Below are 144,179 nucleotides of genomic sequence, written 5' to 3' on the forward strand. Positions count from 1 at the left end.
TCAGTGCATGATTAAGGGGTTCAGCAATTAATTCCAGCGGAGGAAAGGAAATCGGACTATAGATGTCCAAGTTTGGTTGTTAAAAGTAACAAAACTTGGTATTTGCGAGCATGGTTGAATTTTTATTCTGATGTTTTGTCGCCGTCCTTGTTTGAACGCACTATGGTCCGCCGGTGTTACGGTCTTCTTGGATTTTTCCTTCGGGGCAGGGTGTTATGAAATGATGCATGAGGGGCAGTTGCCAGAGATAGTGTTGTGCACTGGTTCAGAATCGAATGGGTATTTCTAATGTTGATGGCTTGATTATGCACAAATAGATTCCAAAGCATTCTCGAGGATTTCTACCACGGTTTGAGATGGAAATTTTCCTACCGACCTGAGGAGCATGTTTAGTATTTTGATTTTCTATCGGATGGGATCAAACGGAAGGCTTCTGGCTGATCGGATATGTATTCTACTGGTGACTCATAATGATTATGAGGTTCTCGTATCTTTCAAATGATGGCATGATAGATACGGTGTGTTGTGTGGGATTAAGCTTTGCATGTGCAAGGTCACGGCTTAGCTTTGAAAAGGAGGTCATAAATTCTTAGAGGGGATGAACTGGTTTCGATGTTTAGATGAATTCTATCACTATTTGGTATTGCGTGAGTAGAGTATACATTTCAGAAGGCGCACTATGCTTTGAATTATGGATATTTCATAGGTATCGCAGCATTTTCCTGGTTGATCGACTGCTGATTTAAGACGTTGCTATGTGGAACGAAAGAATGGGAGAAATATTCATCGTGGGATGATCGTGTATGAGAGATGTGTTAGACATTCGGGCGGTGGAGATGGAATCAAAAATGGTGATTCCTGTATTTTATGGATTTGGAGCAGATTGTTTTATGGTTGCGGACTGTGAAGTCGTGGCCGAAGCTAGCCAGATAATGGTATGTATTATGACTTTGTCATTGTGAATTTTTGGAGGGTTATTTATCTACTGTGGGTGACCAGAGTTGATTTAGGGGTCCATTGGTAGGCCCAATTAGGAGGTGCATTATACACCGAGTCGGATTGGTTGGCTCCATACTACTATTGTCGAAGAATGTGTCATTCGGTTGATGTTGAGCTTATTCATATTCTGAAATGATCTGTGAGTTACTCCTTTATGCTATGAGGAGTTGTGATTCATTGATTATGTGCACACATTGTGCGGTTCTATTGGGGGCCTTATGGCAGAATTCGAGCGAGATGAGTATTTGGGTATTGCACGATTGATTGCATATTGGCTATGTTCTTTCAGGTTTTGTGTGGTACTGTGTCATTTGCCTCTCCGTGGTTATTGATTTTTAGCAGGGTGGCTCGAGGTATATCATATGGACCAGCGTTTGTATATCATTCAGAATGTGATTTGGAGGCCCGTGGTAGAATTAGGCTTGAATTGGCGATAGCTAGATTTTTGGCGATTTTCGCCGACAGTGGAAATTTTGATATCGGAATCGGATTGGATTTTCGAAAGTTGGAGTAGGTTCATGGTGTCATTTCTAACTTGTGTGTAAAATTTGAGGTCATTCGGACGCGGTTTGATAGGTTTCGACGTCATTTGCAAAATTTGGAAGTTTAAAAGTTCTTAGACTTGAATCTGGGGGTAATTTGGTATTTTGATGTTGTTTGAGTGATTCGAAGGTTCAACTATGTTCGTATGGGGTTATATGACTTGTTGGTATGTTTGATTAAGGTCCCGAGGGTCTCGCGTGAGTTTCGGGTGGTTAACGGATCATTTTTGGCCTTGGTGAGATAGCTGATCTGTTGTTGTATTTTGGTGTTGGTTTTCTCTTACGCATTCGCGAGAAGGGCCTCGCGTTCACGAAGAGTGTTTCTGAGATGGTGAATTTTTGTTCTACGCATTCGCAAAGGTGAGGACGCGAACGCGAAGGTTAGGGCAGTGTGTGCATCGCGAACGCGTGAGTGGTGTCGCGTTCACGAAGAGGAGTAAGGTTGTTGGGGACCCCCAGGTCCTTGGTCTACGCGTTCGCGAGGTGAGGGTCACGTTTGCGAAGGTTTGAGCTAGTAAGGCATCGCGTTCGCAAGGCAGTTATCACGTTCACGAAGAGTAAAGTGGAGAGGCAGTCTGAGTTGGTCTACGCGAACGCGAGAGGGCGTCCGCAAAGAAGAAATCTGGGCAGACAGTGTTAAATTCAAAAATCGAGGGTTTGAGCTCATTTTTCTTATTTTGAGCTAGAGGTCATAGATTTGGGTGATTCTTGAAGGGTTTTTCGCGGAGTTTATTGGGGTAAGTTTTTATCATTTTGTTTTGGTTAAATTCCATGATTATATCTTGATTTTTATCATCTAAATTGTGATTTGAGGTGAAAAATTAGGGAAAAGTGGAAGAGTTCTTGAGATGGAATTTTGAGGTCTTGAAGGGGATTTTGTTGTTGGATTTTGGTAAATTTGGTATGGTTAGACTCGTGAGTGAATGGGCTTTTGGGTTTTGTGACTTTTGTCGGATTCCGAGACGTGGGCCCAGGTCCGGGTTTGAGCCAATTTCGGGTTTTGAGTCTAATTTAGTAGTTTTCTTGTGGAATTGATTTCTTTAGCATATATTAATGGTATTGTACTGCTTGTGGCTAGATTCGTAATGCTCAGAGGCCGATTCGAGAGGCAAGGGCATTGCGGAGTAGAGATTTGCTTGGATTGAGGTAAGTAACAGTTATAAATCTAGTCCTGAGGGTATGAAACCCCGTATTTTGTGTCATATAACTATTTGGAGGTGACGAACATGCTAGGTGACGGGCGTGTGGGCGTGCACCATTGGAGATTTGTGACTTGGTCCGTTCCGTAGCAACTGTAAAGTTGAACAACCTGTTGTAGCTATATGCTCCTTATGTGTTTTAGAAAGATTTGCTGTAAATAATGCTAGATACTATGTCTAGGCCTTATGCCAGTATTGTTTGGACCCTTGGAGGTCTTTTCTTGCTGTCCTCTCACTGTTTTTGGTTGATAATTTGTACTCAGTCATGTTCGTGCATTTTTACATCATAGCTTAGTCTCTATTACTTTATTTGATGCATCATATCAATGTTTTTTGGGCTGATTACTTGATTTCTGAGAGCCCGAGAGACTGGAGAGAATATGACTGAGTGAGGCCGAAGGCCTGATTGTGAGGACATTTATGGGATCGGGCTACATGCCGCAGTATATTTCATTGATTCTTCCATAATGGGCATTGATATAGCGCTTGGGATGAAGGAGCCCCTCCGGAGTCTGTACACACCCCCAGTGAGCGCATGTACCTACTGAGTGCTAGTGCTGAGTGATTGGGAGGCATGAGTGATTATGAGGTTGGAGTGACTGGGAGGACTGAGTGATATTTTTGCCCGAGGGGCGGTATATGATTTCATCCTTTGTGCTCATAGCTGCTGTGAGTCCTTGTTTGAGAACTGTTGAAAGATATTTTTTTTGGTTTTACCTGAACTGGATTTAAACAAGCTGATTTGACTTAAAACACTAGTTTTTAAAGCATGATGTACTTTACGAAATTTTTTGTGATATGAACTATACTTGCATCTTGCTCGTCACTACTTCTCAGCCTTCATTTACTGTTGTTACTTACTGAGTTAGTGTACTCATGTTACTCCCTGCACCTTGTGTGTAGATCCAGGCATTTCTGGTCACGATAGCGGTTGTTAATATATTCAGTAGCGGATCATCGGAGATAGCAAGGTAGTTGCCTGGCGATCGCAGCCCTGTTTTTCTTCTTTCTTATCTTCCCATTAGTTGTATTGGTCTTTCCCGGACTATGCTAGTCTTGATGTTATCACACCTATTGTAGTAGTTGCTCATGACTTAGTGACACCCCGATGCTATGCTAGTCTTTTCCGTATTCTATTTTTTTTATTTTCGTTTGAACTCTTTAGTGAAGATTCTAGTAAAGTAAAGCTTTGACTTATCTTTTAAATGAAATATCGACGTGTTTTGGAAATATGTCGGCTTGCCTAGTACCACAATAGGCGCCATCATGACGGGTTAGGTTTTGGGTCGTGGCACAATCAAAATATGACTCAAAAGTATTTATCAATATCCATTTATGGCTCACAAGTTGCCTACAAGCCTCCAGCTCAAATCGTCTAATAGATTCACTTACTAGCACATTCAACTCCACTCTTATTATTTAATACCCATTTGAACTCATCAATGATACTACATTAATTCTCCAACACCGCCAAATTACTATTCATCGTCTTCCTTAACCAACATTTCCAAAACATTCAATTTGGTGATTACTTAGTTTAACACTTCCAACTAAGCTAGAAAATGATTCCATAAGTTCATCGCATCCTTTAATTTCATTTCTAAGAACACTATTTATCTTTCCCTCATTTTCTCAAGAACACTATTCATGCCATGAACTAGGGTTTATGAAATCAATTATCCAACCATAACAACTTGAAACAAATATAAGAATTACTCTCACCGACTCATAAAAAATGAGCTTGAAGCATTAGTATTACCTTCTTGAAGCTTTTCCTTAAAATTCCAATGTTTGGAAAATTTGGTGTTCCTGAACAACTTGAAAGATTTTTAGGGATTTCAAAGATTGAAGGATGTTAATACTAGTGTTAATAGGATGTTATTAACTTAAAATATCCAAAAAAAACTCACCTTGTATTCTTAAGTAGTCCCCAAGGTCGAATCCACCATGAAAGAACCAATCCCTAGCTCAAGAAATCCCCAAAAATGGCTTCTGCCCGTGACTGCCTTATATAGGCACAGGTGCTTCAGCAAGTTGTACCTTGTACTGTGCAGGTTGTACCTCGTATTACAAGTTTTCCCCTGCTGGACACCTTTTACTAAAACGTCCATAACTCCTTGTAGAAATATCCAAATGACAAACGGTTTAAAGCGTTAGAAACTAGATTTGAAGATTCATTCATTTATATATATATATATATATATATATATATATATATATATATATATATATATATATATATATATATATTCATGCTCGTCCAAAGTTAGGTTTTGTGTGTACTCATTTGAAACTTTAGTCTATCATGTAATTTTCAACTTGACTTAGACTTAGTGCTCTCCTTAGACCCCACATCACGTATAATATGACTCGTATGCTTATTAACATACGAACCTGCTGGAACCTTCAAATCCCGATTCCGAGGTTGTTTATTCAAAAATCCAACCTTAGTCAATTCTTCCTACTTAAAGCTTTCAAAATGAGAATTTTCTTTCCAAATCAATTCCGAACTTTCCGAAATTAAATTTCGATCACGCGTACAAGTCATAATACCTGAAGTAAAGCTGCTCAGGGCCTCAAACTGTCGAACGACGCGCTAGGGCTCAAAACGACCGCTCGAGTCGTTACATTCTCTCCAACTTAAACATACGTTCGTCCTCGAACGTGCTAAGAACTGCTTAGGAGTTGTTTGAAATCTTTGTTTAACACATCGTGCACCTACTCGTGCTCCCATAACTTAGTTGAGCTCACTAGCTCGAGCCAGTCTGAAGTTTCTCCTTTTTTTGTCAAATAAGCCTTAGAGCCCAATTCCAACATCTGAAATTCTCCGACAGGCCTGTTTCCATCATCCGAACACCATATCAATCACTACACGATGCACCAATACATGGTTGCATACCTTTTCTAAATCCACACTATGCACCGCATAATTCACATGACCATAATAACAACCTCTGATAACAATAGCCGAAATTCCACAAATCTGATTCCCACAACACACCGCATGACACATATAAGTCATGCTCCAACTCTTGAAATGCTGCCACGACGGAAGAGATGTATCAAAATTCATAACCAACTGCCGAATTAACAAATCATGGAGTCTCTTCTCCCGACAAGGACCATCACCTCATTCCGAACTGAATAGCGATATTTGTTCTTTAATATACCTTATATAAATCTGATTGCACTGATTTCAGGTCCAGTAGTCGTGACTCACCCAGTATAAGCTACACAGGCAATAAGCCACCTCAAACACTGACCAAGATCTCGTATGACGCCAGCAATGCGAAAGCAGGCTACATACTCAAATGTGATACATAAGGAAAAATGAACTCTGGAAAGAACTACTCAACCCACGTAACTAATTTAACAAATGAAAATATGTCATGAATCTTTCTCAGAAAATGCGGACAAAACACACAGGAATAGATATAGGTGTCACACCTTTTTTTTCCCGCAACCCTTATTACGAGGTTGAGTTAGAAGAGTTTTTCCAATTAAAGTGACGATTTGAAAAGGGATTATTTATTATTTAGAGTTGCCACTTGGAATTGAATTTTGGTGTTCCAAATCACCTTTTATTTGAATCCCTCATCAAATGGAAGGTTTGACTCATAATTTATGGTCTACGAAAACAGAAGACTGAGTAAGGAATTCTATTGACCGAGGGGAAGGTGTGAGGCACCTCTCGAGTCCCGTGGTTCTAGCAGGGTCGCTTTTGTTGACTTATGTCCGGCCTAAATCAATTCTTGACTATTATTATATTTTTATTGATTATGGTTTTCCTATTACCACTTAACTAATTTTTTTATTAATTATTTTGACCTAGATACGGTATGCACATAAGGTATTTATTTGAAATTGAATGTTAAACCAAGGTATGGAATATACACATGGTTAAATATAATTATTATAAATTTAAAGGTATCAAGACGCGGGAATACGTACATGATCCTTTTATTATTTAAGCATATCAATCCAAGGTTTGGGTATGAACACATGGGCTAATATTGTATTTAGAATATTTAAATTATTTTGTCTCTTTTAGATTCGAGATATTTAATTGTATATTTTTATTATATTTTTTTCTTTTACTTATTGGAACGAGTCTTGAATTAGTTCGTGGATCATTTCGCTCCTTCACAATAATTTTGTTCTTACCACTCTAATTATTTTAGTTCTTGCAGCAGGATTACCAAACAAGCTATAATATTTGAACAATTAAATATCCTCAACCATTAATCTGTCATAAAGAAAAATAGTGGATAACCAACATGAAGCAGTTAAATATGATATGAAATCATTCTTTTACAAAGGCACACGTCAATATAAGCAACTACCAAATTTACATATCAATATTATGGAAAATATAGAACTTAAAACTTACATTCTTCTAAAAAAATATTAATTGTTATTTATCTAAAATTGAAGCCTAAATACAATCTGTGACTAAAACAAATAAACTTGCACTAAAGAATACAATCAGTTCGTCAAAAATCAAATATAAAATCTTTTGACTCAATATTTTTAATTCGTTAAATCTATTTGACAATAAGTATATTACCAATACAAACTAATTTCAAAAACCAATGCCTTAACAGAGACCAAGGTTGAATTTCATATTCAGAAGATGTAAAAATAAATGTATTAAATAACATGACCAAACTTAATAGATTTACCAACGGAATTCTTACAAAACTGCAGCCTACTAAACTTGATTGATAAAAGTAATTTGACCAATTCACTGCATTATTAAAATAATTTGACCAATCTAATAAAATTGATTAATACCACCACCCCAAATTGGATTTACTAATTCAAAACAAGACCGAGCTTTACAAACTATATAGACTTAACTAATTAAGAATAACATGCTAACTCTCACTGTATCTTGCCTCCAAATTCATGAATTAGTATAAAAGTATTTCTAATATATTAAATATTGCATACAAAGAGGAATAACAAACTGTAGCCACTTTTCTCTATCTTACCAGAGAAAAAGAAAAGATGGCAAAAAATAAAAAAAATAATTCTAACAAAAAACTTACAAACGAATTAAAGGAAATTTTTAGACTTTAAAAAGACATAGATCTCATATATCATGTTTAAACTATATATAGGAGATTGAGTGTTACCTTTTTTGTAATATTTCACAATAAAAAAACTATTTACAATCTGCTAAATTGAACCCGCAAACTTAAAACCACGAAGGATACTTCGATTTTTGACTCCGAACCTAATAAGTCCACCAAACAGTTTAACTCCAAGTAATTTTCACTCTAAAAGAACAATGCTAGTTTTTCTTAGTTGCTGATTTTTTTCGCTCTCCGATCCCCTCATACTCCTCCCTTTTATGTCTTTATATAAATTAATGGGATTATGCATTCAAAGAAATGAGTGTTGGTGAGATTGTGTGTGTATGTGATGTTGTCTGTGTGTGAGTGGCATGAAAGTTAGGGAGTGTGGGATGAGAGACGTGAGGCTTGTGGGATTTTTGGGAGGTTAAAGATTTGAGATTAGTGATTAAATTAGGGTCTTTTCTCCATTTTTTCCTTCTGGAATATATATATATATATATATATATATATATATATATATATATATATATATATATATATATATATATATATATATATATATATATATATATATATATATATATATATATATATATATATATATATATATATATATATATATATATATATATATATATATATATATAATGACACTAAAAATAGATTAGAAGTTACTAGTTTATTTATTAAGATCCTAATTTAAAAAAAACATATTTTTTTGTAAATTTTCTTCTATTTAAAAATAGGAACAAAACATATACTCTAAGAACATGTAATATTTTTTGTAATTTTTAATTTTTCTCAAATAAAACCTATAAAAGTAAGCTAAAAGTTTAAAATATCAAGATTAGATCTAAAATAAATATTTACACTAAAATAGTATAGAATTCAGGTGTGGTAAAAAATTAGTTGTTCACAGCATGGCCCTCTTTGCTTGGAAACATGAAGAGTTTTCAGGCAAAGAAAATGAACAAGGTGACTGATTTTTGACCTCACTATTATTTAAGAAGGAAAAAAAGATAAAAGAAAAAGATGCGATCGAGCCTTGGTTTTAGGCATCCTACATATCCCAGGTTATAAGGGAATCTGGTCACGTGTGGTTCAAGTGAAAAATGACTGAAAGAGTATGCTTAGATGGAGAGTCGAGCGAAGTTCCGTCTAGGTTCCGATCCGCGATTCCTACTATTACATCAAAATAAAAAAAAAATTACATACTCTTGAAATCTAAGAGTTATAAAATTTCTATCTAAATGCCATCTGGAGTCTTGTCTTAATTCTTGACTTGCTTCCCCCATTGACTTTAGACTGAAACTTGATGCTCTCGATGTAACAAACTATGAAATATTCTCCCGGGCTTGATTCTTGATCAGATGATGAGAAGATGGATCTTGAAACCCTATGTCTCCGCATGCATTACGTCAGAGCTGGTCGCGGATAGTATTGGGATCAAACGTTCCACTTTGTCTAGCAAGAGCTGGAATCTTATTTTTGCACATCCAGTCCATGCTTTGCAGAAAAACCTGCAAGCCATCAGAAACAAATAAAACGAACAAATATTTTCTGCCCTAGTTTGCACTAGAAAATTTTTGTGAGTTATTGAAAATAAAATAAACTATTTTTCTATTGAAAAATAAAGAATTGAAAAAGAAATGAGATTTTATTTTATTTTATATTTTATAATAGGGATTGTCGTACCCTATATTAACAAGAAGGAAGGCAACCAGGGGATGTAGTACCCTGTGTTGACAATAAGATGAGGCACGTGGTAGTGTAGGATGCTAGTAAGGAATGTCATACCCTATGTTTCCAACAAGAAATGCAATCAGGGGATGTAGTACTCTGTGTTGGCAATAAGATGAGGCTCGAGGCACTCTGGGGTGCTACTAGGGAGTGTCGTACCCTATGTTTGCAACAAGAAATGCAACCAGGGGATGTAGTACCCTGTGTTGGCAATAAGGTGAGGCTCTTGGCACTCTAGGATGATACTAGGGAATGTCGTACCCTATGTTTGGCAGAAAGGAATGCAGCCAGGGAATGTAGTACCCTGTGTTGGCAATAAGATGAGGCGTGTGGTACTCTAGAATGCTACTAGGGAATGTTGTAGCCTATTTTGGCAGAAAGTAATGCAACCAGGGGATGTAGTACCCTGTGTTGAAGATAGGGTATTGGTTTCCTAAAATGAAACTAAAAATAAAATGATTACATGTATATTGGAAGAAAATAAAGGATTTGAGAACTTCACTTGGTGGTGTTCGTCCTTTCACGAACTATTTCCTACAACTGTTTTGTTCCTGTTCTGAACAAAGAAAGAATCGTTAGTTTTAAAATGCAGGTCAGTTTGTGGACTTGATTATTTCGATCTCTTGATCTCGGCTCATCTTCTTATCAACTGCAACTGATTATTTCCTGAATACCAACTCCATTTCTGACCCCGGAGAACCTTTGGCATTTTCAAACTTTGCCATAACGGTTGGTCGTGTGGGACTTAACCTTTTTCAATTTTATTTTGCCTTTGGGGGCATTTTGCTTTTGGCTTCTTTCAAAGTTTTCCATTTCAAAGCATCGGCCAATCATGGCCAGTCGGGATCGATTTGATGCCCTTGCCGAGGCTGGGCGCCTTTTGAATATATCAGCTCGCTTCAAACGAGAACCCTGTAAATCGATCTTGCTGACTTTTCTTTGCCTTATTTTTTAAACAAAGTTAGACCTAAAGGTATTAAAATAAATATAAAACAATGGAATAGAAAATGAGTTTAAAACAAAAGGTGTCCCTTTCGGAGAACAAAAAGACGGACTTATCTGGGAGTTCTTGCCGACTTCAATGAACATGACATGCCTTTTGGACTGGATGTCTGATCTGTGTAAATTGTCCGACTCTTAGAAACTAATCACAACTTTTGACTTGAAACCGAAAAATCTTGCTCAGGACTGTGTTGATGCCATGGCTGCGTGGTTCCTCTTTTCGATCAACAATGCCTTTGCGGGTTTTCACTAGCTGATCTCTCTTATGTCTCTTCTCGCCATCTCCTTATAGTGCCCTTTGCGGATTTTCACTAGCAAGACTCTCTCATTTTATTTTCTCTACTTACCATCGCCCTACAGTGTCCATGAGGGTTTTCACCAATAGGACTCTCTCATTTTATTTCTCTATTTTGGTTGCATCCGATCTTAGTAATCGTATCCTCCAACTCTTGAACATTCTGGCCAATTGATCGGAAGGACTTGAAAGGATTTGGGTAAAAAGAATTTGGATTGAATTACAACTTTGGAATATTTCGGGCGAAATCATCGCCGAACCATTGTGACATCTGCCCCAGTTTTCACTTTTGGGGGAATGTGGTTTTTTTTTCGGTGTGACCGAACCCTAGATTGAGGCTGCCTACGTATCCTTTCGGAATCAGGTCGAACGTAGTTCAATTAACTAGAACTTATTTTGATATTTTTTTTGTTTTTCTTCTGCTTTGTTTTCTTTTGCTTCTTTTCTTATTTTTTCCTTTTTTTTCTTCTTTCTCTCTCTTTTTTTTTCTTTTCTTTTTCTTTCTCATTACATACAAGGTTTCAAAGAGGGTGGCCAAGGAAAAAGTATCTGGCTCAAAGGGTTAGCAAAGGGTTAATAGTATTTGGGTAGTGAGAATGAAAGCCTTCGTCATCCCAATCAAAGAGCATTAAAGTTGCGTAAAGGGTCAAACATAGTACCTTTTGACCGCGTCTGCATTGACAGTTGTATCGGGAACATTTCTTTCGATGTCTCCCAAATACAGTACTTCCTTTTGTTAGCAATCTTGTTACAATGTATGGACCTTCTAATTCGGGGCAAATTTTCCTTTAGCTTCCTCGTGATGCGTAAGAGTACGCCTCAGAACGAGTTGCCCTACTTCAAATTTCTTGGGCCGCACTTTCTTGTTGTAGGCACTGGCCATTCTTTGTTGGTACAACTGCCTGTGACAAACTACAGTCAATCGCTTTTCATCAACCAAAGTCATTTTCTTTAATCGGGTCTTAACTCAATCTTCATCCTCGAACTCGGTTTCAACAATGATCCGAAGAGAAGGAATTTCAAATTCTACCGATATCATGGCTACAGTGCCATAAACTAATCAGGTAATGGCGGTTTTCATTTGGACTTGGTCTAGGCTTGTTATCCCTTCTTTATTTATTTTTTTACAAGCCTTATCTTTGGCACATTCTACTTCTTGATTCATTATTTCAAGGTCTGACATCGTTTTAGGATCTGGGCATGAAGTCCGCAAGCATGTCATGTTATTAAAATCTGCATTAACAAAACTTGAAAAGATAATAAGAAAGGTGACATGATTAATAAAAGAGACATTCATGGATGATGAAATATTGATTTCATTTATTTGAATTTTATATGTAAACAAAATAGAAGGGTTTACATCAGAAAGTAAGATAGTAAAGTAAAGGAATTCGGATTACACCCTGAAATAACCCGAAATACAGAAAAGATAGCAAGACCGGCTACCGAGATTCCCGTCTGATAGGGAAAGTTTCAGGTTTGGCGTCCATTTTTAGGTTTCTTTTCTATTGCGGAAATGGCTACAATGGCTTTCAGATCCGGTTCAAAGTCTTCAATTTTCCTTTTGAGAGTCCAACAGTCCTTTGTATCATGTCCTACTGCTACAGAGTGGTATTCACATCTAGCATCAGCTTGGTGCGAGGGAGACTCGGGATTTGGCCGGTTCAGGGCCACTGGCTGCAGTAGACCTAGCCCGATTAGCTTTTGAAACAAACTTGAATATGATTCACCTATAAGAGTGAACTGATTCCTTCTAAGGAGCTCTCTTGGGCGAGGATTGTATTGGGGAACATTTGGTTGGGGATTATATGGAGCTTGGTAGGGACGGGCATTTCTGGGAGGTGGAGCTCGGTTTTGTGTATAATGTCGTGGCCGCATGTAAGGTTGCGCGTTTATCACCGCATAGAGAGGCAGTGCCACGACATAAACAGCATCTTTATGGGGATAATATTGTTGTGGGACCTTAGGAAGCATGTATGATTGGTTGAATGACCTGCGGGGCCCTTCGAGCTCAAAGCCATCATGGCTCCCTCTTCCCTCCTGTTTCTGTTCATCAAACTCCCCGAACCATTCTCAACGGTCTGTGATGTAGCCTTAAAGGCAGCATGACTCAAGATTTGGCCCTTTTTAAACCACTTTCGACCATCTCTCCAATTTTGATAGCCTCGGTGAACGGATTACCCATAACGGACATCATGTTCTGGAAGTAGTCTGCCTCTTGGACCTGTAGGAAGACCGTAACCATTTTTGTTTCATCTATTGGAGGCTTTACCTTGGTAGCTTGCTTGCGCCATTTGACAGCATTCACGGAAAGTTTTCGCAGTTTTCTTTTTCAAATTGGACAAAGAGTTCTTTTTTTGTATTTTTTCACTCTTGCTTTCTTTTCTTTTTTTTGTTGTTTTTCGCTCTTTGTTTTTCTTTGTTATTTTTGTCACTCCTTTCTCTTTTTTTCACTCAGTTTATTTGATGGCAATAATCAAATCCGATGGGAATTGCCTACATATCATGACGCCGCATGAATCAGATCTTGCATAGTTCGGAAATATCGGGAACAAAGTACATAAGCTAGCTCTAACTTTTTTCTTTGGGATTTTTTGGAAAGAAGACTTCTTAAAGGAGAAGAAAATATTTATTTTTTTTGGATTTTGATTGATCTTTCTTTGAATTTTTGGAATAAAGACTTCTAAAGAAGGAAAAAATATATTTTTGGATTTTGATTTGCAAATTTGTTTTTTTTTTTCAAATGAAAGACTTCGGAAATAAAAGGAAAATATAATTGGATTTAATGATTTTTTTTTGAATTTTATAAGGAAAGAATTAAGGAAAGGGAAAATATTTTTGGATTTTTTGAAAATGGGGGCCAGAACCGATGAGGTTTGCCTACGTATCTCACATCCGGTGAGAATCAGACCTGCGTAGTTCGGTCTAAATAAATGATAAAAAAACCATTTTGAAAATTGTGATTTTATACATTAGAACCCTTCAAAATTTTATTAAAAAAATGGGTACTTTATGAAATTTTGAGGAAATTTTCTCTTTCTCTCTCCTCTGTTCAATCAATTTATCCTAAAGCCAGTCAATATTTGAGTAAAGCCTATCAAAAAATATTACATGTTGGTCTGAAAAATTGATACCTGTCCTAGACGGGCCCGGCCCCTATGCCGAGTCCCGCTAAGTCCAATACACATGATGCACATAAAGCGTAACCTACTAGGGATATTCATTGCTTGTGGCTTGTTCTTCTAAGTTTTCAAATCATAAAGGAGATGGTATCTAGACCTGGCTTACCCGGGTGGACGACCCGAGCCGAGGAGCGTCAAGCGTCACCAGTAGTAGAACAACACTGGCTAGCTAACGGCTCTCCCGCCTAAACATGTGTGACTAAATCCTTCACCAGAAGCTGGTAGGCTAACTGGCTTTATCTCAAGATAGAAATTTTGTGATGCCGGTAGGCAAACACAACATAACTACCTATCACAAAACTCAGAGGGGTGCGAGAGAGGATACAATTTATATCACAGTTCAAATAAATGTTAAAGAGGTAAATAAACGACAAATAGCACATTAGGCTTCCAAACACAATAATATCCAAAGCATGATAAAAGCCAAACAAGAATCAATATACAAAGCTCGAATTCTTATTAGTAGTTATCCCCAGCAGAGTCGCCAGAGCTGTCACACCTCTTTTTTCCGCAACCCTTATTATGAGGTTGAGTTAGAAGAGTTTTTTCAATTAAAGTGACGATTTGAAAAGGGATTATTTATTATTTAGAGTCGCCACTTGGAATTGAGTTTTGTTGTTCCAAGTCACCTTTTATATGAATCCCTCTTCAAATGGAAGGTTTGACTCCTAATTTATGGTCTACGAAAACAGAAGACTGAGTAAGGAATTCTGTTGATCGAGGGGAAGGTGTGAGGCACCCCTCGAGTCCCGTGGGTCTAGCAGGGTCGCTTTTGTTGACTTATGTCCGGCTTAAATCAATTCTTGGCTATTCTTGTATTTTTATTGATTATGGTTTGCCTATTACCACTTAACTAATTATTTTATTAATTGTTTTGACCTAGATGCAGTATGCACACAAGGTATTTATTTGAAATTGAATGTTAAACCAAGGTATGGAATGTACACATGGTTAAACTGTGATGACCCAAAATGTCATCTTTAAATTTAATAATTAATTATGTGATCTAAGCACTATTTACCATTACTCAACTTGCGTGTGCAGTCCATAAAAAAAATTTTGGAAAGTTTTCAGGTGAAAAATGGATTAAAATGTAAATTAGATGTTTAAAACACAATTGAGTTGACTTTGGTCAACATTTTGAGCAAACGGACTCGGATCAGTGTTTTGAAAGTTCCAATAGGTCCGTATCATGAATTGGAACTTGGGCGTATGCCCGAAATCAAATTCCGAGGTCTCTAGCCCGAGATATGGAATTTCGACGAAAAATTTAAAGTTTAAGTTCAAATAGTGACCGGATGTCGAATTATGTGCAAATGACCCCCGGAATAGAATTTTAATGATTCCAATAGCTCCGTATGGTGATTTTGGACTTAGGAGCATGATCGGAATTTTATTTGGAAGTCCGTAGTGGAATTAGGCTTGAAATGCCGAAAGTTGAATTTTTAGGAAGTTTGACCGAGGGGTTGACTTTTTGATATCGGGGTCGAAATTCGATTCTGAAAATTTCCATAGCTCCGTTATGTAATTTATGATTTGCGTGCAAAATTTGAGGTCAATCGGACTTGATTTGATAGGTTCCGGTATTGTTTGTTGAAATTGAAAGTTTCAAAGTTTATTAGGCTTGAATCTATGTGTGATTCATGATTTTAGCGTTGTTTGATGTGATTTGAGATTTCAAATAAGTTCATATGATATTTTATGACTTGTTGGTGTATTGGGTTGAGGTCCCGAGGGCCTCGGGTGAGATTCAGATGGTTAACGAATCAAACATGGGACTTAAACAGCTGCTGCAAAAGTTGTTGCAAATTCTCTTCTGCTATGCAATCGAGCCCCCAGAAATCGAGCCGAGGATCGAACGCAGGCTCGAGATCCATGACCGAAGACCATTGATTGAAGGCCCAGGATCGAGGGTTATGACCAAGGCCAGTGATCGAAGGCCATAAGGATCGAAGCCGTGATCGATAGCCAGGATCGACGGTTGTGATCGAGTCCCATGGTCAAGGGCCATGATCGGACTCCCCATGATCGGATTCCCCGTGATTGGACTCCCATAATCAAGGTCCAGGATCGGACTCTCATGATCGAGGTCCAGGATCGGACTCCACGATCGAGGTCAGCCTGGACAGATCCATAAGTTATAAAAATAGGGGGTTTCGTCCCATTCGCCATTTTTAACAACTTGGAGCTTGAGAAGAGGCGATTTTTGATATATCTTCAAGGAAAAACATTGGGGTAAGTGTTCTTAACTCAATCTTGGTTAGATTACCCGAATTCATCACTATTTTTAACATTTAATTGGTGATTTAAGTTGGAAAATTTTGAAAACCCTCTTGGATAGATTTGTGGATTTGAGGGTCGAATCGTTGTTGGAATTTAGTCATTTTGGTATGGTTAGACTCGTGGTTGAATGGGCGTTCATATTTCGTAACTTTCGCCGGATTTCGAGACATGGGCCATTTTTGAGTTAATTTCGAATTTTTATTGAAAATAAATGTAGTATTTTCGTATAGAATTAATTGTATAATTTTTGTTGACTGTATCGAATTAATTATGACTAGATGCGAGTCGATCGGAGTCAAAAAATAGAGGAAAAAGCATAATACTTGATTAAATTAGAGCAAGTCGAGATAAGTGACTTGTCTAACCTTGTGGGGGGGAAATTTTCCCTAGAATTGATATTAATGTGATTATTGAAATGTGTTGAAAGTCGTGTACACAAGGTGACGAGTATGTACACGGGCTAAATGTGAAAGATTATATTTTTAAATTGTGTAGATCATTGTTGCGCAGTTATTAAATTATTTTATCTTGTTATATTCTTCATCATTGATCTTTGATATATATTTTAGATTTGTTTACCTTTTTCCTGCTAATTGTTTTACCTGTTTAATTGAAACTTGGTTTCTTTTATACTGTGCATTATTTGAAGGTTGATTTTCTTTAAATTAAATATTATTAATATGAAGTATTTGACATTTTTAAATTTGATATTGAAGCAACGTATTAAAATTTTGAAATATTATTTTTCTGAATTATTTATTCTTGAATATTTTCGTAAGATTGTTTTTTGGATTATTCTGGCATGAGTCGTGAGCTCTTTATTATTGAAAAATATTGTTGTTGATTTGTTTGTGGAAAATTGAAATATTGGGCACTTGAGGTGCAAATTGTGATATATTGTGATATTGATACGCATGCAGTGGTATAAATCTGGGTGTTGAAAAGCATGCGGTGAGATAAGGGTGGCTTGATATACGTGGCTATTAGGGGTGACTACTAGAAGTCATGTGGTGTGATAAGAGTGGCTAAAACACGGGATGCTATTTCGGAAAAAAAATATTTTCTTTAAATAAATTGTGAAGGCTCCCGCGGTGGTATAAAAAAATGAGATATTGTGAAATTATTTATAATTTGGGACTACGAGGCGGTACCTCGGTAGTGCCCTTGTTGATATTGATTTATGGCCATAGTTGCTTTTGATTAATTATTGTGATTTTCATAAAGTTGAAGAAAATTCTGTTTTGATTCCACTAGATATTATTTGTAATTATTTGGTGTCATTAAATGTGACATACTATTTGATTCATTTCCAATGTCATTTTATTTTACTATATTGATAAACATTTTACCATGTCATTATTATATTCCAGTAGGGCCTCACCTGACCTCGTCACTACTCTACCGAGGTTAGGCTTGGCACTTACTGGGTACCGTTGTGGTGTACTCATACTGCACTTCTGCACATCTTTTTGTGCAGACCCAGGTACATTTTACCAGCCAAGAAGTCAGTGAGTTACCTGCGCACGGAGACTTCGAGGTATATCTGTCAACGTCCGCAGACTCCGGAGTCCCCTTCTATCATTTTTTGTTGCTTCCTTATATTTTATTTAGACATTGACTTATAGAGACATTGGGAATAAATTCTTAGAAGCTTGTGATTTATTTCTACCGGGTTTTGGGAGTTGAAATTGTTTGAATTGTAGTTTATCTATTTCAGATATTATCATTATTCTGCATTGATAGGCTTACCTAGTCTTAGAGACTAGGTGCCATCACGACATCCTACGGAGGGAATTTGGGGTCGTGACAAGTTGGTATCAGAGCACTAGGTTCATAGGTGTTATGAGTCACAAGCAGGTTTAGTAGAGTCTTGCGGATCGGTACGGAGACGTCTGTACTTATCTTCGAGAGGCTATGGAACTGTTAGGAAATATTCACTTCTTTGATTCCTTATCGTGCGCCTTTGTTGATTTCAAAGTTCTAAACAATTGTCTTTCTATTCTCTCACAGATGGTGAGGACACGCACAACTGGATCTGATGATCAGACACCCGCGCCCCCTGTTGGAGCCGCAAGAGGCCATGGTCGGGGCAGAGGCCGAGCCCGAGGCCGAGGAAGACCACGTGGTGCAGCCAGAGCACCTGCACGAACTGCTGCACCAGAGCCACCAGTAGCTCCAGTTGGAGAGCAGGCACCTGAGACGCCTCTCTTGCACTTCAGGAGACTCTTGCCCAGTTTTTGAGCATGTTTGGCACTTTAGTTCAGGCAGGATTAATTCCACTTGCTCCTGCCACATCTCAGGCTGGGGGAGGAGCGCAGACTCCCGCCACCCGTACTCCAGAGCCACGTGCCCAAGTTGACCATGCCCCAGAGGTTATACCAGGGCAACCAGTTGTCCCAGTTCGGCCTGAGATTAGGACAACAGTTTCAGAAGGGGAGCAGCTCAGGCTCGAGAGGTATAAGAAGTACCACCCTCCCACTTTCAGCGGTTTAGCTTCAGAGGATGCTCAGGGTTTTCTGGAGGAATGTCACCGTATCCTTCGTACTATGGGTATTGTGGATTCCAGTGGGGTTTCTTTCACTGCATTCCAGTTTAGAGGAGCAGCCTACTAGTGGTGGCGGGCATATGAGTTGGATAGTCCCGCTGAGGCATCTTCACTCACTTGGACTCAATTTTTGGATATGTTCTTAAGGGAGTATGTTCCTCATAGTCTTAGGGATGCATGGCACGTAGAGTTTGAGCAGTTGCGCCAGGGTTCTATGACTGTGTCAGAGTATGCGGTCCAATTCAGTGATTTGGCTAGGCATGCACCAGCCTTAGTTGCTACTGTTCGAGAGCAGGTTCGCAGATTTATTGAGGGTCTTCACCCTAGTATCAGATACAGTATGGCCCGAAAGCTAGAGATGGACATCACATACCAACAGGTGGTGTCAATTGCTAGAAGATTGGAAGGTATGCGGACTCGGGAGAGGGAAAAGAGGGAAGCTAAGTGACCCCGAGGTTCTGGAACATATAATAATTCTCGTGCCCCAGTTGCAGCCCGTCATGGTAGAGGTTATGTGAGCCATCCTATTAATTCAGCACTTCCAGCTTCCAGTGGTATTCTGACTACTCCCAGACCACAGGTTCCATATTATGCACCACTAGTGTCTTCTATACCTCCTGTACGGGGTGCTTTCAGTGGACAGTCTAGTCGATCAGGCCCGAGCCAATCTCAATAGCCACGTCCTCCGAGGGCTTATTTTGAGTGTGGTGACACTCATCATATCATGAGGGATTGCCCCATAATTAGGAGGGGTGAACCTCCACAGATTTCTCAGGCCCCACCTATTCCACAGGGTCCTCAGACTTCTCAGGCCATGATTACTGCACCAGTTGCCACTCCACCTGCACAACCAGCTAGAGGTGGAGGTCGGGCAGGTAGAGGTCGCCCTAGAGGGGGAGGCCAGGCCAGATATTATGCCCTTCCTGCTAGGACAGATGTCGTTGCATCCGATTCTGTTATCACAGGTATTATTCTGGTATGTCATAGAGATGCATCAGTTTGATTTGATCCAGGCTCCACTTATTCTTATGTGTCATCTTATTTTGCCCCGTATTTGGGTGTATCACGTGATTACTTGAGTTCTTATGTTTATGTATCTACACTCGTGGGTGAATCCATTATTGTGGACCATGTGTATCGGTCGTGTTTAATTGTTATCAGTGGTTTTGAGACCAGAGCTGATTTATTATTGCTTAGTATGGTGGATTTCGATATTATTTTGGGCTGGACTGGTTGTCGCCCTATCACGCTATTCTTGATTGTTATGCCAAGACGGTGAAATTGGCTATGCCGGGTCTACCATAGCTAGAGTGGAGAGGTACCTCGGATCATGTTCCTAGCAGGGTTGTTTCATTTCTTAAAGCTCAACAAATGGTTGAGAAGGGGTGTGATGCGTATCTGGCCTATGTGAGAGATGTTAGTATTGATACTCCTACTGTAGAGTCAGTTCCTGCAGTAAGAGATTTTTCGGATGTATTTCCAGCAGATCTTCCGAGTATGCCACCCGACAGGGATATTGATTTTGGTATTGATATATTACCGAGTACTCAGCCCATTTCTATTCCACCATACCGTATGGCCCCATCAGAGTTGAAAGAATTAAAAGAACAGTTACAGGAATTGCTTGATAAGGGTTTCATTTGGCCTAGTGTATCATCGTGGGGTGCTCCTATCTTATTTGTAAAGAAGAAGGATGGTTCTATGCGGATGTGTATTGATTATCGCCAGTTGAACAAGGTTACAGTGAATAACAGGTATCCATTGCCACGTATTGATGTCTTATTTGATCAGTTTCAGGATGCCAAGGTATTCTCTAAAATTGACTTGCGTTCAGGCTATCATCAGTTGAAGATTCGGGAGCCAGATATTCCGAAGACTGCTTTTAGGACTCGGTACGGTCATTACGAGTTCCTTGTGATGTCTTTTGGGCTGACCAACGCCCCAGCAGCATTTATGCACTTAATAAATAGTGTATTTCAACCCTATCTTGATTCCTTCATCATTGTGTTTATCGACGACATTCTGGCGTATTCCCGGAGTCGGGAAGATCATGAACAACACCTGAGGACTGTGCTTTATATTTTGAGAGAAAGGAAGTTATATGCAAAAATTTTAAAGTGTGAATTCTGGCTTGATTCAGTGGGATTTTTGGGTCATATAGTTTCGTGCGAGGGGATCAAGGTAGATCCAAAGAAGATTGAAGCAGTGCAGAGTTGGTCCAGACCGTTCTCAATTACGGAAATCCGGAGTTTCCTTGGTTTGGTTGTCTATTATCGCCGATTTGTAAAGGGTTTCTCTTCTATTGCTGCATCAATGACCATATTTACCCAGAAGGGTGCTCCGTTTAGGTGGACCGAGGAATGTGAGGAGAGCTTCCAAAAGCTCAAGACAGCTTTGACTACAGCCCCAATCTTGGTATTACCTACAGGTACAGGATCTTATACTGTGTATTATGACGCATCGCGTATTGGTCTCGGCGCAGTGTTAATGCAAGACGGTAGGGTGATTGCCTATGCGTCCAGACAGTTAAATGTGCATGAGAAGAATTATCATGTACATGACCTGGAGTTAGCAGCCATTGTTCATGCCTTAAAAATTTGGCGGCATTATTTGTACGGTGTCCATTGTGAGATCTACACCGATCACCGGAGTCTACAACATCTGTTTAAACAGAAGGATCTTAACTTGCGGCAGCGGACGTAGTTGGAGTTGCTTAAGGATTATGATATCACCATTCTCTATCATCCTGGGAAGGCCAATGTGGTGGCCGATGCCTTGAGTCGTAAGGCGGAGAGTTTGGGCAGCTTAGCATATTTACCGGTAGCAGAGAGGCCTTTAGCCTTGGATGTTCAGGCCTTGGCCAACCAGTTTGTTAGACTGGATGTTTCTGGGCCGAGTCAAATTTTGGCTTGCATGGTTTCTCAGTCTTCTCTTTATGATTGTATCAGGGAACGCCAATATAATGAACCCCATCTGTTTGTCCTTAAGGATACAGTTCAGCACGGTGATGCCAAGGAAGTCACTATTGGAGATGACGATGTATTACGGATGCGGGGCAGGCTATGTGTGCCTAATGTGGATGGCTTGCATGAGTTGATTCTACAGGAGGCTCACAGTTCGCGGTACTCCATTCATCCGGGTACTGCAAAGATGTATCAGGACTTGAGACAACACTATTGGTGGAGGCGGATGAAGAAAGACACAGTGTATGTATCTCGGTGTCTAAATTGTCAACAGGTGAAATATGAGCATCAGCGACCGGATGGATTACTTCAGAAGTTAGAGATTCCAAAATGGAAATGGGAGCGGATCACTATGGATTTTGTTGTCGGGCTCCCACGGACTTAGCGGAAGTTTGATGCAGTTTGGGTGATTGTGGATAGGCTGACCAAATCAGCTCATTTCATTCCTGTGATTACTACTTACTCTTCAGAACAGCTGACTCAGGTATATATTCGCGAGATTGTCAGACTTCACGGTGTACCGGTATCTATCATCTCTGATCGGGGTACACAGTTTACCTCACGATTTTGGAGGGCAGTACAACGTGAGTTGGGTACTCGGGTAGAGTTGAGTACAACATTTCACCCTCAAACGGACGGACAGTCCGAACACACTATTCAGATACTGGAGGATATGCTTCGTGCGTGTGTGATAGATTTTGGGGGTGCTTGGGATCAGTTCTTACCACTTGCGGAGTTTGCTTACAACAACAGTTACCAGGTCAAGCATTCAGATGGATCCATATGAGGCCTTGTATGGTAGGCGGTGCCGGTCTCCAATGGGTTAGTTCGAACCAAGCGAGGCTAGACTATTGGGTACAAACTTGGTTCAGGATGCCCTAGAAAAGGTTAAGATGATTCAAGATCGACTTCGTACAGCCCAATCTAGACAGAAGAGTTATGCGGATCGGAAGGTTCGTGATGTTGCATTCATGGTTGGTGAGAGGGTATTGCTCTGGGTTTCGCCTATGAAGGGTATGATGAGGTTCGGGAAGAAGGTCAAGTTTAGCCCTAGGTATATTGGGCCTTTTCAGATTCTTGAGAGAGTTGGAGAGGTGACTTAGAGACTTGCACTACCACCCAGTCTTTCTACGGTTCATCTGGTATTCCATGTTTCTATGCTTCGAAAATATCACGGCGATCCGTCTCATGTGTTAGACTTCAGTTCGGTTCAATTTGACAAGGATCTATCTTATCTTGAGGAACCAGTGGCTATTTTAGATAGGCAGGTCCGAAAGCTGAGGTCAAAGAACATTGCTTCCGTGAAGGTTCAGTGGAGGGGTCATCCGGTCGAAGAGGCGACTTGGGAGGCCGAGCATGATATACGCAGCTGTTATCCACACTTACTCACCAGCTCAGGTACTTTTTCTAACTCCGTTCGAGGACGAACGTTTGTTTTAGAGATGGAGAATGTGATAACCCAAAATGTCATCTTTAAATTTAATGATTAATTATGTGATCTAAGCACTATTTACCATTACTCGACTTGCGTGTGCAGTCCGTAAAAATTTTTCCGGAAAGTTTTCAGGTGAAAAATGGATTAAAATATGAATTAGATGTTTAAAACACAACTGAGTTGACTTTGGTCAACATTTTGAGCAAACGGACTCGGATCAATATTTTGACAGTTCCGATAGGTCTGTATCGTGAATTGGGACTTGGGCATATGCCCGGAATCAAATTCCGAGGTCCCTAGCTCAAGATATGAAATTTTGACGAAAATTTTAAAGTTTAAGTTCAAATAGTGACCGGATGTCGAATTATGTGCAAATGACCCTAGAATAGAATTTTGATGATTCCAACAGCTCCGTATGGTGATTTTGGACTTAGGAGCGTGATCGGAATTTTATTTGGAAGTCCGTAGTGGAATAAGACTTGAAATGCCGAAAGTTAAATTTTTTGGAAGTTTGGCCGAGGGGTTGACTTTTTGATATCGGGATCAAAATCCGATTCTGAAAATTTTCATAGCTCCGTTATGTCATTTATGAATTGCGTGCAAAATTTGAGGTCAATCGGACTTGATTTGATAGGTTTCGGTGTTGTTTGTAGAAATTGAAAGTTTCAAAGTTCATTAGGCTTGAATCTATGTGTGATTCGTGATTTTAGCGTTGTTTGATGTGATTTGAGGTTTCAAATAAGTTCGTATGATGTTTCAGCACTTGTTGGTGTATTGGGTTGAGGTCCCGAGAGCCTCGGGTGAGTTTCGGATGGTTAACAGATCAAAAATGGGACTTAAACAGCTGCTGCAAATGCTGCTGCAAATTCTCTTCTACTGTGCAATCGAGCCCCCAGAAATCAAGCCGAGGATCGAAGGCAGGCTCGAGATCCATGATCGTAGGACCAGGATCGAGGGTTATGACCAAGGCCAGTGATCAAAGGCCATAAGGATCGATAGCCAGGATCGATAGCCAGGATCGACGGCTGTGATCGAGCCCCAGGGTCGAGGGCCATGATCGGACTCCCCATGATCGGACTCCCATGATCGAGGTCCAGGATCGGACTCTCATGATCGAGGTCCAGGATCGGACTCCACGATCGAGGTCAGCCTGGACAGATCCGTAAGTTATAAAACGGGGGTTTCATCCCATTCGCCATTTTTAACAACTTGGAGCTTGAGCAGAGGCGATTTTTGATATATCTTTAAGGAAAAACATTGGGGTAAGTGTTCTTAACTCAATCTTGGTTAGATTACCTGAATCCATCACACTGTTTTTAACATTTAATTGGTGATTTAAGTTGGAAAATTTTGAAAACCCTCTTGGATAGATTTGTGGATTTGAGGGTCGAATTGTTATTGGAATTTAGTCATTTTGGTATGGTTAGACTCATGGTTAAATGGGCGTTCATATTTCGTAACTTTCGCCGGATTTCGAGACATGGGCCCCGTGGGCCATTTTTGAGTTAATTTCGAATTTTTATTGAAAAAAAATGTAGTATTTTCGTATAGAATTAATTGTATAATTTTTGTTGACTGTATCGAATTAATTATGACTAGATACGAGTCGATCGGAGTCAAAAAATCGAAGAAAAAGCATAATACTTGATTAAATTGGAGCAAGTCGAGATAAGTGACTTGTCTAACCTTGTGGGGGGGAAATTTCCCCTAGAATTGATATTAATGTGATTATTGAAATGTGTTGAAAGTCGTGTACACGAGGTGACGAGTGTGTACACGGGCTAAATATGAAAGATTATATTTTTAAATTGTGTAGATCATTGTTGCGCAGTTATTAAATTATTTTATCTTGTTATATTCTTCATCATTGATTTGTGATATATATTTTAGATTTGTTTACCTTTTTCCTGCTAATTGTTTTACCTGTTTAATTGAAACTTGGTTTCTTTTATACTATGCATTATTTGAAGGTTGATTTTCTTTAAATTAAATATTATTAATATGAAGTATTTGATATTTTTAAATTTAATATTGAAGCAACGTATAAAAATTTGAACTATTATTTTCCTGAATTATTTATTCTTGAATATTTTTGTAAGATTGTTTTTTGGATTATTCTGGCTTGAGCTCTTTATTATTGAAAAATATTGTTGTTGATTTTTTTTGTAGAAAATTGAAATATTGGGTACTTGAGGTGCAAATTGTGATATATTGTGATATTGATACGCATGCGGTGGTATAAGGTCTGGGTGTTGAAACGTATGCGGTGAGATAAGAGTGGCTTGATACGCGTGGCTAGTAGGGGTGACTACTATAAGTCATGCGGTGTCATAAGGGTGGCTAAAACGTGGGATGCTATTTCGGGAAAAATTGCTTTCTTTAAATAAATTGTGAAGGCTCCCGCGGTGGTATAAGGAAATGAGATATTGTAAAATTATTTATAATTTGAGACTACGAGGAGGTACCTCGGTAGTACCCTTATTGATATTGATTTATGGCCATAGTTGCTTTCGATTAATTGTTGTGATTTTCATAAAGTTGAAGAAAATTCTGTTTTGATTCCACGAGATATTATTTGCAATTATTTGGTGTCATTAAATATGACATACTATTTGTGTCACGACCCCAAATTCCCTCCGTAGGAGGTCGTGATGGCACCTAGTCTCTAAGACTAGGTAAGCCTATCAATGCGAAATAATAATAAATATCTGAAATAAATAAACTACAATTCAAACAATATCAACTCCCAAAACCCGGTAGAAATAAGTCACAAGCTTCAAAGAATTTATTCTCAATGTCTCTATATGTCAAGGTCTAAATAAAATATAAGGAAGCAACATAAAATGATAGAAGGAGACTCCGGAGTCTGCGGACGCTGGCAGATATACCTCGAAGTCTCCGTGCGCAGGTAACTCACTGACGTCTAGGCTGGTAAAAATGTACCTGGATCTGCACAAAAAGATGTGCAGAAGCGTAGTATGAGTACACCACAGCGGTACCCAGTAAGTGCCAAGCCTAACCTCGGTAGAGTAGTGACGAGGTCAGGTGAGGCCCTACTGGAATATAATAATGGCATGGTAAAATGTTTATCAATGTAGTAAAATAAAATGACATTGGAAATGAATCAAATAGTACGTCACATTTAATGACACCAAATAATTGCAAATAATATCTCGTGGAATCAAAACAGAATTTCCTTCAACTTTATGAAAATCACAACAATTAATCGAAAGCAACTATGGCCATAAATCAATATCAACAAGGGAACTACCGAGGTACCGCCTCGTAGTCCCAAATTATAAATAATTTCACAATATCTCATTTCCTTATACCACCGCGTGAGCCTTCACAATTTATTTAAAAAAATATTTTTCCCGAAATAGCATCCCGCATTTTAGCCTCCCTTATCACACCGCATGACTTCTAGTAGTGACCCCTACTAGTCACGCGTATCAATCCACCCTTATCTCACCGCATGCGTTTCAATTCCCAAACCTTATACCACCGCATGCGTATCAATATCACAATATATCACAATTTGCACCTCAAGTGCCTAATATTTCAATTTTTCAAAAATAAATCAACAACAATATTTTTCAATAATAAAGAGCTCACGGCTCACGCCAAAATAATCCAAAAATAATATTTTTTTCACAATAAAGAGCTCACGGCTCCATCACAATGAGTACCAAAAATCTTGCGAAAATAATCAGGAATAAAATAATTCAGGAAAATAATATTTCATATTAATAATACTTAATTTAAAGAAAAATCAACCTTCAAATAATGCACAGTATAAAAGAAACCAAGTTTCAATCAAACAGGTAAAACAATTGGCAGGAAAATGTCAAGCAAATTTAAGGTATACAAATCAAATCATTAATGAAAAATATAATAAGATTTAATAATTTAATTAATATGTAACAGTGATCTTCATAATTTGAACACATAATCCTTCACATTTAGTCCGTGTACACACTCGTCATCTCGTGTACACGACTTTCATCACATTACAATTAATACCAATCCTAGGAAAATTTCCCCCACACAAGGTTAGATAAGTCACTTACCTCGACTTGCTCCAATTTAACCATGTATTTTGCTTTTTCCTCGATTTTTCGACTCCGATCGACTCGTATCTAGTCATAAGTAATTTGATATAGTCAACAAAAATTATAGGAATTAATTTCATAAGAAAATACTATATTTTCAATAAAATTCGAAATTAGCTCAAAATTTACCCGTGGGGCCCACATCTCGGAATCCGGCAAAACTTATAAAATCCGACAACCCATTCAATTACGAGTCCAACCATACCAGTTTCACTCCAAACGAACTCCGGATCGACACCGAAATCTCAAAAATTTATTTCTATAAGATTTCTAAAATTTTCCAAATTTCAATCTCAAAATACTAATTAAATGGTGAAAACAATGATATATTTGTGTATATAGACCAAATCCGAGTTGGAATCACTTACCCCAAATGTCTTTCCTTGAAAATCTGTCAAAAGTCGCCTCTGTTCAAGCTCAAGCTTCTCAAAAATGGCAAATGTTGAATGCCACTATTTTTATAACTTACAGATCTGTCCACTTCGATCTTAGGAGCTCGATCTGTCCAGTTCGATCTTGGGAGCTCGATCTGTCCAGTTCGATCTTGGGACCTCGATTTTGTCCAGTTCGATCAGGGACCTCGATTTTTCAGTGACCTCGATTTGTCAGGGACCTCGATTTTGTCAGGGACCTCGATTTGTCAGGGACCTCGATTTTGTCAGGAACCTCGATTTTGTCAGGGACCTCAATTTTGACAGGCAGCCCGATTTTGACAGCATTTTCAGCAGAAAAATTGCAGCAGCTTTTGCAGCAGCTAAGTCCCACTTTTGATCCGTTAACCATCCGAAACTCACCCGAGGCCCTCGGGACCTCAACCCAAAGCACCAACAAGTCCTAAAATATCATACAAACTTATTTGAAACCTCAAATCACATCAAACAACACTAAAATCACGAATCATGCTCTAATTCAAGCTTAATGAAACTTAGAATTTCCAACTTCTACATTCGATGTCGAAACCTATCAAATCAAGTCCGATTGACCTCAAATTTTGCACCCAAGTCATAAATGACATAATGGAGCTGTGAAAATTTTCAGAACTGAATTCCGACCCGGATATCAAAAAGTCAACTCCCCGGTCAAACTTTCAAACTTTAAATTCCTATTTTAGCTATTTCAAGCCTAATTTCACTACGGAGTTCCAAATAAAATTTCGATCACGCTCCTAAATCCAAAATCACCATATGGAGCTGTTGGAATCATCAAAATTCTATTTCGGGGTCATTTGTACATAATTCGATATCCGGTCACTATTTGAACTCAAACTTTAAATTTTTCATCAAACTTCCATATCTCGGGTTAGGGACCTCGGAATTTGGTTTCGGGTATATGCCCAAGTCCCAATTCACGATACGAACCTACCGGAACTGTCAAAATACTGATCCGAGTCCGTTTGCTCAAAATATTGACCAAAGTCAACTCAGTTATGTTTTAAACATCTAATTCACATTTTAATCCATTTTTCACGTGAAAACTTTCCGAAAAATTTTTTTACGGACTGCACACGCAAGTCAAGTAATGATAAATAGTGCTTAGATTACATAATTAATCATTAAATTTAAAGATGACATTTTGGGTCATCACAATTTGATTCATTTCCAATGTCATTTTATTTTACTATATTGATAAATATTTTACCATGCCATTATTATATTCCAGTAGGGCCTCACCTGACCTCGTCACTACTCTACCGAGGTTAGGTTTGGCACTTACTGGGTACCGATGTGGTGTACTCATACTACACTTCTGTACATCTTTTTGTGCAGATCCAAGTACATTTTACCAGCCTAGACGTCAGTGAGTTACCTGCGCACGGAGACTTCGAGGTATATCTGCCAGCGTCCGCAGACTCCGGAGTCCCCTTCTATCATTTTATGTTGCTTCCTTATATTTTATTTAGACCTTGACTTATAGAGACATTGGGAATAAATTCTTAGAAGCTTGTGATTTATTTTTGCCGGGTTTTGGGAGTTGAAATTGTTTGAATTGTAGTTTATCTATTTCAGATATTATTATTATTCCGCATTGATAGGCTTGCCTAGTCTTAGAGACTAGGTGCCATCACGACATCCTACGGAGGGAATTTGGGGTCGTGACATAAACATAATTATTATAAATTTAAAGGTATCAAGACGCGGGAATGCGTACATGATCCTTTTATTATTTAAGCATATCAATCCAAGGTTCGGGTATGAACACATGGGCTAATATTGTATTTAGAATATTTAAATTATTTTATCTCTTTTAGATTCGAGATATTTAATTGTATATTTTTATTATATTTTTTTCTTTTACTTATTGGAACGAGTCTTGAATTAGTTCGTGGATCATTTCGCTCCCTCACAATAATTTTGTTCTTACCACTCTAATTATTTTAGTTCTTGCAGCAGCATTACCAAACAAGCTATAATATTTGAACAATTAAATATCCCCAACCATCAATCTGTCATAAAGAAAAACATTGGATAACCAATATGAAGCAATTAAATATGATATGAAATCATTCTTTTACAAAGGCACACGTCAATATAAGCAACTGCCAAATTTACATATCAATATTATGGAAAATATAGAACTAAAAACTTACATTCTTCTAAAAAAATATTTAATTGTTATTTATCTAAAATTGAAGCCTAAATATAATCTGTGACTAAAACAAATAAACTTGCATTAAAGAATACAATCAGTTCGTCAAAAATCAAATATAAAATCTTTTGACTCAATATTTTTAATTCCTTAAATCTATTTGAAAATAAGTATATTACCAATACAAACTAATTTCAAAAACCAATACCTTAACAGAGACCAAGGTTGAATTTCATATTCAGAAGATGTAAAAATAAATGTATTAAATAACATGACCAAACTTAATAGATTTACCAGCGGAATTCTTACAAAATTGCCAGCCTACTAAACTTGATTGATAAAAGTCATTTGACCAATTCACTGCCTTATTAAAATAATTTGACCAATCTAATAAAATTGATTAATACCACCACCACAAATTAGATTTACTAATTCAAAACAAGACCGAGCTTTACAAACTATATAGACTTAACTAATTAAGAATAACATGCTAACTCTCACTGTATCTTGCCTCCAAATTCATGAATTAGTATAAAAGTATTTCTAATATATTAAATATTGCATACAAAGAGGAATAACAAACTGTAGCCGCTTTTCTCTATCTTACCAGAGAAAAAGAAAAGATGGCAAAAAAAAAAAAAAAATCTAACAAAAAACTTACAAACGAATTAAAGGAAATTTTCAGACTTTAAGAAGACATAGATCTCATATATCATGTTTAAACTATACAGAGGAGATTGAGTTTAACCTTTTTTGTAATATTTCACAATAAAAAACTATTTACAATCTGCTAAATTGAACCCGCGAACTTAAAACCAAGAAGGATACTTCGATTTTTGACTCCGAACCTAATAAGTCCACCAAACAGTTTAACTCCAAGTAATTTTCACTCTAAAAGAACAATACTAGTTTTTCTTAGTTGCTGATTTGTTTCGCTCTCCGATCCCTCATACTCCTCCCTTTTATGTCTTTATATAAATTAATGGGATTATGCATTCAAAGAAATGAGTGTTGGTGAGATTGTGTGTGTATGTGATGTCGTGTGTGTGTGAGTGGCATGAAAGTTAGGGAGTGTGGGATGAGAGACGTGAGGCTTGTGGGATTTTTGGTAGGTTAAAGATTTGAGATTAGTGATTAAATTAGGATCTTTTCTCCATTTGTTTTTGTTCAGAGAAAAAAAGAGAAAATATAAAGATAAGAATATTAATTACCTATTTTTAGACTAATACAAATATATACTTGGACTATGATTTAAATGACACTAAAAATAGATTAAAGTTACTAGTTTACTTATTAAGATCCTAATTTAAATAAAACATATTTTTTTGTAAATTTTCTTCTATTTAAAAATAGGAACAAAACATATACTCTAAGAACGTGCAATATTTTTTGTAATTTTTAATTTTTCTTAAATAAAACCTATAAAAGTAAGCTAAAAGTTTAAAATATCAAGATTAGATCTAAAAGAAATATTTATATTAAAATAGTATAGAATTCACGTATGGTAAAAAATTAGTTGTTCACAATAGGGAATTATGCTCAACATCACGCTACTTCGGCGTGCAACCCAATTCACATATGATACCGTTGCAGCGTGCAACCCGATCCACGCTTAATAATCTAAGGAAAACACACATCGAACCGTAATTCTTATACTCACTAATGTCTGAATATCAACCATAAGCACGCCAAGTGCATAATGCTAATTCTGGGGAGACGGGTAGCATCATGCGCTATAAAACTCGAGCACAACTAAGGTGCTATATATGATCTGCATCTCGAGAGCCATCCTGCTCACATAACACCACCGTTGTGCGGGACCTCAACACATTGTACAAATAATCAAGCTGTTTCACAGCCCACACGGCATTATAAAGTATCACATGAAATAGCTGGCGACGAAATTAACATCACACGCCCGAATATTCATCCATAAGGAATGCTATGCCGAATGAACACACCCAGACTGGTATAGAGTACACATCCACATTTGGACCCATCAACGGACCTCAAACCGATTATGATCATACCATGCTTGGGTAAATAATCTCTCAAGGATCCACAATGACCCTTTTTCCATGACACGTAAGAACAACCGTCGAATCCGGAACAAACTTTCACAACTCACAACCAAATGAACTGAGCGCCTTTCAGGCATAAATTCTCACATGAACAATAGTACCACAATCTCCATACTTGGTTTTAAATGTTTATTCAATCAGGTGACTACATGTCACACTTATACAATCTTCCCGTAGGATATGCTCCCACGACCTTCTGTACCAAGCAACAAGTATGCACATCCATACCACTGGCATACAAATGTTGTAAAGCAAAATCGAAAATCCGCAAATTAATACACAAATCCTCTCACACAGGACACCGATCTCAGGTGACGCTAAAAACAATACCAGCTTACTCTAAACATTTGAATCCTTTCTTGCTCGTCCGAGCTCGTGACATCCCTGTCAACACCAAACTGCAACCTTGATCCTCAATTTTCAAATTTCGTGCCGCTCACCGCACCCACCTTACCAACACGCAAAAATTCAAGAATTTCATCATAACTCCTGAATCACTAATAGGATACACAACTTCATCATATAGAAACATTTCACTTTACTCGTTTCAGGAGAGCTATTGCAACACGTAACTAAATTCTCAAACCGCAGAAAATACAAACCTCAAGTCATGATCTAAGCCGCCATAACTCTTCCAGGATCCATTTACACAATAAAGCCATTCGAATCAGATACCTCCCAAATCAACCAAGTGGTGGTGGCTCTCAAGCCCAAGTGTAGAACCACAAACTACATGTATAACTTCATGCTAAAGAAACTGATCACTGCCACAACCATGCTGATTCAACCATTACTAACCGACCCCGCTTCTTCCAATTTATTCTCTACTTGCCTTAGAAATAGTAACAATAGCTCCATTCCAACGTAACGAACTAAATCTGTACCTGTCCTGAGTGACCCCATTTCATGAGACCACATTGTCTTAAAACCCACAAACCATCTCATACCCTCCTTGTGCGCACATTCACATCTTCAACTGATACGCCCATTCTGATATTTCCTTTATGAATCCGAAGTCATTTTCTCCCATTCCTCCAATGCTACATTGCAGAGTGAAAATAACATAGAACACCCCAAACCCTTTTCATAATCTGCTACAAAAGCTCGATACTTAACCATACTATAGGCTCGAAATCCTTAGGCACTGCACTTTAACGTTTTGAATCCACTAGGACCATTATTGAGAGTCACCCATTCCGACCTGGTCCCGAATATAATCAACTCCAAGGCTCTGCTAGCAATTGAACACTCTCTCAAAGAAGCATCCGGCTGAATCACCTTCCTTGTACATCACATCAACATGAGGCATAGACTCTGAGTCTTTCCAAAGCCTGAACATGATTCGATAAGGCCAAATATGGCACACATTCCCCAAATCCTTTGCTCAAATTACCATTGATATTTTCTTTCCTTAGTTGTAATGACCCACCAATACACTGATAACCAAAAACCTCACAAATAGACAACCATGCAATCCAATTGTAGACAGTGGGGCTCTCCCACTTAACTTAAAGCTACAATTACATAACTCTGGAACCCACCAAGACTCCTTATCGCCCATTGACACAATCTCACATAATCGACCCACCAAATTCCTCGAAATCCTTATGTTAAACATTTCATGAACATTCTGAATCACTAGCCACATTCACATACTTGACCTCTTACTGTATAGTCAGTAAACTTCTTCGTAGAAGCTCCATCAACACCCCACAACCACTAATCTGCTTACGGGAGATATCCCACATGTAGAAATTCCATGCCGATATCCTCCATCAATGCTGCATCGAGTACTATTACCACGAAACCAATAAACCATCCTGAGGTCGTGCTCGTTCACCAGCTGTACAAGTCTGTTCACTCCCCGTTGACATCAAATACAAGTGCGACGATATATCCCAACCCGAAGTCATGTTGCATTCCTCTTCATATCAGGCAAACTCATTTTTGTCGCATCCAATCTTCCCCCAGTATAACAGCCAACATTCCAAATTAAGTCTGTAGACCTAGTCATTATCCACCATGAATCCCAAATCACTCCAAACTTCCTCAAGACGTGTAGTTATCCTGCCCCGTAACCCATATGCTACATTGCCACTCTCCCACTTTGGTCAAACCCTCTCCTTTAAGTAACTACTCGACTTCTATTTCTCATACTTGGCCTTCTAGTAACTTAACCACCACAAGACACCTCCCACATGTCCTTCCTCATCCTCCGCTGCCCAGTTGTTGCCTTAACTCAAAATCCGTCTTTGTAGCACATGAACCAATAGATCGCTACCAGCTTTAAACCTCTCCGAAGATCATCCTTCTTGATCCATCAACACTAGGAACACTGATTCGATCCTGAACCACTGCACGCCATGATTTCTGACAACTACTTCCCCGATTCTAATTCCTAACACCCCGCCGTGAAGGCAAGTTGAAGAAAACCATAACACCGGCGAACCTTAACGCATTTAACAAGGCGATGACACCACATCACAATTGAGAACTCTACAATGCTCGAAAATATCAAGCCTCATTACGCCATCAACCACAAACCTGAACATTCATAGTACGATTACCTTTCCTTTGCTGGGATTAAACGCCGAACCTCTACCTCATGTACTCAGAAAAATTTTCTTTCAAGTCGTTCACTGCGTCGGCACATAAACGATCACCCCGCCATTACATCAATTCCGTGAGATAATAACTCATGAACATCGTAGCAACCTGTGCATAGCCTCAAAATCATCCGAAATATAGCTACTGAGCTGAAATGACAGAACATCATTATGCAAGGCGACTACAATATCCCAATCAATTACGCAGGGAGAAAAATCTTGCACCACATCTGTAGTACCATTACAATTCCTCAATTCCTGATTTATAACAAGCGTTTCACGTCGCACAAGATTGAGTAGGAAAGAAACAAAGGCATAAGCCTCAAAGGAATTAAATCGCACGATGAAGAATCAAGAAGGGAAGGGCTCCTAACAGCCATATAGCCTCTCGAAGATAGGTACAGACGTCTCCGTACTGATTCGCAAGACTGTCACGACCCAAATTATCCCTCTGTAAGGTGTCATGATGACACCTAGTCTTTACGATTAGGTAAGCCTAATATTACAAAAAATATAAAGAAACACAATATTTTAAAGATAAACAACATATTATAAATAACCAAGAGTAGTACCACTCGGCATATACAAAATAATTTCCCAAGACCCGGAATATCACTAAGTCACAAGCTGCTATAATCTATATAGCTCTATACAAAAGTGTGAAGATAATAAGGAAGTTTCTAGACGAGGGAGTAGAAGGGGACTCCAAAGATCTACGGACGCAAGCAGAAGTACCTTGAAGTCTCCTAGAATCAGCAGCACGCACTAACCCCAAGGCTGATAGCTCGTACCAGGATCTGCACACGAAAAAATGTGCAGGAAGGGCATGAGTACACCACAATGGTACCCAGTAAGTTCCAAGCCTAACCTCGGTCGAGTAGTAACGAGATCAGGTCAAGGCCCTACCGGAGTAAATATAATAAATTAAACAATAAAAGAAATAAGTGAAATTTACGATAACACAGTGGAAAATCTCCCAGAATACGTCCGTAGTCCCAAAGTAAATATGCAGTGCTGGGGGATATCCCGGAATACGTCCGTAGTCCCAAAGTAAATATGCAGTACAGGGGGATCTCCCGGAATACGTCCGTAGTCCCAAAGTAAATATAAAGTGCTGGGGGATCTCCCGGAATACGTCCGTAGTCCCAAAGTAAATATGCAGTGCTGGGGGATCACCCGAAATACGTCTGTAGTCCCAAAGTAAATATGCAAGACAGGGGGATCTCCCGGAATATGTCTGTAGTCCCAATTTAAATATGCAACGCAAAATGAAATGGCAGGTATGACATCGAGTTATACAGTTTATACTGAACACAGATAAGGGAATAGGGATTTAACTAAGCATGGCGCACAGAATGTCAAATAGGTAGTTAAAACACGTAAGCATGCTTTTCTAGTCTAAACTAAACAATTAAGCATATTAGTACATATAATAAGAGAAGCAATTTATGATTTAAAAAGGATAAACATGATTTGTTTTTGCAATAACAGCCCGTGTACGTACTCGTCACCTCGCGTACACGGCGCCCACACACCAAATAATATCAAGACATCCTAAGGGGAAAGTCCCCAGCACAAGGTTAGGCAAGCCACTTACCTCGAACTGCTCAAATCACCTTGATAACACGTTCTTGCCACGATTATCCAACTCCAAATGGCCCGAATCTATTCAAATAAATTGCATAATGTAAATATAACTACAAATAACTAATTTAGCTAATTAATTCGAAGCTAAAGCATGAAATTAGAAAACAATGCCCAAAACGTCACCTCGGGCCCACGTCTCAAAATCGGGTAAAAGTCGCAAAATACGAATACCCATTCACTCACGAGTTTACTCGTACCAAAATTGCTCAAATCCAATACCAAAATCTCGATCAAAACCCCAAAATTTGGCCTAAGAAGTTTTCTAAATTTTTCACCCCAAATCCAAAATTTAACGATGAATTCAAGCATATATTAGTGGAATATAACCATAAAGGAGTTAAGAATCGTTACCCGATCGATATCTCTGAAAATCCCTCAATCCCTCGTCCAAAATCCGAGTTCCCAACTTAAGGTTTTGATAAAAATGGCATAACCTCCGTTTTTTGGAACTTTAATACTGCCCAAACGCGTCCTTCTTCTCGAACGCGACCACACCCTCGCGTTCGTGAAGTACAATTTACTTCGGCCCAAAATCTTCCATCACGAACGCGATGCACATGTCACGAATGCGAAGACCACTCAACTTGACCCTTCGCGAACGCGGGATCTCTATCGCGAACGCAAAGCACGAAATCTTCCTGCCTCCAGTCCTTCTTCGCGAACGCGAGGACTATGTCGCGAATGCATAGCTTCGAGGTTCCACACCTTCGCAAATGCGAGAGCGACATCGCGGACGCGAAGAGTAATTCAGCTGCCCTTCCTAGATACCTTACACGAATGCGAGGACTCCCTCGCGAACGTGATGAAGAAAATGCCTGCAACAGAACACCGGAAATCTGCTATCTTCCAAAGTCCAAAAGATGACTCGTTGAGCATCCAAAACACACCCGAGGGCCCCGGGACCTCAACCAAACATACCCACCAATCCTAAAACACCATACGAACTTAGTCAAGCTCTCAAATCACATCAAACAACGCTAAAATCACGAATCACCCTCCAATTCAAACTTAAAGAACTTGAAACTTCAAAATTCTACAACTGATGCCGAAACCTATCAAATCACGTCCGATTGACCTCAAATTTTGCGCACAAGTCATAATCAACATTACAAACCTACTCCAACTTACGGAATCAGAAAACGACCTCGATATCAAAAATTCCATTACCAGCCCAAAACTCCAAACATTCGACTTTTGCCATTTCAAGCCTAAATGAGCTACGAACCTCCAAAACACAATCCGGACATGCTCCTAAACCCAAAATCACCTAACGGAGCTAACGGAACTGACGAAATTCCATTTCGGAGTCGTCTTCACATAGTTCCGACTATGGTCCAAATCCTAAGGCTTAAGCTCTCATTTAGGGACTAAGTGTCCCCAAACACTTCGAAACTCAAAACCAATCATCCCGGCAAGTCACAAGAGCAGAAATAGATTTGGGAAAAGTAGTTAATAGGGGTTCGGGGCTCTAACTCTCAAAACGACTGGCCGGGTCGTTACATCCTCCCCCTCTTAAAACAATTATTCGTCCTCGAACGAGTATAAAGACATACCTGAAACTGTGAAAAGATGAGGGTACTGGCTGCGCATATCCTGCTCGGTCTCCCAAGTTGCCTCCTCGACTAGCTGACCCCTCCACTGGACCTTTACTGAAGCAGTATTCTTTGACCTGAGCTTTCTGACCTGCCTGTCCAAAATGGCTACTGGCTCCTCAACATAAGATAGACCATTATCCAACTGGACTGAGCTAAAATCCAATACATGAGTCGGATCACTGTGATACTTCCGGACCATAGACACGTGGAATACCGGGTGAACTCCTATTAGGCTAGGAGGTAAGGCAAGCTCATAAGCAACCTCCCCAACTCGCCGCAATATCTCAAAAGGACCAATGAACCTCGGGCTCAGCTTGCCCTTCTTCCCGAACCTCATGACACCCTTCATAGGCGATACCCGAAGCAAGACCCGCTCACCAACCATAAATGCCAAATCACGAACCTTACGGTCTGCATAACTCTTCTGCCTGGACTGGGTTGTGCGAATTCTCACCTGAATCACCTTCACCTTATCCAGGGCATCCTGGACTATGTCTGTATCCAACAATCGGGCCTCGCCCGGCTCAAACCATCCCACAGGGGACCGGCACCGCCTACCATACAAAGCCTCATACGGTGCCATCTGAATGCTGGACTGGTAACTGTTGTTGTAGACAAACTCTGCAAGTGGCAAGTATTGGTCCCATGACACTCCGAACCCCATCACACAGGCATGGAGCATATCCTCAAGAATCTGAATCGTGCGCTCGGACTGCCCGTCCGTCTGAGGGTGAAAGGCCATGCTCAACTCCACCCTAGTACCCAACTCATGCTGTACAGCTCTCCAAAACCAGGATGTGAACTGTGTACCTCTGTCTGAAATGATGGATACTGGAATACCATGAAGGCGGACAAACTCTCTGATATAAATCTCAGCCAACCTCTCAGAAGAATAAGTGGTCAACACTGGAATAAAATGAGCTGACTTGGTCAGCCGATCCACGATCACCCAAATAGCATCGAACCTTCTCAAAGTCCGTGGAAGTCCAACTACAAAGTCCATGGTGATCCGCTCCCACTTCCACTCTGGGATTTCTAACCTCTGAAGCAATCCACCTGGTCTTTGATGCTCATATTTAACCTGCTGACTGTTGAGACACTTGGCCACAAACTGAACTATTTCCTTTTTCATTCTTCTCCACTAATAGTGCTGCCTCAAGTCCTGGTACATCTTCGCGGCACCCGGATGAATGGAGTACCGCGAGCTCTGGTTCTCCTCAAGAATCAACTCCCGAAGCCCATCTACATTGGGCACACAGTCCGTCCTTGCATCCTCATCACACCGTCATCACCAATAGTCACATCTCTGGCATCACCTCACCGAACCCTGTACCGAAGAACTAGAAGATGAGGATCATCATACTAGCGCTCCCTGATACGGTCATAAAGAGAAGATTGAGCTACCACACAAGCTAATACCCGGCTAGGCTCTAAAATATCAAATCTCACCAACTGGTTGGCTAAGGCCTGAACATCCAAGGCTAGGGGTCTCTCAGCAGCCAGAAGATATGCCAAACTCCCCAAACTCTCTGCCCGGTGACTCAAGGCGTCGGCCACTACATTGGCCTTCCCCGGGTGGTATAATATAGTGATATCATAGTCTTTAAGTAGCTCAAACCACATCCATTGACGCAAATTAAGGTCCTTCTGCCTGGACAAGTACTGCAAACTCTGGTGGTCAGTGTAAATCTCATAGGGAACACCGTACAAATAATGACTCCAGATCTTCAGGGTGTGAACAATAGCTGCTAACTCGAGATCATGAACCGGATAATTCTTCTCATGCACCTTCAACTGTCTAGACGCATAGGCAATCACCCTACCATCATGCATCAATACCGCTCTAAGGCCAATCCTCGAGGCATCACAATAGACAGTGTAGGACCTCGAACCTGTAGGCAAGACTAATACTGGGGTTGTAGTCAAAGCTTTCTTGAGCTTCTGAAAGCTCTGCTCACACTCCTCGGTCCACCTGAATGGAGCACCCTTCTGGGTCAGCCTGATCATAGGTGCTGCAATGGATGAAAATCCTTCCACAAAGCGATGATAATACCCTTCCAAACCAAGGAAACTACGGATCTCCATAGCTGATGACGGTCTAGGCCAACTCTGCACTGCCTCCACCTTCTTCGGATCTACCTTGATCCCATCACAAGACACTATGTGGCCCAAGAATGCCACTGAATCAAGCCAGAATTCACACTTAGAAAATTTTGCATACAACTTCTTCTCCCTCAAAGTCTGAAGCACCGTCCTCAAGTGCTGCTCATGATCTTCCCGAGACCGAGAATATACCAGGATGTCATCAATAAACACAATGACGAAGGAATCAAGATAAGGCCGGAATACACTGTGCCAAATGCATAAAGGCTGTTGGGGCATTGGTCAGCCCAAATGACATGACAAGAAACTCATAGTGACCATATCTGGTCCTGAAAGCAGTCTTCGGGATATCCGGCTCCCGAATGTTCAACTGGTGATAACCAGAACGCAAGTCAATCTTGGAAAACACCCTGGCACCCTGTAACTGATCAAATAAATCATCAATGCGAGGCAAAGGATACCTGTTCTACACTGTAACCTTGTTCAACTGCCGATAATCAATGCACATACGCATAGAACCATCCTTCTTCTTCACAAATAAGACCGGAGCACCCTAAGGTGATACACTGGGCCTGATGAATCCCTTATCAAGCAACTCCTGCAACTTCTCCTTCAACTCCTTCAACTCAAGAGGAGCCATACGGTAGGGAGGAATAAAAATGGGCTGAGTGCCCGGCAACAAATCAATGCCGAAATCAATATCTCTATCTGGTGGCATGCCCAGAAGATCAGCTGGAAACACATCTGGAAAGTCCCTCACTACTGGAACTGACTCGATTGTAGGGGTATCAATACTGACATCTCTCACATAGGCCAAATACGCATCACACCCCTTCTCAACCATTCGCTGAGCCTTAAGAAATGAAATGACCCTGTGGGGAGTATACTCTAAGGTACCTCTCCACTCTAATCTCGGCAAACCTGGCATAGCCAGCGTCACGGTCTTAGCGTGACAATCAAGAATAGTATAATGGGGCGACAACCAGTCCATGCCCAAGATAACATCAAAATCTACCATACTGAGTAATAACAAATCAGCTCTGGTCTCAAAACCACTAAGAGCAATCAAACACGACCGATATACGCGGTCCACAATGAGAGAATCTCCCACGGGAGTAGATACATAAATAAGGGAACTCAAAGAATCCCGAGATATCCCCAAGTGTGGAGAAAAATAAGAAGTGATACATGAACAATGGAACTCAAAGAATCCCGAATAATCCCCAAGTGTGGAGCAAAATAAGAAGATACATATGAGTACGTAGAGCCTGGGTCAAATAATACTGATGCATCCCTATGACAAAAAGGGACGATACCTGTGATGACTGAATCTGAAGCAACGGCCTCTCATCAGGCTAGAAGGGCATAGTACCTGGCCTGGCCTCCCCCTCTAGGGCGACCTCGACCTCCCCGACCTCCACCTCGAGCTGACTGAGGAGGTGGGGTGGCAGCTGGTGCTGGAAGAATGGCCGGAGGACCCAGTGGAGCATGTGGAGGCTGATAAGTCTGTGGAGGTGCACCCCTCCTGGCTCTGGGGCAATCTCTAACCAGGTGACGAGTGTCACCACACTCAAAACAACCTCTTGGAGGGTGCTCTAACACCAACTTGTCACGAACCAAATTATCCCTCCGTAAGGTGTCGTGATGGCACCTAGTCTTTACGACTAGGTAAGCCTAATATTGCAAAAAATATAAAGAAACACAGCATTTTAAAGATAAACAACATATTATAAATAGCCAAGAGTAGTACCACTCGGCATATACAAAATAATTTCTCAAGACCCGGAATATCACTAAATCACAAGCTGCTATAATCTATGTAGCTCTATACAAAATTCTGAAGATAATAAGGAAAGTCTCTAGACGAGGGAGTAGAAGGGGACTCCGAAGATCTGCGGACGCAAGCAGAAGTACCTTAAAGTCTCCTAGAATCAGCAACACGCACTAACCCCAAGGCTGATAGCTCGTACCTGGATCTTCACACAAAAACATGTGAAGGAAGGGCATGAGTACGCCACAATGGTACCCAGTAAGTGCCAAGCCTAACCTCGGTCGAGTAGTGACGAGATCAGGTCAAGGCCCTACCGGAGTAAATATAATAAATAAAATAGTAAAAGATATAAGTGAAATTTACGCTAACATAGTTAAAGAAATTCTCGAAAATTTAACAGTTAAGGGAGCCCTCAGCTCAAAACAAGGTAAACACAGTGGGAAATCTCCCGAAATACGTCCGTAGTCCCAAAGTAAATATGCAGTGCTGGGGGATCTCCCGGAATACGTCCGTAGTCCCAAAGTAAATATGCAGTACAGAGGAATCTCTCAGAATATGTCTGTAGTGCCAAAGTAAATATGCAGTGCTGGGGGATCTCCTGGAATACGTCTGTAGTCCCAAAGTAAATATACAGTGCTGGGGGATCTCCCGGAATACGTCCGTAGTCCCAAAGTAAATATGCAAGACTGGGGGGATCTCCCGGAATACGTTTGTAGTCCCAATTTAAATATGCAACGCAAGATGAAATGGCAGGTATGACATCGAATTATATAGTTTATGCTGAACACAGATAAGGGAATAGGGATTTAACTAAGCATGGCACACAGAATGTTAAATAGGCAGTTAAAACACGTAAGCATGCTTTTCTAGTCTAAACAATTATGCATATTAGTGCAATTTAATAAGAGAAGCAATTTATGATTTTAAAAGGATAAACAAGATTTTTTTTTGCAATAACATCCCTAACGTACTCGTCACCTCACGTACACGGTGCCCACACACCAAATAATATCAAGACATCCGAAGGGGAAAATCCCCAACACAAGGTTAGACAAGCCACTTACCTCGAACCGCTCAAATTACCTTGATAACACGTTCTTGCCACGAGTATCTGACTCCAAATGGCCCGAATCTATTCAAATAAATTGCATAATGTAAATATAACTACAAGTAACTAATTTAGCTAATTAATTAGAAGCTAAAGCGTGAAATTAGGAAAAACGCCCAAAAAGTCACCCCGGGCCCACGTCTCGGAATGGGGTAAAAGTCTCAAAATGCGAACACCCATTCACTCATGAGTTTACTCGTACCAAAATTGCTCAAATCCGATACCAAAATCTCGATCAAAACCCCAAAACTCGGCCTAAAAATGTTTCTCAATTTTTTGACCTCAAATCCGAAATTTAACGATGAATTCAAGCATAGATTAGTGGTATATAACCATAAAAGAGTTAAGAATCGTTACTCAATCGATATATCTGAAAATCCCTCAATCCCACGTCCAAAATCCGAGTTCCCAACTTAAGGTTTTGATAAAAATGGCATAACCTCCTGTTTTTTGGAACTTTAATACTGCACAGACGCGTCCTTCTTCGCGAACGCGGCCACGCCCTCGCGTTCGCGAAGTACAATTTACTTCAGCCCAAAATCCTCCACCGCGAACGTGATGCACATGTTGCGAACGCGAAGGCCACTCAGCTTGATCCTTCGCGAATGCGGGATCTCCATCGCGAACGCGAAGCACAAAATCTCGCTGGCCTCCAGTTCTCTTCGCGAACGCGAGGACCATGTCGCGAACGCGTAGCTTCGAGGTTCCACACCTTCGCGAACGCGAGAGCGACATCACGTACGCGAAGAGTAATTAAGCTGCCCTTCCCAAATACCTTACGAGAATGCTAGGACTCCCTCACGAACGCGATGAAGAAAATGCCTGCAAGAGAACACCAGAAATTTGCTATCTTCCAAAGTCCAAAAGATGACTCGTTGAGCATCCGAAACACACCCGAGGCCCTCGGGACCTCGACCAAACATACCAACTAATCCTAAAATACCATACAAACTTAGTCGAGCTCTCAAATCACATCAAACAATGCTAAAATCACGAATCACCCTCCAATTCAAACTTAAAGAACTTGAAACTTCCAAATTCTACAACTGATGCCGAAACCTATCAAATCACGTCCGATTGACCTTAAATTGTGCGCACAAGTCATAATCAACATTACGGACCTACTCCAACTTCAGGAATCGGAAAATGAACCCGATATCAAAAATTCAACTACCGGCCCAAAACTTTAAAAATTCGACTTTCGCCATTTCAAGCCTAAATGAGCTACAAACCTCCAAAACACAATCCGAACACGCTCCTAAACCCAAAATCACCTAATGGAGATAACGGAACCAACGAAATTCCATTTCGGAGTCCTCTTCACACAGTTCCGACTACGGTTCAAATCCTAAGGCTTAAGCTCTCATTTAGGGATTAAGTGCCCCAAAACACTTCGAAACTCAAAACCAATCATCCCGGCAAGTCACAATTGCAGAAATAGATTTGGGAAAAGCAGTTAATAGGGGTTCGGGGCTCTAACTCTCAAAACGACCGGACGGGTCATTACAAAGACTCTACTAGACTTGCTCATGACTTGTGAGACCTGAGTGAACATAGTGCTATGATACCATGTTGTCACGACCCAAAATCCATTAAGGTCATGATGGCGTCGAACACCACTGTCAGGCAAGCCAACAATAAATGGTAAATTGGGTTCTCATTTTTATTACTTATGAAATCATATTTACCTTTAATATACATAGTAAAGGATGGGGATTTACAGAGTAAATAATAATACTTTTAAAAAATTCAATACAGAACAACCCATAATCCTCCCAAAACCCGGTGTCACAAGTGCATGAGCATTTACTAGGAATATAAAATAAAATACAGCAACTATCCGGAATATAAATTAGATACAAAAAATATAAATAACTCTAAAGGAGACTCTACTGGCTGTGGATCGTAATATAGAATGCAGCTCACCTAAGTCTCTGCATTAAGCACACCTTTGCGCCCACAAAACCGCTAGACATATACGTACCTGCACAAAAATATGCAGCAAGTGTAGCATGAGTACGTAAACAACATGTACCCAGTAAATATCAAGCCAAATCTCGAAGAAGTAGGGACAAGAGGTCAACTTTGACACTCACTAAGGGTCAATAATATTAAAAATAGAAATATTAAATCAACATGATTTATAGGATTAACAATAAAAAATTTTAACCAGCAAAAATAATTAAATTCCTTCAAATGCGACCATTTCAAATTTATTAATTAATTTCACAAGCTACAATAAATAGCAAAGTGTCTTGTAATTATTATTATTAGGCACGATGTCTATCGAGGTCGTTCGGCCCGATCTAGAGTGTCGTGTACACTATCGAGGGACGTGCGGCATGATCCATAGATGCATCTATACTGCCGAGGCGTTCGGTCCGCTCCACAAGAAAGGAGGACATGCCATTGAAATCGACTTATTGATTTACCATGAATGTGCTAATGTAATGAGTTGAGTTTTTCCATGATGAGCATGAACATGAAGTATTCAAATGATATGAGAAATTATGACCTTAAATGTAATGACAACTATGTCGCTTTGAGTTTATATATGGTATTATGATTGGGATTACACCACCACCCGCATACATTAGGGTGAGGTGTCAAGGCCGCTTTGTGTAGAGTTTTGGAATTGTGGAATACACCTCTACCAGCATATATTGGGGTGAGGCGACAGGGCCGCTTTGTGTAGAAATTGTGGTATTGTGATACACCTTCACCCACATATATTGAGTGAGGCGGCAGGGCCGCTTTGTGTAGAGATTGTGGTATTGTGATACACCTCCACCCGCATATATTGGGGTGAGGCGGTAGGGCCTCTTTTGTAGAGATTATGGTATCGTGATACACCTCCACCCGCATATGTTGGGGTGAGGCTTATGTACCTCCGGAATGAGAATATATCTATATTTATTAAGATTTACACATCAGGATATACAGTTTATAGCAACAGTTAAATAATTTGAGCAAAAATTCAAGTATGTGAAATTTCAGTCTCTTATTATTTCCTCTAACAATTTACAACAAAAATTCCAATATTTCAATTAACTGAAAGGTGCAATTATTATAAGTAATTCATGATTTAAGTCCTAAACTATCCGGACTTAGCAATATTAGTAGTTACGCACGGACTCTCGTCACCTCTTACGTACGTAGCTCCCACAATTAGCAACAATTATTAATTTAAATCATCTAGGGGTAAATTCTCTCTTACATGGTTAGACAAGAGACTTACCTCGCTCCGAAGTTCCATAGTCGGCTCCCAAGCCTTTCAAACAACTCGACCGATGCCCAATGCTCCAAAACTCACTTTCGCTTTATTAACATTCACAAGCTTTTAATCCTCTTCCGACATTGTAACATTGAGTAAAATGCTCGTACGCCACCAACAAATTGATATCTATAATTATAATCCTAATTACAATCAAAATATGACTCAAACATATTTATCAATATCTATTTATGGCTCACAAGTTGGCTACAAGCCTCTAGCTCAAATCGTCTAATAGGTTCACTTACTAGCACATTCAACTCCACTCTTATCATTTAATACCCATTTGAAGTCATCAATGATACTACATTAATTCTCCAACACTGCCAAATTACTATTCATCATCTTCCTTAACCAACATTTCCAAAACATTCAATTTGGTGATTACTTAGTTGAACACTTCCAACTAAGCTAGAAAATGATTCCATAGGTTCATCGCATCCTTTAATTTCATTTCTAAGAACACTATTTATCTTTCCCTCATTTTCTCAAGAACAATATTCATGTCATGAACTAGGGTTTATGAAATCAATTATCCAACCATAACAACTTAAAACAAATATTATAATTACTCTCACCGACTCAGAAGAAATGAGCTTGAAGCATTAGTATTACCTTCTTGAAGCTTTTCCTTAAATTTCAATGTTTGGGAAATTTGGTGTTCTTGAACAACTTGAAAGATTTCTAGGGATTTCAAAGATTGAAGGATGTTAATACTAGTGTTAATAGGATAATATTAACTTAAAATATCCAAAAATAACTCACCTTGTATTCTTAAGTAGTCCCCAAGGTCAAATCCACCATGAAAGAACCAATCACTTGCTCAAGAAAATCCCCAAAAATGGCTTCTGCCCGTGACTGCCTTATATAGGCACAGGTGCTTCAGCGGGTTGTACCTTGCACAGTGCAAGTTGTACCTCGTATTGCAAGTTTTCCCCTGCTGGACACCTTTTACTAAAACGTCCATAACTCCTTGTAGAAATATCCAAATTACAAACGGTTTAAAGCGTTAGAAACTAGACTCGAAGATCTTCCATTTGATAAGTTTTCCACCATATAACTCTTTATATATATATATATATATGCATGCTCGTCCAAAGTTAGGTTTTGTGTGTACTCATTTGAAACTTTAGTCTATCATGTAATTTTCAGCTTGACTTAGACTTAGGGCTCTCCTTAGACCCCACATCACTTATAATATGACTCGTACACTTATTAACATACGAACCTGCTGGAACCTTCAAATCCCGATTCCGAGGTTGTTTATTCAAAAATCCAACCTTAGCCAATTCTTCCAACTTAAAGCTTTCGAAATGAGAATTTTCTTTCCAAATCAACTCTGAACTTCCCGAAATTAAATTTCGACCACGCGTACAAGTCATAATACCTGAAATGAAGCTGCTCAGGGCCTCAAACCGTCAAACGATGCGCTAGGGCTCAAAACGACTGGTCGGGTCGCTACAGGGGTTCTTAAAGTCAAAATGACTGATTGGGTCATTACAACCTTGACTTGAGGGAATAGAACCCTTGAATTATTTGCTATGTGAATTTCATGTGCAACGATGTATAGGCAAGGTGACGAGTGCCTATACTTTGTCAATTTAATTATTTAAACATCTTAAATTATTTTAAGACACGAATTAATTGTTATAATAATTGTTCCTCTCATATTCCCTGTCAAATATTAATTCTTGAATTCCTGTAATAATTGTCACATGCTTGTTTGATTTATGTGTCTTAATTGCTACTTGACATTTAGCATTTTAAATATTATACTGCCTATTTTCTCCCTAATTTCCACAATTAATTGCTACTTGTCATTGTTTGTTTCATAAATGAATTATAATTAATGTATGCCTTGATGCTTAATAGTTTCTTATTGAACGTGGTATTTATTGGAGTATTTCTATTACATTTAGTAGTTTTTAAAATATATGGGGGGATCTGGTTGCACGCCGCAACGGAAATGAAAATAAATATATTAGGGAATCGGGTTGCACGGCGCAACAGAGTTATTTAAAGTTTATATTGGGGAATTGGGTTGCATGCCGCAACAGATTTATTTAAAGTTTATATTGTTGGAGCGGGTTGCATGCCGCAACGGAAATTTATTGAGGAACTATATTGTTGGGGTGGGTGGCATACCGCAACGGAAGTTGATTGAAATAATAATTGGTTATGACTGCCGAATTGACTTCAACTGTTAAAATGAGTTACCTGATTTATTTCTATTATTGTTGTTATTATTATTATTATTATTGCATACAGGTTAATGTAAGTGACCTACCTTAGCCTCGTCACTACTTCGTCGAGGTTAGGCTCTGCACTTACCAGTACATGGGGCCGATTGTACTGATACTACACTCTACACTTCTTGTGCAAATTTCAGAGTGGGTCCCAGCGGCGTACTGTAGATTTGCCCGGATATAGCTACCAGTGGAGACTTGAGGTATAATTGCACAATGGAGACTTGGCTAATTATATTCTAACGTTGGCTTGCCTAGTAAGTAAAATGTTAGGCGCCATCACGGTACCGAAGGTGGAAATTTTGGGTCGTGACAAAAAGCCACACAGCCGAATTTTCCAAAAAAAAAAGATCTTATTTACCATATAGTCTTGCTTGATGTATGAATCTCTCATAAGCACTTCAAATGTTGGATTATGCTCTTCCTCATTATCATCAGAAGAGGAGTTGGATGGGGATCATTTGGTAGCACTGGGAGAGGGGTCCATGGTTGGTTTCAAGGGTTTGTGTGAGAGTGAGGGATGTTTATGTATGTATATATATATATATATATATATATATATATATATATATATATATATATATATATATATATATATATACACACACACACACACACACACACACACACACTAATTATTGATAGCAACCATATAATTCCATTTACTATGGTTGTAGTCATATACTACGCTAATGTTAATTTCATTGCTGCGCTTTATAGTTTTATTGACTGTCTATATATATATTAGCCAATATATAATTTCATTCACTAAAGTAACGACCCGATAGTTCATTTTGAGCTCTAGTGCGTCATTAAATAGTTTGAGACCCTGAGTAACTTCACTTCAGGTATTATGACTTGCACGCGTGGTCAGAATTTAATTTCGGGAAGTTCGGAGTTGATTTGGAAAGAAAATTCTAATTTCGGAAGCTTCAATTTGGAGGAATTGACTGAATGGTGATTTTTGACTAAACAATCTCGGAATCAAGATTTGAAGGTTCCAATAAGTTCGTATGATGATTTTGGACTTGGACGTATGTCCGGATTGGGTTTTGGATGACCCAGGAACGTTTCGGCGCCTATTATGGAAGTTGGCATTTTTAGAAGGATTTTTTAAATTTGAGTTGAAGTGAATTTCAATGTTATCAATGTTCGTTTGGGATTCTGAGTCTGCGAATAGCTTCGTATGGTGATTCTGGTATTGGGAGCACGTCCGAAAATGGATTTGGAGGTATGTAGGTCATTTGGCGAAAGTTGGAAATTTGGATAATTTTGAGAAGTTTGACCGGGAGTGGACTTTTTTGATATTGGGGTTGGATTTCAATTTCGGAAGTTGGAGTAGGTCCGTCATGTCAATTATGACTTGTGTGCAAAATTTAAGGATAATGGAACGTGATTTGATAGGTTCCGACATCAATTGTAGAAGTTGAAGTTTCAAAGTTCATTAAAGTTTGAATTGGGTGCGATTCATGATTTTGATGTTGTTCGATGTGCTTTAAGGTCTCAAGCAAGTTTGTGTTATGTTATGGAACTGGTTTATATGATTGGACGGGGTCCCGGAGGCCTCGGGTGTGTTTCGGGGTGGTTTCAGACCAAATTGGAGCGGTTTGGACTATTGTTGCTGGTGTCTGGTTTCCTTCTTCGCGAACGCGAAGGAAGTCCCGCATTCGCGAAGAGGAATTTGGGGGGGTGCTGGATTTGGCCTTCACGAAAGCGAAGCAGTGGGCAAGAATGCAAGGCAAGAGCTGGGCAAGCCTTCGCAAACACGGCCAAGGCGACGCGAACGCAAAGAAGAAAGGAGGAGGTGGGTCCGAGGTTGTTGGCCTTCGCGAACGCGAAGTGTGGAACACGAACGCGGAGGAGTAAGGTTTTTTGGCCATCGCGAACACAACGAGGAGGTCGCAAATGCGAAGAGGAAATTTTGGGTCAGAGATATTTGGCCTTCGCGAACACGAGGCATTGGTCGCAAACGCGAAGAAAGGCAGTGTTGGGTAGTGAGTTATTTTAAACAGAAGTTTGGCCATTTTCACTTCATTTCCGCCATGGGAGCCGATCGTGGAGCGATTTTGGAGCTCCATCTTCATCATATATGTCAATGTAAGTGATTCCCACCTATTGCAAGTTAAATACTTGGATTATATATGGATTTCGACATGAAAATTTGTAGAAATTTGAGATTTTGAAGAAAGACCTAGAAATTGATATTTTTGCATTTTGACCACGAATTTGGGCATGAAATTGGGAATAAATCATATATTTGAGTTCATAGTGTTATGGGTAATGATTAACTTCAAAAAATTTCGGAATCCGGGCACATGGGCCTGAGGGTTGCTTTATCAATTTTTCGAGCGGAGTTAAAAATTGTTATAAAATGATTAATTATGAGTATTAGAGTATATTTTGATTCGGTTGCATTATATTTGACTAGTTTTAGAGCGACGGGCATTAGTTTGAGTTGTTTGAGTGACTTTGGATCCGGTTATGGAACTTCGGAGCGAAGTAAGTCTCCTTTCTAACCTTGTAAGAGGAAATTAACCCCATAGGTGAACTAAATTATCATGTGCCTCTATTTGTGGGGGCTGCGTATACACGAGGTGACGAGAGTCCGTACATAGCTACTAGTTATGCCTACGTCCTGGTAGTTTTAGGCTCACATCAGGCCTTGTTGATATTGTTATTGATTTATGTTTATTGTTTGCCTTAAGAGGGAGCAAGATTGAGTCTACTTATTAAATGCTTTGAAAGGAGTTGAAATTGAAGAACTTAAGATTTAAAAGGTTTCATTTGAACTTCGTAATTTCGAAAAGAATTGAGGAATATTATAATAGCTGAAGAGATCTATATGTAACCGCGTCGCATGTATGTTTTGCGAGCGAGGTAATTTTCTTAAAAAGCTACAAGCTAAATTTCTCTTATTTTGAAACGAATCAAGAAAGAGATATGATTTTAATGTTAAATTTATATTTGACTACGTCGCAAGCATGATCCGCGAGCGGGGTGATTCCTTAAATTTATATTTGATCGCGTAGCATGTATGATTCGCGAGCGGGGTATTTCCTACTACTCTTATGGAATCGGGTCATTCGCCTCGGCAGGATTTATGTACCACACTCTCATGGGAGCGGGTCATTCACCTCGACAGGTTAATAGATGCATCTATGGTTCGCGCCGTTCGACCCTCGGCAGTGCACAGTTTACTTTTATGTTGGATCGGGCCGTACGCCTCGGCATTTCCTATATATATATTATCCTCATGGAATCGTGCATAACATTAGGCAAGAAGCCAGTGTATCTGAGGGTTTTTCCCTGATTTGAATTATGACAACAACCTCTTTGATGAAATCCACTATATCTATATATATATGCTCCGGTTACATAGGGAACTTGCTAGTTGAAAGCTTGAGTAAATTGTAAAGAGGAAAATTATACCACGTATTTATACTTATTTGTCTCATATATTTACTCTGTTTCATATTCATTCCCTTCTTTACTATACCTGATATTATTGGACCACTAGTAAGTGTCGAAGTCGATCGCTCGTTACTACTTCGTCGAGGTTAGATTGGATACTTACTGGGTACGCGCTGATTTAAGTACTCATACTATACTTGCTGCATATTTTTGTGCAGGTACATATATGTTTAGTGGCCTTGTGGGGGCAGAGGCGCGGTTATGGCGGGGACTTATGTGAGCTACATTCTATACTATGATCCGCAGCCAGCAGAGTCTCCTTCGGAGTACTTACATTTTTACTGTCCAATTTATATTCCGAGCAACTGTTGTATTTTATTTTATTTTATATTCCTAGTTAATGCTCATGCACTTGTGACACGGGGTTTTGGGATGATTATGGGTTTTTCTGTATTGAATTTGTTAAAAGTATTATTATTTACTCTGTAAATTCCTCTTTCTTTACTATTTAAATTGAAGGAAAATATGATTTTAAAAGTAACAAAATGAGAACCCAATTAAGTATTTATTGTTGGCTTGCCTGACAGTGGTGTCTGGCACCATCACGACCTCTATGGATTTTGGGTCGCGATAATTAAGGTCATACGTATCGGCCACTAATTATTCATAGCAACCATTACTATTCCATTTACTATGGTTGTAATGTTAATTACATTTTTGCTCTTTATAATTATATTGAACGTCTATATATATAGTAGCCAATATATAATTTCATTCATTAAGATCATACGTATCGGCCACTAATTATTCATAACAACCATTATTATTCCATTTACTATGGTTGTACTGTTAATTACATTTTTTCTCTTTATAGTTATATTGAACGTCTATATATATAGTAGCCAATATATAATTTCATTCATTAAGGTCATACGTATCGGCCACTAATGATTGATAGCAACCATTACTATTACATTTACTATGGTTGTAGTCATATACTTGTACTGTTAATTACATTTTTTCTCTTTATAGTTATATTGAACGTCTATATATATAGTAGCCAATATATAATTTCATTCATTAAGGTCATACGTATCGGCCACTAATTATTCATAGCAACCATTACTATTCCATTTACTATGGTTGTAGTCATATACTACGCTAATGTTAATTATATTTTTTCTCTTTATAGTTATATTAAACGTCTATATATATAGTAGCCAATATATAATTTCATTCATTATTGATAGCAACCATATAATTCCATTTACTATGGTTGTAGTCATATACTATGCTAATGTTAATTACATTGTTGCGCTTTATAGTTTTATTGAACGCCTATATATATAGTAGCCAATATATAATTTCATTCATTAAGGTAATACGTATCGGCCACTAATTATTGATAGCAACCATATAATTTCATTTACTATGGTTCCACTAGTTAATTACATTGTTGCGCTTTATAGTTATATTGAACGTCTATATATTTAGTAGCCAATATATAATTTCATACATTAAGGTCATACGTATCGGCCACTAATTATTCATAGCAACCATTACTATTCCATTTACTATGGTCGTAATGTTAATTACATTTTTGCTCTTTATAGACCTAAAATCAATTAAGGTCGTGATGGCGCCGGACACCATTATCAAGCAAGCCAACAATAAATACTAAATTGGGTTCTCATTTTTATTACTTTTGAAATCATATTTTCCTTTAATATACATAATAAAGAATGGGGATTTACAGAGAAAATAATAATACTTTTAACAAATTCAATACAGAACAACCCATAATCCTCCCAAAACCCGGTGTCATAAGTGCATGAGTATTTACTAGAAATATAAAATAAAATACAGCAACTGTCCGGAATACAAATTACACAGAAAAATATAAATAATTCTGAAGGACAGTCTACTGGTTGCGGATCGTAATATAGAATACACCTCACCTAAGTCTCTGCATTAATCACACCTCTGCGATCACAAGGTCGCTAGACATATACGTACCTGCACAAAAATGTGCAGCAAGTGTAGCATGAGTACGTAAACAACGTGTGCCCAGTAAATATCGAGCCTAATCTCAAAGAAGTAGTGACGAGAGGTCGACTTTGACACTCACTAAGGGTCAATAATATTAAATCAGCATGATTTATAGGATTAACAATAATTTTCTTTAACCAACTGAAATAATTAAATTTCTTCAAAGGCGACCATTTCGAATTTATTAATTAATTTCACAAGCTGCAATAAATAGCAAAGTATCGTGTAAATATTATTATTAGGCACGATGTCTGCCGAGGTCGTTCGGCCCGATCCAGAGTGTCGTGTACACTGCCGAGGGATGTGCGGCGTGATCCATAAATGCATTTATACTGCCGAGGCGTTCGGCCCGCTCCACAAGAAAGGAGGACATTTTCTTATGTACCTCCGGAATGAGAATATATTTATATTTATTAAGATTTACACACCAGGATGTACAGTTTACAGCAACGGTTAAATAATTTGAGCAAAAATTTAAGTATGTGAAATTTCAGTCTCTTATTATTTCCTCTAACAATTTACAACAGAAATTCCAATATTTCAATTAACTGAAAGGTGCAATTATCACAAGTAATTCATGATTTGAGTCCTAAACTACCCGGACTTAGCAATATTAGTAGTTACGCACGGACTCTCGTCACCTCGTGCGTACGCAGCTCCCATAATTAGTAACAATTATTAATTTAAATCACCTAGGGGTATATTGCATCTTACAAGGTTAGACAAGAGACTTACCTCGCTCTGAATTTCCATAGGCGGCTCCTAAGCCTTTCAAATAACTCGACCGATGCCCAACGCTCCAAAACTCGCTTTCGCTTTATTAACATTCACAAGCTTTTAATCCTCCTCCGACATCGTAACATTGAGTAAATTGCTCATACGCCACCAATAAATTGATATCTATAATTACAATCCCAATTACAATCAAAATATGACTCAAAAATATTTATCAATATCCATTTATGGCTCACAAGTTGGCTACAAACCTCCAGCTCAAATCGTCTAATAGGTTCACTTACTAGCACATTCAACTCCACTCTTATCATTTAATACCCATTTGAAGTCATCAATAATACTACATTAATTTTCCAACACCGCCAAATTACTATTCATCGTCTTCCTTAACCAACATTTCCAAAACATTCAATTTGGTGATTACTTAGTTGAACATTCCAACTAAGCTAGAAAATGATTCCATAGGTTTATTTCATCCTTTAATTTCATTTCTAAGAATAATATTTATCTTTCCCTCATTTTCTCAAGAACACTATTCATGCCATGAACTAGGGTTTATAAAATCAATTATCCAACCATAACAACTTGAAACAAATATTAGAATTACTCTCACCGACTCATAAGAAATGAACTTGAAGCATTAGTATTACCTTCTTGAAGCTTTTCCTTAAAATTTTAATATTTGGGAAATTTGGTGTTCTTGAACAACTTGAATGATTTCTAGGGATTTCAAAGATTGAAGGATGTTAATATTAGTGTTAATAGGATAATATTAACTTAAAATATCCAAATAGGCACAGGTGCTTCAGCGGGTTGTACAGTGCGCTGCGCAGGTTGTACCTCGTATTTTAAGTTTTCCCTGCTGGACACCCTTTACTAAAACGTCCATAACTCCTTGTAGAAATATCCAAATTATGAACGGTTTAAAACGTTAGAACTTTAGCATATCATGTAATTTCCAACTTTACTTAGACTTAGGGCTCTCCTTAGACACCACATCACTTATAATATGACTCGTACACTTATTAACATACGAACCTGCTGGAACCTTCAAATCCTGATTCCGAAGTCGTTTACTCAAAAATCCAACCTTAGTCAATTCTTCCAATTTAAAGCTTTCGAAATGAGAATTTTCTTTCCAAATCAACTCCGTACTTCCCAAAATTAAATTACGACCACGCGTACAAGTCATAATACCTGAAGTGAAGTTGCTCAGGGCCTCAAACCGTCGAACGATACGCTAGGGCTCAAAACGACCGGTCAGGTCGTTACAAATATATAATTTCATTCATTAAGGTCAAATGTGTCGGCCACTAATTATTCATAGCAACCATTTCTATTCCATTTATTATGGTTGTAATGTTAATTGCATTGTTGCGCTTTATAGTTTTGTTGAACATCTATATATATAGTAGCCAATATATAATTTCATTCATTAAGGTCATACGTATCGGCCACTAATTATTGATAGCAACCATATAATTCCATTTACTATGGTTGTAGTCATATACTACGCTAATGTTAATTTCATTGCTGCGCTTTATAGTTTTATTGACTGTCTATATATATATTAGCCAATATATAATTTCATTCATTAAGGTCATACGTATCGGCCACTAGTTATTCATAGCAACAAAATTCTTGGCCAATATTTTACAATATTATTGTAGAATCTCAATATACTATATTTTATTGGTTAATCTTAATTATAATAAAAGGAAAAACATGATAAAAATAGTTGACTAAAATTTCAAATAAAATATTTGGAGGGAAACAAAGGGACTCTTAAAAATATGATTGGAGGGATATTAAAAGTTTTTGACTCTTTATATATATATATATATATATATATATATATATATATATATATATATATATATATATATATATATATATAAACATATCAAACCTATATTTCCTACTCTACAAACATCACAAATACTCTAAATATGAATGCTAACGGATGGATTGAAGAGGAATTCTATCCATGGTTTAGGATGAACGTGCTCAGATCGTACATCAAGCGCGATGATCTGGTAAATTCACTTTTTTTTCTTTTTTTAGTTAACGTGATATGATGTTTTTACCTTATCTTTCTATTACGCTTGTGCAGTACCTTCCAAAGAGTATCTGTGACTATCTTCCTCCTAGTTCGGTTAAAACATTACTTAGATGTAATGGGAATGAGTGAAATATGACTCTAACTTGTGTTGTTCGAAGAAGACTCGTTAAGGGGTGAAAACAATTTATTGTCGACAACAATCTGAAGAAAGGGAGTGTTCTTCTTTTTGAACTTGTAGAGGCTATATCAAGTGCTGTGATATTCGATGTTGAAGTGTTGGGATAGGAACATCTAATGCTTAGCTTTTTAAAAAATTTCATTAAAGTCATGTAGTGATTGTGTTCTACCCTTGTCATTAAAATATTTATGGATTAATATGATTTTCTTATAATATTGTATGTTATTTTTCCTTGTATTATTATTATACTTATTTATTTTAAGAATACTGAAATTATTGTATGTGATATTTGCTTGTTATACTTTTTTCATGTTTATGAAAATTATTTTATACATTTAGTATTAGGGAAAAAAACGACTAAAACCTAAACTACTAGGAAGAGGACCGGAAATTACATGTCCTCCTCTTCTTTCGGATATAATAGAACCCACAACAAGAATGTGAAACATTAAAAAATTTTTAAAAAAATCTTGAAAATCATAATAAAATTTGGTCATAGAGAATTGGAAAAGTCATCACGAATAACGAATAATTGTATTAATTAGTGATTCAAAGTATTGGAGACCGAAATATTAAATACAATTCAACCACCTCTAGACACTTTGGATGCTAAACAAAAGGGAAAGAACAATTTTCCAAAAAAATATTAAAGAGAATGTTGGCACTTGTTTTAACCCAGGCAGCAAAGGTTTAGAGTTCATCAATACGGCAATATTTTGAGCAAATGCTTTCTGCACTCTCTTTGTTAGAGTACAACGTAACTAATTCAAAATGATGGGGAGAGATAACAACAATAATACCATAGCTAATATTCCATTAAAATCAAATAAACACTACAAGAAAAAAAATGATATGTTTAAGTTTCGTAAATCATTAAACACCAAAGTTGATACAAAACAAGCAGAATTTCTTCAAAATCAAAAAGTCCTGGACCAAATCAAACAACAATGCAAATAGGCCTATTGAGAAGTCCAAGTTTCAGTTATATTCTTTATTGCTTATTGTGATGACCCAAAATGTCATCTTTAAATTTAATAATTAATTTTGTATTCTAAGACCTCAAAAAATACCATTTATCCTTTCTCGACTTGCGTGTACAGTCCGTAAAATTTTCTGGAAAGTTCTCATGTGAAAAATGAATTAAAATGTGAAATAGAGCTTTAAAATTCAAGTGAGTTGACTTTGGTCAATATTTTTAGCAAACGGACCCGGATCAGTATTTTGATAATTTCGGTAGCTCCGTATCGTGATTTGGGACTTGGGCGTATGTCCGAAATTTAATTTGGAGGTCCCTAGCTCAATTTATGACCATTTAACGGAACTAGCAATTTAAAGGCTAAATATTCCAACTTTGACCACGGGGTTGACTTTTTGATATAGGAGCCGAAATCTGATTCTGAAAATTTAAACAACTCCGTTATGTCATTTATGACTTGTGTGCCAAATTTGAAGTCATTCCGGATTCATTTAATATGTTTTGTCACGAGATTTGCAAATTGAAAGTTTAAAACTCAAAGTTCGAATCGGGGTGTGAATTGTAATTTCAGTGTTGTTTGACGTGATTTTAGACCCCGAGTCAGCCCGTATTAGGTTACGGAACTTGTTGATATATTCGAACGGGGTCCCGAATACCCCGACAGTGAAACGGGTCGATATCGGAATAAGAATTGGACTTAAGCAAAAAATCTGAAATTTAGGTTCTGGTATAATCGCACCTGCAGAATTTTGACCGCAGGTGCGAGCTCGCAGAAGCGAGACTTCCATCGCAGATGCGGCCTTCGCAGGTGCGGCCCTTTTCCGCAAAAGCGGACGTCGCAGGTGCGACATTTTGTCCGCAGATGCGGAACCTTGCCTGGCAACCCCTTTCGCAGATGCGAGCTCGCATGTGCGAGCCCAGGCACTGCAGATGCGAAAATGCTGGGAAGAATACATAAAATCGGGTCTTAGCCATTTTTACTCATTTTTGAGTTTTGAGTCTCGAATTTGGGCAATTTCAAGGGGAATTTTCACGACTTTGAACTGGGTAAGTGTTCTTTATCATATAGTGATTGTATTTCACAAATCCATATCTATATTCATCATTTATTTCGGATTTAGATGGAAAAAATTGGAATTTTTGTAAAACTTTCCAAAAAACAAAAAATTAAGAGTTGAAGGTCCATTTGATATCGGAATTGGACAAATTTGGTATGGTTGAACTCGTGTCGGAACGGGTGTTCGGATTTCGCGAGTCTTTCCGGGATTTGAGATGTGGGTCCCACTGCCGAATATTTTAATAAATTTCAGATTTTTATCCGGAAAAATTATAAATTCATATGGAATTAATTCCTATGATTAGTATTGAATATATTGAATTGTTTGTGAATAGATTTAAAGCTTTCGAAGGCAAATTTAAAAGAAAAAACTATGGTTGAATAATTGATTGGAATTTGCAAAGCGAGGTAAGTGTCGGGGTTAACCTTGACTTGAGAAAATAGAACCCTTAAATTATTTGTTATGTGAATTGCATGTGAACGACGTATAGGCGAGGTGACGAGTGTCTATACGTCGTCAAATTAATTGTTTGCCTGCTTACTTGAAAAATCATAAATTATTTTTAATCATAAATTAAATATTATAATAATTGTTTCTCTCTTAATCTTTGTCAAATATTAATTCTTGAATTCCTGCATTAATTGTTACATGTAATTTGAATTATGTGCCTTAATTGTTATTTGACATTTAGCATATTAAATATTAAACTGCCTATTTGCTCCCTGATTTCCATAATAAATTGTTATTTCTCATTGTTTGCTTCATAATTAAATCATAATTATTGTATGCTTGTTGTTTTATGATTTTATGTTAATTGTTGCATTTATTGGGGAATTTCTTCTATAAGAATTGATTGGTAAATGAATATATTGGAGGAGCGGGTTGCACGCCGCAACAGGATTAATTATAATGAATATATTGGAGGATCGGGTTGCACGCCGCAACAGACTTATTAAAAGTCAATATTGGAGGATCGGGTTGCACGCCGCAACAGACTTATTAAAAAGTCCATATTGGAGGATCAGGTTGCACGCCGTAACAGACTTATTAAAAGTCAATATTGGAGGATTGAGTTGCACGCCGCAACAGACTTATTAAAAGTCAATATTGGAGGATCGGGTTGCACGCCGCAACAGACTTGTTAAAAATTTAATATTTGAGGATCGGGTTACACGCCGCAACAGACTAGATTAAAATGAATATATTAGAGGAGCGGGTTGCACGCCGCAACAGAACTGAATGTGGATATATTGTGAGAGCGGGCTGCACGCTGCAACAGAAATAATGGAAATGATAATTGGTTATGACTGCTGAGTTGCCTTCAATTATTATAAATGAATTACCTGATTTATTCCTATTATTGTTGTTGTTACTAATATTGCGTACAGGTTAATGTAAGTGAATCGCCTTAGCCCCATCACTACTTCATCGAGGTTAGGCTCAGCACTTACCAGTACATGGGTCGGTTGTACTGATACTACACTCTGCACTTCTTGTGCAGATTTTGGAGTTGGTCCCAGCGGCATACCATAGACTTGCTCGGATTTTAGCTATCAGAGGAGACTTGAGGTATAACTGTATAGCGTTCGCAGTTCTGAAGTCCCCGTCTATTGTACTTTAGCTGTGTGTTTATTTCCAGACAGCTTTATATTATTCAGACCTTTATTTGTATTTATTCTAGAAGCTCGTGCACTTGTGACACCAATTCTAGGATGGTATTTAGACACCGTTGTTTGATGGATTATTTCACTATATTTCAAACTTTGCTTCCGCATTTGTTCCTTGTTATTAATAAATTTAAAATTGTTTTAAAAATGGATAATATTATTCTAACATTGGCTTGCCTAGCAAGTGAAATGTTAGGCGCCATTACGGTCTGAAGGTGAGAATTTCGGGTCATGACAGTTGGTATCAGAGCACTAGGTTACATAGGTCTCACGAGTCACGAGCAAGCTTAGTAGAGTCTGAAGGATCGGTATGGAGATGTCTGTACTTATCTCTCAGAGGCTATGAAGTTTAGGAACAATATCACTTCTTTCTTATTCTGTCGTGCGATTTTATTCTAACATCGATGATTGAACCATTCTACTCTTATTCTCTCGTAGATGGTGAGAACACGTAATACTTCTACCGATGGATAGGGACCAGAACCCCCGGTGGCAACTATGGCCAGGGGTAGAGGTCGAGGCCGAGGTCGTGCTAGAGGCCGAAGCAGAGGTCGAGGTAGAGCTCAGTCCAGAGCTCGAGCACCTGCACCTATTGAAGAACCTTAGATAGACCTTCAGGAGGAGGTCCTAGTTCAGAATGTACTAGTTGGACCAGTTCAGGTCCCGAAAGGATTCATAGCCACTCCAGTGCTTCAGGACGCTCTAGTCCGATTGGTGAGTCTTATGGAGGGTGTGGCCTAGAATGGTACATTTTCAGTGGCACCAGCCGTCTCACAGACTGGGGGAGGAGTACAAACTCCCACTACTCCCGCCCCGGATCAGATGGCTCCCCAGAATCAGGCTCCAGTAGCCCCGCCAGTTGGGGTAGTTCATCCAGTTGTTACGGCACAGACCGGTGATAGGCCCGCCATGTCTTTTGAGGCCTTATTGAGACTGGATAAATTCACTAAGATCTTTCCAGTTCACTTCAGTGGTACACCTTCTGAAGACCCACAGGATTATCTTGAACGCTTCCATGAGGTGTTGTGGAACATGGGTATAGTTGAGACCAATGGAATTGATTTTGTTGTATTCCAGATGACGGGTTCCGCCAAGAGGTGGTGGAGGAATTACACATTGACCCGACTAGTCGGATCACCTGCACTTACCTGGGAGCAGTTCTCTCAGCTATTTCTGGAGAAGTTCCTCCCTATCACATTGAGAGAGGAATTTTGTAAGCAATTTGAGCGTCTACAGCAGGCCAGTATGACTATTACTCAGTATAAGTCCCGTTTAATGGATTTGGCCCGTCATGCTCTCCTTTTACTACCTACGGAGGGAGAGAGAGTGAGGAGGTTCATTGAGGGACTCACACACCTTATCAGACTTCAGATGGACAAGGAGACCGGAGGTGAGATTTCTTTCCAGGCGGCTGCTAATGTCGCAAGGAGGATCGAGATGGTTCTTGCATAGGAAAGAGGGCAGAGGTCCGATAAGAGGCCTCGTCAATTTGGTGGTTACAGTGGTGCCTCGTCTGGAGGCCGGGGTAATCTTGGTAAGGGTCATCCTCCCAGACCGTTTCATTCAGCACTTCATGTATCTCCCGGTGCTTCAAGGAGTCACGGTCCTATTATGCCTTACTCTGGGCAGCCAGTATTCAGTGCACATTCAGCTCATATCAGTGCACCACCACTCTAGAGTTACTATAGTGGTTATCCGGCCCATCTGGGTCAGCTTCAGCTTCAGCAGCCACGGCATCAGGATATGTGTTATGAGTGTGGGAATATTGGTCACATCAGGAGGTATTGCCCTAGATTGGCGAGTAACAAATCTCGACAAGATTCTCGTGCCATCATACCAGCACCGGTTGCTTCACTGCCTGCTCAGCCAGCTAGAGGTAGGGGTCAGGCAGTTAGAGGTGGAGGTCAGGCCATTAGAGGTGGAGGTCAGGCCATTAGAGGTGGAGGTCAGACCGTTAGAGGTGGAGGCCAGCCAGTTAGAGGTCGTCCCAGAGATGCAGTTCAGAGTGGTGGGGCTAGCCCCGATTTTATGCTTTTCCAGCTAGGCCTGAGGCCGAGTCATCTGATGTTGTGATCACAGGTATTATTCCAGTTTGCCATAGAGATGCTTCAGTTCTATTTGATCCAGGATCTACTTATTCCTATGTGTCCTCCTATTTTGCTTCATATTTGGTTGTGCCTTGTGATTCTCTGAGTGCTTCTGTGTGTGTATCTACACCGGTGGGAGACTCTGTGGTAGTAGATCATGTCTACCGTTCGTGTGTGGTTACTATTGGTAATCTTGAAACTAGTGTGGATCTTCTACTTCTTGATATGGTAGATTTTGATGTCATCTTGGGTATGGATTGGCTGTCTCCTTATCATGCTATATTGGACTGTCATGCCAAGACAGTGACCCTAGCTATGCTGGGGTTACCTCGATTAGAGTGGAAAGGAACTCCTGGCCATTCTGCCAACGAGGTTGTTTCTTATTTGAAAGCTCGGCGTATGGTAGAGAAAGGGTGTCTAGCCTATTTGGCTTATATTCGCGATCCTAGTGCGGATGTCCCTTCTATGGACTCAGTACCAGTTGTTCGTGAATTTTCAGAAGTATTTCCTGTAGATCTGCCGGGGATGCCACCCGACAGAGATATTGACTTCTGTATTGATTTGGCTCCGGGCACTCAGCCCATTTCTATTCCACCATACCGTATGGCCCCACTAGAGTTGAAAGAATTGAAAGAGCAGTTACAAGCCTTGCTTGATCAGGGATTCATTAGACCCAGTGTCTCGCCCTGGGGTGCACCAATATTATTTGTAAAGAAGAAAGATGGCTCGATGCGGATGTGTATAGATTATCGGCAGTTGAACAAGGCCACTATCAAAAACAAATATCTGCTGCCAAGAATTGATGACTTATTTGATCAGCTTCAGGGTGCCAAGGTATTTTCGAAAATTGATTTGAGATCTGGTTACCATCAGTTGAAGATTAGGGCATCTAATGTCCCTAAGACAGCTTTTCGGACTCGGTATGGGCATTACGAGTTCCTAGTGATGTCATTTGGGTTGACAAATGCTCCAGCAGCATTTATGAATTTGATGAATCGGGTGTTCAAGCCTTATTTGGATTCTTTTGTGGTTGTATTCATTGATGATATCTTGATTTACTCCAGCAGTCAGGAGGAGTATGAGTAGCATCTTCGAAGTGTGCTTCACACCTTGTAGAATAATCAGTTATATGCCAAATTTTCAAAATGTGAGTTTTGGTTAGACTCAGTTGCCTTTTTGGGTCATGTTGTATCGGTAGAAGGCATAAAGGTGGATCCTAAGAAGATTGAGGCTATTCAGAATTGGCCTAGACCTACTTCGGTTACAGAGATCCGTAGTTTCCTAGGTTTGGCAGGTTATTATCGTCGGTTCATGGAAGGATTTTCATCTATAGAAAGCACCTTGACCAAACTAACCCAGAAGGGTGTTCTTCAGATGGTCAGAAGAGTGTGAGTTGAGCTTTCAAAAGCTCAAGACCACTTTGACTACGGCGCCAGTATTGGTATTACCCATAGGTTTAGGATCGTATACGGTATATTGTGACGCATCTCACATTGGGCTTGGTGAAGTATTAATGCAAGATGGCAAGGTAATTGCATATACGTCACGGCAGTTGAAAGTTCACGAGAAGAATTATCATGTTCATGACTTAGAATTGGCAGCCATTGTTCATGCGCTGAAATTTTGGAGGCATTACCTCTACGGTGTCTCGTCTGAGGTATTTACTGATCATCGTAGCCTTCAGTATCTGTTCAAACAAAAAGATCTTAATTTGAAGCATAGAAGATGGTTGGAGTTGTTAAAAGACTATGATATCACCATTTTGTATCACCCCGGAAAGGCCAATGTGGTGGCCGATGCTTTGAGTAGAAAGGCTGTGAGTATGGGCAGTCTTGGGATATTCCGGTCGGTAAGAGACTATTAGCTGCAGATGTTCAGACTTTGGCTAATCAGTTCGTGAGGTTAGATGTTTCAGAACCCAGCCGGGTTCTAGCTTGCACAGTCGCTCGGTCTTCTTTATATGAGCGCATAAGAGATAGGCAGTATGATGATCTTCATTTACTAGTCCTTAAGGACACGGTGTGGAATGGTGATGCCAAAGAGGTTGTTGTAGGGGAAGATGGTGTTCGCGAATGTAGGGCCGTATTTGTGTGCCAAATGTGGATGGGCTTCGTGAATTAATTCTTGAAGAGGCACACAGTTCTAGGTATTCTATTCATCCAGGTACCACAAAAATGTATCAAGATTTGCGGCAACATTATTGGTGGAGGAGAATGAAAAAGGATATAGTTGAACATGAAGCTCGGTGTCTGAATTGTCAGAAAGTTAAGTACGAGCATCAGAGACCTGGTGGTTTGTTTCAGAAGGTAGAAATTACTAAGTGTAAGTGGGAGCGTATCACAATGGATTTTGTTGTTGGGCTCCCACGGACTCAGAGAAACTTTGATGCAGTTTGGGTCATTGTGGATAGGTTGACCAAGTCAGCCCATTTCATTCCAGTGGCAGTTACCTATTCTTCAGAGAGGTTAGCTGAAATTTACATTCGTGAGATTGTCCGCCTTCACGGTGTGCCCGTGTCTATTATTTCATATCGAGGTACGCATTTTACCTCACATTTCTGGAGGGCTGTATAGCGTGAGTTAGGCACGCGGGTGGAGTTGAGTATAGCATTTCATCCACAGACAGACGGACAGTCAGAGCGCACTATTCAGATATTGGAAGATATGCTTCGCACTTGTGTTATAGACTTTGGAGGTTCTTGGGATCATTTCTTTCCACTTGCGGAGTTTGCTTATAATAATAGCTACCAGTCGAGCATTCACATGGCTCCATATGAGGCATTATACGGAAGGCGATACCGATCACCAGTTGGTTGGTTTGAACCGGGAGAGGCTCGGTTGTTGGGTACCGATTTGGTACAGGATGCCTTGGATAAGGTCAAGATTATTCAGGATAGACTTTGCACAGCTCAGTCTAGGCAAAAGAGTTGTGTCGACCGTAAAATTTATGATATTGCATTAATGGTTGGAGAACGAATATTGCTTCGGGTTTCACCTATGAAAGGTGTAATGAGGTTCGGAAAGAAGGGCAAGTTGAGCCCTAGGTATATCGGACCCTTTGAAATTCTTGAAAGGGTGGGTGAAGTAGCCTACAGGCTTGCATTACCACCTAGTTTATCAGCGGTTCATCCGGTGTTCCATGTGTCTATGCTCCGAAAATATCATGGTGATCCGTCCCATGTGTTAGATTTCAACTCAGTCCAATTGGACAAAGATTTGACTTATGAGGAGGAGCCGGTGGCTATTCTAGCCCGGCAGGTCCGGCAGTTGAGCTCAAAGAGTTATCCTTCAGTTCGGGTGCAGTAGAGAGGTCAGCCGGTAGAGGCATCTACCTGGGAGTCCGAGTCGGACATGCGGAGAAAATATCCACACCTTTCCTTGAAAACACCATTTATCCTTCCTCGACTTGCGTGCGCAGTCCGTAAAATTTTCTGGAAAGTTCTCGTGTGAAAAATGAATTAAAATGTGAAATAGAGCTTTAAAATTCAAGTGAGTTGATTTTGGTCAACATTTTTAGCAAACGGACCCGGATCACTACTTTGACAGTTCCGATAGCTCCGTATCATGATTTGGGACTTGGGCGTATGCCCGGAATTTAATTTGGAGGTCCCTAGATCAAGTTATGACCATTTAACGGAACTAGCAATTTAAAGGCTAAATATTCCAAGTTTGACCACGGGGTTGACTTTTTGATATCGGAGCCAAAATCTGATTCTGGAAATTTGAACAGCTCCGTTATGTCATTTATGACTTGTGTGCCAAATTTGAAGTCAATCCGGATTCATTTAATATGTTTTGGCACAAGATTTGCAAATTGAAAGTTTAAAACTCAAAGTTCGAATCGGAGTGTGAATTGTAATTTCAGTGTTGTTTGACGTGATTTTAGACCCCGAGTCAGCCCGTATTAGGTTACAGAACTTGTTGGTATATTCGAACGGGGTCCCGAATACCCCGAAAGTGAAACGGATCGATATCGGAACAAGAATTGGACTTAAGCAAAAAATCTGAAATTTGGGTTCTGGTATAATTGCACCTGCGAAATTTTGACCGCAGGTGCGAGCTCGCAGAAGCGAGACTTCAATCGTAGATGCGGCCTTCGCAGGTGCGGCCCTTTTGTGCATAAGCGGACGTCGCAGGTGCGACATTTTGTCCGCAGATGCGGAACCTCGCCTGGCAGCCCCTTTCGCAGATGCGAGATTTTTCTCGCAGATGCGAGCTCATATGTGCAATCCCATGCACCGCAGATGCGAAAATGCTGGGCAGAATACATAAAATCGGGTCTTAGCCATTTTTACTCATTTTTGAGTTTTGAGTCTCGGATTTGGGCGATTTCAAGGGGAATTTTCACGACATTGAATTGGGTAAGTGTTCTTTATCATATAGTGATTGTATTTCACAAATCCATGTCTATATTCATCATTTATTTCGGATTTAGATGGAAGAAATTAGAATTTTTGTAAAACTTTCCAAAAAATGAAAAATTAAGATTTGAAGGTCCATTTGATATCGGAATTGGACAAATTTGGAATGGTTGAACTCGTGTCGGAACGGGTGTTCGGATTTTGTGAGTTTTTCCGGGATTTGAGACGTGGGTCCATTGCCGAATATTTTAATGAATTTTGGATTTTTATCCGGAAAAATTATAAATTCATATGGAATTAATTCCTATGATTATTATTGAATATATTGAATTTTTTGTGAATCGATTTGAAGCTTTCAGAGGCAAATTTAAAAGGAAAAGTTGTGGTTGAATAATTGATTGGAATTTGCAATGCGAGATAAGTGTCGGGGTTAACCTTGACTTGAGGAAATAGAACCCTTAAATTATTGGTTATGTGAATTGCATGTGAACGATGTATAGGCGAGGTGACGAGTGTCTATACGTCATCAAATTAATTGTTTGCCTGCTTACTTAAAAAATCAAAAATTATTTTTAATCATAAATTAAATATTATAATAATTGTTTCTCTCTTATTCATTGTCAAATATTAATTCTTGAATTCCAACATTAATTGTTACATGTTATTTGTTTTATGTGCCTTAATTGTTATTTGACATTTAGCATATTAAATATTAAACTGCTTATTTGCTCCCTGATTTTCATAATAAATTGCTATTTGTCATTGTTTGCTTCATAATTAAATCATAATTATTGTATGCTTGTTGTCTTATTATTTTATGTTAATTGTTGCATTTATTGGGGAATTTCTTCTATAAGAATTGATTGGTAAATAAATATGTTGGAGGAGCGGGTTGCACGCCGCAACAGGATTGATTATAATGAATATATTGGAGGATCGGGTTGCACGCCGCAACAGACTTATTAAAAGTCAATATTGGAGGATCGGGTTGCACGCCGCAACAGACTTATTAAAAAGTCCATATTGGAGGATCGGGTTGCACGCCGTAACAGACTTATTAAAAGTCAATATTGGAGGATCGGGTTGCACGCCGCAACAGACTTGTTAAAAAAGTTAATATTGGAGGATCGGGTTGCACGCCGCAACAGACTAGATTAAAATGAATATGTTGGAGGAGCGGGTTGCACGTCACAACAGAACTGAATGTGGATATATTATGAGAGCGGGTTGCATGCTGCAACAGAATTAATGAAAATGATAATTGGTTATGACTGTTGAGTCGCCTTCAATTATTATAAATGAATTACCTGATTTATTCCTATTATTGTTGTTGTTACTAATATTGCGTACAGGTTAATGTAAGTGAACCGCCTTAGCCTCGTCACTACTTCGTCGAGGTTAGGCTCAGCACTTGCCAGTACATGGGGTCGGTTGTACTGATATTACACTCTGCACTTCTTGTGCAGATTTTGGAGTTGGTCCCAGCGGCGTACCATAGACTTGCTCGGATTGCAGCTATCAGAGGAGACTTGAGGTATAACTGCATGGTGTCCGCAGTTCTGAAGTCCCGATCTATTGTACTTTAGCTGTGTGTTTATTTCCAGATAGCTTTATATTATTCAGACCTTTATTTGTATTTATTCTAGAAGCTCGTGCACTTGTGACACCAATTCTAGTATGGTATTTAGACACCGTTGTTTGATGGATTATTTCACTATATTTCAAATTTTGTTTCCGCATTTGTTTCCTTGTTATTAATAAATTTAAAATTATTTTAAAAATGGATAATATTATTCTAACGTTGGCTTGCCTAGCAAGTGAAATGTTAGGCGCCATCACGGTCCGAAGGTGGGAATTTCGGGTCGTGACACTTACTATAGCTCCAAGTCTAGTTCGGCATTGAGATCAAACAAGCTTGATTGCGATTGTGTAGCGTCAATTTGCTGCAATTTAAATCAAACAAACATTATAAGAAAGATGATATATTTAAGTAATAAATCAAATGTAGTCACAAAATTATACCTCATTCACACCTAGGGAACCATCATGCTCAATGTTTGTACCTCTGCCTTGCCCATTACCCCTACCACTGCGTCCACCACTTCTACCGGCACCTCTACCACCACGATTGCCACTACCACTATCACCAATCCTGCCTCCTGCCACCCCCTCTAACACCAGTTCTTGCACCATTTCTAGATCCAAATACACCACGTGGATGTGAACTTGTAAAGTAGCATTCAATTCTTCCTCTATATCGATGCAAATGTGGCCTGCCACGTGAACGAGTGTACTGGGGATCTCGTAGAGTTGTGTCGTCAGTCTCATCTGAGTCATCTTGGTCGGGGTTTGGCACGATCATTTCGTCATCCCTGTTTTGAAGATCATGCACCATCTTCTTCAAATTATGCTTAACATATTGAACCTTCACGCTAGTACCCAGTTCTATATCACAAGCCATGTCAAAATACTTCAACATGCTCCTGTATGTCTTGTACTCAGGAGTCATGTTTGGGTAACCAACTTGATGGAACCGATTCAAGTGTGGCCTAATAACATCGCTTCTCCACCTTGTCAGTATATACCTTTTATCAATTTTATCAATCTTCTTGTGCGACAAGATCTTGAGTATATGGCAACAAATTATCCCTCTAGACTCGAACCATTTGCAGTTGCAACTAAAATAATCATCAATAGGTGTATATTCAACAGTGTACTCAACTGGATTTCCATCATTTTTTTTACAACGGAATAATCACTAACAATGAATTTCTCAACACCAGGGACAACTTGATGATCGTCGGGGCTGCTGACTTCACAATGATACAATTTCCTTAGCAGTGTCTTGAAAAGTTCATACATTGTACGCGTATAACACTGAATTGCCTGCTCCTCCCACTTGAACATTGACTCACACACAATTTGAAAGCCCTTTGACTTGTATTCCACTTCCAACTCTTTCACATGCTTAGCTCCTATAGCTAACTCATACTGGTGAACAAACATCCTAAGAGTGCTTTGACGGGTAATATATCCATCAAAGAATGCATGCATCCCCTCACTTCTTTGCGTAGATAGCATACCAGCCCAAAAATACACATCGAGGTACATAGGAACCCATTTTTCCTTCTCAGAGTAAAGCTTGTTGAACCAATTCCTTGTATGCAAATTATACCTTGCAATATATTCTGTCCATTTTCTCTCAAAAACTTCAACAGTAATGCTATCAAGGACCATGGATTTAAATTCTCCACGTGCAATTTTAGAAGGACGAACACCACTTAAGTAAAGAGGCAACTTTGAAAATATAGGCCAAATACAACACCTATGTATTGTATTTGGCATCACTTCAGCAATGGCTGGCTTAATGCTCTGACACTTATCAGTTATGATCGCATCTGGATGAACATTTCCCATGGCCTCAAACCAAGTTCTAAAAACCAATTTATAACTATCGATATCTTTATGAGACATGAGAGCACGTCCCAGTAAGATGGGCTGTCTATGGTGATTGATGCCAATAAATGTAGCACATGGCATATTATATCGATTCACAAGGTACGTCGTATCAAAGCATATCGCATCATGGAATTGCTCATACGTTGCCTTACAGTGTGAATGCACCCACACCACATTTCGCAGCCTACCAATATTATCAACGTCTATTGAATAGAAAAACTCCCTATCCTTTACCTGTATTTCACGAAAAAAGTTGAGCAGCGACTGTGCGTCCCCTTATTGCATTTCAAAATTCCTACTCTTTAAAATAAAATTTCTACAATCCTTTGGAGTGCAACCCAAATTTTGCGGTCCACCACGTTGAACATCAGCAAGTCTAATATTCTTGGAGGGTCTAATGTCAGATCGTTTGTGAGCTACAAGATCCCTCTTCAAAGAATCACAAACGGACCTATGTCCAGCCATCAGGAGCGATATGTAAGGGACCAAATCATGGTTGTGATCGTGAACAGCCTTAGAGACGCGCCAACAACCAGAATCATCCAAAACAGCAGCGAGCCTAGCTTTACAATTGTTACTCTTGGTGGTAAACTTTATTTTGTGAATCCTAGCCCTATCACAATAGTAAGTTATGTACCTGGCATTGTCACCACCCTTCTTGTTGCAATTGTTTTTGACAACAGAGAATCCTTTCAATCGTGCATGTTCTTTGTAGAATGCAAACAAAGAATTTTTATCTCTAAATCGCATTCCAGAGATTGGACCTACAACCACATCCTTTTCAGTGAATTCATTCTCCATTTCCTAATCAACATCACATAACTCTAACTCATTTCTTAAAACCTGATCCTCATCATCGTCATCTTCTCCGTAATATTTTCCATCAGGTTCCTCATCATTATCATCATCTAAGTGCACAGCATTGTTGAAACTACTGTGAGAATTAACATCGACCCATTCGTATTCATTCAACAAATTATCGTCTGATGTCATCCCTAAAGATCTATACAACTCATCCCTAACCCGATCAAACCTATTATCTTGGTTCATATTCGTGATTGTTGTATTTGTGTTATGTTCATTTGGATTCATATTTTCTTGCACCACCAAATTTTCTTAGTTTGAATCTATTTTTAGATACTTGTAACGACTCGGCCGGCCATTTTGAGTATTACAACCCTGGTTCCCCATTTTCTGCTCAAATTATACTTTACAGTTGTTGTGTGACTTGCTGGGGCAATTGGTTCGGGTCCGGTGAGGTTTTGGAATGAATTGGAACAATTAGTTCTAAGGTTTAAAGCTTAAGTTGAAATAGTTGACCAAATATTAACTTATGTGTAAACGACCTCAAAATTTAATTCTGATGATTCCAATAGTTCCGTATGGTGAATTTGGACTTAGAAGCGTGTCCGGAAAAATTATTTGGAGGTCCGTAGTGGAATTAGGCTTAAAATGCTGAAAGTTGAATTTTGGGAAGTTTGACCGGGGAGTTGACTTTTTGATATCGAGGTCGGAATCCGATTCTGGAAATTGGAATAGATTCGTTATGTCATTTATGACTTGTGTGCAAAATTTGAAGTCATTCCGGATTGATTTGATGTATTTCGGCACAAGATATAAATTTGAAAGTTCAAAGTTCATTAGGCTTGAATTGAGGTGTAATTCATGATTTTAGCGTTGTTTGAGATGATTTGAGGGTTCGACTAAGTCTCTATAATATTTTAGGACTTGTTGGTATATTTGGTTAAGGTCCAGAGGGGCTCGGGTAAGTTTTGGATGGTTAAAGGATCACTTTTGGCCTTTGTGAGATTGCTGATATCTGCTGCTGCATTTTTCTGATTTTCTCTTTCGCGCTCGCGAGTGGGCCCTCGCATTCACGAAGAGTGTTTTTTGAGTGTGAGGTTTTGTTTTTCGCGTCCGCGAAGGGGAGGACGCGAACGCGAAAGTATAGTCTGTGTGTGCATCGCAAACGCGTGAGAGGTGTCGCGTTCGCGAAGAGGAGTGAGGCTACTGGGGACTCCCGGGTCCTTATTCTACATGTTCGCGAGGTGGCGGTCACGTTCGCGAAGATCTGAGCTGGTAAAGCTTCGCGTTAGCGAAGGGTAAGGTTTGCAAAGCTTCGCGTTCGCGAAGCCACTATCGCATTCGCGAAGGGTTAAATTTGTGGGCAGTCGAGTTGTGCTTCGCGAACGCGAGGGACCTGTCGCGTTCGCGAAGAAGAGATGTCTTGACAGAGAGTTTAAGTTCTGAAAATGGGACTTTGAGCTCGGGAAGAGGCAATTTTCGGGAGTTTTTCAAGGAAAACAACGGGGTAAGTGTTCTTAACTCAATATTGGTTGAATTACCCGAATCCATGGTTGTTTTTATCATTTAATTGGTGAATTAAGTTGGAAAAGTTTGAAAACCCTCTTAGTTTAAATTGAGGATTTGAAGGCCGAGCTTTGGTCGGATTTGAGTAATTTTAGTATGGTTGGACTCGTGGTTGAATGGGGGTTTGGATTTTGTGAGTTTTATCGGATTCCGAGACGTGGGCCCCACGGGCGATTTTTGGGACGTAATTTCGAATTTTTGGAAAATATTAGTATTTTAATATGGAATTAATTCCTATAATTTTTGTGAGCTGAATCAAATTGATTGTGACTAGATTCGAGTCATTTGGAAGTTGATACGTGCAGAATGGAATTTCTGGAGCATTGCTTAGCTTGCTCGACATTGGATTTGGCTTGCTCGAGGTAAGAAACTTTTCTAATCTTTGAGGTGAGGGTATGAACCCTGAATGTATGTATTTCATGAATTGTTGGGAGGTGACGCACATGCTAGGTGATGGGCGTGTGGGCATGCACTATAGAAATTGTGACATAATCGTTTCTGTGCAATTTTGTAGTTAAATGATCTTGGCATTTTCCATGTGATTTTATGAGTTAAAGAAATTTAGCTAAAAAGCATATTAAAAATCATGTTGAGGCTACGTGCCAGTATTATTGGGACCCACAAAGGTCATATTGTTGTGAATTATTTATTTTAAATTGAAAATTCATATTCAGTCATATTCATTTCATTGCATATCATATCTCAGTTATTATTTATTGATACATCATATCATCATTTTGGGTTATTCTCATGACATTGTGAGCCCATGAGAGAGAGATTGGAGAGATTGATGACTGAGGGAGGCCGAGGGCCTGATTGTGAAGATATTTTTTTTGGGATCGGGTTGCACGCTGCAGCAAGCCATGTTGGCTTTATATATTTTATACTATTGCACGTGAGTTGGCCGTGCAACACGTGAGTTGGCCGTGCAGATCCATATATTATACTATTGCACGTGAGTTGGTCGTGCAGCACGTGAGATGGTCGTGCGGATCCAGATATTATTATAGCACGTGAGTTGTCCGTACAGCATGTGAATTGTCCGTGCGGATCCAGATATGATATTATAGCACGTGAGTTGTCCGTGCAGCACGTGAGTTATCTGTGTTTATAGAGCTTAGGCTGTAGGAGCCCCTCATGAGTCTGTACACACCCCTAGTGAGTGCAGTCGACTATAAACAGGGATCGAGCTGCACGCCGCAGCAGAATTTATATAGCGTTGAGTGATTGAGTGTGCTGAACATAGTGAGAGAGAATGCGAGACAGTGAGATTGAGTACTCTGAGAGTGTGAGTACATGAGTAAAATCGACATACATGCATAGAGATGTATTTTTCTCATGTTGTACGGTATCACATTATTCATAATTTCTTAAACAATGTTGACAGATAGGCATAGTGATACATTTGTTTTACATTGGTTATCTGGAAAGAAAGGAGACATTTTATTTATTATTGAAAGGATTTGGGAAAAATTATTGTTTTCAAACTTATTCATATTTTTGGTAACTTCGGTAAACGATTTGGGTTTTCATTGATGTACTTGAAAGGCAGAACTATTTTCAGAAGTCACGATTTAGCTGAGAATTTATTCTTTGAGTTACTTCTGGTATTACTTGTTTTATATTGTTATGAACTATTGTTGGTTATGGAAGTTGGACTCTGACCTTCGTACAAGCTCGTCACTACTTTCAACCTAAGGCTAGGTTTGTTACTTACTCAGTACATGGGGTCCGTTGTACTGATACTGCACTTCTACACATTACGTGCAGATATTGGATGTCATTGTTGTTGTGTTCGATGGTTGCCGGATTTGAAGATGTACCTGCATTCCGGTTGTTGCTACCTCTTGTTCATGGTAGCCTTAGATTCATGAAAACTTTGTTTATGTACTTTTCAAACAGATGATGTATTATTTCATACCAGCTTTGTATACTCTATTCTTAGAAGCTCATGATTTGTACTACCAGTTCTTGGGGATTGTATAAGATTAAGACCTTTATTTACTTAAATTGCTTTAATAATCATTATTGGAATGGGATATTTGGAAATTGCCTTACCTAACGGGTTGGGTTAGGTGTCATCACGACTAGTCGGATTTTGGGTCGTGACACAACTTGACTTGGTTTGATAAGGAGGAAGTATACTAAATCGTATACCGTATTTGTTTTTAAGAAAATACAATAATTTGTATACACATAAATACAATGAAAATACAAATATAATGCAAAGACTCCTCAGCTACCAACATTTAATTTTCTCATACCTCAATGCTTGGGAATAGGAAGAGCCTCTCCACATTTAATTGTGTTTTGGAGGGGAAAATGTAGGCTAAATAGTTAGGGGGTCTTTGATGTCTTTTCACGGGTGTGGCCAAGGTTGGGTCACTAAAGTTGGGCCGTTTAGCATCACTCGATATATATATATATATATATATATATATATATATATATATATATATTTCAGTTATTTTTTTGAGAGCAGCTATACAGTATCATTTTCACATAGATATTTGACCATAACATAAAAACTATCATTGGTTGGAAGATTTACATTACACAAGTAATAAACACATCTTTCCACTATGAGAATAACTTCATTAGTTTGTCTAATACAAGAATAATTCATAAACAAAAGCAACTGAATAAGTTCAAATGAATAATCAAGTCACAGAATTACTAGTACATGTAACTACTATAAAACAAAACACTGAATCAAGAGTTTGTATGGTTTTCTTATTAATATAAAAATGTAAGACGGTTGAAAAAAAAATTGTCAGTAACTTCAATTTGTCAAAAGGTGATTCCTCAGGTTGTATCTTCTTGTAAATGACATGTTTCCAACTGAATTCTCAGCAACTTCCTCAGGATATACAAAGTCAGGATCCTTCAATTTGTCAACATCTTCTGGTAATTCAGCTTCAATCCAAGAAGACCAATCGACATCATCGTCTGATTCATCATTCTCCATTTCCCATGTCAAGTACTTCTTTTGTTTCTGAATTCCATTAACCTTCTCCACTAGTGTTAGTAACATTTGATGATTCAACACTTCATAATCTCTGGAAGATGTTTGCACAATAAGAAGATAAACAACAACAGCATCAACAACATACGCAGTGCGGTCCCACAAGTGGGGGTCTGGAGAGGGTAGTGTGTACGCAGACGTTACCTCTACCTTGTGAAGGTAAAGGGTTGTTTCTGAGAAATTGCATAATAAGAAGATATGTAGATTTTGTTATGTTGTTTATACCTGTATGTCCAAATGGAATATAGAAGTTGGCATGACGCGAGTATCACAAATAGAGACCTAACTATGCTCACAGTCCAAGCTTGATCATCAAGTTCGTTTGCTCCATATCGAAGTATGGCTACTTCAATCAAGAATGTGAGGCATAATCCTACAACAAACGAGAAATGACAAAGCAGTAATGAGCACAAGAGGATTTAGAAGAACAGAATATATTTTGGTAAAAATAAAAAGGTGATACTTACCTATGTAAAGCCTAGATCTCACATTGTAAGTCTGCTTCGTGCTAGTGAACATGTAGAGAAGAAAGATTGACAACGAATAGAGCAAGAAAGCTTTGATCAATCTTGATTCAAGAAGCATGGCGTTGTGCAATGCAAACAGCTTGTCTATGGCAAGGAACATGCTTGCTTGTTTAGACTCAAAGGTTTCCTGTTGACACAGTTTAAGAAATTCATGAACCAGTTACAAGAAATCTAAGAGAATGGTGATGTGCTAAGTTAAAGTTACTTTCTTTAATATGAGAATTAACAAACCTGAGCAGCTAATATAGTTTTTGATTTCTCAACTAGATGATCATGTGTTTGCTGGAGTTGTTTTTGCCGTCTAAGAAGTTCCTCTTGTTGCTCATGCCCGAATTGAGCCAACTGTTGCAGAGTCCCCCTGTAAAAGTATATAGATATTGCAATACATCAGCCTACAAATTTGGCCAACAACAAGTAACCTACATATCAACCGTGATATCAAAGGGCAGCATCCAGCGTTCACAAGGAAGGATCGCACCCTAAGGGGTGACGTGTAAGCAGTCTACCCTGATGCAAGCATCAGCAGCTGATTTCATGACTTGAACCCGTGACCTATAGGTCACGCGGAGACAACTTTACGGTTTCTCCAAGGCTCGTCTTCCCAACCGTGATATAGTACCTAGAAAATATAGAGTAATAACTTGTTATAACCAGGTAAATTGCACTGACTGCGTAATTAGAGTATATATAAGAATCGCACAAGTTCTAGCGTCAGGGTAGGCTGCCTACATCGCACCCCCTTGGGGTGCGGCCCTTCCGCGCGCGGGATGCTTTGTGCACCGAGCTGCCCTTTTTTTACAAGTTATCATCGATGGTATTACCTGCTCTCTTTCATTGCTTGAGACTGAGTTTTAGTGAGAAGTTCAAGGCCATTAATAGCTTCAGATTGTCCATCCAAAAGTTGTTTCTGTTTATCCAAAGCTTGGCCAGCAATATTTCCAATATCTTCAGCTTTAGTCTGTAATTTGTCCATCCTAGAACTCATTTCATCCCCAACTTTCACAATCTTATTCTCAATTTCCTCAGTTCCATTTACTAATCTATTAATCCCATGGTCTAAACTAGTATAAGATTCATGAACAATTGCCATGTTTTCCTGCAAAGTCTCCTTCATTTTCGCCTGCCCTTCGCTCAACTCTAACTGTGAAGCTGCTATTCCTTTCGATTGCTCCAAAATTGCTTCCGACTGCCTTGACACAGAGTTTACACTATCCTCAATATTCTTGGAAGTCTCTACTACTCGTTGAGTTCGAACATCAATCGAGGCTAAAGATTCTTGTACATTTTTCAGAGTTTTCTAATAGCAATTCCCCTGCTAGTAACATGTTCTCTAGTTTTTCCTCAGCAAATTCAGCAGATATTTGCAAATTGTTCACCAAACTCTCTATTGAAAACTTCCATGCATCCATCCTGAAATTATTGAAAAAGCATAAGACCTCAATATTAACTTTCACTAAAGCAAAAAAGGAGAAGATATTCAAGGTGGAAAAAAGAAGGGGAGCCTCGGCGTAACTGGTAAAGTTGCTGCCATATGACCAAGAGGTCACGGGTTCGAGCTGTGGAAACAGCCTCTTCTTGCATAAATGCAGGGTGGTCCGGCCCTTCACCGACCCCGCACATAGCAGGAGCTTAGTGCACCTGGCTGCCCTTTATATTCAAGGTGGAAAAATAGTAAAAACTTACTGCAATTGATGGCAAATTGCACCAATTTCAAGAAGGAACTCCAAGTAAATTTTCAGAACATCACTATCTATTTTCTTGAGACAATTTGTCATTGGTGATTTTGCATCACAATAAGGCAAAGGTGATCTTCCAGTATGCTGCTGAAAACAATCACATAAATTCCAAGAAAGTCTAGACCTTAATTCTTCATCAGGAAGAGCTTTTGAACATACAGCAAATACACTTTGATAAGCTCTTTGCCAACAAGAATCAGGGACTAACATCTTTTGTTTAGCGTTTTCGATGAGTTTAAGTCCCTTTTCACTTTTATAAACTTCCATTGAGAATTCAGACACCAACTTAACCATTCTGCTTTTCGAAGAGTATTTGCCTGAATTACTGTTTTCTTGTTTATTATCATTCTTGTTATTAGCTGTAGATGAAAAAAACCAACCCTGTGATGATGAACTTTGTGATAGCAAAACCAATAACACAAGCAACCATTTTTGTATATGAAGTCGACCCATTTTTGTTCTCAATCTGGTAAAAAATCTCTGCAATTCAGAAGCCAAAAGTAAAGAGCTTGTAATTATCTTTTTTTATAAAATAAAAAAGCTTATATAAATAGTTATTATAGATAGCTTGAAACTCCACAAAACTACAAGCAGAAGTAACGTGAATTGATGATGAGGACAACTGATACGTATATAAATAGTTGGGAAAATGGCGGCAACTACTTGGAGAGAAAGTATCGTGGCTTTTTTTAAAAATAAATTTGCTTAAAAGTATAATATTTTATACTTAAACTTGGGTCGCAATTAACATTATAAGTAAAAACTCTTCGTATATGGCTGCCGAAGAGTCCAATAAAACAGTCGTTACGGCATAAAAAGGAGAATTATTAAAGAATTAAATATGCATGCATGATGTTTTACAGTGAAAAGAAAGGGACAGAAAGAATTAAATATGCGAATCTACAGATATTAGAAAACAAACTGAACGCAAGAAACTTCTATGTTTAGATTATTTTACATTTACACTTGATGCGCCTTATTTGATGTGGTAAAACTAATTAAATAACCAAGCATCAGCATTTAATTAATGCATTTCCAAGTGAACAATTGTCTAGTTAGTAAGATTAGAAAAAAGAAACAAAACTTTGCTATCATAAAGGGATAAAAAGATTGAAGAAAAGGAAATTCATTGAATTATTTTTCAATTAAAACAAATAGCAAAGCATTAACATTAACTTTTTAAGTGTCAGAATTGGTATTGAAATAAATATTAAAACATTAATATAGAGCAAAAAACAGAAACGGGAAGACAACGTGTACCTGGGCTAATCCATCAGACAATGAATCTAATAATAGGTGTCTTTGATTATAATAATCATAATAAAATGTAAGACCGTTTTGAGTTTCGCGCCCTTTCAGAATCGGGTGTGTCCATTTCTCTCTTTTCCGGGTTTTTTCTTTCTCTTTCTTTGTAAGAAGATACACAAATGCTAAATATTAAGCGGTGTTTCTTTCGGTCTTTTTTTTCTTTTTCTTTTTCTTTTTTCATTTTGCATATGACGATTGATATGCTGGGGAATGTCTAGTGGCAAAGATAAAAAATAAAAACAAATCAAAATCCTCGAAGCTCGACCTTCTTTATGCCCCGTCAACTTAAAAAAATTTAACTTAATCAGAAAAAGTGAAAATATTTGGGCGCTATTACGATTATAATTTGTACAAGCATGTAATAATACTACAGTTTGAATTTTGCACATTATATCAAAATAAGTGATATAGCATTTTAAGCATCTTAATATAACGATTGACTGCGAGGAATTAAAGAATTCAACCAAGAGTACATTTTCGAAATCTGGAGAATTTTTTTAAGGGGTTGGTCGTATTATAGCAGATGTAAATACAGAGGAAGCAAAATGAATACGGGGAGAGAATATAAGCATTCTGCTACTTCTATTTCATTTAAAATTAAACAGAAAAAGTAGAAGTACAATTGTTCTGATAAATGACAACCACAATAGATTTGTATTAACCTAAATTAATCATACAAATCTAATCTCTAACTACCTATAAGTGAGACATTTTGCAAATAAAGACACTATCGAATTTCTATAAATCCCTTTCAATTGTTCTACAACAATGTCACTATAGAATATCTCAGCCTTGTGTTCCTCTAGATCGTTATTTTTTCCATAGACATCTAATTATGGGAGAACTGAGAAAGTCAAAAGGGAGGAATAGAAACGAGAAAGCAGGGCAATGTCAAAACGAACATCTATACCCTCTACACATGGGCCCACCCAAAAATCATGTGTATCGCCTAAAATTACAGTAGAATCAACGATTTCTGCCACCTAAACCTACTTGAATCGAATATTGTGTTGCTTGCCCAAATAGAATGTAAGCTCATATGCTTAACCACGTTCGGAGGGCAAAAGTTAAATTACCACCACGGAGACATCCCTGCATCAACTGCCATCCCTGCATCAACTGCCACGCTGATATCTTCTGCTGAACCTAATGCTGCTTCTTTGCGAGATTTTACATGCCCCGCCGAAGAAATTGGTCAGCCATTTAGAAGATTAGTTGTAGATCCGAACAGGCTTCTCAAAAGTATGTCGGTTCTGCAGTACCAATATGAGCCAGTTATGCACCAACAATTAAAAGCTGGTAATATCACTTATGAATTACTAGTAAACATGATCAAATTAGCTGTCTGTTGGCTTACTAAATAAGGACACCTTCAGAATTATTTCTCTTTGTAAAAGGTAAGTCAAACAATATGTTAATGATCTCTGAACAGGTTAATCTTATGTGATATATTTCGATACAAGAATACTTTTGAGCCCACAGGTAAAAGATTAAGAGAAACCAATTTCAAGCAACCAAGAATCGTGAAGTACTTTTATAATCTTAGCTGCTTAGCATATATTCACGTATACAAAAGTATTCTCTTGTCCAATGGCATGTTGAAATCTAAAGTGTTTCCTTAAGTTGATGGATGGGGTAGTTGTTGCTCAACCAGCGTTAAAAGACATCTCACCAAAAGACCTCAAAAAAATTTAGCTGTTACATTTTTGCATTTCAATGATTAGAAGACTTGGATGGTTGGTCTTCTATGCCCACGCCCCCAGCATAACAGGAAAAGTAGCATACCTGGTTGCTAGCATATGACCTTTTAGGAGCATTGTCAGCATGCTCTAATCCAAGATACTGCTCCCAAGCACCATAAACATCTCTCCTCTGGAACCCAGTTAGGAGACCAAAATAACCCAACATTATACACATGAGAGAGAGAGAGAGAGAGAGAGAGAGAGAGAGAGAGAGCAGGTAGGGAGGGAGAGAGATATGGAAAGAAAAGGGGCAAATACCTGAAAGCGATTGGACACAACATCTGAATCCTGGAGGTAGTCAGGACGGCCCATGGACAAAAACGCAAACTTCCACTGCATGGTGAAAGTAGAACGTGTAAATAAGTATAATAAATAAAACACGTATCTTCTTTACTAAAAGTGAGCAGAGAATTTTCCAAGATTACTCAGTATAGAAACAAGAATGCAAAGCAAGAAAGATTGAGTACCTTCGAAAACTCCTCATCTGGAACCTGCAATTTTTTCTGGATGCGCGCTTTAACTTCAGTCAGTGTCTCACCCTCATGAATAACCAGGAAAAAGGGCTCCCCAAAGTTTTGTACGTGCTGCAAAGGGAATGAAATTAGAAATAGTTAATTGAGAAAAGAACTTCCAGCCGTATACACTGATTGTAACTATAGCTATATAAGCACTTTTCAATTTCTACACATGTACTTACTGCTTGATTTTGAGTCGTGTCCTTCATAAAATGGTAAACATGAATCAAGCGATCATGAGGACCCAGGTTTTTCTCCTCTTCGGGGATCTGTGATAAGAAAAGTTTGTCATCAATTAGATAACCATCTAAGACGTCCTTCAACTATTATAGATTGCAACTCTAACTGAAGGCTATAAACTTAAATAAACAGGACAACACCAGTGATCTAATCAAAGCCTAATGGACCAGCTGGACCGCAGATACTCAACCCTGCCCATACAGCAGCACCACAACATTAAGGGAAAGAAGTGCAGTCATCCACCAGTACACACACTTTATTTGCAAAATATGAAAGCAACAACTAACAACAAAAACCTCATCATTCGTGTCAGTAAAATTCAAAGTTAAGTCCATCCGCAGGACTCTTGGCTTCTCCAGCCACAAAGAGTTCTGACTACAACCCCCTAATCACCCCTGTTTCCCTCAATCATTACATTAATCTCCCCAAAGTACAGCTGCCTATTAATGATTAACAGGGGACTAGCTCTCCAGAAAGACTTTTGTGCAGTTGAATATAAGCTACTTCATTAGCACATTGTCGCACTTAATTGCAAATTTTTCTTCATGATGTTCACATAAGTTTCTGGTAATGACACATTAGAAAATCAACTGGCACATGATTCTGCAGATATCTTTGACAGCAAAAACCATTCTTTGTGCATTTTTTGAGGCAACTGAACTGCAAATTTCCACCCAGGACTTTGAATTTGATATCTACATTGGGTTTACGGAATAATAAAACCTATAACTAAATTCCCAAACCAAAATTAGATAAACTCTTCCATACCCAAAATAGCAAAAGATAAGTTTCCGATTATCAGAATGAAAATGTGTATCTCACACTAGCCACCTTTTGCATTGGGTATAGCAATTATAGCAAGCGAAACACACCTACAGCAAATCAACGACATCTAAGAATGGTTTGAACAGATTTAAAGCAAAGAGAGCGAGAGCCCATATAATTATTTTATTAAAGTATACTGGATGATCTAGTTGGCAAGAAACGAGACAATCATAAAGATTTCACTGAAACATTCAAATAGATGCACAGTCACCCCTAACTGCATATCCCAGCAAAATCAGAACTGCTCTTCTGCATAAAATAAAGGAAACCAACAACAGAATATTCGGCGTACCTCCTCTGCACGCAAGGTCCAGTATTGATCATTTATGTTCTCAATTCTCTCAGTTGGTGGAAAAATCTGCAAAATAAATATGGGGGATATGTCGGAAATGCTACCAAGAAGCAAAACTGAGAAGCACGATACTGCATGTTCTTTCATGAATTTTTATCTATTCAAAATGCATTGAACTGTTTGTGTTTGTTGTACGTGTGTTTTTATGTGTATTATGTGTGTTGAACTGTAATATAGGTCTGTATGTATAGGCGCGTACACATGCACAGAACCTTATAAGATTGGAAGATCATTTAGAAAACAAAAAAGGGTTTATCTGAGCATTGAAGCACTTTCAGAAGATACAAAACTACAGCAGAAGGAAGTTATGCAACATAAATGGTACCTTATATATTTTGTGGTAGAAAACTTCCAGCAATCTCAGTTCAGCATCTGGATGTGACAACTCAACCTATTCCATAACACGAGACAAGATCAGTAAACTTGACCTTACAGAAATAGATCTTAAAGAAATGAATTTCTAGAAGTGTACTGATCAGAGAACCATCCAATAAAATAAGTTAATTACATGACATTACATTCAGTATGCACATGAGGTAGTTCTCTCTAAATGAACAGTGGCATTGTATGTCGGGGGCAAGACACAAAAGGTTTTCCCTACATTTCTTCCTAGTTTCTACTTTCAGGTTTAAAAGTTGTGGTAAAAACTATTTAAAGAAGGCATCACATTTTTTTAATCAAGGCATCACATTTTATAGCAATTTAATTCAAAAGTACCTTTGTCTTGAGATGATTAAGGACATCATCTACAGTACTTTGTTTCGGCAATCTAATAGTATGGATTGTCACCTGAAATGAACAGCCCAAGATTATATATTAGAGCGTAGGAGACTGTATAAACCCTTATCAAAAGAGACTCTGTATAAAAAGTATAAAGTATGTGTTGCACCTACTTCATCTTTTGCAGAATTATAGAAGGCGACTTTGAGAGTTTTTAAGCACTGCAGCTCTGGTAACGGAATATCGAGGACTTCATAATACAAAATGTCTGAAGTCTATCCAAAGAGGAGGGATGGTAAGAAAACGTAATCAGTTGTAAATAACTAAGACACATAAAATTTTAGTTACACAGAAAAGTGCCAAGCAGCCCTAACCAGAGTAGACACTGTTCCTACAATTACCTGATTATAGTGAACAAGCATTTCTGTAAGACGGTCCACTCCTTGATACTTTATTGGCTGAGGTTTTGGCTGCTGTGAGTAGCAGTTATGTGACGTAAGCCTTATTTTTGATGGATCATCCAAGCCAAGATGGCGAGCCAATCTTTCAACTACTTCATCATAGTTGTTCTGCTTCGACCTGGAGTTTGTTTATCATCAATGAGTCAAAACATACAGGAAAAAGCTTCTCACTGAACTTACTGAAACAGATACATACAACTCAAGACTGAAATCATCCTCCTTGGGTTTCTCCAATGAGCGGAAGCGAACAACCTGGAGACATCACATGGAAAACTCATAACCACGACAAAGATCAACATTTTGAGATTTACAAGACAATCAAGGAAAACTATCTTAGCTATCAAGCCACAAAAAATATTCAGAGTTCTTTTGAAACTTAACACCAATGAAACAGTGTCACCTAAAATTGAATTAAAGTGAGTACAATGGAGTAAAGGTAGGAGTACTACCAAAGGGACTGCCTTCATCAAAGGGAATTTTTTTATTTCAGAGAGGTAACTACCGATCTAGCTCCAAGAGGCATATGACATATCAAGGTGCAACACATACCTGGCGATTGTGCACGTACTCTAAAAATGAAGGAACGTCAGGAAATCGATATTGTTCACTAGTTTGACTTCGAAGGGGTTTCTGAATGCAAATAATGTCCCCATCTTCAAGCTGCAAAAGCAGAGGAGTATCATAAAACCATTCCAGTAGAAGAAACGATAACCAGAATAATTGAAAGCAATTGGCCATGCCGGCGAAGGCATAACAGTATACCTATGGCAAGTGATAGCACATACCTGACTGCCGCGAAATGTTAGCTTCCAGTCAATGGGTTCACACATCACGTTGGGATCAAATTTTATTTCCTGTCAATAAAACATGATATTAAGCATAACCTGAAAAGTCATCTATATTACTATTGAGATTTAACAAACTGGGAGCAATATAAGAAGAAAAAAAATTACCTCAAAGAGTTCAATCTCTTCGTCAGGCGAAAAGCCAGCCAGCTCATTTAGCTTGGTCAATATCTCCAATGGCTTGCCACTACCTTTTACAAAGAGCCGCCCAACATACCTGATAACAAGGAAAACCAAGGAATTGACAAATCCCCATCCATTGTGTGGCCACTTATAAACAGACACCAAAATATGTGGACACTGACAACACAAGTTTCAAGATCTCAAATACATTAAAAGTTAGAATTGTCCCTGTAGTTTAATGTTCCTACGACATTGAATTAACAGATTGAGGTTCAACAATTAACTAATATTTCTCATGACTATAAGACCTCTTAACAGACTTTGTTTAATGTCTACATCAAGTACAATAAACTACAGACTGTATTGAAACTGAAGTAATCTTTTTCCCACAGTAATCTCATGTTACCTAAATTGTCACGCTTCACATCTCTACCATGTCTGCAGGCTCTAAGAGTGAGAAGAAGATGATGCACTTTCCATTTAGAAATGATATTTAGAGATCACAAATTAGACAAACATGGAAATAACTGCTCTTTTAAGACAAGGATTTCAAACTATAGAGAGACAGGAAGAAATACCTCATCTCCTCTTTCAGAGGGTCATACAGTTTGAAAAATAGAAGAATATCTTCTTTGGTCTTCTCAGGTGGAGGACAAGGTCGCAAATCCTGAAGAATACACAAACCAAAAAATTGCAAAAGATAAAACTTGACATACACAAAAGTACAGCACCTTCCCCAAACAAAATTTCCGAACGCGAAACAGGAAGATGAGTAGCAATAATCCATTACCAGGCCAAATTCAACTTCCAAATAAAGTTTTAGCTCAGCGTTATTTGCTTTATTAGAGACCTCTCTCAGTTGTCCAACCTGAAACACATTGAGAAAGATCATTAGCACCAAGTTAATCAAGAAACAATCTAGTAATACAATGCTGAACATAAGTGACTAAAATAACTGGAGTAATTGTTAGACAATCAGTGCATATGTGATTTGTGGACTGGATAAGGTGGGATGAGTCATGCACGAATTAACATATCATCCTGGGTTGACTAATTCCTCCTCTCCCCAAGATTAAATCTCTTATATTGGGTTAAAAAGGAGTATTAGGATGCTAGAGAGAAATTGCAGATGTTTTGATGGGATTTCAACTCCTAATCACTCTCTTAAAGCAACTTGTCTAATCAATCTATTTACTTGGTTCAACCAGGCCCCTGTAACTTGCTTTAAATCTTTTTTGGATTGTGTATGCTCCTTAGTTATTCAGTAAGTTTTTGTATATGAGCAGACACACTTTTGCTGTATATTTTTGCTATGCATCTTCTTGATGTCATTTAATGAAATTATCTTACTTCATCAAAAAAAGGAGTATTAGGATGCTAATCCTGGCAATTTTCCACATCCCAAGAGGATTAGTCACCTTATTTATCAACAAAAAAAGAGGATCAATCATCTTAATGCCTCCCCAATGTCCCCATCCCACATCCAAAGACGGGATGAGATGATGACTCATCTTGATGCCTCCTCATCCCCGGTCATCACGCAAAGAAATAGACCTTGAGCCTAACTTAACAACAAATGTTAGCTCATAAGACGAAATTGTCCAAGACTGTATAAGAAGACAACAGTCCATATCCTCAACCAACGTAGGCACTCTGACAACCCCGTGCTCTGCACACCCAAGGTTGGATATTTAGAGCGCGGACAACATAAAATGGAACCCAATATTGGGTAAACCAATGGGTCTGATACCATGTAAAGAAAATGGACCTTAGATCTAACTCAACTTCAAAAGCTAGCTCATAAAGTAAGGATGGCCTAATACCATATAGAAGACAACGGCCCATACCATCAACTGATGTGGGATACACTACCACAAACTATGGTAATTTTTCCACATCCAAATAGGACGGGTCATCTTATTTATCCAAAAAAAAAAAAAAAAAAGAGGATAACTCAATTTGTTGCTTCCCATCTCACATCCAAAGACAGGATGAGATACGACTCATCCTAATGTCTCATCATCACGCAAATCAAACATACTCTAAAAGGGAAGCACTTTTAAGAAGTTCCAAATGCTAAATATCCAGAAAATCATGTTTTTCGTCCCTTTTTCTTGAGAAGGGGAGGGCTGGGGAAGAGGGAAAAAATCAGCTGTGAACAAAAATAAACAGCAAAGTGTATCCAGTTACTCAGCAATAAACTCTGTCTAGATGCTCTATTTTTGGATGAGATCGTAATCTATTTGAAGATACAGATTTAAGATCAGCCATGAAAATACATCTGTTACTGACTGACTCGAGGAAGCATATTACCTTTTTGTGTTACAAATTAAGGCAGTACAAGATACGAGTACAAAATTATGAATACAAAACTCATCAATATGCAGAAGGAAGATAAAAAGGTCTCCCACATAACGAAAAATGCATTTCACAGAGAAACAAAAGAAGCAAAAACAAAAATGATTTGCATTATTCGGTATAAATGGTTATAGCATGCCCCTAAAACAGTAATCCCTAATTGTTGCTTTCCTAGACGTTCCATTTACACCTATAATGCAACAGCAACAGATAACAAATCACTGCACTAACAAATCAAATACTTCATGCTTGATCTTAGCATGACATTCTTTGCTTGTCTAATACTGGACATTCCCTCGAATGATCAGCAGATGTATTGAAAGTATTGATTCATTATTTTCTCTCTTCGTCTGTTTTTAACAACAAAAATCTATTTTGACCAAAGCTTTATTTCGACTAAATGTCAATCAAATTGTACTGACAGATAGTAAATATGAAATTTGTCCTGGAATCTTTGGATCAGTATGTCGGTGCAAGCAGAATAGTAGAAGTGATTGGAACACTTGTGTGGTTTATATTTGGCAGTTGCTCACTACTTAGAAAAGGAGGACACTTTCTAGAACCTGGATACAACCGTGGTGCACTCCCAATTCAGCTCCACAGAACACAACAGAAAGGTAGACAGTCAGACAACTTACAGATTGAGCTTCCTCTTGAGGTGTCAATGGCCGATTAGGCCGATAAGTGTGGTTTTGTCGTTTTGCCCATAGCCAATAACGCTGAAATTGCACCGGTATACCCAATTCCTTAGCAACTTCCTCCTGAAGAAAGGCTTACATTAGATAACAACAAATATAAGAGATACAAGGATTGACCAAAATAGACAAAAATAGGCTATCTAACTGTTTGACTTAGCATACAAAAAGCTGAACCATCATATCCCAGCCATGAGATTCCATTTTCTCAGAATCATTCACCTAATTTGGCAATCAGAATTATCTCATCACTCAAGGTTAGACATTAAAATCTGAATATCAAAATCTAATTCCCATTACACCATATTTGAGAAGTCATAAAAGTTGCACATGACACTCCATTATTGGGACTTGGACTCCAAGAATCTATATGTTCTTGTTAAATTATGTTACCAAATCATCTAAAAGCTTATATTGTTTGAGATGGGACACTTTTATCTATTGTTTTATGGATGCAACATGCCCCCTCACATGTGGACCTAATTGTTTTTATAGGACCCAATTTTTTCTTTTTGATGAAGAGAACCCAATTTTTTTCTTGAGCGAAGCACATGGAGATATTTTGTTCAAGGGTATATGTGCGACTTAAAATCAGAACTTGTCTGCTAAAATACCATATTGAATTATGTAACTACCCAATTAAAAAACGAAGTTGTTTAAGAGGAGACATTTCTCTTATGTTCGTAGTTCTGAAGCAAATTTTAGAGTTTTTAACCAAAATTGTCCCTTGTCTTTAAGGGTAGGTCTAACTTTGTCCTTTATCTATTACCCTAAGCACTTATTGTCCTTTAAGTTTACTAAAGTTAAGCAGGTTTAGTCTACCTAAAAAAATTCAAATGGAGAGTCCTAATATAAACGGAAGATGCATGGGTCATTGTCGTCAATGGGTAAAAAAGAGATTTTGACCGGACTGTTCATGTTCTTTGAAATCCCAATTCCATTTTCCCCCAATTTGTTTAACCTCGTCAGAGCCACCTTTTCCTTGTTTTGCGGCTATACATGCCCTTTGCCTTTAGCATCAACTTTAACTTGCCTTCTATCATTTTGTTTTTCTAAGTTTTGAGATTGAAAGAGAATAGAAGAGGGACAAAGGAAGGAACTAAAGAAAACTACATTTTTCCATCTCCAGATTAACAATGAATCGATCTCCAGTGAATTTTATCAATGAGGATATGCTGTATATATACTTTGGAATTGCTCCTGCCTATAAACTACATGTCTACACCTATTAACCCAACCTAACTTTGAAAACTCACCTCACCTGTGTTTAGAAATTGTGAAACAAAATGACACAAAAAAGAATTCTTATGGTTCACTACATCGGTTCTGCAAAATTTGAGTACTGAAAGTTTCTTTACTCAGTGAAATCACTGTTAGTTTTTAGGTCTCCCTTTCGGTCTTTTGTTAAATGGGCTAAACCTGCTCAACTTTAGCAAACTTAAAGGACAATAAGTGCTCGGGGTAATAGATAAAGGACAAAGTTAGACTTACCCCAAAAGATAAGGGACAATTTTGACTAAAAACTCCAAATTTTACACAGCATGTACATATTATGCTTCATAAGAGTAACCAAATCAGCAATGACGATGTAAATTTTCAAAATCCATACAAAATTTAATATTTTGTAAGTAAGTCTGTACAAATACAAAATGCAAAACAATGACGAATAATACCTTGAATTGTGTAAATGCCATCTGTTTCTGGATACGGAAACTACGGACTTTGTCATGATCTACGAGATCAAAATAAATATCCTTTCCAATTTGTTCACCAAGGTCTTCATCGCGAGCAACCTAAGTATATAACATGAGCGTTTTCAGTAAGGTTTCCAAATTACAAAGATGCAAGCAGTTAAGGGGCAGGGACTAGGTTTTGAAGGAAACCTTGATTATTGTATAAAGGTGAGCCTCTGCTTTTTCCTTTCTCTTTTGCTCCTTTTCATCTTGCTCTTTCTTCAGCCTTACCTGCAAAATGTAAATAGAAGATGACACAACTCAACCATAATATCAGGAATTAAATGGACAGAGGTCTATCGTACACCCACCCTGAGATGCTCTGCTATGTCCTTTTCATCCACATTGCATATAATCTTTTCTTTGTCACTTTCACGTATATAAACAAGCATATATGCATTTGAATATTTTGTAAATTTGAACGGTGAATTGTTGAACCCAGGGTTTGCATGAGGTAACTGTTGCAAGAAGCGGAGAATGAACATCAACTACAATACACGAAAAATAATGGACATGCATATAACTTAAAGGACAACAAAATTGGACAAATACCTCTTCCTCACCACCATATTGTTCTTCCAAAGCCCTCTTCGAATCTTCTTTTGTCACACGCTCATCATCAAATTTAAACCTAAAAGTAATAAGCAAGTAAGTGAATCTTAATCAAGATGAGCAGTAGAAACTAGAAAGATTATGCCAAGGACGTGAAATAGCTATAAACAATGCTCGAAGAGCGACAGCTTCCCAAAATTGATCATGCATCTTTCTATTTCGAAAAGAAAAAAGAACAGCAGGATAATTTCCGTTGCCTTAAAGATGATTGAATTTTCTTTCTGACGACCCAGAGTAACTGAGAGAATGCTAAAACAAATACATGGCACAGAAAAATCAAAGAATTGAAGGACAATGAAACAAGTCTACTGACTGCAACATACTCTACATACCATTGATCAGAGAGTGTTGGCCTGATATAAGCATAATAGTGTCCCCCGTGGACCCCACCACTATGAACCAGAACACTGAAAACAAAAAAAGAACAAAAGATCATCACCTAGTCATCCTGTCATTCAGAAATCTATGTCAGGTATACAAAGATTAAGAATCCAAAGATATCATGGTCTAGACTGCAAAAGCAAACCCATATATCATTCTTTTCACAACGCAAGAAGAATTTATCAAACTAGAACACATAATGGAGGAGGGATAGATGAAAACAACATTCCCAATCGCAAATGCAGCTAGTAGAGGACGAGGGAAAGAGAGAGAGGAAGTGGGGGAGCAAGAGAAAAAAGGAGGGTGCTAAGTTTCAATATGGACAGCATCATCCAATTATAATGGTACCTGATTAAGCAAAAAAGGTAAAGAACATTTTAAGATTAGAGTCCTCCTTACATGGATAGGAGACTAAGAACTCCAGCTGTGTAATCTCCTATTAGGAGGGAGTGGACTCACCTATGAGCAATCGTACTACTAAACTTTTAAGTGTGTAGCACAATATAGGCAAGATGACGTTCAAGATTAACCACCGCTAAAAATTTGAAAGGAGTACTAGGAAGTGCAGAAAGGCTTTGATCAAATAAGCATGTGTCAAACCATAAGGTAGAAGTGACTTCGAAGTTCTATGATAAAGTTTGTGGGCATTAAAATAAGGTAAAAAATGGAGGTAGAGTAGACAACATAAGTCCAACACCAAGTTTCTAAATCGGGCTATCCTTCGGGCAAAAGCAAGTCATGTCCACATTAGCATATCCCTAGCATCATGCTGATGCATGATTTCTGACACTAGGATGCTATAGCGGACAACAGAAGTCAGCATTGAAAAGAAAACAAATTTACACAATCAAAGTAAATTAACTTGGAAACAGAAGATGCACAATAGGTAGGGGTCACCCCTCATGAACCAACACACAAAACTTGCTTGGGACAAAAAAAACAACCTTGGTTCTCTGTATAAGGACCTCTATTTCCCAATTTACATGTTTACCAGCATTCTGCTGTAAAATGTTTGGAGTGGAACTCAAATTGATGGAATGCGAAAGTAAGAGTCTTACCTATTGCTACCAATGCAGTGTTGTTAGAGTTTCAAATAGAAAAGTTCTCAAAAGATGAAATAATTTAAGCCCAATTTGATAAAGGGAGTTACAAAAAGATTATATTTCTCGACAGATGGCTGATTTTGCACAGCTTAACGAGTGGGAAATCATGTTGTTAGAAGCATTCTTATTATGTCTCAGAAACTAAAGAACCTCCGGAACATCTAGTCTAAACAAGCCACATTGTCAAGTAAACGTTTATTGGCCAAGGTGAACAGCACAGAATTATGCATAACTGTAGGTAGAGAAGGAAGAAATAAAAAGAGTGATAAAATTGATACGGATATTGAGGCTGTTATGATTAGATGATTCAAATTTGTATGCAAAAACAGGAAGATCTGACCAGCTCAACTAATCACAAGCATAAAGTAAGTAAATTTACCAAAAAAGAAATTTGTTAACATGACAAATGTGAGATGACCAAGGAATTCTCTCAATACAACTACATGCCATGATGTAAGATCACATCCCAAATGGCAAGAAAAGGAGCATTAAGAGAATAAAAAAACATTTATGCTTCATCTGAGAAGAAAAAAAGTTGATACCTGTGAAGCGTATAGAGATTGCGAACACTTCGATCTGCATCAGGAGATAAGTATTTGCCATTCTCTCTATCAAGATCGAGTTCTAAAGGAAACTCATATCTGTCGTTTATCTATTTAAGCAATTCAAAAATAGATTCAGTAATTTATTTATTTATTTGAGGAAAGAGATTCAGCAATTATTATCACAAGGAAAGCATACTGCATTAATCAGCAAGCTGGAGGAAGATATAGGTCAGATCCGTTTAAAGCTACTAAAAGAGTGATCCAGAGATGAGTTAATTCCTTAACCTCAATATCAAAAAGAGATAAAGTAAAGACCAGATGTCAGGTAGATGGTAAAAGAAGTGTCGACCTAGTAAAAACAAGACTTCTAATATTGTCCTACCCCTACTTTCAGCACCCGCAGTAATTATTCATTTCATTCTTAACAATTAGGGTATTTTATGAGCTCCAGTCTTTTCAATCTTTTTCTTTCTTTAGTTTCTGTCTTAACAGAATAAGCTGAAAAGTTAGGAATAAGACTTAGCTTCAGACTGGCAAGGAGACTCTCACATTCATTTCCATCTCTTTTTGTTTTAAGCCTATTTGGAGATATTGGCATAAAGAGTTAATGAATTTAATCACATACATTTACCTTCTTAAGTCATTGACTGATAATTCTAGGTAGCTAATGATTAAGGTAGCAATGAAATGGGAAAACCACATAAAATAGAATTACTGACATTGTGACATATTTCAGATGTTTTATAAGCATCCAAGGATGAGGCATAAAGGTCAATAAAGCTTAGGATGAACTATGGGAGATAAGTTTTCAAATCTCAGTAGAGGCAGAAAAAGAATCAGTGACTTATTCTCATTAGTCTAAGACTCTAAGTCTTGTTTCACAGAGTTACCCGGTATTTGTACCGGTGGAAGTAGTACCTACCAGGTGAATTAGTCAAAATGCACACTCATTGGCCCGAACACCAGAGTCATAACAAAAAAAAAAATCTATCATAAACAAGCTTGCATATGGTTTAGAAAACAGTAACATTCAACTGAACAAACTAAAGCATTTACCCTTCTTGGTTAGGCCTATACAATCACGTGCCGAGTCAATTTTATACTTAATCATATGAGAGGAATAGAATAAATACCTTGACCATAGTATCCCGAACAAAATCATATTCAAATCGTTTTAACTGAAGCTGAAGAACAGGGGGGAAATCAATGAAAAGCACACCTTTTCGAGCATCCTGAAAAATGGAAATTCGGGTAAATAGCAATAAAGATAACAGATACCACTACACTAACACCCAACCAACTACAGCCTCATTTTCTTTCTTTCTCTTTTCCTTTTTTGGATGAATACAAAGGAAGGTAAAGAAGTGCTGCTTGTGGGATTTGAACCCGCGTTGGCAGCAAGAATTTTCGAAAGGTGTCTTAGAGAAAGTGAGCTAAGGTGGTCCCTCACATGTACAACAAGCCTCTTTTATTTGATAGGAGGGGAAACCTAAGTAAGAAACACAAAACACCTATCAGGTGAGTTTGCCAAATTTTCTCTCTTTGATTTTTGTTCTCTGGTGAGTAACCCATTAGTATCTTTTTGTCCTCTCCACACTTAATTTCAAGTTCCAGTTATAACCTTCCCTTTTGTGGTTCAAAGTAAAGTTACAAATTTTATATCTAAAAAGCCTGCAAACCGTCATACAAAATCAGGGATGGGATTTGACCTGTAAACCATACTTTTCTGCATGGTACTTATTATCACCCTCAAGGCGTTCTACTTCAACATACTTGTCAAAAGAAGCATAGACATCACGACACCCTTTGACATCAAGCTGCAAATCTGTCAAAAGAGACATGATTGCAAGTTAAATTGATACTGAGGCATCTCGTATTTTACAAAGAAAAAAAAAAAGAACCCCATGAGAAATTAAATACTGGTTCCATAGATACCATAAAAAGATTCTTTTCTTGTTGATTTATAGTCCACATTGATACATTCAATATAATTCATATGATGCCCCTCGAATAATTGTTGTATTGTGCCCTCTACAACGGTTCCCTGAGCCAAAGAAACCAAAATAATCTGTAAACAATTATCTCACTTCTAAATAAACATACCATCCAAGATCCTATTTGTTCTTAGGGTTCATGTTTGTAACCATTATTACAAATTACCTTCATCTTATCTTCAAGTTTTTCACAAAGAACCCTGTTAAGTTCTTGTACATCATGCTGCATGAAAGAATCATAGGTATCCCATCCAAAGGACTTTGTCAATTCTTTTGTTGCTACACTAGTGTCACTGTATTGTAGCTTATAAAACAAACTCTGAAGAGCCAAAGGGATGCTCCCGGATGGATTGTCATTCTCAGTTGTTGGCATATGATACACAGCCTGAAACATGTATAAATTAGTCATCTCAGGAAAATTAATTATCAAAGAAAGTTGTCATGCCTTTCAAGGCTAACCTTTCTAAAGTAAGGAATAAAGTACAATGTTTGGAGGAGAGAGTTCATATAACAAGTAGCTCCCTGATTCTTAAGGCCAACACAACCCGTCTCCTTCTTCGAGTCGTGAGACCAGTAATCAATGACCCTACGCACAGCAACATCAGCTTCAACTATTACTGTATCATCCACAAGATAACCTCTGATAGGATCATATAATTCACTAAGAGGCATGAAGGACGTGAAACCCCAGTCACTCTCTCTTGCATTAAACTGGTGTTGAGTATCTGCCACAATAATCATCTTTTGGAAATAAGTTTCCGAGATTGCACCAAGAAGGTGCCAATATATACAGAAATACCAGCCACAAGAATCATACATTAACGAAAAATCAGCAGTCTACTTACCAAATCATAATATTTATTTGACATAATTAGACCCCTCAAAAAGGAGAGAACGCCAAAAATAGCATCTATAAGGAATAAAAAGCTGAAGAGACTAGAGAACGCACGGAGTCGCACAAGCTTATTGTAAATTGAAAAGGAGGAGATCAAGGATATTCTCAAGAGAAGATGTCAATACAATTAATATTGTCCTTCCAATTTATTTCCCAATCATGATTTCATTCTATCTTTCTGTTGCAAGGGTTTGTAAATCTTGGCATCGTCTAAGTTTCTCTAATAAGCTGTTTCAAAATCCTTTATCATTAGAGCTTTAAAGCTTCAGCTCAATAACATTTATAGCAGTTTCGCATTCGACTTCAGGAAACATCATAGAGTAAAAATATAGCCAACAATATTCCAGTCAGATCATTTCCCAAAAAAAGAAACATAGACCATCCACATCCTTCATGCAGTCATCCATATCACAACAATAGTTTCAAAATAAGCGGATATTTACTGATCAAAAAGAAAGAATAAGGGGATATTTAATCTGCTATCCGAAAAGGAATGAAAACTCAGAGAATCAACTAAATCTGCTTGTGTAAGCACATCAAGCAGCAAATTGGAAGAAAACAGAAAAACAGATGATTATAGACTATGATTATTTATCTTTAAAAAAAATAGTCAAATAAAATTTCCCTTCACTTCTAATGTAAATCATTGAAGAAAGAGCCTGAACTTCTTGTACTAGTGCAAGACTCAAATCCTTGCTTCTTTTTTATTTTGTCCACTCCTTTTATTTTTATTTTTTCGGCCAAGTAAGATGAGTTTCAGTACTTGCACCAAGAAGGTGTTGTGGGCATGCATCCAAGGGTATGGCCTAGTGGTCAATAAGTGGGTTGAGTTACCCGGTCCCTGTGCTGGTAGGAGATAGCAGGTACCTCGTGAAATTAGCCGAGGTGCGAGCAAGCTAGCCCAGACACAACGGTTATTAAAAAAAAGGTGCTACATGCACAATGCTTGCTAACTGTAAACCCATACCAAGAAACACTGATTCTTTGAGCTAATACAGAGAATTTTTCAGAGCATCCAATAGGATATTGCAGAATGAACACCAAGTAGAAAAAAAATAATAAGAAAGACGGCATATATTCTTCACAATGAATAATCTCTTCTATGGACACAAAATAATTATATCTGGAAACACTACTAGATGACTGATTAATAAAGCCTTAGTCAACATCCTAAAATGACTAACAAGGGGCGGCCTAATAATCAGATATTGTAAGAACTAATGAATCTCCTTTCATCAACATCATCCCACGAAGTCCAGTGGTCCAATATAAAACAGGCCTTTCTAAGAAGTACCAGAAGAGCACAGAACGATGCTAAAGGTGAACCTGCTCCTAAGTTTTCCTCCAATAAGATGAAGCACATCTTACAATTTGCATTTACACATGCCTATACCAACAAGACAGCTCATGCAATCTCAATTTTCCCCTCACTTATTATAGTTGGAAGCATATTTCGGTTTTTTAATCAGTAAAGAAAATTCCATTCAGAATGGGAGCACTAGGAAAGTGATGAAATACGTACATCAAAATTGAAAGAGGAATTTCATTATTCCAGTATGGAACTAATGAAATCTGTTAAAGTTTTTGCCTCATTTACATATTCCATTCAACATCAAAACTAGAGAACAGTATAAATTTAAGCTTGAAATACACCCGGGTTTTCCTTCAAAACATATCTTGATTCTCTCTTTCGGCAATGTCCACTAAATGCAGGGTAGTACAGTGTTCCCAATTCTCTCTGTTATTTGCTCATTCCTTTTCTGACCCAACAGCTGGCACATTTCACAATTAGTTAAAAATAAAAGTCCTAATTCAAGTTGGGTGGACATTCATTAATCACTCAGTTCTTTATCATCAAAAAGCTAACAGTTATGCACATGATACCACCTGAAACAAGTAAACCAGGAGAATCTATTATTTCACAACTTCTCTCCAAGTAAAAAGCGACGTCTCAAAAGGCCCAAATATATATCACTTCTTAAACCAGCAGTTAATATTTTCTCCTACTTGACTCAGTCAAATTTTTCAGAAATTCACATCACTAGTTCAATAAGCAAGATTTCTGACCTTTTCTCACTGTAAACTTGTTATGGACTCGGTTGAGAACAGCTAAGCTAAACTGAGCATGTCTACTCCACCCGTAAGGCAATGCCGGCGAATCTGCAACATCTAAATACATAGACAAATGGTCCACGTTGTTCCCTTTAGGAAATATCAATATCCTCCTGCCACACATATTGTACCATTAAGTACATCGAATCACCTATGTATTCAAACGATAAAGCAATCCATCGAAAAATCTAGATACTTAAAAGATTACCATTTATATCCTCCCACATGGAAAACATCCGAGTATAGCTTCTTTGAATTCAACCTTGAAAAGTTCTCTATTGTCCATGTGAACCGAGCAGATGGCGGATCATCCACTGGCGGTCCATCCACCGTACTAGCTGTATCCGCAGTCGCAACTGCCAACAATAAAAAGTGCAAGTTCAAACGAAAATCTCAAAATCCACAAAGTCCACAATAATCATCCAGAAACATGCTAGTAGCAGGAAAAAACAAAAGAAAAGTGGATTCAGATAACTACAATCCAACAAAACTACTGTAATATATAAGTGAGTTTAAGTTCTATGTATTGACAGTTTAAAAAATATTAACACAACCAGGTTACTTAATAGGTAGGATTTTAACTAATATCAACCAAAAGTGTATAGAAATATTCACACTATCAGGTCACCCAAAAGATATGAAGATATCTATAGGTAACCTCCATAAAAGGTGGGATTCACTATCTCGAAAATAAGGCATGCTACCTGCTCCAATATGATCTAATAGCGCAAAAATAAATGTACACCGTCGCTAGATATTAGTTAAACTCATTAGATAATTACAGGTAAATCTCTTAATAAACATTAAAAGAGCCTGCTATCACAAGTTTATATTCACTGATAGTTTAAAACACCTGCTATCACAAGTTTATATTCACTGATAGTATAAAACAATCTTTACAGTGCATAAAACCTAAATCCTATATCAGTGTAGGAAAAGTTAAAAAAAAAAAAAAACCTTCCATTGGCTGAGGACCTTCAACGGGAAAATCTGAATTAGGAACGAGCATCTCGTCCTCTTCTGGCTGGCAAAAAGAAAAACAGCTAAAGTTTAATATTTGATCTAACAATACCTCGCACTTTTGATTTAACCTAATCCCTAGAATTTCACCATTGCCGCATTTAAATCAAGACGTTTTAATATAAAATTTCACTCCGCCATCGCAGCTAAATAAAAATTCACCACTTATTCAATCCAATAACAATCAAAATCTACGAAACTCTACTGAAAAGAAGTTCCTTGTCACAGTTTTAAAAAAATCACTTGGAAGTAAATTTCCGCTGTAAGAAGTGCGCGAGACGAGAAAGAGATTACGTACATCTACTGGAGGAGGAGTCATGAGAGTCATTGCCGGATAACAGTGACCGGAAAATCGGCGATTCGGCGATGAAGAAATCGGAGATGAGAAGAAGAATGCAATGTATAAAAACGATCGAATCGATCCAAGGACTTTCTTGAGTTCGAATCCTTGGGCTAGGCGACGGAGAAGAGAAATAAGTAGTGAAATTTATATTTAAAAAAAATTTAAAAGGATTTAAATTGCAAAGTGTAGTTTTGGGGATTTAATCGGTATTTTGTTAGCGTATTTTACCTATATCTTTTTGGATTTAGACAATGTAACTTTTTTGGATTTAGACAATGTAATTTACTGTGTTCTATCTTATTGTAGTTGGTCATTTACTTTACCTCCAATATTAACAAATTAGGCTTATCACATGGGTTAAATCCTATAGGGGTTAACATGTTTAATTTTTAAAAATAGAAATGCATTATTTTGTTTTGTTTATATAAGACGTGAGCATTTTGATTTAAGAATATAAAAAAGTGCAACTGTAATAAAAACAAGTAATTTATTCGAAAGTTATTAGATTATACAAACATTAAGTCTTTGTTGTGTTTGAGATAGTATTTTAAGAAGAAATCAATGTGCAATGAGCATTGTATTTTTCAGGTTTTATTCTCTTTTTCACTTTGGGTGCGTTGAAAATTTGTACTTAAAAGATTAATTGTTGTCAAGGTTAAAGTTTTTTCTCTATCAATGTTAGAGTGATTGAATGCATTTTGTTTTTAGGACAACTCGTGTCATATTCTCACAGTTAGCTAGGTTAAAGTTTTCAATCAACCAATCAAGCAGTTAATCTTCATTTTCAAATTACAACGGATGAAAATCATTTTCGCCTCATTTGTTTATACTTTACGCAGATCTGAATCTTAATTATTCAGATACCATACATTAAGTACATTTGTTTTTAAATTTTGAATCTTAATCATTCAGATATTAATCATTAAGTTTGTTTGTTTTTTTAACTTCACATTTAATGGGTCTTATTATGTCTCCGTGATTAAGATATATAACAAAAACTTAATTTCATCGAGATGTTATCATTCACGTTCATTATTAATTGTCACCACCTCTTGATATTATCAACTATTACCATGCCACCCACCAGCACCTCCTCATCCTCCTCAATCACAGCCGTCACCATTGTCGACAACCACCACCCACACCCACCACTATCATTCTCAATCACAACCACAAAACCACCCCATCATCATCAACAACTATAGTCGGCATTGCCCATCGTTATAAACTACTACCACCTTCCTCAATCACAACCACCCGCCATTATTAATTATTACCACTTACCACCATCATTCTCAACCATAATTGACATCGCTATCAATTATCACTAGCTACTACTCAGAACCACCACCATCAACCAAAATCATCACCAACCACCGCATCTAGTCAACGTTCACACGTACCACCGTTAACCATCAACGCCACTAACTACCTTATTTTTAAAAAACATATATATTATTGATAGAATATTAGATTAATTAGTATTTTATTTGAATTTTATATTTATTAATTTTCAAATAAATATAAATTTTATACATTTAGATGTTAAAAAACAAACAATCTTAATCATTTAGTATTCAGATCTTAATACAAATCTTAATATTCAAATATGTATTCAGATTCAGATGTCTTAATCTTAATGCACATCTTAATATTCATATGTGTATTTAGATTCAGACGTCTTAATCTTTAAAAAAACAAATGAGTTTGATCCCAAGTTTGTCTTAAAAATCAAATTCCTCCTCTAACGTTAAACAATAAACATGCTGCTCCTCGTATCATATGCATTGTTTATTTTACCCTTGACATTTTCAATTGCTTCTCTACGCATATAAATTTTTTGTTATATTTAAATTGGTAAAATACTTAGCTAAATATCTTATTTTGAATTTTATAATTAAAGCTCAATAAAATTTAACTAGACTAGTACTTTTATAAATTTGTAACAAAATTCATCGTTACTCCTTTTTATTGTTAGTTTAATGTTAAGTATATGTTTAAGTTTTATTTCCCCCTTTATTATATATATACACATACATAATTATGAATTTTTATTTTTATTAACTAAATATATTTTAAATTGTAATTTAAAGAACATCCAAGGTATAAATATGTAATTTTTTAGGAATTTATTATAAATTTAACTTTATTTTTATATTACTGCGCCACATTTTATTTGATTGATATTAACAAGAGCTTTTACTCCAATATTTTAATTCTGCCCATTTCTTTCATTATTCAATTTCAATAAATTATGAGTATATGATTGATTATCATATTTAAATTTTTATTTTTTTTAAAAATGATTTTCACTATAAGTAAATTCATAACATAAATTAAGAAAAATATCATGATGTTAAAAAAGTAAAAAAAAAAAAAATATCAACCAAGGCTGATAAATATGAGGATAAAATGGGCATTTTAAAAATATAATTGAGTTTCAAGGAGCAGAATATCTATTGTTTAATGTTGGAGGAGGAGTTTGATTTTTAAGATGAAGTTGGGGTATCAAAATGATTTTCACCCATTTACAACTAAAGTATTCAATTCAATCACTTAACTTTTAATTTTCAAGTTAACTAAGCGTTCATAAGAAGAGTAAATTTTACCTGTTCGGTTAAATTTTTTTCAAAACAATAATCTATCACCTCTTCAATTAAAAAGTGAAGTCAACGAGAAAAACAAAATACTCATTGTCAAGGTTCTCAAAAGGATTAAAAATGACCAGCAATTTATGGTTTAGTATACTAGTACTTTTTTCAATAATAAAAAAGATTTACTCAAAAGTATTAACTAAAATTTGGAAAACTCGTCTTGCTTGATGGGCCTAGTTCTCATATGTTTATTAGACTTTACTTATAATTACATTTATGGAAAAGTCATTTTATTAGTCAATGTTGTTTCATTAAGGATCTTTTTTTTATTCATGTCATTCTACTAATTAATTTATCAAAAAAAAAATATCTAATCAATTATTATTTTTAAATTAAATTTGACAACATTAGATGTTAAAAATTTATTATTGTATTAAACGTTTAGATATTTGATGCTCTATTTCGTTCAAAAAGCGAAAGCGATATTCTTCAAATTTTCAAGTTGTTAAAGTTTTAAACATTTAAATACAATACTATTAGATAATATTTCCTTTTTTGAAAATATAAAATATATTATTATTATGTATTATAATTGAGGATCATTATACTAGAATATGGAGCTTGTAATTCGTTTGCGGGAGTGGAGATCGATAACATGATTATAAAGGAGCTTATCTTTCTGTTAATCAAATTCCATGTGCATTTAACTATAGATATGTATGTCATTTTAGCCGTATTTGTCACAGGGCAGATGTTCAGAGGAGTCCATTTCATGCATATATTTTTTTCTTTTTTCGTCTTCTTGGTCCTCTTTCCTTTTTAATTTTTATTACTATATAATTTCTTGATCCAATGGTACATATATGCAATAATGGTAGGCTGTTAAATGAATGTTTATTCTCCAATCTGCTTTTCATTAATTGACACATGGTTCGAAACTCAGTGGATAAAAAGCATGTCCGTTTACTCTTTTTCGTTTAAATACCAAATATTTTGTCCGCGACAGGGTTCCAACTCGTGATGTAAGCCTAATCCATACATCACGTGTCACTTGACGTCGTCTTTTTCATTTTATACATTTGAGAAATGGGTATAGAGTAAAGACTTAAAATTTGTCACGATGATCACAATCAAACTGATCCGAGTTCTCATTTTGCTTCTTGCTTTTAATTCTGTCTGTGAATAATCGACTAGCAAACTTTTCAGGAGTACAATAATATCAGGAACACAAGCAAAGTAAGACCTGCTAACTTAACTTGGATTGGAAACAAATTAGGACAGCTTGCTCTCCTTGTTGGAGAATAGGGAATGTGAATGCTAAAAATCCGACAATCACAAAGAATGGGCACTAGCAGCATAAATACGAGAAAAATCGTAAATAAAGATACCAAAATAGTAAAGAAAGCTATTTAGCTTACTATATAGAATATTAGAGGCGTCAACTTGGGCCACCATAAAAAAAATTATATTGTCAAATCATATATTTATCTAAAGTGTGGTGCACTCATACTCTTAAAATCGTAGAAACGTCTCTGTTATATGCGGCCCTGCTGTCAGGGGTGGAGCTAGCCCTTCGGATACGGGTTCGGTTGAACCTAGTAACTTTTGTCCAAATCTTGTATTTGTCTTAAAAAATTATTGAATTATGTACAAACTGTTGATTAAGAACCCAGTAACTTAAAAGAATTAAAATACCGAACCCCAAGTTTCAAATTCTGGCTCCGCCTGAGCCTGCTGTCAACATCACATACAACAGCGAATACGTTACATTATATAGATATTTGAACGTTCTCTGTCGTTATAAACCAGAATAAGACAGACTTCTCAGTTCTCACTAGTGAGAATCAAAGTTTGTCAATGAGACAGACTATCATTCCTAAGAAGACTTTGAGCAGTAGCTTTTGACTTAGTTTGGTTTATAGTGCTTGTTTCTTCCTCTCATCTTCTTCTGAGGAAAAATAGTGAGATGAATGTACTAAGATTTATAGTCATTTTCATAATTGCTTGACTTCTGACCCATAAGTTGCTCCACCCAACAGGTTATTAGTCCATGCAATCATCAAACACGCTGAAAAGATTATTAAGAAATGTTTTAGTTTCAAAGTTGACCAAATCAAAGCTTAGATTATGGTAACTTACTAATTGTTTACATTTCTTCACGAGTTGTAGTTGTAATGAAAATAGTTTAAAAAGTTGTTTTTACCAGCTTAAACGGCTTTCATTTAACTATTACTCTCTTTATTAGTCAAGTTGTCGCCATGTGACTAGGAGTTCACGTGTTTGAGCCGTGAAAACATACTCTTGCAGAAATATAGTGTAAGGCTACGTACAGACCTTTGTAGTCCAATCCTTACCCGGACCCGCGCATAGCGGGAGATTAGTACACCAGGCTGCTCTTAGTCATAGCTTCAAAATGCATTCCCACATGCAAGCCGGCAGTTGTCTCTTCTTGCTTTGTTATATACTTATATGTTATAACTTGAATTGCTCCTGAAATTTTCCTACTCACCAATTGCTGCAGGCATGAAGTCTTTTAATGCTTTCCTTTGTCTTATGCTTTCTTGCTTATTATGTGTTGTTTCTACAGTTGCATCTTCCAAACTTGCTGGAAATGAAACTGATAGATTAGCCCTTCTCAGCATCAAAGGACAAATAACTTATGATCCTTTTGGTGTTATGTATTCTTGGAACGATTCATTCCATCATTGCAGCTGGCAAGGCGTTACATGTAGCAAGCGACATCAAAGGGTGACTTTGCTGGATTTAAGCTCCAAACAGCTTGTAGGAACAATAGTTCCTCATATAGGAAATATGAGTTTTCTTAGAAAACTAACTCTTCGAAATAACACCATCAACGGTGAGATACCACAGGAAATCGGAAGATTATTCAGGTTACAGAACTTAGAGCTCGCGAACAACTCATTTACTGGTGAAATTCCAGTGGAACTTTCAAATTGCTCTAGGCTCATATATCTTGATTTGGATGGTAACAGACTGACCGGGAAAATCCCTGTGGAGCTTGGTTTGTATTTAAGAAATCTTCAGGTACTTTTTCTTAGATCAAATAATTTAACAGGAGAGTTGCCATATTCTTTAGGTAATCTTTCATCTCTAATTGCCTTAGCAGCACCAGAGAATAGATTAGAAGGAAGTATACCATATTCATTAGGCCAATTGACTAACTTGAGCTATATTTCTCTTGGTGCTAATATGATTTCTGGTGATATTCCCATTTCACTCTTCAACTTATCATCTCTTTATCATTTTGCTGCTCCAGTTAACCAACTTAAAGGAAGTCTTCCTATAGATATTGGATCGACTCTTCCAAGTCTTCGCTTACTTTATTTGCACTCGAACTTATTGAATGGAGTGGTTCCAAGTTCCATTTCTAATTTAACGAGACTTGAAATTATCTCATTATCAAGAAACCAGTTGTCCGGGAAAATCCCTTCTCTGGAAAATCTCCATAACCTTCGGGGACTAGGAATGCATTTCAATAATCTTGGAACCGGGAGAGAAGATGACATGGATTTCTTTTCTTCCTTGGTTAACATTACCAGTTTTCGAGAACTGAGTTTGAGTGTGAATAATATAGGAGGCCAGTTGCCTAAGAATATTGGCAACTTCTCAACCAAGTTTAGATCTATTGGTTTTGCTAGGAACAAACTATTCGGACGAATACCTGATGGATTTGTAAGTCTCAGCAACATGGAAATAGTAAGTTTGGAGTATAACCAATTGACTGGTGAATTTCCAGTTAATCTTGGCAAACTTCAAAAGCTCAAGTATTTCTATGTTAATGGAAACAAACTTTCTGGAAAAATCCCTTCTTCCATTGGAAACTTGACATCCTTGTATGGACTTAATCTAGCTCAGAACAATTTAGAAGGGACAATTCCTTCAGTTCTTGGAAATTGCCAGTTGTTGCAAATGTTGTATCTTTCTGGAAACAGACTCAGCGGCGCAATACCAAAAGAGGTCCTCAGTATCTCAGCCTTGTCAATCCAACTAGACCTGTCCGGAAATCAGTTAAGTGGCACTCTTCCCCTTGAAATAGGAAGTTTAGTCAATCTCGGGTATCTTGATATCTCCGATAACAAGTTATCTGGAAAACTTCCTAGCACTTTAGGAAGTTGCATTAGGTTGGAAAATCTCTATGTTCAAGGTAACATGTTTGAAGGTGTGATCCCGTCGCCTTTAAGCTCCTTGAAAGGGCTTGCATATTTGGACTTTTCGCGTAATAATTTCTCTGGTGTTATTCCTAAGTACTTTGAAACTTTTTCATCCTTGAAAAGCTTAAACATGTCGTTTAATAATTTTGAGGGTGAAGTACCCCAAGGGGGAGTTTTCAGTAATGCAAGTGGAGCAATAATCAGCGGAAACAGAAATCTTTGTGGAGGTTCTCAAGTGCTAAAGCTACCACAATGTAAAGATTCAATGCCAAAGAAGGGAAGATTATCACCAACTCTAAAGATAATTATTTCTGTTGCTTGTAGTTTATTTGGAGTAATGCTAGTTTTGGTAGGCGTAGTTTTCTGTATTTTAAGGAGGAAGAAACATAGCGCTTCACCCTATTTACCAGATGATTCATTTTTGAAAATCTCCTATGGTGAACTGCTGAAAGCAACCAATGGATTCTCTTCAGAAAATCTCATTGGTAAGGGTGGTTTTGGTTGTGTATACAAAGGAATTCTTGGTTCAGATGAGAAAAATGTCGCGATCAAAGTACTTGATTTGCAGCATAGAGGAGCTTTAAAGAGCTTTATTGCAGAATGTGAAGTTCTAAAGAACCTTAGGCATAGAAATCTTGTCAAGTTAGTAACTGCATGTTCAGGTACTGATTTTCAGGGCAATGATTTTAAGGCCCTGATTTACGAGTTCATGGTTAACGGTAGCCTGGACGATTGGCTGCATTCATTTTCCATTGATGGAAGTCTGCACGTACTACATCTAGATCTTTATCAGAGAGTAAATGTTGCAATTGATATTGCTTTCGCGCTAGAGTATCTTCATCATGGAAGCCAAATACCAGTTGTTCATTGTGATTTGAAGCCGAGCAATGTCTTACTAGACATGGACATGACTGCCCGTGTTGGCGATTTTGGTATGTCAAGGTTCCTCCAAGAAACAGCTCAGCAAACTTCACCAAGAAAAACTAGCACTATTGGTATTAAAGGATCAATTGGCTATGCAGCTCCAGGTAACTATTTTAATCATTCTTATTGTAAATTTTACACAACTCAATCAGGGGCGGCTCAAGCACATACGGGGCCTAAAGCCAAAGTTTAGTACGAGACCTAAATTTTTTAAAAAAAGTTATAAGATATGTGTTTTATTTGAAGTCTATTCTTCTAACTTTTTGAGGTATAAAGTTGTTAATAATTTTATTTATAATCGATTTTCTCTAATAATTCTTGCTCGATTGATAATATAGCCAACTTATCTAATCTTTCTTGAGATATTGTTAATCTTAGATAAGATTTTACAAAGCAATAAAAGTATAGAACTATTAGAAGCTTAAAAGTATTGCTGAACACTTGAACTAGTGAAATCTTGGAGAAAGAAGGCGAGTAATAATATCAAAGAGAAACACAAAAAATATGTAGGGTTTTCGAAAATACGGAGAGATTGAAAAAAAAGAAAGATTAACTTGGACAAATTAAGGAAGAGAGCAAATTTTTTAATGAAGGAATAAAAAATGAAAAACTAAAATTTATGAAAACTATTCATCTACACATTTTTAAGTAAATCAAATTATTATTTTATATATATATCTAAAAAGTTTTTTCCTTTATATTAAAAAATCTAGTTTTGTATTAAAAATACTAAATATTATTTTTTTAAATACCTATGAGCCTATTATTTTTAAAAAAAATGGGCCCCCTAAATTTGGGGGCCTGAGGCACACGCCTTACTCTACATAAGGTTGGAGCCGGCCCTGAACTCAACACACAGTTGACTGGTCGGCCAAAAAATAATTACATCTGCTAGTCAAATATACAAAAAATATACATTGATTACGTATAAAATATGTATATTGTACATTAACAGTAGTTTCCCTTTAATTTTCTTGGATGCACTTAGGCAATAATTACAAAGAGGCTGTCTTTTGATATGACATTACTGAAATATTTGCAGAATATGGAATGGGAAGTGAAGTGTCAACTTTAGGTGACATATACAGCTATGGCATTATCATATTGGAGATGATTACAGGGAAAAAGCCGACAGACGACGCCTTTTCAAATGGATTGAACCTTCACAACTATGTTAAAATGGCTTTCTCTGCTGGTAGAGTTATAGAAATTGTTGATCCAATGATTTGCCACAACTTGCAAGAAGAGGAGACCACCAACACTATTGCTGAAAGGAAAACCAAAGATTACATTAGAGAGTGCTTAATTTCTATGTGTAAAATTGGGATTGCCTGCACCATGGAATCACCAAAAGAAAGAATGGGACTTAGTGATGTTGTTAAAGAGTTGCAGTTAGTCAAAGAAACTTTATCTAAATGTGATCGGACATTATGATCATTTAAGTGCACTTTATTTGAAGTATATGTAAATGTATTCAAGCTGCTTCTTTAGAGGGTAAAATATGTATCTGGCCACCGAAAGTTTGAGAAATCTAGTTGAGTAACCTTCTGAATACTATAGAAATAGTTAAGTGACTTTTCAGTTACAAACAAAAGAAACATGACTTTACTAGATAATTTCAAATAGTTGAATGACCATTTGAGTAATGGACTCATACAACTCCGCAACATCATCATATCATAAGATATAATAAGTAGTAAGATCCAAAGTGAAAGTTGAATTACTAAATTGTCCTATAAAAGCTAAATGAATTTCTTTACCCTTCAAGCAAACACTACTAAAGTAAATTGTTTTGTATAAAGATGGAATTACTCATTCTAATAAAGTTTTAAAAAATGGAGAATTTAAGGAGTTGTATTGAATAACTCAATAATATGTTAAATTCATTTGGCTAATTTAATACAAGCCAAATTCATCTACTAAATGCAAATTATCACTAATTACCCATTCAATATATATGAAGTTTATTTAGCATATATTGGCGATAGAGTTTTTTTTTCCGGTCAACCGACGAAATTACTTTATATTAAAGACAGTTAAAATTACATGGAGCATTGGGCCTGCTTTGCCGCGGGTTACAAAGAGAAGATGTAAGTAAGTCGCTGGGTTGATTCATATGAGAGTCCATACTATTACATCCAGTGGATGGTGCATCTAAACAAAAAAGAAATAGGAATGATTGGTGCAGAACTAGTAGTTTTTCTTAGGTCGACAATGTCGTTTTGATCTGCACTTAATTCGTTTAAAAAAAAGGTTGGCGGTTGGACTAGTAGATTCAGGTTTTCTTCCATTTCCATAGTTGTTCTATATTGTGCTAACCTATAAGCAACAAGGTTCTGCTCCCTGTATGTATGCATAATGCATGGTCTACCCAGTTGGCGGAGCAAGTACCCGCATTCAAACTATATAGATGAGTAGTGCATGTTGTGGTTTTGTAGCATAGATATTACCTCTATAGAGTCCATATTAATTTTCAGTGGTGTTACTTTGTGTCTCCAAGAAATTTGTAATCCTTGTAGCAAAGTACACAGTTCCGTTGAAGTGGAGTCTCCCGTTGGCCTGCTTCCAGTATACCTTAGTATCCAATTGCTTGTTGAATTGCGGAAGACCCCTCCCAATCCATATTTAGGAGGCGTGCCAGTGGAGGAGTCATCAGTATTAAGCTTAATGGTTCCTCCAGTGAGTGGTTCCCATTTGACGTACATTGACTTAACTTATAGTCGTGTAGCATCCTTTTGGATTATATAGTGGTATTCTACCGCTTGAGATATGATATGTTGAAAGGTAGGATTTCTGTCAATATTTTCAAAAATCTTTTTATTGCATCAGTGCCAAATATACCGTAGGGCATACGGTAAGAGTATTTTGGCTGGGATTTGAGATGGCATTTGTTGGGTGGTATAGATGAGTGATAAGTGGGGATTTTGACTAGTTATTAGCGCCTTTTAGCTTTTATTTTAGTCTAAAAGTATTGAATTGTATTCCCGAAACTAATGAAATGTGCAAAATTATTGGAATGCTGGATGTTGGACTCCCGAGATGAAATCCGACTAAAAAATGAGTAGTATAAACACAAGGCAGTAAAAGGCACAAAAGCTTACAATGTGCGGTCCGCAGAATTTCATCCGCTGCCGCAATCAAAGAAGAAAAACTCAACAAACGTTTGAGCAAATTGCGGATCGCACATGAATTGTGCGGCCGCAAAAGCTGGGCTAGGATCCAAGATCAGAGAGATGACAAAAAGCCAAGTCCAGAGTTTCCTCAAATTGCGGTCCGCACAAAATTTGTGCGGCCGCAGAAGATTATCTTGCGGTTGCAATCATACTATTGCGGACCGCAAAAGAGTACCTTGCGGCCGCAGTGCTAAAGCTGTGAACCGCAGAAATATTGCCCCACGGCCGCAGTTCAGAATTGTGCGACCGCAGAATTCCAGCTCCTGCCGGATGAAGAATTGTGCGGACCGCACATGGAATTGTGCAGTCGCAGAACCTCCCGAAGGGCATTTTTGTACGAAATTTCTAGCCTTGTATAAATAAACGAGTTTCACAAAATTAGGTCAAGTTTTTACATCGGCAAGTACTGTAGCCGTTTTTCTTTGCCTCTTTTGGAAGTTTACTATATTTTGGTGTATTTTACAATAGATTTTATTATTTTAAGCTTACAATATGAGTTTAATTAGTCTGTCTTCTTCTTTTTCTTCAAACCCAAGCATGAATAGCTAAATTTTTACTAAGGTTATGATCCAACCCTAGTATGTAAACCGTATGGGTATCTAATTTGCTGCTTGTTTATGATTTGGTATTTATTATTTAGTTCAGTTCATGCTTTAATTTGTGGAATTAATAGTTGCAAATATTAGTTCATGCCTATTTGACTTAGTCTCTTCTTGAGAAAGAGAAACTTAGTCTAGAAAAACTTGGCTAATAAGGAATTGGATCAATCGAGAGATTGATTAACCCAATTAAAGGGTTCAACCTAGAGATAGTAATAACTCGACTTGAGCATTTATCACTTGTTTTGTGTGATACCCATTTGGTCTTGAGAAAGCCAAAATGGCAAAATGGCATAATCAAGGCAATTTAAATTCTAACAACCATGATAATTGAAGTGGTGGAAACAATCAAGGGAATTGGCATAACAACAATAATCAAGGAAATTGGAATGGCAATAATCAAGGAAATTGGGGAGGTAACAGTCAAGGTGGATGGAACAATAATCAAGGCAATCGGGAATCGGGTTTTCAAAGGCCCCAGATGTATCGACAACCGAAAACCTCATCTCCTTACCCTTCCCAATGGTCTTAGCTCTTCCAACAATGAAATGGGGCATATTGAGAACATGTTCAAGCAAATGATGGACAAGAATGTCGATTTTGATGTCCAACTTGCCTCACACAACACATCGATCCGCAACTTAGAAGTTCAAATGGGGCAAATCTCTCAAGCTCTAAATTCCTATCCTAAGGGGGCACTACTAAGTGATGCGGTGGTGAACCCAAAGGGTAGGAACAACACGGGGCATGCCATGGCCATTACTACAAGAAATGGAAGAGGTGGGAATGCACCAACCTCAAGTCAAAGGCAACTTGTGGATGATGAGCAAGTGGTACAAGAAGAAGAGGTACCGAGCAATGTGATGCAATCAAATGATGAAGTTCGAATTGATATTGATGACAATGTGGAAGAGACTCTAGAGGAGGTGAACCCGTCTAGGGATCATATTATTGACATACCAGAGCCGGTAGTGCAAAAGTCTAAGGCACCATTGCCTAAACCTCCACCTCCTTACCCTCAAAGGCTTGCCAAGAAAAATGGTGAGAATCAATTCAAAAAGTTCATTCAAATGATGAAGAGTCTCTCAATCAATGTGCCATTAGTGGAAGCTTTGGAACAAATGCTCGGTTATGCAAAGTTTGTGACGAAGAAGAGGCCAATGATTTTTGAAACTATCAAGGCCACTCATAAAGTAAGTGCAATTGTGCACTCAATGGCTCATAAATTGGAATATCACGGCGCTTTCACAATTCCTTGTACAATTGGAAGTACCGAGTTTGCTAAAGCTCTTTGTGATCTTGGGGCAAGTATCAATTTAATGCCCTATTCGGTTTTCAAGACGTTGAGAATTGGGTAACCAAGACCCACCTCTATGAGATTGCAAATGGCCGATCATACCATGAAGAGACCGTTGGGAGTGATTGAATATGTATTGGTTCGTGTTGATAAATTCATTCTTCCGGCGGATTTTGCCATTCTTGATTGTGAAGTGGATTATGAGGTGTCTATTATTCTTGGAAGACCTTTCCTTTCTACGGGGAAGGATCTTTGTGATGTGGAAGCCGAAGAACTCAATTTTCGGGTGGGTGGTGAAAAAATAGTATTCCATGTGTGCAAATCCATACGGCAACCAAATAGCAACGAGGTGTGTTCTTTTGTGTACTTGGTGACCGATGTTATTGTTGATGATACAAGTGCCACGATCAATGTTGGTGATATGTTGGAGGCCATCTTGCTTAACTTTGATTATGAAGAGATGGATGGCTTCATGAAATATGTGAACTCTTTGCAAGGAATGGGGTCGTACAATTATGCACCCCAGAAACTATCCTTGGATATTGAAAATAGAAAAACTCCTCCTACAAAGCCTTCCATTGAAAAGCCTCCTACCTTGGAGTTGAAGCCATTGCCTCTACATCTTCGGTATGAATTTCTTGGCCCTTGTTCTACTTTGCCGGTTATTCTTTCCTATTGTTTGACTAACGTGCAGGTAGATTCTACATTGGCGGTGCTATATAAGAGGAAGAAGGCCATTGGGTGGACATTAGCGGATATTCGGGGAATAAGCCCCGCATTTTGCATGAACAAGATCAACTTGGAGGAAGATGCCAAACCATTTATTGAACATCAAATGAGACTCAATGAGGATATGTATGAGGCCGTCAAAAAGGAGATCATCAAGTGGTTGGATGCCGGGGTTGTCTACCCCATTTCTGATAGTTCGTGGACTTCTCCAATTCAATGTATCTCAAAGAAGGGGGCATGACGGTGGTCACCAATGACAAGAATTAGTTGACACCTACAAGAATGGTGACCGGTTGGAGAGTGTGTATGGACTATCGCAAGTTCAACAAAGTCACAAGTAAGGATCATTTTCCACTTCCCTTACTTGACCAAATGCTTGATAGGTTGGCCGGCCATGCTTTCTATTACTTTCTAGATGGATATTCGGGCTACAACCAAATCCTTATTGCTCCGAAGGATCAAGATAAAACAACTTTTATATGTCCCAATGGTACTTTCGCCTTCAAGCGGATGCCATTTGGGTTATATAATGCACCAGTGACTTTTCAAAGGTATATGATGGCTATCTTTACGGACATGGTGGAGGACTACCTTGAAGTTTTCATGGATGACTTCTCGATGGTTGGGGATTCCTTTAATGATTGCTTGGCAAATTTGGATAAAGTATTGGCAAGATGTGAAAAAACGAATTTGGTGCTAAATTGGGAGAAGTGTCATTTCATGGTCGAGGAAGGCATTGTCCTTGGCCACAATATCTCAAAGAATGGCATTGAAGTCAACAAGGCAAAGATTGAGGTGATTTCTAAACTTCCACCTCCAACTTCGGTGAAAGGCGCGCGGAGTTTCTTAAGCCACGCGGGGTTTTACCAGCGCTTCATCAAGGATTTCTCTAAAGTGGTGAACCCGTTGTGCAAGTTTTAAGAGAAAGATGCTAAGTTTCACTTCAATGGTGATTGCATGAAAGCTTTCGAATTGTTAAAGTTTAAATTAACAACCACTCCCATTATCACCGCTCCTAATTGGAGTATTCCTTTTGAGCTCATGTGCGATGCTAGTGATGTTGCGGTTGGGGCTGTTTTGGGGCAACGCATCAACAAGATTTTTCATCCAGTCTACTATGCTAGTAAGACCATGAATGGTGCCCAAGTCAAGTATACCGTTACGAAGAAAGAGCTTCTTGCCATTGTGTTTGCAATTGAGAAGTTCTGCCCATACTTGATGGGTGCAAAAGTTATTGTCCACACGGATCATGCGGCACTTCGTTATCTTATGAGCAAGAAAGATTCCAAAGATCAGTTGATGAGATAGGTGCTTTTGTTGCAAGAGTTTGATATTGACATCTAAGATAGAAAATGAGTGAAAATCAAGTGGCAGAACACTTGTCTCGTTTGGAGGAAGAAGGGAGGCTGAATGATGGCCTTGAAATCAATAATTCCATCCCCGATGAGAAACTCTTGGCTATTTTAATGAAGGAGGTGCCATGGTTCGCGGATCTAGCTAATTTCCTTGTGTGTGAAATCATCCCAAATGAGTTTTCTTCAAACCAAATAAAGAAGCTCAAACGGGATTGTCAAGATTATTATTGGGATGAACCATACCTTTTTCGAATTTGTACGAATGGGGTAATTAGAAGATGTGTACCGGAAGAAGAGCAAAGTGACATTCTTAGGGATTGTCATTCTTTTCCATATGGTGGTCACCATGGTGGAGCAAAAAGGCGGCCAAAGTGCTAAGTTGCAGTTTCTATTGTCCCACTCTTTACAAGGATGCAAGTGACATGTTGAAAAGATGTGATGAATGTCAGCGGGCCGGTGGAATCTCGAAGAATAATGAAATGCCTCTCACTACCATTTTGGAGGTTGATATATTTGATGTGTGGGGTATTGATTTCATGGGTTCTTTTTTTGAGTTCTTGTGGAAACACCTACATCTTGGTCGCGGTAGATTATGTGTCTAAATGGGTTGAGCCATTGCTCTACCTAACAATGAAGGGAGAAGTATGGTGGCGTTCTTGAAGAAGAATATTTTCATAAGGTTTAGTACTCTGCGGGCTATCATAAACGATGGAGGGTCGCATTTTTTGCAACAAGGCTTTTGACACTTTACTTAGAAAGTATGGTGTTACACATAAATTTATGACTCCTTATCATACACAAGCTAGCGGTCAAGTGGAAGTCTCCAACCGGGAGATAAAGAATATCTTGTCCAAAACAGTGAATGCTAACCGGACGGATTGGTCCAAGAAGCTCGATGATGCATTATGGGCTTATGACTACTTTCAAAACTCCTATCGAAATGTCTCCATACCGGCTGGTGTTCGGAAAAGCTTGTCATCTTCAAGTAGAACTTGAGCACAAAGCCATGTGGGCTCTAAAGAAGTTGCATCTTGATTGGGATGTAGCCGCTAACTAGAGGGTTGCACATTTGAATGAATTGGATGAGTTCCGATACCATGCTTATGTAAGTTCGTCCTTGTACAAAGAAAATATGAAATATCTTCATGACAAGTACATTTGGAACAAAGAGTTCAAGGTGGGTGATCTTGTATTGTTGTTCAACTCACGGTTAAGGATGGTTCCCGGAAAGCTAAAGTCTAAATGGAGCGGTCCCTTTGAAATTGTGGGTGTGACGCCTTTTGGTGCATTGGACATGAAGAACAAAAACAATGAGGTATTCCGAGTCAATGGTCACTGGGTGAAGCACTATTGGGGAAAAATTGATGATGGCCACGTTGTGGCGGTGATTCATTTCAAATGATAGTAATCTGTTTCGTGTCGTTAAATCAGGCGCTTCTTGGGAGGCAACCCATGTGTTTTTTTTCTTTTCTTTATTTATTTTGTAGTTAGGAGTCATTTTTTTGCTAACTTGATTTGAAGTGTGCTACAGGATTGAGTGTGCCTTTTAGGAATGGTGGACAGAAATATGGCTAAGTGTGCAAAATTGTGCGGACCGCACATTTCCAACCGCTGCAGCAAAAGTGCTATGCGGCCGCATAATAATCTTGCGGACCGCAGAACTGGAATTTGAAAAATACCAACTCTCTGAAGTTAGTCTGTCAGAAAAAGGGTCAATCTGCGGCCGCAACAATAAATTTGAGGTCCGCAACAGGGATCTGCGGCCGCACTCACTTCTCCTTCCCTTGGCAAAATCGATAAGTATAAATAGAGGGGTTAGGGCTATTTTAAACTTTTTCCCTCTCTGAACACAAAACTTGCACCAACTTGAAATCTCTTCTTAAATTAACTGCCCACACGCGTAGCAACTGTTGATCACTCATTTTTTGGACTCATTCATATCTAGTATGCTTCACTTACTTGTTAGATTCTTCAATTTTTAGTGTTATTCATAGCTTTTTAATTTAATTTAGGCCACTTGTCTATTGAATCTAATTGTACATACTTGTGGGGGTAAATCTGTAGTGTGTCAACTAGTACTTACTAATTGGGGACTGGTAACTAGATTTTCATGCTTGTACGTTATTTCCATGTCAAATTTGTACAAAAATTGCAAGCCCTAGATAAAAATGCCTGCATATTTGTAATTGTTTGAAATATGCGGCTGCACAAGAAACTGTGCGGCCCGCAAAAGTTGGGTCTAAGGAACCTGTTGTCACAACCCAAAATCTCTCCCATCGTGATGGTGCCTATATCAATACTAGGCAAGCCGACAATCTCAATAAATTGCATATCTTTTAAATTTGAAAACACAATAATTAAATTTAGTAGAAGAAATCTCACAAATCACTGACATAAAATACATTCCCAAAATCCGGTGTCATTGAGTACATGAGCATCTAAATGATAACAATGTTTGACTGATAAAAACACTGTCTAAAAAATGTAGAACAATACAACAACCGAAAAGAAGAGAGTCAAGGTCCGCGGACGCCAAGCAGCTACCTCGATAAACTCCAACAGATAAAACTCCGAGAACTAAAAATCATCGTGTCCAGAAGTACCTGGATCTACACATGAGGTGGAGGGTGTAGTATGAGTACAACCAACTCAGCAAGTAACAATACTAAATAAAGAACTGAAAGTAGTGACGAGATTCACATCTGAGTCTAATTACAGTAATTTCCAACATAATAAGGTAGGCTTGTTTTTAAGTTCAACATTTAAGGCCAAAACAGTAATTTCATGTCAAGTTCAACTAAAACATAAGATAATATCTCTCAGAAATTTCCAAAACAGTGATATATGACAGCTGAAGTGCAACAGTAATGAAATCAAATGCATCCTCTCTGGACCACATTCACATAGCCATTCCATTCACTCAGCACTCAACACTCACACATAGAAGGTACTTGTACTCACTGGGGGTGTGTACAGACTCCGGAGGGGCTCCTACAGCCCAAGCGCTATAATCCGCACGGACAACACACGTGCTGCACGAACAACTCACGTGCTATAGTATCAATATCTGGATCCGCACGGATAACTCATGTGTTGCACGGATAACTCACGTGCTATAGTATGATATCTGGATCCGCACGGACAACTCACGTGCTACACGAACAACTCATGTGGTATAATATAATATATAGATCCGCACGGAATCTGTGTTGCACGGACAAATCACGTGCTATAGTATAATATCTCACAATCAGGCCCTCAGCCTCACTTAGTCATAAATCTTTCCAGTCTTTCGGGCTCTCAATAATCATGAAAATCAGTCCAAACAACAATGATATGATGCATCAATAATGGACAATAGAGACTGAGATAAAATAAATAAGTAAACTATGACTGAGTACAACACAACAATTTAGCAGATAGTTCAACATGTACATGACCTCTATGGGTCCGTACAGTGCCAACACATAATCTAAACATGATTTGTGGTTCAATTCCTCTACTACATGGAGAATGTACAAATAACAACATATTATTCAACTACACAGTTCCATGGAATTTGACCAAATCACAATTTCTACGGTGCACGCCCATACGCCCGTCACCTAGCATGTGCGTCACCTCAAAACCTATCACATAACACATAATCTGGGGTTTTATACCCTAAGGACCAAATTTAGAACTGTTACTTACCTCAGTCCGAGCAATTGTTTATTCCAATAAGCCTTTGCCTCGCGAATCGGCCTCTGAATGCCTCAAATCCAGTCACAATTAATTCGATTCAATCAATTTGAATTATAGGAATTAATTCCATATGAAAATACAAATTTTCCAACAAATATTTGAAATTGCACTCAAAAATCACGTCTCGGAACCCGAAAAAAGTTATAAAATATGAACGCACATTCAACCACGAGTCCAACCATACAAATTTCACCAAATTCCGACATCAACTCGACCCTCAAATCTTCAATTAAAATCTTTAAAGATTTCTACCATTTTCGACCCAATCTTTACCCATTTGAACTCAACAATCTTTTCACAAACCTTATTGGTACGTGCATGTATAAATAATACTCTTACACCCAAGAATCATACTCTTAATCCCCCATCTTTTACTCCAAACTCGAAATTGAAGAATTGGGAAAAGAAATTCTACCTCTTTGAAGCCCTCGCAAGATCCTTATGAAATCTCCAAGCCTTGAACAAGAATTGATGAACAAATGGCTAGGTCTTCACTTTCTCTGTCTAAGATGCTCTCAACTATCTCTAAAATATCAGATGAAACCCTTCAAAATGACCCCTAATAGTGTTTTATAAGAATGGGGTCGGGTTTATAAAACTAGAAAAATGAAGTCCCGAAACACACTGGGTGGTCGCATATGAGACCGCATAATGCTTATGCGGCCTGCATAATAGGTCGCAAAAATGCCCTCCGGAACTGGGCATCACTGCTTCAGTCTATGGTCATTATGTGGCCCACATACCTGTTCTGCGATAGCATAATGCACAGCAAAACTGGTCTGCGGTCGCATAATGCGCCGCAAAACTGATCTCCAAACTTTCCCCTCTTCTAATTCACTCTGCGGCCATTATGCGGTCTGCAGAATGATTATGCGACCACATAGTGGGCCGCAGAAATGACCTTTTTCATGCAAAAAAGTTTCTTTACTCATCGGCGCTTGTTCAACCTAAAAGGTCCGAGCCGCGGCGAGCTTGCTCGCTGCGAAGAATTTTTACAAATTCTCAAACACGTAAGGCTAGTTCGGCACCACGAAACCTTAATTCCTTAGCAAATATTTTCTGAGGTCGTTACACATAAATCAACATGTGGTCACCCTTTTCAACTTCAGTTTTAAAGTTTGGAACTAAGTGTTCCAAACCATTCCAAACCTCACCAGACCCGAACCAATTACCCTGGCAAGTCAAATAACAACTGTAAAGCACAATTTGAACAGTAAATGGGGAGACGGGGTTGTAATACTCGAAACGACCGACCGGGTCATTACATCTGTAGTCAAGCATGAGTTTGCGGCCGCAAGAAAAATTGTGTGGATCGCAGAATTTCCATTGTGGCCGCAAAGCAACTATTTTACTGCCTTCAGAGAGTGTGCATGTTAGTGCTTCAATGTGCCACCGCAAGACCAAAATGTGCGATCCGCAGAAAATATGTTACGTCCGCACATCAGCCAATTCTCTGTCATCAGAGAGTTGGCATAATCTAGGTCTTTGCTTTGCGGCCGCAATAGAAAATGTGCGGACCGCATTCCTCATCTGCGACCACAAGAGAAAATTTTGCGGTCCACAAGGCCCAATCTGCGGCCGCAATGAAAATGTGCGGACCGCAGTTTCAATTGTGTTTCCTCACTGTGTCTTTTGATGTGTCCTTACATATCTCATTGCTTGTTTGAACTTGAACTGCAACTAACAATCACATTTGCTTGGTACAAAAATGGTATGATCAAGAGGTAGAGGCGACACTTCGAAAGGAAGGGGTGACCTTTCTCGGGGACGAGAGAAGAGGTGCAGACCTTTACGAGACCAATTCTTATGCCCCATCTAGGGAAGCATCAGAAGGCAACTCAGTCTCTGTACATGAGCAGTCGGATTTCCAGTCACGACTGCCAGAGAGGTATCAGCTCATGGATGAGTCATCCACATCTCATAGCACTTTCGAGGGCTCGAAAAGTGCTAGTCAGGCTTCTGAGCCATCTACTACACCTGCCCTTGAGGCACCAGAGACATCAGTGTAGAACATGCCCGATGATGGTAGATGGGGAGATGCTACTATTACCGGCCTCGAGAGGTCGAAGAAGAAAGAGCTATGGGAGGACCGTTTTGTCAGTTTGGCCGCCTTCACCAACTTCCGTGAGTGGTGGCCAGTGAGGTCACTCATTTTTGAGCGACAGTTTTAGTTGAAAGATCTTGAGAGGTATAACCTGGCAGTGTTGAAACAATTTAGAGAACACAAAGGGTGGATGTGGTTTACCTAAAGTTTGGTGGATGCTAAGGAGTACCTTGTCTGGGAATTCTACGCCAATGTGGCGCATATCAAGAAAGGGACAAAGGTGACGAAATTGAGAAACCTCAAGGTGCGATTTGATTAGCATACATTGAACACCTACTTAGGATTTGATTATGTCGAGCCCACAGAGTACTTAGAGAAGTGTGCATTTGGGGATGGAGCTCGTCTGTGGCTAACATAGATCCTAGTAGCTCTTGGGCCACCACCGTCATGGATCACAACAGGGGTTTCTATTCATAGGAGAACTCTGAGATTTGAGGCAAAGGGGTGGCAAACCTTTGTATGCAGCAGACTAGACCCGTGCTAGAATGAGACATATCTTCCGACCCCTCGGGCAATTCTAGTTTCTTCCATCACGATCTAGTACCTAATAAATACGGGTGCCGTGATGTAGGCAAACATCTCAGTGGTCGTTCGCTAAGCTGACACGTCCTACCCATATCCCAACACCATTACAGAGTATCTCACGGATGCGAATGTAGAGCCGAGGGACTTTGATACAAAGGTGTGGCCGAAGAAGCCTTTCTCATGGTACTCACTGATGGATGCACATAACCCTAAGAAAAATGGTCAACCGTCTACCACTACAGGCCAGTCTGGTGAGCCAACGATGGTAGTTGCAGAGGCCGTAGATGTTCCATACACCTCAGCCGAGCCTTCAGCTAGTGTCGCAGCTATGCCTCTACCACCATCCTCAGTTCCTATAGCAGTTCTTGTCACATGTTTCACCTCGACTTTGAAGCCGGTGCCCATGCCTACTGCTCTACTTTCTGCGCTGCGAGTCTCCCAGACATTGGCGAACCTCAACAATTGGATACAGACAACCACTGTAAAGCTGTCTGACTTATCTAGTACTGTTGCAGCACAGTCTTCTATTCTGGCACCTCAAATGCCCCCATCAGTGGAAGAAACATTGAAGAAGCTCCTGGAGAACCAGAACACCATCATGGCTACATTGATTGGTACAACATGGGTTAGTGATTGAAGAACTAGGAAAAGAAGTAAAGAAGATGAGAAAATCCCAGGCCTCCAAGAAGTCAGTGGACAAGCTCCAGAGATAGGTTACCAAGCTTGTTGCAGCCGGAGATATTCCATTTGACATGTTGATTGACCCACAACATCCAGGCCCAGATCCTACAGCACCAACAACACCGATGGTACCAGCTGGCCAATCTTAGTAGCTAGACTCTGTTGCCGACACTCCCGAGGCAGTGCGTCAAATGTTCACCAACCCAGTCACTCCCAGGTTTAAGGATAATGAGATCCAGTGGGAAAAGACTGAGAGTGGTGACATTTCTGGGGATACAAAGATGTCTAAGGAGCCATAGGGAGTTCTTCTTTACTTTTACCCTTCCTTTACTCTTATTTTGTTAAGCATTGGGAACAATACTTATTTTTATTAAGGGGATAAAATTTATTTGATCTTATTTGTTGATTCTGAGACATTTGGCTTGTAATAACTTGATACTATTTTCTTCTTCTCTCATTATGTATATATATTTTCCTTCTCCCTCATTATGTATATTCATTATGCTTTCGATAGTTTTTGCTTTGTAGATTCTTTATGTTTATGTTCTTATTGGTTAGTGTTTAATTTAGTAGCTTCATTTTATGTTTTAGTAGATAATAAACCTTTGATTTTCTTAATGCCACGGTTCTTTCCGAGGGTGGTTTTTGTGTGAACCGTGTGACTCTTCCTAACGATGGATGGCGTGACAATCTTCTTAAGAGACTGAGTCTGTTTTTTGTGTTTAGGTAATAATAACAGTAGTAATGAGTTAAAAGACCTAATTAAGTCATGCTTGAAGAGTCAAACATACTTCACTTGGTACCAACACACTTAACTACGTGCTTATGGTTAGAAATAAGGTTTTTGAAAGAGATAGCTATACAGAAGAGGAGCCCAGATGCCCCGGTAAGGAGGTGTGAGCGGCTGGTTATGGAGGGCACGAGAAGAGGTAGAGGGCGGCCGAATAAGTATTGGGGAGAGGTGATCAGGCAGGATATGGTGATGCTTCAGATTTCTGAGGACATGGCACTTGATAGGAATATGTGGAGGTCGAGTATTAGGGTTGTAGGCTAAGAGGTAGTTGAGTCTTGCCTTACTTTGTACTGTTGTGAGACTAGTCTGGTAGAGTTTTTGTCTAAGCTACCTAGTGGCAATGTCGTGTCTTACTATTATGCGTTTCAGTGTCGGACCTATTTACTAGCTATCATTTTTGCTTTGCATGTTTCTTCTGGATTTCATGTTGTTACTATTTTTCCTATGATTTCTGTGGTGATCTGATATTGTCTTTTTGTTCTCTTGAGCCGAGGGTCTTTCGGAAACAACATCTCTACCTCTTCGGGGTAGAGGTAAGGTCTGCGTACACACTACCTTTCCCAGATCCCATAGTGGGATTTCACTGGGTTGTTGTTGTTGTTGTGTTAACTTAGGCAACCATCGAGTGGTTTAATCGAACCATAGTGATTTTCAATCTTGAATGTGGTGGTTGTGGGCCCTCGACTCTATCCTTTTTAACTATCCAGTTGTGTGAGGGGTGGGATGCTTTGTTGCTAGTTCAAGTACCCGTGCGAAAGGTCTAGAACTTGCCCCGAATGTATTTCAAGGCGAAATTTTAAGTTTTGCTTAGCTTGAGAATTGATTGTAGGCTTTCCTTGGCGCGTTTGAATTTTTCATTGCCTACCAATGTTGTTATCCCTAGTCAACCCATTTGAGCCCCGAGTCTTTCTCATTTGATAACCATGTTACAAGCATTTACCCATTTTATCGTGACCCTCTCTTGGCACCTGAGCTTTTCCTAAAACTCTTGTGAAACAATTGGCTAAAAACATAAGTTTGGGGGAGAGACAAGGAACTTGAAAGAGGTATCAAGGCACAAAAAGAGAAAAAGAAACGATGAGAAGAAAAGGCAAGAAAAGAAAAGAACAAAAAGAAAAATGCAAAAAAATGAATAAGTAGAAGAGTTGAAGGGATTCAAAGAGAGGTAATGATCCAAAGCATGAAGAAATCAAAGAGGGAGAAAATGAATATCATGATCAAGAAAGAGTGATGTTAAGTCTCTCTAGTTCCCCAAGGAAAAGAAAGTGCCTCAAAGAATTGGCAAAGTATGAGCCGAGAATAAAAAAAAATAAAGTGCTTAAGGAAAGGTGAACCCACTCAACCATAGTGTATCCAACCCTAATCCAAAATCCTTCATTACATCCCGAAAGAATCCCTACTTGATTTCAAGCCGAGTGAGCTTACATTAGTGGCGTTCTACATGAGGGGCAAGCCTATGGTACTGGAAGTTGTACTTGTGATGTTCTCTTGAGAGAGATAAGTGAACCTTTCATAAATCTTTGGATTGAGTGCTAAAATTCTTAAGTGAGCTATGCAAACGGAGAGTAGAGGAGGAGGAGTTTGGGAGCCATAATGACCCACATGAGAGAGCAAGTTTCCTTGATGAATAAAGTAAACTCTTGATGCTCAAGTGTCACATTAGAACTATATGTGCATGAATGTTTAACTTGTCGCCTTGTTGATAATACATAAGTAGTGTGAGTAATTATTTGCCACAATTGATGTGTGAATGGCTCACCTTTAACGGGCTAAAATGACCATTAATTTGTGGATGTGGGTACTATTTTGTTTGCTTGAGCACAAGTAGAGACTTAAGTTTGGAGTAGTTGATAAGTGGGGATTCTGACTACTTATTAGCGCCTTTTAGCTTTTGTTTTAGTCTAAAAGCATTAAATTATATTTCTGAAACTAATAAAATGTGCAAAATTGCAGGAATGCTGGATGTTGGACTCCCGAAATGAAATATGACTCAAAAATGAGTAGTCTAAACAAAAGGCAATAAAATGCACAGAAGCTTACAATGTGCGGTCTGCAGAATTCCATATGTGGCCGCAATAAAAGAAGGAAAACTCAACGGACTTTTGAGAAAATTGTGGACCGCACATGAATTGTGCGGCCGCAAAAGCTGAGCTAGGATCCAAGATCAGAGAGATGACAAAATCCAAGTCTAGAGCTTCCTCAATTTGCGGTCCGCACAAGATTTGTGCGGCCGCTGAAGATTATCTAGCGGCCGCAATCATACTATTGTGGACCACAAAAGAGTGCCTTGCGACTACAGTGCTAAATCTGCGAACCGCATAAATAATGCCTCGCGACCGCAGTTTAGAATTGTGCTGCCGTAGAATCCCAGCTCTTGCCAGATGAAGAATTTTGCGGACCGCACATGAAATTGTGAGGCCGCAGAACCTCCTGACCGGCATTTTTGTCAGAAATTTCTAGTCTTGTATAAATAGACGAGTTTCACAAAATTAGGTCAAGTTTTGACATCAACAAGTATTGTAGCCGTTTATCTTTGCCTCTTTTGGAAATATACCATATTTTGGTGTATTTTACAATAGATTTTATTATTTTAAGCATACAATATGAGTTTAATTAATCTTTCTTCTTCTTTTTCTTCAAACCCAAGCATGAGTAGCTAGATTTTTACTAGAGTTGTAACTCAACCCTAGTGTGTAAACCTTATGGGTATCTAAATTTAGTGCTTGTTTATGATTGAGTATTTATTATTTAGCCTAGTTCATGCTTTAATTTGTGGAATTAATGGTTGCAAATATTAGTTCATGCCTATTTGACTTAGTCTCTACTTGAGAAAGAGAGACTTAGTATAGGAAAACTTGGCTAACAAAAAATTGGGTCAAATTGAGAGATTGATTAACCCAATTAAAGGGTTCAACCTAGAGATAGTAATAACCCGACTTGAGCTTTTATCAACTGTTTTGTGTGATACCCATTTGGTCTTGAGAAAGCCAAATTGGGCAAAACTACTCTCTACCCGAGAGGTATTGAGTGAGTAATTGAGAGTTGATAGCTATAATACACCATGATCAACAAAACAAGCATTACGGTCTTTATTCCATTAGGCAAACATCTAGGTAATGGTCACAACCCTAGGATTTTTATCAATAGGAAAACCCCCAAAAATAACTATTCCTAGTCTTCTTTCTCTATTCTGCAATCTTTAGTGTAAAATTAGAAATAGAATCAAAACCTTTTTGTGGAAGTGCAAATCAAGATAATTCAATCACGCGCATTAAGATATATACACTTAACTCCCATCTTAACTCCCTGTGGATTCGACCCCGACTCTTTTTTGGGTTACTATAATTGCACACGATCGTTTCATACTTTTTAGAAGTGTGCATTTGGACGTGATCAATGAGGGTGTGAATGTTGTGTAGTGGTAGGTCATCGTTACATCCTAGTGTTGTGTAAGTGTTGTGAGTCCCATGTTATTCCAAAGGGGTTGTGTGTTGGGGCAATAGAATAATAAATGGGCAGTGGTTTCCACATCTTGGTGACAAACATGACAGATCGTGGATAGAGTAATATGAAGTTTATAAAGATATGCAGCCGTTGGTAGGCGATTGTGCCCAATTAACCAGAGAAAGTACTTAATTTTTTTGTGGCAACTGTAATGCCCATATCCACTTAAAATTTTTAACTACCTTTGTATTTTGTAGTTTATAGTACAGAGATTGCACTGTGAATTTTTCGTTAGGTGTTAGTCCCCGGATGATTTGGTCATAAGCTTGTGGATTTTCTAATGATTGCACATAAATTTTGCGCATTTTGTTAACAATAGTTAATGGTAGTTCAAAAGGTAAGGCGTTGATATTTACCATATCTTGGGTCAAATGTTGCTTAACTGTGGAGATTAATGTTCTTAAGTATGATATTTGGCCCAATCCAAGCTTCGTCCAAAAACGTATATGTTTTTCGGTGGCATTGTGTCATAGCAGCTTCCCATATATTAGAACATTGAGTTTGGTTGGTTTGCATTGAATACTTATTGATAAGTATATTGTTTTGACTTATGTCATCCTACTTTTATTATGCTTTTTAAATCACATTAAATTGCAAGAATACCCATTTATTCGTTCCGTTTAAAAACTAAGGAAAATACCTTTTTAATTGACTGATCTTCATAATCGTTCGCATCATAGCTATACCTCTCATTTATGGCAAAAGCTTCTCTTCAATCTTTCCTCTATGTAAGTTTAGTACTCAAGAATTTATATTTTTCGGATCTGAATTCATCTACCTATGTAAGTTTATCTCTTTATTCTAGGAAAAAAATTTCATTATCTCCACTTTATTTTTATATATGCACGTTCATTACTCATAATTTTATATTTTCTTATTTGGATTCATTTAAATTGATATCTTAGTTGCAGGTGTTAGATAAATACAAAAAATTTGCGTAACAAAGTTGAGCGTACATCAAGTGAAGCAGTTGAGTGCAAGTGGTTAGATTCTCCTCAGGTAATGACTAAATATCTCTGACACACAAATATATAAATTTATGTTAAGTCGATATGTATTCCTTAATCATTTTGTTCTTTGATTTCTTAATTTTTTTGTTAAAAAAAGCTTCACGAAAGCTTGTATTCTTAAGATTATTATATATACAGTTGCATTTTTTTTTTCACGATTAAATTGAGATATTTGCTTTGCGCGATTCTTTTGTATTTGCCTCTTTGATATCATATCTACGGATTGTATATTGGGAAGCTCAGTACTTCAAAATTTATTTCTCTTTTTTAGTTCTTTTTAGTTGGAACTTTAGGCAGTTGTCGAAAAAATATAGCCAAAAAAATATTACTCCTAGAGTCGAAACTAATGGAGTGTTTGGTATGAAGGAAAATATTTTTCATGAATTATTTTTTTTTGAAAATATTTTCATGAAAAATGAGTGGTTTTATTACTTATTTTTCCTTGTTTGGTTGGTGAGTGAAAACAAAATTTTCGAAAAATATTTCCTAGTGTTTGGTTAGAGAATAGAAAATATTTTTTAAAAAATATTTTTTTATGCTACTCTCCTCAACTTACTTTCCCCAAAATTCTCATGTTCCCTATACTACTCCCGCCCCTCCTTCCCCCTCCGGGACTCTAATTTCCTCACGAATTTAATTATTCTTTTAGAAAGTCACACAAACCCAAATAAACTAATGTGCTACTTTACTTTTTCACACAAGAACAATGTTGAAATTTGAGCTCAATTACTAAAAATAAAATATTTTTTTGTTGAAAAGAAAGTATCCTATCTACATCATGAAAAGAAATTACTCATTTTGTTGAATAAAAGAAAATACTTTTTGTACATCATGAAAAAAAAATACTCAGTTTGTTGCAATAAAAGAAAATACTTTTTCTACATCATGAAAAGAAAATATTCGTTTTGTTGAAATAAGGAAAATAATTTTTATACATCGTGAAAAGAAAGTACTCGTTTTTGTTGAAATGAAAGAAATTATTTTTTCTATATCTGGAAAAGAAATACTTTATTTGTTGAAATGAAAGAAAATACTTTTTCTACATGATGAAAAGAAATTACTCATTTTGTTGAAACGAAAGAAAATATTTTTCTACATCAAGAAAAGAAAGTACTCGTTTTGTTAAAATAAAAGAAAATATTTTTTCTATATCAGGAAAAGAAAATACTTAGTTTATTGAAATGAAAGAAAATATTTTTTCTACGTCATGAAAAGAAAGTACTCATTTTGTTGGAAAAAATACCTTTTCTATTTCAGGAAAAGAAAATACTTAATTTGTTGAAATGAAAGAAAATACTTTTTTATGCATCATAAAAAGAAAATACTCGTTTTGTTGAAATGAAAAAAAAATACTTTTTAGACCATGTAAAAAAGTATTCGTTTTGTTGAAATGAAATAAGATACATTTTCTACATCATACAAAAAAATACTTATTTTGTTGAAATAAAAAAAATTTACTCTATTTACAATACGAAAAGAAAATACTCTTAAAAATATTTCTATTTAGGGTTGGGTGGTGGGCAAGTTTGGGGTGGGTGGGTAGGGGTGGTTTGGATGGAGTGGGTAGGGGTTGGTGGGGATAAGGAATAGGGCGGAGAAAGTTAAAAAAGAGTTTTGAAAAATGGTTTCCCTTCTTTTGATAATAAAAATATTTTTCTTAAATTGAAGGAAAATGAGTTCATGTATTTTCCAAAACATTTAAGCCAACCAAACACGAAAAATTTGAAAAATATTTTCCGAAAAATATTTTCCTTCATACCAAACACATCCTAAAAGGAATGTATAAACCAATGCTTCCATAGATTGGATCGTGGTAAAATAAGGAACCTTGGCATCTAAGGTATCCAAGGACTATATGGGGTAAAGTTTCTCATGTTACGAAATTAGCTAAGTAGGATCAACATCCATTATTTTTAGGAATTTGCAATTAAATTTTATTTTAGAACCAAAAATACATTTTAATTATATTTATGTTATTTTTAAAAGAGGAACTTCATAAAGCACTATAGTTTAGAGCATAGTAACTATAGTTTGTCTAATTACTATTTGTAGCTACTGTTCAGTTGTTACTAACTTGTATCACTTGTATTCAAACGCGCAACGAATACAATCTGAGTCAACTCTATTCGTTCGCGCAACGAATACAACCTGTATCAACTATATTCGTTCGCGCAATTGTATTCATTGCGCGAATGAATACAACACGTATCAACGGTAAACAAGGCAAAATACAAAGATGTATACAAAAGATACAACTTGTATCGATTGTATTCGTTCGAATACAACTAAGGGAAAATACACAAACTAAGACTTCCACTAACTAATGTTGCGACCAAACACACTCACGCAAGTATACGCGGTCGTCAAGTAATAAAGTGACTAAAAGTCGGATGTCGAACCCACGAGGACTTATGATTAACTATTAACTAAATTAGACTATCCCAATTATCTAAATAAGAATTAAATCTAAAAATATTTTATTCTAACTAATTAAATAAGAAAAATATAAATAATAAACTTTGAACAGAGGAAGAGCAGATTTTAATGATATCAATGTAATGAAAACGATCTAGGGTTATGGGCTATCTAACAATCCTATTGTATTCTTCAATTGAATTGACCGACTAATTTATCTAGCTTATTGGTTGACAGGGTTAATATTGCTCATAAGAATCTGTCGAGTTCTTACTCGCCTATTCAAGCTAACCTAACGCCTATATGTCTATGGAGTTAGAATCAACAAGAACGCATTTATAATTCCTGTAAATCAACCAAGCAAGGCAATTAGGTATATGTCTATCCTAACCACGAATCCGTTCCCCGATGCCCGAGTTCAAGAACTTGCCCTACTCAATCCTATATGCAATATAGAATTCCCACTTTCGAGTTCAATTCTAGATTCGTAGATAATATTCAATTGGTGATCAAGCAATTAAATAATTAAGCGCAAGATTGAATAAATAAACTAATATGATAAATCAAGAAGTCAAAATCAATATCCGAATAACAATAGTCATGAAAGAACCATAACCCTAGAACGTGAAGTTTAGCTCCACATAGACATGGTAGCCAAACAACAAATCATATAAAGAAACATAAAAATTACTAAGTTTGGTGGGAGACAGATGAAACTTGATGAATTCCGGCCTCCACAGCTTTTTCCTGGCTTTTTCCCTCTTCCCAATATGTTCGATCCCCTAAAAGAGGCGTTTTTAGCTTATATATTGCGTACAAAAGTCGTGGGCCAAAGCTCTCCCGTTCCTAGTCCAATTCGGCTTCAGGGATTGATGCTAAGGTGGATGCGTCGCATCCACCTTATCCTCCATTTCAATTTTTTGCCTGCGAAGGTGGATGCGATGCATCCACCTTGTCCTCTATTTCTCAGCTTCGCATGCGATGGTGGACGCGACGCATCCAGCTTCACTTCTACTTCCCAGTTTCGCACGCGATGGCGGACGCGATGGCACAACTTCACTGCTAAGGTTGCATGCAGGATGATGTTTTCCTAGGTTGGATGCGACGCATCCAACCCTTCTTCCTCTAGCTAAACCACCTTTTCTTCATATTTTGCACTCCGAACACCTTAAATCGTCACACATAACTTAATTAGTCATCAAACCAATAATTACACCATGTTGGGTGTTTTAAAGATTAAATAACATCAAAACGTGATTAAAGCATGGGTAAAGTAACATTAACACATATCGAAATATGCCAAACATCACTACCCCACACTTAAACCTTTGTTCGTCCTCGAACAAACCATCATATAGTAGACGAAACAAAATTAAACTCTTATCATTCAAAGCACACTGCACCTATGACCGTGGTTATTTGCTACAATTAGGTTCTAGACTATGCATCAACACACTTCCCTTTTCTTATGCCCTTCTTTAAACATATTCGAGCAAAGACAACATGCTCACAACAATCCTAACCTCAAAAACCGACTCAATGTCACAATGCACTCATGGCTTGAACAACCAACATCATAGAGAAGTCTAATAACGTTACATATCCCTCGTGAAACCATGTGCCCTCACAACAAAAGCAAAGAGAGTAGAATCAATCCACACATTCGAATCTCATGCTCACAAAGAAAATCGCTCACTCTCACAAAAAGAAGTCGCATGCATGCAGTTGGTACCATAGGCTTGCCCTTAATGTAAATCTCTACTAATGTAAGCTCGCTCGATCTAAAATCAATTAGGACTTTTTTCATGGTTGTAATGTGGGCTAAGGGACGGGTAGGATATATTTTAGGAATAGTGACTCAACTTCCTAAGCACTTTAACACATCATCAAATAACTTAAGCGCAAATTCTTCAACACCACTTCAATTTCACAAATAATATCACCCCAACAATATTTCCTCTTTCTTTAAGCACTACTTTAATTCATACCCACTAGCAAGAATAAGACAACAATTTATTCATTTATATTTTTCTTTCTTTCAATTTCAGCTAGTGGTGTATTATTTTACAAAATAAGTGCACCCTTCTTTCTTTCATTGGTTCCACTCAAAAGTCACCCCACACTTAGTCCCTTCTTACTTCTTTCAGCGCTCATCTAACAATTAAAGTGCTTTAAGAGGTAAAAGGATCAAAACAATGTCAATTAAGAATAAAAAGGGTATAGGCTTGTAATGTGGGTACCAAATAAAAGGTCTACAGGCTCAAAAGGGTTAACTAGGGATAGATTTTATTTGTGATAAGCAATAAGCTCAAAAAGATCAAAGAAAGCCTAAAATCATTTTTCAAACCGAGCATCACCTAAAATTTCGCTTCAACTCACATACCGGGCAAGTTCTAGACACAAGTACATTACATGGACTACACAAAAACCTCACCACACATGGCACATGACTCGCTAAGGACGGTCACATTCCGACTCTCAAACAATGCAAGTATTCACGGAGCAACGAGATATTAAGCATTAAACGCAAAGTGAACACAAGTCAAGAAAAATGAGAAATAGGCTGCAACAAAACATGCTATCCGTTTTAACAAGGCATCATCAATAATTTCAGAGTGAGAAGGGAAGATATTACATATGTAAAAGCTTAAATATGCCAGTATCAACCAAGTCAAGGTCACCTAGGTTCATCATTCTTCCTCCTTTTATTCCCTATATTCCTACTCTACTCTAAAAAGAAAACAAAATTACCCGGTTCAAACTACATCCCATGGAAAAGAACCGAGGCACAAAGAAAAACCACAGGGGATTATTACTATCTACAAAGATACTTTTTTTTTTTTTTTTTGATAAACTAATAGATAAACTGATAGTTACTCCATATAGATGAATTTACTGTTATTTTATGCCATTAATCCAGTGAATATATTAGTACATTCATCCATACATCAAACATAAATCACCCCCACCCCACACTTAGGGTTGTGCGTTGTCCCCAACGCATACAAACAAGGTAAAGTAGGGTGAGAAGGACTCCCTGAAGTCAAGGTGGAGGAGCATCTGCATCCATAGCATTCCTATCATCAACAACTGGTGCTGATTCTGTATCAGGTGTTACAGCAACCTCAATAGGCCTGTTGAGTGGAGCCTCGGTGACTATGGGAGGAACAGGAGTGGATGGTCCGGCAGTGGATGATGCAATCAGCTGGGAGATGTCTGTACCTGCACATTGAACCAGAGCTCTGAGGAGTAATGATATCTCCTTCATCATCGTGGCCTGCTCGGTCTGAACTCGGCTTAGATCCGCACGAGTCTGTCTCAACTCATCCCTGGTGGCACTCAACTCGACACGAGTCGCTATCAGCTCAGCCCTGTTCTCTTGCATATCTGCTTGCATATGCTCAAATAATTGTTGGACGGTGAGCTTAGAAGACCTTCCCTTGTTCGGCTCTAGAACATGAGTGACATCATATGGTCCTGGAGCTTTAGCCTCAATGTCATCATTCTCCTTGTCCCATAGTACTCCCCTCTCTGTTAACAAAGCCGTTAGGGTATTAGCAAAGAACAGCCTCCACTTGTAATTCATCCTGGTTCGCTGCATTTGATCATGCATGATGGCTCCGAAGTTGAGTGGTATCCCCTCTAATAAAGCATATAATACGAGTGCGCGGTAACGAGGGACATCAGTTTTATGTTGGCATGGCAGCAGTCGGTTACAAATGAAATTTAGAGCCACACGTGCTAACGCACTCATGAATTCCTTTGCTATAGAGTGGTACTCCATACTCCCATGCTTCCATTCTGCATCCTTCCTGGTAGGGCATAGGACAGACTTAATGTGTGCATAATCTGGTGTTTTGCATATGGCGTCAAACCTGTCAGTGAGTGTGTGTGGCACCCTTAAGAAGTTATTCAGAGCTTCAGCTGACACATTAATATCTATCCCTCTCACTCGCACAATGTTTCCCCGTGCGTGACGCCAATTGGCGTAGAGCTCTCTAACAATGGTGAGGTTGGCTTTGCCATGACCTTTCAGAATGGGTCCCCATTTTTGCACCTCTCGAATTGACTGGAGAAACTCTGAGTACTTTGTCTTAAGTGGTCCGATGTTTATCGGCTTTTCCGGAATGTACTTCTTTGAAACCAATATCTTCTTATAGGCTCGGAATGCCTTCTCATTAACAAAGTATTTCTCCCAATCAACTCGGTCTATGGGTTCACCTTCGTCTTCATCACTCATGTTGATCTGTAGGTGGTCATTGTCCGAATCGGAATCGGATTCAGATTCTGTAGTAATCTTCTCCTTCCCTTTATCAGTTGGAGCACTCATTCTCGAAGCTTTTCTTTGGTATGTCACAGGCTCTCGTATCTCTATTCCTTTGCTCGGTGTAATACCCTTCTTCACTATCCTCCGGACCAATGTTTCCTCCTCCTCTTGCTCTGAATCATCACTTAACTGCCTAGGCAGCAGTTCCATTTCCTTCTCCGTCCGCTTCCTCTTTTTCTGTGGATTTGGACCGCCCGCTGCCCTTCCGGTAGGCTTTTTGGGCGGTTGTTTGTTACCATCTTTGTCTTGTTTCTTGGATGGTTTACTCGCTGCTGTCATTTTACGAATCTAAGTACCTGCAATGCAAAGAATTCAACAATTAGCAGATGAAACAGCGAAGTTCAGCCTGAAAGCAATTGCGACAGCTTGCAGACTTCAATTTATTTGTAATGTCATGCCATTCACTCTTCATGGAATTGTAGCTCATGACTGTCAGCAAGTATGTGATAACTTTCTTCAAAAACTCAATTTCACATAGCCCCTCACTCGACCCCACACTTATTCTCAAGCATACACCAATGTTGCTCGGTTACTCAGACTTCACCGACGCCTAAATTTTTCTCAGGGACAATTCGTCGAACATGTGGTATGCAACAAGTGTGCCTAGTTCATTCTTTCAGTTGAGCAGTGCCACTACCCTCCCAAAGTTGGACGAGATGAAGGGAATTATAGTTTATCATCTCTCAACCATTACAACTACCAAGAACGACAGCCCTAAAAATTTTGAAATTGCAAAACCTACTTGTTGCTACCACTGAAGGAGGGAGGAGAGACGAATTTGGAGAGAAGCCAACGGAAGAACGAAGAGGATGATGCGTACCTGTCGCGTTTGATCTTATTGCGATACAATTTCGATGAGAGAATTCTGTTCTGCGTTCGTAGGCGTCGCCAAAACGAGACGAGTGGATGCGTCGCAAGAAACGTTTTTGTTCGAATAGGTTATCTTAAGATGTGTTAAAATATATATTATTTACCTGTGCGTGCGAGCTTTGACGCGACGCATCCCCTTGTCTTCCTTCAAAAATTTTGGGACGCGATACGGGCGCGATAGGCAGACTTCACTGCCTTGTCTGCCTTAAAAAATATTTTTTTTTTTTTTTTTTGCTGAGGGGGACGCGACGCATCCGCCTCGTTTTCTTGAATAAAATCTATGTCCTACGAAAAAAACTAACTAACTTGGGTGGCCTCCCAAGAAGCGCCTGATTTAACGTCGCGGCACGACGCAACATGTTCTTCATGCCTCCACTAAGTCCATTGTGGTCTTGTGACGTGCAATGTCACCACCCCAATAGTGTTTTACTCTTTGGCCATTTACCAAGAATGTCGTATTGGACCCCTTTTCACACAATTCTATCGCACCATGAGGTTTCACACTAACCACTTCAAACGGACCCGACCATCGAGATTTAAGCTTTCCTGGAAAAAGCTTTAGCCTTGAATTAAACAGTAGAATTTGTTGACCTGGTTCAAACTCACGATGTTGGATATGCTTATCATGCCATCTTTTTGTCTTCTCTTTATACAATTTGGCATTTTCATACGCATGCAATCGAAACTCATCAAGCTCGTCGAGTTGTAGCAATCTCTTTTCACCGGCCAAGTCCATCTCCATATTTAACTTTTTAATCGCCCAATAAGCTTTGTGTTCAAGCTCGACGGGCAGATGGCAGGCCTTCCCATAAACCAACCTGTACGGAGAAGTGCCTATTGGGGTCTTGTACGCAGTGCGATATGCCCATAATGCGTCATCCAGCTTCCCGGCCCAGTCCTTTCTATTCATACTTACTGTCTTTTCCAAAATCTGCTTGACTTCTCTGTTGGAAACTTCTACTTGACCACTCGTTTGGGGATGATAGGCAGTAGAAACTTTGTGCTTGACTCCGTATTTTGCAAGAATATTATTCAGCAGTTTGTTACAAAAGTGAGTTCCCCCGTCGCTTATCAACACTCTTGGGGTCCCAAAACGTGTGAAGATGTGCTTCTTTACAAAGCCTACCACAACTTTTGCGTCGTTAGTAGGAAGAGCTATGGCCTCTACCCACTTAGAAACATAGTCGACCGCCACCAAGATGTATCTGTGTCCGTTAGAATATGGGAATGGTCCCATAAAATCAATCCCCCAAACATCAAAAAGTTCTACCGCCAGTATATTTTGCAAGGGCATCTCGTGCTTCCTCGTGATAGTTCCAGTTCTTTGGCATCTATCACAATTTTTAACGAAGGCATGTGCATCCTTAAACAATTTTGGCCAATAAAAACCTGATTGTAGCACTTTTTGGGCGGTTCTATCCCCGCCGTGATGACCTCCATATGGTGACGCATGGCAGTCATGTAGTATAGCCTTCATCTCTTCCTCAGGAACACACCTTCTCACCAACTGATCTGCACACTGCCTATATAGGAATGGCTCATCCCACACGTAGAACCTTACATCATGTAGGAATCTTCTTCTATTGTCAGCTGTCCACTCTAGTGGCGTTACCCCACTTGCGATAAAATTCACATAATCTGCATACCATGGGGCTTCACCTGAGGTGATTGCCAATATTTGCTCATCCGGAAATGTTTCTTTAATTGACCCTCCTTCAGCTACATGGTTCCGGCTCTCTAATCTGGATAAATGATCGGCCACTTGATTTTCTGTCCCTTTTCGATCTCGGATCTCTAAGTCAAATTCTTGCAAGAGGAGGACCCAACGAATCAGCCTCGGCTTGGCGTCTTTCTTTTCAAATAGGTATCTGATAGCTGAATGATCTGTGTAGACGATGACTTTGGTTCCCACTAGATAGGATCTGAACTTGTCAAACGCCCACACCACTGCAAGCAACTCCTTTTCAGTCACTGTATAATTCATCTGAGCTGGATTCATAGTTTTGCTTGCATAATAAATGGAGTGAAAGATTTTATCCCTCCTTTGCCCCAACACCGCTCCAATTGCTATGTCACTTGCATCGCACATCAACTCAAATGGTTGTGCCCAATCGGGGCCAATGATAATTGGTGCAGTCACCAATCTTCCCTTCAGCTCCTCAAATGCTTTCAGACATGCATTATCAAACTTGAAGGTAACGTCTTTCTCTAGAAGCCTGCACAAAGGGAAGAAATTTTCGAAAAATCTTTAATGAAACGACGATAAAAACCTGCATGACCCAAGAAACTGCGAATGCCTTTTATGGATGTCGGCGGGGGCAATTTTTCGATCGTCTCCACCTTTGCTTTATCCACCCGTAGACCATCTTTTGAAACCTTGTGCCCCAAAACTATACCTTCACGTACCATGAAATGGCACTTTTCCCAGTTTAGCACCAAGTTCGTCTCTTCACACCTAGCTAGCACTTTATCAAGGTTCATCAAACAACTATCAAAAGAACATCCAAACACAGAAAAATCGTCCATGAATACTTCTACATATCTTTCAACCATGTCAGTGAAAATAGCCATCATACACCTTTGAAAAGTCGCAGGTGCATTACAAAGACCGAAGGGCATTCTCTTGAACGCATACGTGCCATAAGGACATGTAAATGTAGTTTTCTCTTGGTCTTCTGGGGCTATAGCAATCTGATTATACCCCGAATAACCGTCCAGGAAACAGTAGTATTCCTGGCCAGCTAATCTATCAAGCATTTGGTCAATAAAAGGCAGGGGAAAGTGGTCTTTCCGGGTGGCATTGTTTAGTTTTCTGTAATCTATGCAAATTCTCCATCCAGTTACAGTTCTTGTCGAAATTAAGTCATTATTTTCATTAACTACTACGGTTATCCCCCCTTTCTTCGGCACACATTGAACGGGGCTTACCCATTTACTATCAGAGATTGGAAATACAATACCTGCATCAAGCCACTTAATCACTTCTTTCCTTACCACTTCTTTCATGATTGGATTTAGTCGGCGTTGGTGTTCTACACTCGGTTTGTGTCCGTCCTCCATGAGGATTTTGTGCATGCAGAAAGCTGGACTAACGCCTTTAATGTCAGACATTGTCCACCCAATTGCTCGCTTGTGCTCACGTAGCACCCTTAATAGCTTTTCTTCCTGTAATTTAGACAAGTGAGCAGAAATAATAACAGGTAAAGTGTCAGAACTTCCCAAATAAGCATATTGAAGGTGAGGGGGTAGGGGTTTAAGTTCCAAATTTGGAGCTTTTTCAATTGACGGCTTTGGTGGGGGCCACTTGGCCTATTCAGGGGCTCAAACGGGATTATTCCTTGCATGTAACCACATGATGTATCTAGGATTCCCTTTATCTCCTCAACCTCATCATCCATCTCCAAGCTATCAAATAGCATGATTGCTTTTTCTAAACAGTCGCCTAGATATACGCTCGTGTTAAGAAGTTTCTCATCCACCTCTACCACAGATATCATAGAGAGCTCCTCATAGTGGCGGGGGAGTTGGATTGCTTTGTAGACATTGAAGACTGCCTCCTCGTTGTCCACTCTCATAATCATTTTCCCTTCTCTCACTTTAATTATTGCATCGCCAGTAGCCAAGAGAGGTCGTCCCAATATGATTGGAACTTGTTCATCAGCCTCGAAGTCTAGAATAATGAAGTCAGCTGGGAAGATGAATTTTCCAATTTGCAGCAGCACATCTTCAATCACTCCTTCAGGGTAGGCTATGGACCTATCAGCTAATTGCAACATCACGGTGGTTGGTCTCGGAGCTCCCAGACCTAATTGCTTAAACAAGGATAACGGCATCAGATTTATGCTTGCACCCAAATCACACAGAGCACGTCCCACGTTAATATTACCGATTTGTACTGGAATAGTGAAGCTGCCAGGGTCCTTAAGCTTTTGGGGAAGCTTGTTTTGGACCCTTGATGTGCACTCCTCAGTAAGTGCAACCGTCTCGAACTCAGTCAATTTCCTCTTATGAGCCACTATGTCTTTTATGTACTTAGCGTACTTTGGAATTTCACGAAGTACATCCACTAATGGAATATTTAATTGAACCTGACTCAACATGGAGAGAAATTTGTTGAACATGCGATCGTCATTCCTTTTCTGCAATCTTTGGGGGAAAGGTGGTGGTGGCCTTGTAACCTCCATTCGCTCTGAACTTGCATCATCTTCCTTTGACTCTTGTGTTGCCTTAGGTGTCAACTCCCCCCAGGTATAGGTTTTTCTTTTATCTTCCTTGGCACTTCCTCTAGTTCCCTCCCGTTTCTAAGTGTAACTGCATTAATTTGAGGGTTCTTCTCTGTATCACTGGGAAGTGAGCCTGTAGGTCTAGTATTTTGGTTTGCTGCTAACTGCCCCATTTGCCTCTCAAGATTTCTGAAATCGGTCCTGAGCTGTTGATTGTCTAGTAACAACTTTTTCAGCAAGTCATTCGTACTTTCTTCCATTTGTTGGGGTGGCTTCTGAGGTTGAGTAAAATTCCCTTGAGGCCTATACTGATTCTGTTGACTCCCGCCCCATGAGAAGTTAGGATGATTCCTCCAGTTTGGGTTGTAAGTGTTCCCATATTGCGCATGTTGATTCATAGGACCTCTGTTTTGTTGTCCCACATAGTATATAGATTCAGGATTCGTGGGGCACATGTCAATCATATGACTGTCTCCGCATAGTTCGCAACAAATAGACATCTGCTGTACATGTTGCATTTGTTGTGTTGTCATTCTATTCATCTGATTTGCCAATTTTGCTATATCGGCTCTCATGGCGGAAAAGTCATCAAGCTCAATCAAACCGGCGGCCTTCTGTTTAATTACCCTTCGTGAATCCCCCTCTCCTTGCCAATTATGGTCATTAGCAGTGAAATTATTTAGCAGGAGTTGTATTTCACTATACGGTCTTGCCATGCAACTACCCCCACAAGCTGAGTCAAGATTCATCTTTGATGCTTCATCTAACCCATCAACAAAAGTGTGACCCAATACCTCATCAGTTTGACAATGATGCGGGCAGTCTCTGAGTAGTTTCTTGTATCTTTCCCAAGCTTGACGAAGTGTCTCGCCATCCCGTTGTTGGAACCCAAGAATTTGGCTCCTCAACGACTTTGTCTTCTTAGTTGGGAAAAACTTGATCAGGAATTTCCTTGCTAGATCATCCCAAGTGTGGATAGAGTTTGCGGGCTCCTTTTGCAACCATTCTTTAGCTTCCCCCAACAGTGAAAAAGGGAATAGTGTCAGCCTGACATAGTCCTTGGAGACGTTCGGATAATTGTAAGTGTCCGTGATTTCCAAGAAGTTCTGAATATGCCTCTGCGGGTCCTCATGAGATAGACCCACATATTGTCCTGTGGACTGAATCAGCTGTACCATGTACTGTTTGAGTTCAAAATGCCCAGTGATATCAGGCTTCACAATAGCCTGAGTCATATTCGCAAGATTGGGCCTTGCGGCTTCGATTACCGGACGCTCTTCATTGCCTGCCATATCTATTGGCTGTGGTTGGATTGCGATGTCCAAATCTCTTTCTATTCTCGTTCTAGCTTCGTGTTCTCTTCTCACTCTATGTAATGTTCGTTCGATTTCTGGATCAAGAGGAATGAGGTTGTTTGCACTTCTACTCCTCTGCATTCGAGAGTAAACCCTGCGTTGACACAAACCAGGCAAACTGAAAATTAAAACTTGAAAACAAATATCTAATAAAAGCTTAACTTAGTCACGTAGCTAATTTCTAAGTCCCCGGCAACGGCGCCAAAAACTTGTTGCGACCAAACACACTCACGCAAGTATACGCGGTCGTCAAGTAATAAAGTGACTAAAAGTCGGATGTCGAACCCACGAGGACTTATGATTAACTATTAACTAAATTAGACTATCCCAATTATCTAAATAAGAATTAAATCTAAAAATATTTTATTCTAACTAATTAAATAAGAAAAATATAAATAATAAACTTTGAACAGAGGAAGAGCAGATTTTAATGATATCAATGTAATGAAAACGATCTAGGGTTATGGGCTATCTAACAATCCTATTGTATTCTTCAATTGAATTGACCGACTAATTTATCTAGCTTATTGGTTGACAGGGTTAATATTGCTCATAAGAATCTGTCGAGTTCTTACTCGCCTATTCAAGCTAACCTAACGCCTATATGTCTATGGAGTTAGAATCAACAAGAACGCATTTATAATTCCTGTAAATCAACCAAGCAAGGCAATTAGGTATATGTCTATCCTAACCACGAATCCGTTTCCCGATGCCCGAGTTCAAGAACTTGCCCTACTCAATCCTATATGCAATATAGAATTCCCACTTTCGAGTTCAATTCTAGATTCGTAGATAATATTCAATTGGTGATCAAGCAATTAAATAATTAAGCGCAAGATTGAATAAATAAACTAATATGATAAATCAAGAAGTCAAAATCAATATCCGAATAACAATAGTCATGAAAGAACCATAACCCTAGAACGTGAAGTTTAGCTCCACATAGACATGGTAGCCAAACAACAAATCATATAAAGAAACATAAAAATTACTAAGTTTGGTGGGAGACAGATGAAACTTGATGAATTCCGGCCTCCACAGCTTTTTCCTGGCTTTTTCCCTCTTCCCAATATGTTCGATCCCCTAAAAGAGGCGTTTTTAGCTTATATATTGCGTACAAAAGTCGTGGGCCAAAGCTCTCCCGTTCCTAGTCCAATTCGGCTTCAGGGATTGATGCTAAGGTGGATGCGTCGCATCCACCTTATCCTCCATTTCAATTTTTTGCCTGCGAAGGTGGATGCGACGCATCCACCTTGTCCTCTATTTCTCAGCTTCGCATGCGATGGTGGACGCGACGCATCCAGCTTCACTTCTACTTCCCAGTTTCGCACGCGATGGCGGACGCGATGGCACAACTTCACTGCTAAGGTTGCATGCAGGATGATGTTTTCCTAGGTTGGATGCGACGCATCCAACCCTTCTTCCTCTAGCTAAACCACCTTTTCTTCATATTTTGCACTCCGAACACCTTAAATCGTCACACATAACTTAATTAGTCATCAAACCAATAATTACACCATGTTGGGTGTTTTAAAGATTAAATAACATCAAAACGTGGTTAAAGCATGGGTAAAGTAACATTAACACATATCGAAATATGCCAAACATCAACTAAGCACGCCGTCTAACTAACTAAGCTACGAGAGCTTGTTGCTCTCTTATTTCAGTACAAAATAATTAATTCCTTGTTTCATAGATTTGCTTTAAAATTCAAATATAGCTATGGATAGTAAATTTGCTAAAAATATCTTTACAAATGATAAATACAGTATAAATATTTGATGTGTCGTGTAATTTCCCCTTTTTAAAATCTATTCTTTCTGGTCCACTTTAATTGATTTTTTGGACTATTTTCACACATATTAAGCAATCCAACTTTTAGCATTACTTAACAATAAAATTGACCATATTAGACTTAATTTGTTCATTGAAAATAGGGAAATAGGTCAAAATACCTTTCTACTATGCGAAAAGGATCGTTTATACCCTCCATAATACTTTGGGTATGTTAATAACCCTAACATTACATAACTAATCTAAAAATACCCATACGCCGTTAGAATACTCTACCTTGGCGAGTACCATTTCATGTGGCCTGACATGTTAATGTGGTGGATGCCATGTGGTACGCTACCTCACCACCCCAACACTATCTTGCTCCCTTCCCCTCTCCTCCCCACCCCACCACCACCTCCCCTTTCAACCAATCACCACTGCCACCACTAACTCCTCTTTCACCACTCACTAATTCTTCCATACCATTAGACCACCATTCTTGACCACCATAGACAATATTCTTTCACCTTCTTCTCCGTGTTTTATTCACCACCTCCATTGACAATTACCTTGAACAAAGTTCATCCATCTCTCTTTGAACACCATTGACCAGCTCATTCATAACTCCCTCCAATTTTACAAAGCTAAATGTGTCATCCACGTCATTGACATGTCAGGCCACATGCAATATTACTCACCATGATGGAGGGTTCTAACGGTGGAGGGGTATTTTTGCACTAATTATGTAACGTTGGGGGTATTGGTGAACCGAAAGTATAACGGAGGGTTTAAATGATCCCTTTCGCATAGTAGAAGTGTATTTTTGACCCTTTTCCCTTGAAAATATAACAGATTTCGAGGACAACTTTGGAAAAAATAAGTTAATTACTTTTTAATAATTGAAAAAAATTAAATATTGTGAACCACAAGAAAAAGACCTAAAAATCAATTAAAATGAATCGAAAGGAGTAATACTCATTAGGGTACACGAAGTGCGCATACCTACAAACTAGTTATTTCAATAGGTTGAGTATTGCAACCATAAAACCAAAGAGATATGTAAGACACAAATTATAGTGAGGCATGATAATAGAACTTGAGCAACTAACTATATAACAAAGGAATAGAACATTTGCACATGTATTATTTCAACAATTATTGCAAAACGTTATTCCATTCAAACATGGATGATATTACGTTATTCCATTCAAACGTTATTCAATTCAAACATGGATTATATTTTTCCTATATTATTTTATTTATTTTATATGAAAAAGGTCATGTAATTAAAATAACATTCACAGATAAGGTGCTCTAAATTTAATTTTAACTTTAAAAGCTGATGATATGCTATAAGTTTTTATCTTCAATTTCTAACATTTTCAAAAGAAAAAACCCACCCCTAAAAGAAACCTAGTTTTAACTTTCGACTGAAAACAGTTGTTTTCTGCTACGGATTCCTTTGCTCTGTGCGCCTATTGTCTTTCTATTGTCTTTCTTGCTACGTTATACTTCTCAGTTGGTCGGGCGAAACATAGAGAGAGGGAATGCTGAGCCTAAGCAACACTCTTCCAACAGTTTCTGGTCCTCAGAGAAGCAGTTTTGCCTCTCCAATTTTAGCTGTCAATCCTCAAAAAAGTACCAGCTGCTTTAAAAATCACAGCTTTGTGTTTTCATCATCTTTAATGAGACAACAATCTGAACACACCCCAACTATGTTGTCTTGCAAAGCTTCTTTGGAAGTTGTAAAGGACTCACCCAGGTACTTTACTACCAGCTTTCTTGTTTTTTTCTTATTTAATTTGTTTTCAGTCTGTAAAGAATGTTTTTTTTTCTTTTTCTTAATTTGATGTTGGGTTTACTCAAGAATATGTAAAGTTGCTATCTTTAATATGTTAGTAGTTAGTTCTTTGTGCAAATTGCAGATAATCGCTTGCTGCTCATTGGGTTTTATGAGTTTACGGTGGGGTGGCGTTAATTGAAATTTGGCACTTTACTTGCTCAGCTTTTGTTGGGAATTTATTGAAATCCTTTTCTTTTTGAGATTTTATACTACCTGCTAGCTACTCTTTGCATTTGGAAGTTTATTTGTTATTGTGCTCTTCATGAACATTAGTAAAAATATTGCTTTAGATAGTTTATACCTTTTAATGGTTGTTTAAATTTCTAGTGCTATTTTTAACTGTCTTTTTTCTTTTAATTATGTTAATGATGCTCTAGAATGTGTTAACTGTGAAAATAATGCAGTTGTTCAGCAGTCCATGGAATATCGGAAATGGTTGTGGGTGTTTTGGGAGGAGGGCAGCTGGGTCGTATGCTGTGTGAAGCGGCATCCCAGATGGCGATCAAAGTGATTGTCTTGGACCCAATGGAGAATTGTCCTGCTAGTGCACTAGCACATCAACATGTCGTGGGAAGCTATGATGACAGTGCCACTGTTGAAGAATTTGGGAAAAGGTTTGTCATTTGCAAATCATATGTTTATGGATTTTGATTATTCAACAAGCTAATTTGGATGTGAAAACAGGTGTGGAGTACTAACCGTTGAGATCGAGCATGTTGATGTTGCCACACTAGAGAAGCTTGAGCAACAAGGTGTGGATTGCCAACCCAAGGCTTCTACTATTCGTATAATCCAGGTTAATCTTTCAACATGTCTTAATTAGAATAAAAGTGTCATATTTGATATGCAATTATTGAGATTATTTCGTTGGTTTCTCATACTAACAGCATTTGTTTGCTTGGTTAACTCATTTTTTCTTGTAACAGGATAAATATCTTCAGAAGGTCCACTTTTCTCGTCATGCTATCCCACTTCCTAAGTTTATGCAGGTTGACTTGTCGTGGCAAGGATTGCTTATGTTCATATTTCTTCTCCCTATGATAAAATTTGATGTTTTCACTTATGCGGAAAATATGACTAAAACAGATTGATGATCTTGAAAGTGCTAGACGAGCAGGGGACCTGTTTGGTTATCCACTTATGATAAAG

The 144,179-nt window shown here is 38.3% G+C and overlaps 4 protein-coding genes and 1 pseudogene across 4 annotated transcripts in view; 2 read left to right on the plus strand and 3 right to left on the minus strand.

Moving 5' to 3' along the window:
* Positions 1 to 69,621: 69,621 nt before the first annotated feature.
* LOC107804669 (protein FAR-RED IMPAIRED RESPONSE 1-like) lies at positions 69,622 to 71,238 on the minus strand. Its single transcript, XM_016628591.1, has 2 exons — positions 70,804 to 71,238; positions 69,622 to 70,671 (listed from the first exon to the last, which is right to left on the minus strand). Exons 1-2 carry the CDS (start codon positions 71,236 to 71,238, stop codon positions 69,622 to 69,624), a joined length of 1,485 nt encoding a protein of 494 aa, XP_016484077.1.
* Positions 71,239 to 75,446: 4,208 nt separating this feature from the next.
* On the minus strand, positions 75,447 to 78,674 carry LOC107804671 (protein GAMETE EXPRESSED 1-like; annotated as a pseudogene).
* Positions 78,675 to 79,963: 1,289 nt separating this feature from the next.
* Positions 79,964 to 99,143, minus strand: LOC107804674 (ubiquitin C-terminal hydrolase 12). Its single transcript, XM_016628595.2, has 32 exons — positions 98,973 to 99,143; positions 98,612 to 98,678; positions 97,863 to 98,010; positions 97,610 to 97,767; positions 95,107 to 95,372; positions 94,814 to 95,032; positions 94,589 to 94,697; positions 94,363 to 94,478; positions 93,787 to 93,885; positions 92,651 to 92,760; positions 90,957 to 91,031; positions 90,565 to 90,643; positions 90,324 to 90,470; positions 90,163 to 90,243; positions 89,953 to 90,072; positions 88,223 to 88,345; positions 86,017 to 86,094; positions 85,805 to 85,893; positions 85,212 to 85,320; positions 85,044 to 85,112; positions 84,808 to 84,918; positions 84,455 to 84,510; positions 84,199 to 84,376; positions 83,971 to 84,072; positions 83,795 to 83,866; positions 83,403 to 83,468; positions 83,018 to 83,083; positions 81,843 to 81,929; positions 81,613 to 81,729; positions 81,404 to 81,478; positions 81,189 to 81,275; positions 79,964 to 80,656 (listed from the first exon to the last, which is right to left on the minus strand). The coding sequence occupies exons 1-32, from the start codon at positions 99,000 to 99,002 to the stop codon at positions 80,615 to 80,617; spliced, it is 3,351 nt and encodes a 1,116-aa protein (XP_016484081.2). The 5' UTR covers positions 99,003 to 99,143; the 3' UTR covers positions 79,964 to 80,614.
* Positions 99,144 to 103,846: 4,703 nt separating this feature from the next.
* LOC107804670 (uncharacterized) lies at positions 103,847 to 108,238 on the plus strand. The gene is made up of 2 exons (XM_016628592.2): positions 103,847 to 106,811; positions 107,750 to 108,238. The coding sequence occupies exons 1-2, from the start codon at positions 104,135 to 104,137 to the stop codon at positions 108,139 to 108,141; spliced, it is 3,069 nt and encodes a 1,022-aa protein (XP_016484078.2). The 5' UTR covers positions 103,847 to 104,134; the 3' UTR covers positions 108,142 to 108,238.
* A 34,344-nt stretch (positions 108,239 to 142,582) lies between these two features.
* LOC107826110 (phosphoribosylaminoimidazole carboxylase, chloroplastic) overlaps positions 142,583 to 144,179 on the plus strand; it is a 7,720-nt gene continuing 6,123 nt past the window's right edge. Inside the window, exons 1-5 of the mRNA XM_075228379.1 lie at positions 142,583 to 142,949; positions 143,435 to 143,644; positions 143,715 to 143,826; positions 143,957 to 144,019; positions 144,117 to 144,179. The exon at positions 144,117 to 144,179 is cut by the window's right edge and continues 76 nt beyond it. Of these exons, the coding sequence (XP_075084480.1) occupies positions 142,735 to 142,949; positions 143,435 to 143,644; positions 143,715 to 143,826; positions 143,957 to 144,019; positions 144,117 to 144,179 (663 nt within the window). The 5' untranslated portion in view covers positions 142,583 to 142,734. The remainder of the gene's footprint in view (positions 142,950 to 143,434; positions 143,645 to 143,714; positions 143,827 to 143,956; positions 144,020 to 144,116) is intronic.

The sequence above is a fragment of the Nicotiana tabacum genome, chromosome 13 (genome assembly GCF_000715075.1).
Source record: "Nicotiana tabacum cultivar K326 chromosome 13, ASM71507v2, whole genome shotgun sequence".
In the NCBI taxonomy this organism is placed as follows: domain Eukaryota; kingdom Viridiplantae; phylum Streptophyta; class Magnoliopsida; order Solanales; family Solanaceae; genus Nicotiana; species Nicotiana tabacum.

What these genes read in the sequence shown, in the direction of transcription:
- LOC107804674 (XM_016628595.2), bottom strand. Translation starts at nt 99,002, where the DNA reads ATGACTCTCATGACTCCTCCTCCAGTAGAT. An exon ending in TTCGGGATACTATGGTCAAG is followed by an intron (nt 92,761 to 93,786) that starts GTATTTATTCTA and finishes TTGCTTAAATAG; the next exon opens with ATAAACGACAGATATGAGTT. An exon ending in TCTACCACAAAATATATAAG is followed by an intron (nt 83,084 to 83,402) that starts GTACCATTTATG and finishes TTTATTTTGCAG; the next exon opens with ATTTTTCCACCAACTGAGAG.
- LOC107804669 (XM_016628591.1), bottom strand. Translation starts at nt 71,238, where the DNA reads ATGGAGAATGAATTCACTGAAAAGGATGTGGTTGTAGGTCCAATCTCT. An exon ending in AGAATATTAGACTTGCTGAT is followed by an intron (nt 70,672 to 70,803) that starts GTTCAACGTGGT and finishes CGTGAAATACAG; the next exon opens with GTAAAGGATAGGGAGTTTTT.
- LOC107804670 (XM_016628592.2), top strand. Translation starts at nt 104,135, where the DNA reads ATGAAGTCTTTTAATGCTTTCCTTTGTCTTATGCTTTCTTGCTTATTA. An exon ending in AATTGGCTATGCAGCTCCAG is followed by an intron (nt 106,812 to 107,749) that starts GTAACTATTTTA and finishes AAATATTTGCAG; the next exon opens with AATATGGAATGGGAAGTGAA.